The 144179-nt window shown below is 41.9% G+C and overlaps 3 long non-coding RNA genes across 6 annotated transcripts in view; 2 read left to right on the top strand and 1 right to left on the bottom strand.

Annotated features, from left to right (window-relative positions):
• The window catches only part of LOC129203382 (uncharacterized), a 19823-nt gene extending 13416 nt beyond the window's left edge, over nt 1-6407 (top strand). For 2 of the 4 annotated variants that reach the window (XR_008576006.1, XR_008576004.1), the window contains 2 exons: nt 4264-4381; nt 5861-6407. This is a non-coding gene — a long non-coding RNA (uncharacterized LOC129203382). Of the gene's footprint in view, nt 1-445; nt 654-4263; nt 4382-5860 lie in introns of all 4 variants that reach the window. The other 2 variants (XR_008576005.1, XR_008576007.1) reach the window with 2 other exon arrangements.
• A 41301-nt stretch (nt 6408-47708) lies between these two features.
• Nucleotides 47709-52777, bottom strand: LOC129203383 (uncharacterized). The gene is made up of 3 exons (XR_008576008.1): nt 52726-52777; nt 48001-48145; nt 47709-47902 (listed from the first exon to the last, which is right to left on the bottom strand). It is a non-coding gene; the product is annotated as an uncharacterized LOC129203383 (long non-coding RNA).
• Nucleotides 52778-74179: 21402 nt separating this feature from the next.
• LOC129203384 (uncharacterized) lies at nt 74180-120208 on the top strand. The gene is made up of 2 exons (XR_008576009.1): nt 74180-74393; nt 119370-120208. It is a non-coding gene; the product is annotated as an uncharacterized LOC129203384 (long non-coding RNA).
• Nucleotides 120209-144179: the final 23971 nt, after the last annotated feature.

The following is a 144179-nucleotide window of genomic DNA, read 5'->3' as shown; positions in this document are numbered from 1 at the left end:
TTAGGGATTTAGTGGAACCTGAATATGCTAGGTCTGTGTCTTTGGATCTTGTTACGTCCCCTCCTGATAAACTGCAACATCTGCTGTTAGGACAACAGCAACACAGGGCAAAATCTCAGCAACCAAAACCCTCCTAACTTGTCTGAAATGGAAACAATGATACTTACAGTTCTTAGCAGTGATTTGACTAAAAGGAGGTTTACTTACTTAAAAATAATATCTCTGGGAAAATCAGTGAAAATGGATTTTGTCCTAGTGCAAGCAAACTGTTCCTCTCTAAGCCTGGTATCTTCCAAACACACACTCAGAGAGCACATCAGTTGTCCTGAACTGCAAGAAGTGCCTAATACACAATGATTTGTGCAAAATACACTATGTGCCTAATACATAATGATCTGTAGCAAAAATCCCTTTTCCTTTTTTTTTTTTTTTTAAAAAAAAAAAGCGCACAAAACCCCAATTTGCTTTAGGTCCCCTGGCAAGCCTTGGTGTTGAAGCAAGCAAGCAAGCACAAGCAAGACCATTTTAATGTATGTCAGTTTGGGCACCACAAACCTTAGTCACCTGAGAAAATTTAAGCCAATTCTTGTCCAGCTCAGGAACTCAAAGCACTTTGAAAGCATGAAGGAATTAAACCACATGTCTTGTCTGAGGTAGGTGAAGTATTTTTATCCCCATTTTATGGCTGGGTAAACTCAGACAGTGAGAGGTTAAGTGACTTGTTCAGTGTCACAGTTGGTTGGGGAATGGAAGAGGTGAAGCAACAGGCAGAGGCTGACCTGGGGCACGTGTGTGTGTGTGTGAATGTGTTTTTATACACACTTGCTCAAGAATTTCTTTCCCTATAAAGCACATAACTCCATTTCACAGAGTGCAGGTTTAAAGTACTTGCCTTGTGCAGGAGGTGGGAACGGAGCCCATGGGTGAAAGAATCAAGATGAGGTCAAACAGGAACACAAGGACAAGTTGGCACAATAGTAGCTGGATAAAAGGATTAAGGAGTCGGCTGGGTTGTAGAAACAGGAAACACTGTCTCTGAAGAGATTGGAATTAGTTCAAAGTGCCCTGCATGGGATGTAAAAGCCTTGGGCTTTGAGGGGAGCAGGCAGGCCCAGCATACATGTTTAGATGTGACCCAGCAGAGCTAGAAGCAGGATAGATCAGCAGTTCGGGCCAAGACTCTAAAACTATGGAGCCAAAATTCAGACCTTGCTTCTTTTGATGCCTTCTTGGGTAACTTGAGCAAGTGACTGACAATGGGAATCATCCGCTTTCTGTTAGAAGTCTAAAATGGGCATGAATCAGCTGCCTACCCATGGCCAAAGACCTCTGGAGGTGCCAAAAAGCATGGGACTTTGATATAGGTCTGGCAGATATGACACAAGACTTACAAGGAACCCAGTCCTCCGGAGCAGTAGCTAGAGGTCATGTTGACACTCTATGGCTTACCAAACGATACTAGATGCCTATTTAGGCACCTGAATCTTCCCTTTTACTGTATGACGACCACACAGGTCAGTGTGTCCATGTGAACTGGAGCTGTCCATGTGTGTATGGCCAATCACGTTTGAGATGTCCTGGCTTCCAGCCGCTGATTCACTTGGTCCTGGGTCCTTTCTACCAGATCCATGTCAATGTGTTGACTGTTTTTTTTCCACACTAGGCACCTTTATTTAGACAATTGAATTAAACCTTTAATCAGTACAGTCGATGTATCCCAAATAATGGTTCAGGTCACCCTACAGGTCACCCTACACATGTACATTTGGTCTATATTGATGTTTGACTGACCTTTCAACAACTATATGGGAAACGTAGCAACACAGAGGGACCTACATCCAGTCTAAATTTGCAGGCTAAATGGCACATACAAAATTAGATGAGATGAATCCTACATTTACATGTTTGAGTGCTCTACTTGCATTTCCAAACTTGGAAAAGGGCTTGCTGTAAATACAGCAAAAAATAGAGGTGACTTGCGTTCTCCATTCAGCCTCTTCGTAGTTGCAGGTGCTCTAGCATTTGCTTCAGGAAGATGGATCATCTCAGACAACAGTTAAAACAAGTCAGTGGAGCAAGATCATCATCTGGTCTTGGGAAGGGATTAAAGAAGGGATGACCATTAGCCTGGACAGATAAGCCAGTACCTTAGGACAGGAGGACACGGAAATCTTACTCTGCCTGTAGTGATTTATTATTTAAATCTCATACCACTCTGAAATGTTGACCAAAATTAACTGTTGTCATTAAAATATGCTCAGTCAGTGGAACAAAAGCTAGTTAACTATCTCTTACACCAGAAGGGAAACTAAATTATTCAATGCTCTCAATCAGACAAAGCAAAGAGAATGAACACATAGTTTAGGAGCAGTGCTGAATAACCCCTTGTTAACGTCAGGATAAAACAACCCCTGGTGAGGGTGCAGATTTACAAGGGGGGCTGTAGGGAAAGGGGCCCACAGGTGATGTCAGCTCTCCTCCATTTCTTGTTTCTCCTGTTAACTTTTCTCCCTGTCAGCACCATGAGGCCAGAAATAGCACCAGCATCATGCAAAGAGAGTGCAAAATGGGGTATGCGAGGAGAGACTGAAACTCCTTTTTGTGGCTGCTGGGTCCAGGGTGTCTTTGGATACAAGTGAGATTTGTCCATCATTGGGTGGCTGGGATGTCCCTGATGTATCTGGAGCTATGGCAAGGTGTGTGCTCACCTGCTGTGGCTCCAGAGAGGAGCCACAGACCTCTCCTTACATGACTTAAAATACAGAAAGTATCTTCTGTATGTATGCTTACATGAATGAAAGAGAAAATCTGAAATAATTTTTGGAGTGTTTTAGATATCAAGCATTTAAATTTTTGTTTTAAGTAATACCTTGACAACTAATTATAAACAAAAACCCACCAGTTGGCTTAGGTATGGAATAAAATAACTTCATTTTCAGCTTAAGAATTATTTTTAGGGTAGTGCTTTTATTTCAGCAAGAAGAAAAACCCCTAACAGCTCATTTTAAAGTCAACTTTAAGTAGTTTCCCACTCTTTATTACATTTCCTTTGCCCCACACCCCCTCACTCCAGTTCTATAAGCTTTGTTTCCTACTTGGAAAAAAACCACACGCACCCTCTCCTGAATATAACAGAACATAAAGGAAAAAAAATAATTTTGCACAGATTTAGGTGAGAGTAAACCTTTCCTTTCTGGAGTAATCACAGAGTCAGTGCCAGGCTCCTTTCTCAGGAACAAATCTGAGCATACAGAAGGCAGAGAGTGCAGACCGCAGCATGGATGGAGCCAATCTCTAGCAATGGGTGGTTGATGTGGATGCTGGTACCTGGGGGATACGATCCAGTCTGTGTCTGTATGCCCATGTGCTGGGTGTCACTGCCTTGGGAAGATAAGCAAACCAGCACAGAGATAACCAGATGAATAAAAAAAATCAGTACTTAAGGAACAAAGATTAAACAGGGCGTTCATACCAGACTGAATCTCAGTTGCAACTCCAAGATCACTGGTGATATTTAAGCAAAATTGATTCTTGTGATTGCAGAACCTGGTATGGAGGCAAACAAATGCTTGGAAATACCTTCAACAACCAAAAATATAACCAAGGAACACTAGTTGAAAAGAAGGAACCACAATGATATGAATCACTGAAGGTTAACACTTTGCCTGGGCCATTGTGTTTTGGAGTTATGATCTTAACCAGATATTTAAGGGTAGAAGGAAAGATATGTTTAGGAAGATATTTTAGGAAGAAATTCTTTACTGTGAGGGTGGTGAGGCACTGGAAGAGGTTGCCCAGAGAGGTCATGGAGGCCCCATCCCTGGAAGTGTTGAAGGCCAGGCTGGATGGGGCTTTGGGCAGCCTGGGCTAGTGAAGGGTGTCCCTGCCCATGGTAGAGGGGGTGGAACTAGATGGGCTTTAAGGTCCCTTCCAACCCAAACCATTCTATGATTCTATGACTCTATATTATCCCACCAAGCTGAGTTTCTAAAGGCCGATACCCAACTCTTGCCTCTACTGTAAAGGCTGTGATGTGGTTCATCATCCTCTAAGGAAAAAGGATATGCTGATTTCAGTTCTCTTCCACACTTTTTTATATTACATACTCATCCTAGGCAGAAATTGTTTTTTACACAACATCCAAAATGTCTATTCAGTTGTGACTTTAATTTACATGATTTATGACTCATACTGCACATAGGTATCATTTGACTTATGATCTGTGGTTTCACTCCTCTCTTCTGTTTGAATGTTTTTTCAAAGCTACATGAGCCTACAAATCCCAAACATGAATTCAGCCATCACCCTCCAACAGTGATGTCAGCTTGCTGCTATGGAGACAGTGACTTCATGAGGATGTCCGGCAGATGAAAAATTTCAGGTGATGAAAAAGCAGTGGGGATCAAACACACTTCTCTGAAACACTGATCCTGTTTGATTTTCCGTGCTTGTTCTGAACTGAACAGAAATTGTGCATTGTAGAAGAAATATCCCATTTTGAATAGAGAGGGAATATCTGGGTTTGTGTGCTTGCTGCGTGTCTGCCAACTCAGCCATAAGGCAAGACAATTTTTCTTAAACCAACAGTTCAGGGAGAGCAAGAGACAACTTCAGCAGGTGATTGACTGAGTATGTGGAGAACAAAGCTCACTGGAAAAAACATCTCTCCTTGGCTATAGAAGAATCTTAGGAGCTTGTTTCAGCTGTCAGAGTACGGATAGCAGCATCCAGTTGGGTTCCTTCAGGTGTCTTTGACATGCTCAAATCGTTGACAGACCTGACACAGGGCCAATGGGAGACATTCAGGAGCTGGTGATCAGCCAGGCTATCTGAGGACATCTCAAATGGCCCTATGTGTTGATCAGACCCCTGATGACTTATCTAAGATCCCACAAAAGGACTGTGGCAGTAAGCCTGGTCTCCGCTCTGTTAGACATTAAACAACATCTCTGCTCATAGCTCTGTAATTCCTGCCAGCCGTGGAGGAGTACCTCTAAACCTTCCTCTTTGGCAGAGTCCTTATCCTCACCTGCAGGAAGATGGTTCAGAAAACTATCTGAAAGAGATCTCAAAGATCATAATCCATACCTCACCCAAGGGCAGCATCAAATACAGAAATTTTGCCCAGCAAATATTTACATATCTCATATTTAAATCCCTAATAACAAAGGCTCCATGCCTTCTCCAACGTGACATATCCTTCCACCATATTACTGATGTCTCTAGAAAGTTTTCCCAAAGACAAGATTCATGTCGCGTCTCTGTAAACTTTTGCTGTTTGCTACCTATGAACTTGTCCACCTTGGCTCCCTTTGCAGTCAATCGAGTAAGGGTCACTGGACCCATTTTAAATGTCTGCGTCAGGATAACATACCCTGCTTCTGTGACTATCTTCAGTAGCACAAAAAAATCCTGTCCCAGCTATTTTATTATTTCCCTGGAAGAAGTATTCTGCTTTTCCCACTCAGTGTACATGGCCTATCCACTTCCTCTTTGCAGAAACATGCTTAAGATAGTTCTTTGATTTTTTTTTTCCTCCAATTTTTTACTTCCAGAATGAAGAACTATTTCCTTCACTCTTTGTTCATGTCATTTTTTCTAAACCTCTGATCACTTTTGCCCCCTCCCCATTCCTAATTGATTCAAAACCATGTTAGAAACCAGCATCATGATAAAAATTATCCAAAAATGGTGGGTTAGAAAAGCAGAAAGACATATACTCTAATAACAAGGCCACATAATCATGAATTTTAGAGATTTGTCCTAAATGGTGCCTGTTGGCTCTTCCATATGGACTACCTTCAGATAAGAAAGATTTTGCTTTTCTCAAAATCACATTTAACCCTTGACTTTTCCACAGAGGCTGCCAAAGAGATGACTAGTAGCTCCAAAAGAGCAGTAGTGGTTTGGACAAGACAGGCATCCATCTAGAATGGACCACCAGCTTGTCTTTATGGAAGATATCAATCCCAGACACCTCTGGGAACTGACCTTCTGATGTTGTTGGCCTTTGCCACCTTGGAACCACTGACCCAGAAGAATGGATGAGACTTAAACCCCATTTGCTAAATATTGGGTTCGTATTGTTTTTGCCTGATCCTCCCCATTGGGATTCCTAATTGAATTACTTGCGCCGTGTGTAGCACCGAGGCAGTAATTACAGAAGATCTTGCGTTCGGCTGTGCTTCTGCTGAGGCTGAGCAAATAGGATTAGAATTCTTCTTCCCAAATCTGCAGTGCAAATTAAATGTTTATTCTTTCATGTAGGGAAAATGTCAGCTGTTTCAAATTACCTGTGAAAGATCTCAAATGATTGGGAATCATGAAAGATAAAAGTCCAAATTCTGATTGAAAATGTTCTGTAGGTTTGGGGGGGTTTTCCACCCTTTTTCTCTTTTTGGATTGAGACCAACCCATTAACTGAATAAATTTATGCTATTCCTTTATTTACTTCTTCTTCCTTTTTTTTTTTTTTTCATTTTTGTTAAAGTCAATAAGGTGCTCTAGTCAGAACTGATCATTTTACTTTTATAGCCTGTAAAATTCCAGGCTTAAAAGGATACTGTCAAGTCAAATTTGACTCCAAATTAAGTTTTGGGCTGGGAGTCAAGAGACATGAATTCTAATCCCAGTGACCTGCTGTGTGACCTGTTTCACCTCTTTGTACCTCGGCGTGCCTCTAGGTAAAACAGAGATACAATGCTCCTTTCTGCAATGACCTGCATCTCCCATGATGGTCTCACGCTTCCAGGCACCACAAGACAGCTGTGCCCCCTTAAAGAAGAATGGCATGGAAAGAAAGGTTATTCAGTAGTCAAAGAAACAGGCTGCGGAGCCACTTTTAGCATTACGGGGCCAAAGCTGTCCCTATTGCAACTTTGCTGACGCCAAATGGTGCTGAACATGGTCCAATGTGTACACTCCGCTTCCTGAGGGACGTCAGTGGTGAAACGCAGCCAGTTAGAAAATGCAACCCAAAGAAAATCAATCTCTGTGCTCCACCTGTGCAGACAAGTTTACTCACATCCTTATCAGTGCTAGTCCCAGCTCTGACCTCACACATTTTTGGAAATCACTGATGAGGCTGCGGGAAGGAAGCCAGTTCTGTGAATCCTGCAAAATTCAGCCTCTTTTTCTGTACCATCCTGCATTCTATCTTGCTCTTGAGGGTTATTCCAGAAGGAGGGCATGGAGAATATCTTATTGCATGATCGTGGCAAAGCAACAGGTATCTTCTAGAGCAACTCCTTTGTGTTCAGTGCTCTGCCAAAGCAAACACTTCTCCCCTTCTCCTCCCATAAATGCAGCCTTTCTCCTGCACTGTAAATCCCCCCACATGCAATAAGACCAATTGTCAAAAAAAAAAAGGAACATCTGTGAGTGGTGTGTGGAGCATGAAGCAGAAGAAAGGCCACAACCCTACCTGAGGTTGGTCTCCAGCTGCAGGGACTGTGGGAATAAATAGCACATCTGATCTAAGCTTGACCACTGCCAGGTTTGTCCACCTAGACTGACACGGCCATATATACGAATGAATTCCTGCTCACTCAAGCAATAGAAATACCCACCTTGTAGCTACTTGTAGATTGAGGAAATTTTGCACAAACTTGTTTACATGTGAATTTGGTTTTCCAAGAAACCCTTACCTGGCCAGGGATGGTGGATCCCTGATGGAGGGGTGCTATAAGAAACAAAGTCAGAAGGAGTTTCTCCCTCCCTCAAGTCAGGGCCACTTGGTGATGGACCTTGCAGGATGCCTGATATATGCATGCACCAGCCCCAGTGACAGATAGTGACTGACTTACTCTTCCAACTCAAACAGACCATTGCTTTGCCCACCTGCAGAGAGGGGAAGACTTCACATCCCACATTGCTGAAGCCATCACCTCTGCTCTGTTTCAGATGGAAGTAACAGGCTGTTTATTTTGGGGTAGAAGATATGAATGTGACTGTTGGGATTGGGGGAGGCAACCTTCCGACAGACAACATCTTTCAGTGCACTCCTTCATGCTCCTTTTCAATGCAGCCCACGATGGTGTTTAACCCTCTGCAATGTCCTATCCACCCAAAACAGCTGTGGGCTGCCTACCCAAGGGGGAAATCCACACAGGTTTTGCATCTAATCAGTGGTCCCGCTGAGCTGTGCTGCACCCCAATGCTCTGAAAACCCCTGACAGATATGGCTCGGGGCCAAGCGACGGCTTGAATGGCGGTGATTTTACAAGACCTTCCTTGTGTGGCTATTTTCATGCCCCCTTCCTCACTCTGGGAAACACTAGGGGACGGCCATAAATTTGTGATACATCATCGCTCGCACTCTCAGCTGAATGCAATATTCCCTCAGCGAGGCTTCATTAAGAGGAAATTCATGCCTTAAACACCTTGCAGCCTGCATTTTTGACAAGTCATCACATTTTTGTGTGCCCTGCTTTATTTTAAAGACCCTCTAGTAATGACATTCCTGAACAGGGGCTGCTTTGCAGCTTGCAAAGGGGGAGCCTTTGTCATCTGGGAGCAGAAGAGAAGGAAAAATGTGATGTAGAATATCTATTACAATGCAGGGGAACAACCTGTTGTGTAATTTTGTCGTCTTGAACACCCATACTGCTGTCCCTTTTCGGCAGACAGTTCAGGACAGAAAGAAACTTGATGTCTTAAATCAGTAAGGAAATTATCACACATGAGCAGGGCATGCTGAAACCTGTATAATAGCAGAGAGTATCGCTTTATCTATACAGGACCCTGTGGGGAAGATGTCTTCAAACTTCAGAGCCCACCCTGAATTGGCATCTTTTTCATTGCAATGTTTTCCCTGCCCAACCAACTTTGCTCATAGGTATCAGAGGTGAAACCCTCCAGTCTTGCACTCTTCAGGATCACCTGGGAGAGCTTTCTATGACTCCTGTGCTATTATTTTTTTGGTCTATTTGCAAGTATCTATCTCTCAGCCCTTGGTAAAATTGTGTCCATGGCAAAGTTGTGGCACAGAGTGATTAATAGCTTTAACCATGGACAGAAAACTGACTCCAGGGGTTCTCCCCAAAATTAAAACAACACAAATCAGGACAGAATGAGAGATCTTTTAAAAGAGTTACTTTTATTTGAGAAATTAAGTAGAGAGGGCAATGCTTTCCAGCTTGGATGACTAAGGAGAACTACCCAAATCCATGTGTAGACATCAGGACAGAATGATCTGTCTTTGTGGATGGAGATCCTGGAGATCTTCACTGACAGTTGGATTGATAAGTGACTGATAAGTGATTTTGATTTTAGTTTTACCTCTATTAAACTCTCACAGCAACAAAAATCAATCAAATATAAGGCCTCCTAAACCCCATCCTCTACCAATGCCTTTACCCAATACCTCAGCAAGACTCCAGGGAGAAGAGTCTACTTTAAAGACTTGAAGATCCTGCCATATCTCAAAGCAGAGAAATCTGTTGTGTCCTGAAAGTTTAGATGAGCTGTGCACCCAGTTGTAATGATTTAAGATGACCATTTCCATCCAATGCATTTAACAAATATATCTCTTACAGTGAGATAACCCTAATGGGTTATGTGAGCTTAAAGTCAAGCAGATTTGCTTAAACTAGTTTCATTAGTAATTTAAACTAATCCTATTGATGCTGGACAGAATAAAACCAAAATGTGCTGACAATCCCTGATGTAGCTGTGCTATGAGTTAGGAACCAAGAACTGGACAGCTGTGATGAACATCTGCAGACTGTCACCTCTTCAGTTGTAACTGCTAGCTTCAGAGATGATCTGCCTAACATCCTGCATGTCCTCCTCTTCCTGCTGAATTCCCTCTGTAAAATCATTTAATAACAGGACAATTGTACAGTACGTTCTGAAGTCTGCCATGTCAGTGCTTAGGTGAACCAAGCTTAGGTGAATCTTCACCTCCAGTCCATCCTCTGTCCAATCCGAGCAAAAGATGGCTATGAACCAGTGTAACCAGGGTGTACTTAGCACACAGAACACCACAAGTTGAAAAAAAAAAATAATGATATCATCATCATCAATTACCCCTAAGGAGCACACCATTACACAGAGCAGATTCACTGAGATCCGAGTTCACAGGCTCTGTGAGATTCACACTGTGTAAGAGGTTTCCTGACATTCCGGTTGAAGTCATCAAGTGATCTGATGGCCAGATAAGACTGATGTACAGCCTGAACCCAGCTTGGGCCTGGGGAAATGGCAGGGAGTGCACAGAAATTAAAAGAACTAAGGATGAAGCCCATGAGACTTAAATAGGACTATAAGTGGCCTCAGTAACCTGCTATCTACTCTCTATCTACTTTTTGGAAGCTGTCTGTTTTACAAACACTGCAGGTTCCAGGCACAAACCAAAAAATTACTTCTCTTGCAACCAGCGCCAAGGACAGACATTGCAGGAAAGGCTCAGGGGGTCACTTCGAACTCTTTGGTTTTGTACCACCAGTGATGATCCTGCAACTGGGACCTTTCTAATCATGTGCAGGAAGGAATTAATTGTGTTCCCATAGAATAGAAAAGGGTGAGACTAGTGTGCTGTCTGGGGTAATCATGTAATCACAGGCCTCACGGCTGGTATGTCAACCGAGCTGAGAAATGAGACTGAAACCCTTCAGATTTAGTGACTTCTTGTTGCCAAAAGTGGTTTCAATTCCCCACCTTCTCAGACCAGGATGACTGAGTGTAACCACACGTACCTACAGCAGTGAGTTTCACCATGAGGAGGTGGAACTCAAACACACAATCAAGATAATGTGGCTTAAAACTGTCATCTGTTACACGGTTGTGCGAGCATGCTCTTTGACCACCCCAACTGCAAGGTCAAAGCTCACCTCTTTCCCATTAAGAGTTAGCTAAGCCAGAGCACATCATACATCTGAAGACTATGCACACGGACAGGTACTGTAGCTCAGTCGTTAGCTGTGAACTCATTAGGCCACTAGACTTAATCACAGGTTCTCTCCCTGACCAAAGCTAATAAATATATTTCTATTCTTCATGACTTTATAACTGCCCATATATTATTACTGCTATTATTATTAACATCATTGCTATTATAAGCAACCTACTATCTAAATTGTAAATTCCACCTTTCCCTGGTGATTTATCATTCATTTGACTGTGAAAATTGGGCTGAAAATTTGCAGTTGTCCAAGGCAGATTTCACTCTGAAGACATCTTGCCACAGAAGTGACCCTTTCTTTTTCTTGTGTGAGATGCAAGAGGAGAATTCACCCTGATATTGCAGCTGGAGAAAGTTCAGCTAAAATTCAGCTAAATGCATTTTCCAAGAAGATTTTGCTTTGATATGTGATTGCTGAAATGAGAGAATCTGGAAGAAAGATTCAAAACGTAGGTAGTGCACTGCTGCTGCCTGTACAATCTCTGCAGTATCCTTTATTTCTGGACCTGAGCAAGGGCATAAGTCATGGAAAAAGTAAATACTCTAGGGTCGAAGGCCTTGGTTGCATGTGGTCTAAATGGGGAGGAAGGATCCATGGATCTAACCTCACATCCTCAGACTTGGAAACCCCCGCTGAGCTGTCAGGCCCAGACTCTAAGGAGTATTTGAACACCAAGGTCTCCTGGATGCCAGGGGGAGTCAGGAACTTGTTGCTCAAAGCACTTGGGCCTTGGTCTCGCTTCTGTCCTGTCACAATGCTTTACAAAGGCTAATGGTCTCAAGAAGACTGTTAGTTATGAATAAAAAGGATTGATGATGCTTAGAAACAAAATCATTTAAGTCAGCACCAAGAATATCTCTTTTTATTACAGTTTAAAAAAACACATATACTAAGAAAGGGGAAAGAAATCCACCTGAAAACACCAGCTTCAAACTAAATGGGATTACAGAAATCTTTCCCCAAGGGAGCGACTGCAATGGTCAGGTTCTCCACTGAAATACATGGAAGAGGTCTCTGCAAGGAGGCTGGACAGGAGCAGAAGGTGGCAGAGGCACAGGCTAGATTAGGTGACTTGTTTAAGGTCTGCAGGGAAGGACAGTAGACTCAAAGGCTGACTCCATACCTTCTGACTCCTCGAGCTGTGCCCAAGCTGATAACCTACTTCCTTTTCAATCTTGTTTCACTTTTCCCTGAAGACCTGTTTGGGGGTAAATATCTGAAGACTGCTTAAAATAACTTATCTTGCCTTTGAAGACATTTTCATGTTTGCTTTTCTTCCACTCCATGGATTTCTTCATTTTCTGTCCCTTTTCTTTGCCTTCAGTCAAGAGGATGGAATAAATTAGCAAGCAGCATGTGAACCTCTGCTCTTGTTAGTTACACCTAAATACTACTAAGCCTATTAAGTTTATTCCTGGAACTGTCCTGTGCTACCACCCCCAATAACTTTTCTGTTCAGTAGATTTCACTTCCTTTGTTCTTACTTAATTTACTTGCAGCCAGGGGCTCCAGCAACCGAACCATTAGCTTGCTGCTAATTAGCTGGCACTAACAGCCTCTCGTTATTCGGGAGGCTTGGAGAATGTTTGCTCGGAGTCACATGGTGGGACAGTCTTTTAATAACAGCCATCCTGTCTAGTTCTGCCTTACCCCTGGCTCCTCATATGGGTATCCAAGCTGAGTCCACCGGCACTGCCGGGGACTATTTTGATAACAGATGAAAAAAGGAGAGGAAGCTATTTTGTGACAGTCTTTTCTCTGGACATTGTTCCTCCTCCGGTGTGTCCATGAAGGATCAGGGACGATACGAGATGTGACTGTAGCACCTGTCCCTGCAGAAGGAAAGGAGAAGCAACTGCCTCCCTGCTGTAGCAGGAGGTCCGTGATGCCCCCCACGCTGAGCATAAAACTCATCCCGTTATCTGCCACCATATGCTCCTCACTGAGGTCCTCGATTTGGGTATTCACGTCATGGTGCTCCTCTCTTCTGCTCAGGGATATTAACCGTAATTGCCAGAGGGCTGGCAGACGGATGTCCCAGCGCTGGGGAGGATAACACATCTCTAGTTGGTGGGTTTCCCCATCACCTCCTCCCACCGCCGTATGGGGGGGTGCCACCCCACCCTGTGGTGTGACAGATGTTATCCTATCGCACAATCTGGAGCACGAACCTTGGATATCAGGCTTCCAGGAACTGCAGAGGTTAGGACACACACCAGCAGGTTGCAAAGAGCTGCAAACCCCCGAGCATCTGCCCCACTTGCTAGCAGATCAGGTGGTGTTTTTCCTGGCAAGTGGAAAGGTCTGGTGATCCAGGGAACCCAGTAACTCTCCCCCAAACCCCAAAGATGCAACTTTTGGCACTTGCCGGTCACCAGGTGCCTCTCTTCCCTCAGCAGCAAAACAGGAAATGAGTCAAAGAGGGAAACACACACTCACATGAGGAATTGCCCTCGTAAGGCTTGAGAAGAGACTGCCTCGGAGGTGTTTGTTATTCCTGGGCGAGGAGGATGCATCTGGACACCATTCCCTGTGATGACATGGCTGTGGGCTGTCAGCAAAGGGCGGGGACAGGTGGAAAAAGCTGATGTTTTCTGACACCTTGTTTACTCAAACCCTTCTGGCTCGTGATTATTCCTCCGAATCCATTTCTCAATCATCCGTAATGAACGTTCAGTGCCGGGGGTGCTCTGCGCTTCTCAGAGACCTGAAAGAGACTGCCAGAGCTGCAGCTTTTCAATGAAAGCACTGGCATCTTCTCTGTGAGGTGCCAGGTTCCTTCTGGGAGACACCAGTCTCTCTCCAAGGAGGAACACTACCACATTTTTTTAAGGTCAGCTCTTCAGAGCATCACATAGAGGGAGGCAACACCTCTGGGCTCTGGCTGGCACCACACCAGTGTGCCCCTTCCACCATGGCTCAGCTCTCCCGCACGTGTTTCATATCTCCCCCTCTGCTGCTAACCAGGCAATGCAAGCTGCGTGCAGAGGGAGGAATGGCATCTACTCCAACATCACCTTGGGCCTGCCATGAAACTCAGTTCACAATCAGTCAGCCTCATAAATCCTACACCCTTGGGCTGAGGGACTTCTACAGCCCCCAGAAGGGGAGAAACAGCACACGCATCGTGCCTGAGCAGGGCCCAGAGCTATGGGTGTTTAAGGGTTGCACCGGTGACCAGAGCAGAACACTGTGGTGGTGTGTATTTTCGAAAATGCCCTGTCTTTCCCACCTTCATGACCCTCTCCTCTCGGGGAAATTAAAGCATTTGCTGTGTTCCTGGCTCTGCCCCAGCCTCTCCGCAGAATCCAAGTCAAAGTGGGAGGCAGCTTGGTGTGACTATTTATCATTTCAATGACGGTCACACACCCTGGCTCCCAAGAAGGGAGGAAAAGGCAAAATGTGGCTGTGTTTCCTGCAATACAGCTATTATCATCTCCCCATGACCTTGATCAGGAAGGCAGAAAGGAGGGGGAGCAAGCTGCAGGAGAGCGAAATAAGCTTTGCTGCCTGACAGACCCCGTGCTGTTGTAGCCACTGCAGGAGTAGGTGAGGAGGTGCTGCTTAATGCGATGCAGAGGGGGCCAGTGTCCAAAAATCACCTTTACTGACTTGCACAGATGATGCATCTGAACATTGCTGGCACCCAGTGAGCATCGCAGGAGCAGAGCAGCCCAACAGGAGGGCACGGTGCCCAGCCAGCATTGCGTTAAAGCCCAGGAGGGGTCACTTTGGCGCTGTGTGCTCCTGTCCATCAGAGATACCTGCTATTCCGTGTCACGTAGGCAGGCTCTGTTCCAAATCCTCTTCCTCCCTCACTGTGACTTTACATCCATAAGTTTTGGTGGGTTTGGTTTATTTATTTTTTAACAGAATAGAGCTTTTTCTTTCTTTTTTTTTTTTTTTTTTCCTTTCCCTGTCTTGCAGGATAAAAAGTTTGTTTAGTCATAGCCAGACTGGAATATTGCTTCAAAGAATATTTGTGGCTGAGATTTAGCTATTAGAAAACACATAAGATTTAGTGTCAACATCTTTATGTGTACTTCTATGTGTGTATATACATATGTATGTATTTTATATATGTGTGTGTGGGTGTGTATATATACGTAAAGTGTTATATGTATGTGTACCTAGTTTCCACAGAATGTTTTATATTTGCACTTATATTTAATATACATGTAATTGTGTATGTATATGTATGCTTGCATGTGTGTGTGCATGTGTGTGTAAATAAATGAATATATGTGAGCAGAAAGAGGGGGGCATATATGATGTAATGGAATCACATAATATCCTTTTAAATAGTTCATGGTTTCCCTGTTTCCCTCATGCCCTCTGACTTCCTCTATATTAATAATATATGGCATAATTTTGGCCGGAGCCAGCTAACACTTCCCCATACAGGACTCAGTGCCAGAAAGGGACTCTCTGCTTTGGACACAACCGCCCTTTTGTGGGGTGAGAAGGAGAAGTCAGCTCTGCAGGTGTGAGAATTACCATGCCACTTGCCCTTGGGGTGATAGGATTGACCTTGAGCCTTTTCATTCTCTAGTAGAGACACCCTTAATGAATCACTGAAGTCCAGTTGATCCTTTGCTCCTGGGAGGGGATGACAGTCCTGGTTACTAGTCCCCTTCCTCAGATTTTGGGTTCACTGAGTGACCTGAGCACAGTAACTGTAAGTTGCAGTGTGCTCAAGCATTAATATGTGATGTGTCCTACATCCTATAACTTATATTCTTCTTCACTATAACACCTAGGATGCTCAGGAGAGGACTATGTATCTCTTCTTCAAGACATACCATAATATACTATCTAAACAACACAAGCTAGAATCGCTCATGAGGGTTATATTTCCACCCCAGCCTGAAAAGGACAGATAACCTTCTACAAGCAAAGATCTGCTTTAGGCTAGATTCCCAAGTTCATATTCAGAGAAAACAAGCAACTTGATTTCCATCTGAGCTGAAATCAACACAAGCTGCTAGGCTATTTCTGCACTGGTGCTAAACCTTGGTTGTTATTCCACTGCCTAAATGCGGACGCAGGACATCACACTTAAGAGGTATTTTTGTTTCGTAACTTTTTTAACAGATGGCAAGAAAGACTAAAATAGAAAAACAGAAAAGGGTTGTTTTAGCATTGGTGTCCCAAGTATTTAAGAGTGTGGTAGGGCTGGTAACATAATGGAAGATGACTGCGGTGTGTTGGGACATGAGAAAGGAGAGAGACCAAGAGTAAAGGCTGGGGAAGGTGCAAGGCAGCTGCAGTTGATATTTGCTCCGTGATGCCATGAACCCAGCTTGGATGACTGACAGGTCATAGCCATGCATGAGCATGGCCACCTGACTCTGGCTGTGGCACAAGGGGATGATCTCTGATAAATATGCTAAACTGGACCAGTATTCCAAGACCATTCGTGCAGCCCAGTCTTCGAGCACTAATCCGGGCTCAGAAAGCACTAGTGCTGATGGACCGCGCAGTCACCTGTTCCATGGCCCATTTTCCTTTCTAATGCAATGGAGTTAATGTTAATTCTTGCACACAATAAGCAAGAGGAAAGTGGAGACAACTTCTGTTAGATGGAGTCGACATGAGCGGGAAGCTTCGCCCTGAACTACGGGCAGGGCAGGGTTTCCAGCTTGTAACTGATAGACCGGAGTCCAAATGAGGATGTTTATCCAAGAATTAGCATGTGTAAATCTCCTCTACCCCTGTTTATCTGCCCTTTTTGCTTAAAGCCATGTGTTTCTTCCTGCTTGTCTAACAGTCCGATTGTTGAAGCTTGGAGGCTGCTGGGATCTGGCAGATGAGTCTCACGCAGACATCTATGGCAGGAGTGGAAAGACCACAAGTGCCAGCTGAATTTATACTGTGCAGGTACATATTTAGCCTGATCCCCTACTTTTGTCCAGTAGAGAAGGTCGAACAGTAGGTGTAGATTTGAAAGGGAAATATTTTATTTAGATGAACTCCAAAACTTAAATCAAACATGACTGCTCTCCTACAACACTCTGATTTGTGTTTTTTGGTTTATTTGTGGGGTCTTTTGTCAGAGCTATCTCAGTCATCATTGCCTGGAAACACCTGTGGTGGGATTTACTTGAATTTTAAACATCTTAACCTGAGCCAATAACCTTGGATTGCCTTCATGATTAAAGGATGGAAGAAGACATTTTAAGGAAAAATCTTCTCCTTTTCTTTAGGAGGAGATGAGGACAGCAGGTCCTAGACTCTGCAGTCTCTGTTGTCACTGAACAGTCAGGGTGACCATCTCAGACAGGGATGTCTGCAATGGAGATTGTTGTTGGAGGTTGTATCTGCTGGCATGAATACTATCCACATTGTTTCTGATTTTTCCTGTAATTAGGATTTCAAATCCTGCAAGCACTTTCGGAAGTATTCTAATAACTGCTCCAGGAAAGGTTCATCAAAATCCCTGAGGAATTAAAGTTATTGGTTAACTATCTGAATAGAGAGGAAGAACACCTACAGTTAAGTCCTACAGAGACCAGGGAATGTGTAATTAAGATGTGAACTCCTCACCATGGGATGTTTTTGGATATTCAAAGTTGACAGGGGCTCAGGGTGAGGTGGATGAATTCGTAGAGGTAGCATTTATGGAGAGTTATTAAACAGAAAGACAGCCCTTGTATTTCAGGAAGTACTTGAGCTGTAAATTCTTGGAGGTTGGGAGAATATTTGGAGAATTATCACTACGTGCTTTGTGTATCCTTACACTCTTTCCGAGGCATCTGCATTTAGAAATGGTACTGGCCATTTATGGAAACAAGATCCTGGGCCGGATGGCTCTGTGGTTTGAACCCGTACAGCCATTCTTATGTCCCTGGCTACTAGCAGCAGATGGGCTGATGGAAAGGAAGTACAGGCTGATGTTTTAATAAATAAGTCCATGACAGATAGAGTCCATAAAGGGAGTGAGTTTAACATTAAGTAAGTTCAAAAGAACTGAGGTGAGTACAAGGTGGAACTGTTAATCTGCGGGGTTTTTTGTTTGTTTGTTTTCTTTTTTCTCCAGTTATCAGCTTCACACATGAGTATTACTTCCAAATGCTGGATATTTCCCAAAGCAAGAGGATCGTATCTCTCCTTTGGGAGTGAGAATGGTGGGTGAGGAGGGTAAGAACATATATTGAATAATCCCATAATAATAGAAAGTGATGAAGGTAGGGATTGGGGTATTTTACGCCACTTAAGGAAAGGCTACAGAGTGAGCTCAGTGGTCATTAGCCATCAGAGAGCCCACACATCGGCTCCCTAAGGCTTCATCAGTTCCCTAATGCTTCATCAGTTCCTCTGCTGGAACTTTATCAGCCCTGCAAGTTCATCTGCTATGAGGTTTTTCCTGACAGACTGTACACTCATAAAAATGCTGTTTAGACTTCTCAGCTAAGCAAGTTGGATGCGTGTGTGTGTGTGTGTGTGTGTGTAAGATGGACCTCAAGGATTCCTGGATGTGTTTCTCCAAGGCAGATGGTTGCCAGTCAGCAAGTGGTTACAGGTGCATTGCAGTTATCCCCTTGGTGCATTGGCACTTTGAGTGAGAGACCAGGGAGCTCCTGCTTCTCCCTGCACACCAGAGGGTAAGGCAGAAAGAGTAGGTATTTAGTCACCCTACATATTCTTATTAATGACTTTACTGTTTGAGTATGAGAACATGCAGAGGTGGGATGGAGATATTATTTATACACGGTTCCTAAAACTCATCTGTCTTTTCACATTTATCCCCAAACGCTCTTCTTCCGTGTTTAAACCCAAACAAGGCAGATTTCACTTCAAAAGTTGGCTGTGGTTCAGCAGTCACTTCTGTTTAGCGTGAGTTGCTTTACATCCTGCAAACAGCTTGTGTTACACAGTCCATATGCCTCAAATTCTCAGTTCAGATACTCTATTTGACTTCCCCATCACTTGCTCTGCAAAGCAAGTAAATGTCTCAGAAGCAGCTCAGTTTGTTCAGTAATGCAGCCGTACAGCATTAACAAATTGGGGTTTGTAATTACAAACATTTATCTTACCAGGCAGAAAGAACTGAGCTGCTATTTCTAACTACAGCCATGATCAAAGTACAGCAAATGGTATTTATATTCAACATACAATGTAGACAGATTTGAAACAAACATTGTATTCAATAGAGAAATAATCAATAGGTAGAGAGTTTGAGGATCAATTTATTTTATACAAATAGAGTAAATCTGATACATTGTACCCTGCCTGTCTCTGTGGACTATGAAGGACACCAAAAGTGTCTAGCTCATTTGTAGTTGAACTTAGCCAGCTGAACTTAGACAGAACACATCCCAGCCCTGTACTCAGCTGTTACAGTCACTTCTCATTTCCATATCCTGGACAAGCTGACTTTCTACAATATAATCCAAGAAACTGAGAGAAAGATGTTAGTACTTCATATTCCTCTTCGAATCTTTCCATGATCTTCATGGGCATGGTGATCCAATGATTTAAGCTGTTAGCTACATATGTCAACTGATAAGCAAATGAAACTTCTACAGAATCTAATGGTCTTCCAAATGTAAACCATCACTTTCTGGGGAAAATTACAACTACAGAGAGAAGCAAAACTAGAAAGAGTCCCCACGCAAGACATTGGTAAAGAATAAGCCTGTTTGCATGCCTCAATTTTTATGATGTGTGCATTGTGTGTGCTTATGTCTTTGCCAACTCAAATGGACAGAGCTAGGCAGCATTTCAATGGTTTTTCAAAGCTGGATTTAAGTCATATTTTGTTAAAATCCTGTAACAAGTTTTGACCTTTCCAAGAATATCTTGGATGTCAGTCTATGGCTCATAATTTCAAGGTGGCAGCAGGAAAAGAACCCAGATCCTATTGTTTACAAATTGCTTCAACATAAGCTAGGAACGGTCTTCATTAGATGGTTCCAAGAAAGGTTCGTGACATATGTTCGGACCTTGTTTATCCAATATGCTAGAGGTTGAACTGACACAAAAACCTAATGGCCAATGAACTAAAATATCACTTTAGTGGAAGTTCATTCCAGATTCTGGTTATCTGATTAAAGGAAAGGTTCAATGGACTTCAATGGACTTATGTGCTTAACAAATCACAGAAGTACTCCCACTGAGTAGGTCATGTTTGACTATGCTGTGAGTTCAAATCTTTTTCCTCGGTCTACCAAAATGCTGCCTTCAGATGACCTGGATGTATCTGAAGACCCAGTTATTCAGGCAAGGGAACCAGCATTGTCTGACATGACTTGTAGCTGTAGGGGTCCTTGATTTATGGGTGGCTACAGATGCTGGAGTATTTTAGTGACAGCAGCTTCCTGCATCACCTACTTTTGGAAAGGACTTCAGACTTGGATTCTCATTGACTTAATAGGAAATTATTATTTGAGGAAAGACAGGAGGCAGGCTTGAGCTTTCTTTGCATGAGTACCATTTCGACACTGGTCCCAAAGTGTGAAAAAGTGCCAGAAGAAAAGCAGTCTCAGTGAATATGTGTAGGCCAGGGAAATTAATTTTATTAGGTAAGAAGATAGCCAGGCTCCCCAGGAACTCTCTCAAAGGCATTTCCTCCAATTGTTTAGTCCTTTTAGCATCACAGATTCTCCCTTACCCTCCTGCCGGAGTGTTTGCTGGGAACAGTCCAAAGGCTGGAGGCATTTGTCATGGAAGTGGCACGTAAAAGGCAGCATGTCACAGTATCCACTGCATGTCAACAGATCTCTCTTTCAGATATTGTGTAAACAGCTTGCCTTGGTGGCTTCTGGGTCAGTGAGGTGGTTTTTTTTGTTGTTTTTCCAAGTATTTAGTATCTAGTCCATTTCCTTTTCCATGTCTCATGATGTTTCATAGTACTTTGACATTTATTAGCCATGTGAAGCACATTTTGAAGGAATCTTTTAATCATTTCTGACCTGTTCTCCTTCCTCTGTGGGGGGACAACCTGCACATCTACCGGTCTTCGTTGCTCTCTGTAGTCGTGCTAGACTCCTGCCCAGATTTCCACTCGTTGCTCAGCTCTGCTTCTGATCAGAAGAGGATCACCTCCTTATTTTTAAAACAATCTCAGCTGAGAATCAGGGCACTATAGGACACATGGTGACAAAGAGTCTATGTGCTGAAAAACTCAGTTTTCAAACAGGCTAAGGATATGTTTTCACAGTTATTGAGTGAAGCTAAGATGCAAATTGCTAAATGGTGTGATCCTCCAGCTGAAAGACTGCCGCAATCATAGAAACAGACTTAATGTATGCTCTTAGCCTCTCTCTCTGGTGGTGACTTATGTTAAACACATCATGCTTGACAACACTATTGGACTGAAAATGCAGTACTGGGTTGTTACCGTGACTCAACTGATGAAAATGCACTTATTAAGTAGAATGCACTAGCTGATTTGGTCCTCTGGCCATTTTCAAAATGTGGGAAGTATTTCATCTACTTCCATCTGCCAAAAGTTACAGCTGCATCTGAATGGTCTGTTGAGGAAAAATAATCATATATGACAAAGCTCTATTTGTCTGAACCATTTTAGATGCCCATTTAAGAGCAAGTTTGTCTCTGTTGACTATCCAGAGCTCGAGATGACCATCATGGATGAAGACATCAGGGAGCAGCAAAGCAGGGCTTCTGCATTAGGCCAGAACAAACCAGGAGCTGAGGACAACCACAGCCCAGGCTGGGCTATGCTCTCACTCAAATTAAACAGAGCTCCTGGACCGGTGAGCAGAGGGTGGACATCCCAGGTGGGGCTGGCTGGTGCAATTCAGGCCTGTTAGTGTACTCAGGACCCCGGCAGAGGTAGACATTTTAGATATGCAAGATCCCCCACTCTATATTATTTGTCACGCTGGAAAATGCTAGTAAAAGTGAGACTAGAACCTAGATCTGTAGTTTATTGTGAAATCTCAGCTATCAGCTATCAAGCATGATATCTGCTGAATGACTACCACAAAGGTTCTTCAGTTTCCATTTTAATAAAAAAAATTTAGTGGTCACTATGTTTGTTATCTTTGAAAATGACACCACTCTAATGGATATCATTAAATAAAAAATAGTCTGGGAACAGAGTTTCCTTTTCACCCAGTTAAATCTATTTGGAGCTGCTATGCACGAAACCACCAGTGAAATCCTAGGAGAGATACAGTGCAATGTAATATTGCCTACTCAGGCTAAGTCACAATTATTACTGCATTTTTGCTTTCCAAGATACTGTCTATTTTAAAGAAAAATGTTGATAAACCAGAGATATTTTAGTGTAGAGCTTAGTACATTTAGTTTCTCAGGAGAAAATTGAGGAATAAAGTGGTTACAGTTTTTAAGTGCATGCAAATACCTGAAAATAAGTCAGTCAGACTAGACTCTTTGCATATTTAAGAGGTATAAGTCATCATGGTCAGTACTGTTGATGGAATAAGAGTGAAGTTCATCTCTTCCTAACAAATACCTAAATCAGATCAGATGAATCACTGTCTAAACCAGCCCCCTTTTTTTTCCCTTTGACTATAATAGGGGAAATTAAAGCCTGGACTGGAGTTGCTGAAGGTAGAAGGTTATTACCCTACGCCGATAATGATGCTTGGTTAAATAGTTGCTATTTTTGACAAATATACTTACCATTACCCTCAATTCAGATTATTACAAAAATGACACTGTTGGCGAAACAGAAATCAAGGAGCAAAGTCAGTGATCTCAGTTAATCAAAGGAAAGAAGCACTTATACAAGGCAAGACCTCGCTGGGAGTTTCCCATCCCTTTCAGAATTTCCACCTTCTTGGCCTGCAAAACAAGGTAAGTAACATGCTCAAGATGTCCTAAGAGTAAAATTCAACAAATCATATTCTTTTAATACCTAAACTACTGGATTTATGTATTCATTGACAGACATTAAAAGACATCTGTCTCACAAACCCTATTTTCAGTAGCTGAATACCAACTCATACATATTTACATCACTTCCACATTAATATCACCATTTAGGTCACTGTCACCTTAAAAAACATCAAAATTTTTCCTTTTCTAAACAGTCTTGAGTCAGAAATTACTTAGGAAGTTTTCCTCATCACACAGTGCCAGAACATCCTCAGTACCCCATCTCAACACATGCCAGACCAGCAAATTAGCACATCTGATAGCTTTCCTGCCTTGTTACCCAATTAACGAAAAACAGATGCTTTCTCCTGTGTCAAATGCAAATTGTTTCCCACATCCCATTATGCCAACAAGCATCATTTACAAGCCTCTAAGTTCCCAGGGGCCAAATTCCTTTTGTTTGTACTGACATAGTTGCCCAAAGTCTTAAAGGGGTTGAGCGGAGAAGTTAGTTACTTGGTAGTCTGGTCCTGAAGAAGATAGTGAGGTTGACCCTGACTGTCATGGTGAACAAAGCCATGATGCCATTGCCTTCCTTATCAAGCAGGGAGCTTTGCTGTATCTCAGTTTCAGGGCACAAGAATACAAGGCAAAACAAAATTAAAGGAAAACCCAGCCCCCTTGGCTATGCTTTAGCATCTGACTCATGAGTTGAGCTCTTCACTTAAAATCTGATTCCTATGAAGACTTTTTATCCAGTTTCTTTCAGAAGAAATCTTTAGGGTTTTTGTCCAGCTCCATTTGTTTGGTGGTTTTTTGTTTTGGTTTGGTTTGGTTTGGGTTTTTTTTGGGGGGTGTGTGTGTGGTTTTTCTTTTTTTTTTTTTTTCCTGTTTTGATAGAGAGCAGCAGAGCCTACTGTTTCTGTCCTAATTAGTATTTCTTGAAAGTTTTCTATGAGAATTGTTTTACATATAAATAATCATTTAAAAATAAAAAGATCCACTCTTTTAAACCACCATATGGAGTTTGCTCCTGAAGGTCTGCACCCCGTGAGAGGGACTCCATGCTGGAGCAGGGGAACGATGAGAGGAGTCCTCCCCCTGAGGATGAAGAAGCGGCAGAAACACCGTGAGATGAACTGACCGTAACCCCCACTCCCCGTCCCCCTTGTGCCGCTGAGGGGGGGGAAGGTTGAAGCCGGGAGTGAAGTTGAGCCCGGGAAGATGGGAGGGGTGGGGGGAAGTGTTTTAAGAGTTGATTTTATTTTCTCATTCCTCTACTCTGTTTTGCCTAGTAATAAATTAGATGAATTCCCTCTCTAAGTTCGGTCTGTTTTGCTCGTGACGATAATTAGTGAGTGATCTCTCCTTGTCCTTATCTCAACCTACAAGCATTTCGTTATGCCTTTTCTCCCCTGTTTAGTGAATGAGGGGAGTGAGAGAGCGGCTCTGGTGGGCACCTGGCCTCCAGGCAGGGTCAACCCACCACAGTCACCCAAGAGGAACAGGAACACAGAGTGATGTATATGACTTATTTTAGATTATTTTAGATGTCTGCTTCAGGGTGATACTAAATGCCTTCCAGATTTTCCTTCAGAAATCTTGAAGCCCACCTTATACATCTAAGAATTCATCATCTGATATTCTTTCCTTATGCCTTACATCTATTTTTTTGTTTAATTTAGTTTGTGGGCCACAATTGGTTGTTATTTTAGCAGAACATAGTCCTGATTTTGCTTGATACTGTGCCAAGAATGCTAATCAGTAGCAGATAAAATTTGTAGTTACAGATAGCATAATTAATTTTGGAGGTTGGATCTAATTATGGTTCCAGTGTCCACTGGAGAAGAACCCTTTGTTAGATAATGTTAACAACACTGCCACTGGTTTGAACTAATTTACATAGCACTGCAAACTGCAAGGTTAGGGCTCAAGCTGTGAGGCTTCTTCTCAGCTTGGATATGAGCCTTGGGTTTGGAGGTGGGTTATCCGTGCTTTATTACCAGAAAGACCATCTTTCCTGGGATAATATACAGAGATATCTTTCCTAACTTCAGGTATTTAACGCATTAAAACACCTAATTCAGTTCAAAGTTTGACTTCTATCATCCTTTCAGGTACTCTAGTGTATCCCACTTAGCTCCCACCTCCTGATCCAGAAGGGCACAGGCCTTGTGTAGATCCTGTGTCCCCTCTGCCAGCTCTGTCTGGGTGCCACAGATACTATAGGGTATCTCAATTTTCAGTAGACCTTACGTTTATAACTAAATTCCACCTAATATGTCTTAAAATGCAAGCTGAATTATGCCCTGTCAAAAATATCAGTGTCTATGTATAACCTAGGCTTCTAGCTCCCAACACATCTGATGGAGATCTAATCAGCTGGTGGAGTTTAGAGGGTGATTTATCTTACCCTACAGCAGACAGCCACTGGCTTAGCTGTATGTGTCTGTAGGCTCCATTACTGTACTGGCTGGATTCCCAAAAATCCATTCCCAAGGCACTGTCTTTATCTTACCCAATATTAAACATCTCCAGTATGGGTGACTACATATAAGTTACTCTGGAAGATCCCATGTCACCCCATGTTCCCTGTTGCTCGGTGTAGGCATTTGTAACCCATTACGCGAGTTGTCTTTGTGCAAAATATCCCCGTGGTGGAATAGCACTGCTCTCTAAGAAAGTCTTTGGCTGGTAATGTTGAAAGGTATTTTGGTTTTGCAATGGTGCTGAAAGGCTGCCAAAAAGATGATTCGAATGTGGAGAAATTTTTGTTTTTTGGTTCTTGTTTGCCTAAGGTGGTTGTTTTTGGAAATGTAGGCTTTGAGGAAAAACTGCCTGGAATTAAGTCGCAAACAGGAAAACCGGAGTGGGGAAAGTGAGAAGTTGTTCACATGGATGTTAGAAATTCTGCCATCAGAGACCATTCCTGGGGAATTAAAAATGACCACAAGACATGGGAGCCAGTTCAGCTTGGGAAGCTAACACTCCCTTCAGAGCCTTTCAGACATGAAAACAGAGCCTGAAACCCAAGAGGGCTCCCGAGTGTTGGTTGAAAACCTGTCTTGGAGGAGCGGTATGGCCATGGGATGGTGCAATGTGCCAGGACTCAGGAAACCAGGTCTGTATTCCCTGAGGTGTCACTAGCCAGCAGCAGCCCAGGAGCCATGAACAGATGTGTGTGCTCTATTTTCCCCTATGGAAGGCAAGGATAATATAATAATGTCCTATAAAAGACACAGAAATTGCAGCAAGCTCCTGCTATTAAACTCCATGGCTTTGAGTCCCTCAGCCCCATCCTGAGGACCTCTTGCAGGTTTGACTCACACTACAAGTCCCTGAAGGCAAAAATAGTTTTGTCACCAAACTGATGCTGCTCTTTGTGGTACTAACAACACAAAAGCTTCAAGATGGTCAAAGAGATATTTATATAACAGTTCTTATGCCAGAGGTGAAGGAGAAAGAGTTCTGCCACGGAGCATGCCTGGGGTGCACACAGGTCACACTATGCCCAACTGGGCTCTACCCCATATATCTGCAGGCCAGTTCCAAGACTTTTCTCCCAGATTTTAAGCTGCATATTGGGGATAGTTGGTTGGCATGGGAAAGGCCATCCAGCTACCTAAACGTAGGTCTCTGTGACAGAAGAAAGGACAGTGGATTACTCTGGCTGCTGGGAGCTCTCTAAGAGCTCTCCTACGAGGTTTGCTTTCCAGTTCAGCATCACCCACAGCACCTCTGTGCCACTGACATCTGTTTGGGGTTTTTTTGCTTTGTTTCATCAGTGCCACAGAGGAAGGGAGGCAGAAAGGGCTCATCTCAGTGTATAAGAGTACAGTGCTTTGCTCACTACAGGCACTAAGGTCTAGTCTTGACATGCTCCAGTGTAATAGAGATAAATTGGTAGGATTGCAGTTCTTTTTTAAGAAGCACACATGAAGTTTGCAAGTCTACCTCACCTCCTGCAGGCAATGAAGACAGCTAATAGGAAAGCTCAAGCTCCTGATCCTCTCTCCTCTGCTCTTTGAGCCCAGTGCAAGATGATGAGCGAAGCAGAAATGAAAATGATAAATGATCAGGCACTGGTGCATGGCAAGACCTGAACAGCAAAGGAAGACCACATCAGGCTCCCTCCACCCGGAAAGGCGTTTATCTTCTGCTTGCTCCTCCAACCTCCTTTCACAGCAGTTGAAAGCCAAAGATGATGAATATGCAGGAGGACAAACTGTCGTGCTAAACAGATTTCCACAGCGCGTGACAGGATTTTGCCTGTGAGGAGAATGGAGGGCAGAATCAGTGGCAAGAGATAAACTTGTCAACTTTGCTGCTGATATGCAAGAAGGTCACCTCACCCAAGGGAAGTTTAAATAAACAAGTGGTGTCCAGGGCTACGGCAAGATCAACAGTTACTCATAGACAGTACTTCCAAAAAGAACATCGTACAAGCAGGTTCAGCTAAGCCAGAGAGCAAAATCTAAGAGCTCCCTTCAGCTGTGTAAAGTCTCACAGGTTTCGTATGAGAGTCTCCATAACTGGCTTCTGCACCTCCTGCAATTAGCGGGCAGCCATCCTTCCAGTGAAAGTGTTGATGCACCAGGTCACCCCTAACCTTGACTTGCAGATGGACCTCATCCAGGACACCTAGTTGGGAAGCTGTGGAAGAATGAGACCACTATGCTGTAATAATAATAAGTGGGAAGAGCTCCTTGAGGTCCTCCTGCCCAGGAAAGCCCTGTGACCGGACACACTCTCCAGGCCCCTAAGTGTGTTGCTGCCCCATCAGATGAGCAGTGTGGGGCCTCCCCCATGACATTACCCAAAATGCAACTTGTCAGGTGTTTCTCTATACCCTGGGAAAAGATAGAGCTGTGCCTGGTGAGTCTCCTGCTGTCAGCCCAGCACAGAAGCACAGGGAGGCAGGTGGTCTGGAGCAGCGTCGCTGAGCAAAGAGCTGTAAGGAAAGCTAAGTCCTATCAAGTGAGGCTAGGACAGTTGACATTGATGATAAAGGGATATGAACTCATCCTAGAACTGGGAAAAAAAAACATTCTAACAAACTCATAGGTTAATGAGACTTTTTTTTTTCTCCCCCCCCCCCCCCCAAGCACTTGGGAATGGTGAATCTCAACACTGTGTATTTGAAAACTACATCTAAACACATTAACTCAGCCATGACTGAGAATGTACCTTGGTACAGAAACATCTCCTTGTCAGACTGTGGGGAGTTAGTGTGACTCAGGGACCATTTGCAGGAGGTAGTTGACATGTGGCTGTTTTGGGTGACAAGTTGTTCCACTCCAGGAGGTTTCTGGGCCACAAAATGGTCACACGTATTTGTCTGGATCTGTGGTAGAGGGAAGCTCTCAGAGCTCTTAGTTCAGTGTAAGTACAGCATAAGAAGCTTTAGGCGTGGCAGAGAAGCAGGAGATATTAGCTATAAGAAGGCTCCAGACACTTTCACATGTTGTACAGACAAGAAAGAAAAATAAGACCCAGATAAAACTAGGAAGAAGAACAGAGATAAAATCGTATTTGAAGGTAACTACTAAGGGTTTGCTGTCAAAATGGAAGGATACATCAAGCTGGGACATGTTGGCATCTGTGCTGGCTCTAGTGGTATTCTCACTTTCATTCAGGACAGGGATGGTGGAAGAGGGAAGTATCTTATTATATTTTCAGGTGACATGAAGCTGTTCTGGACTGCAAGTTATGTTCCAAAATAAGATTAAAATTCAAATGACCTTGGTACATTGGAGAATGGCCTGCTTAAAAAACAAACAAACAAACAAAAAAACCCCACAAACAACAACCAAAACCCAAACCAAACCTAAACAAAAAACCAAACAAAAAACCAACCACCACCACCACCCCAAAACCCCCAGTGGGCTGTAATTCAGGGGAACTTTTTTTTTTTTTCCTTTTCAATTCCATTTGAAGCAAAGGGAAACACTCACTTCATTCCAAAATGCAGAAATTTAAAGGCAGATGGCAAGTTCAAAACCAACAGAATAAGGTGGTTTCTTATAGCTGGGTATGAGTATGGGTTCACTATATGGTTAGTGAGAGTTTGCAACTCCCTGACACTGGGTGTTTTAAACACAGAAAGTTTTCATGAGTTCACGGGGAAACTAAACAAACCAGTGGAAGAGAAAACCCATTAAAAGGTACAAAATGCACAGAAATCATGTCCAGCTTAAGAAGTCCCAAAGGCAGAAATTGTTATAGACTGTGAGAGCATTTGATGGAAGCATTGCCATACGCTCCCTGCATTCTTGCACTCATTCAGTATTTGCAACTTTATGAAATAGGATATTGCGTTAGGTGGATGTTTGGTCTGACCCATTTGGCTGTTTTTATGTCCTAAAGCCCCAACAGGCTCTGGGTCTTGGAGCAAGATCTTCAGCCTGTCAGTTAATTTAGTCTAGCTCACCTGCAGCCCACAGCACACAGCAGGAGACAGGTTCATTTATAAGCTGACAAGTTTCAAACAGGAATTTTTTAGCAGCTGTTAACTCAGATGGTAGGAGAAGCTCGGGTAGATGATTTTAGCGATGAATGGACACAATTTTTGTGAAGAACTTGGAATTCATCTGCCGGTATCTGTTTCTCCCTCTTTTCCTCTGTCTCCAACCCAGGATATTTGACTGGTAGTTTGAGTGCAGCCATCACTCAGGTGTATTAGAGAATTGTATGTTCTTCCACATCCAGCTGTGGGGAAATAGCACATAAACCCCACACATGGATACTTGCCATCCTACACCTCAAGTTCTTTAGAAGAGAAGAACAATCAAATATTGAGGAAATGCAACACTGAGAGCAGTGACCTGAAAAATCCTGCTACCATTGTCCAGCAGATGTGTCTGGACTTATAGAGGGAGGACAATCTGCGTTGGTCATAGTCCCTTTTGCTAGTCTGAATTCTGGAAGCTAATGCACTAAACCAAGGACTGGACAACCATTTCTTTTTATCATCTCTGCTACAGGGATGGGAAAGACTGTGCAGACGTCATAAACTGGCACAGGAAGATTAATCAGATTAATACTGATTGTGCCCTCTTGGGATGGAAATCACATTCTTCTCTCCATGAGTACAGCGCCCAGTGATGAGCTCTCCTTCCAAAGACAAAGTAAAATGACCTGCCCAAAGTCACATGGTGGCAGTGCCAAGAGTGGCACCTGGCTGTCTTGGAGAGGTTGTACTGTGTGGCTACAGATCTGCCAGTAAAGATTTACCCTTGTCCCATTCGCTCCACTTTTTCCTCACTCTGTCCCTTCTGTCATTTCCTTCCCTCTTCCAAGAAGAGGACAGGCATCATCTCAAGAGGAAGTACTTTGGGAAGTCAAAATAAAAAGCAAGCGAGCCTGCTCACACACACTTGACCAGAAAGCAGAGGCTTTTTTCAGCAAGCCTTCCACTGGCTTCACTTTCAGGATTAGCTTTGGCAGCTGCAATACTTTTGTTCTTCATAAATCAGGCAGAGAGCTATAGTAGACCTAGTCTGGCCATGTGTCCCCAGCGATCAGCTGAATGCAGCAAGCACCATGGGAACACAGCTCCTGACCTTCAGATGCCATTGATAGCTATTCAGGGAGAAAAAAAAGCAAGAAGAGAAATGTATCAGGAGAAAACTCATTTTTCTTATTGCTCCTTCTGGGCTGTGTAACACTGGAGCTGACATCAATAGCTCACCACCAGTTCATGTCGGATGGGGATCTGACCGTATCTCACACATCTTGCCTGAGGCTCAGATGCAGACCTTGCAGTTGCTGCAGGAGAGTGGGAAAGAAGCTTTGTACCCTCCTGCCCTCAAAGGCAGGCTGAGCTTTTCGGTGGTGTTAATCTCAGCTGGCAATGAATCTGTCAGTAGCACATAACTTACCGGCAGCGTAAAACAGCGACAGTGTGAGCCAGGAGGGCTGAGAGGAGCTGGGCGTCAGCCCCTCTGGGTTTGGTTTTCTTTCTCTCCTTGCCTTTTAGGCAGTTGGTTCTGCAGATGATGTGCTCATGTATCAGCACACTAGGACATCTTTGTAATAAGGGCTATAATAAATAATAATGCCAGTGCAAGTCTGAGCATGCAAAGTCTTTAATAAAGGGATTCCACTAAGGCCTCTGGAATGATTCAGAGATGCACTGAGCTTTCAGCACCTAAAAGAAGAGCTTCATCATGATGTCCTGCATCTCCTACCTCTTTTTGTCAGGTACAGCTGTTAAACAGCTGCCCTATTGCTCCCTGGACTTGGCCATATATTTGAAGTGGTTGAAGGGAATATTCTCATTTTCTTCTAAATATTCTGGGGATGAAAAATTATAACTAAATGCCATAATTATAAGTAAAAAAAAATTAATTGCAGTATAGCTGTGATATTATGATTATTTTTATATGGGAGAAGGAGGAGAACCCCAAAACCTAGACTTTCTGTCTGATAGTTTGTGAGAAACTGGAAAGCACAATCTCAGATTTCAGACCTGGAGGCCAGGACCCAGGCATGAAGCTGTGCGCCCAGCAAAAGGAGCTCTAGACCACCAGAAGGGCATCTGCTGCTCCAGCAGCACCGAATGAGCTACTCCACCAGAGGCTGGCATTTCAGCTTTCTGCTCCCTGCCCAGAGCAGGAGCAGCTTTCAGACCTACTGAGTTGCTGATATCAAAGAGGGTGTGTGTACTTGTGGGAAACATAGGTCACTTCCTCATGTTCTCAGGTCATGATATCCTGTCAGATGTGGATGGAAAGAGAAAAAGTTACCTATAAATAAAAGAGCAAAGGTGGACTGAGACCAGCATCTTCTAAGGATGTGAAATGGGCTGCATCCCTAGTGAATGTCCCACATGGAGCTCTGGGGTTCATAGCATAGAGTGCATAGGGTAGCATGTCCAATTCTTGATGGCTGTTACACCAGATCCAGAAGAATGTCTTGCACATTTTCACAAATACTAAATGCAAGGAGTGCTGACAACATCCAGGGCCTGCAGGAGCTAAAATCCAGTGTGATGTGACCAGAGAAGAGAGCAGAAGAGACTGGAAGCCTTGTCTATGTCTAAGCATCCTGCTGTAAGCAGCAGTTTGTTAGCTAGAAGGTCCAAGATAAACTCAAGAGATTCCTACCAGGGCGAATCACTGCTAAGGGTGACCGAGGTCCTGCAAAGGTCAGGGGGAAGTTGATGTAAAATAGGAGATGCTCCACGGTTTCTTCAAGTGTGAGAAAAATTACATGAGAGAAACCATGAGAAAAAGCACAGGTTCTGAATTTCCACCTGTAATCAACTCTGTGCAAAAATCCCGTTCCCTTTGCAGCGAATTTTACATGCTCAGGTGCTATGTAGCATATTTGTTATTTCACAGTCACTATGCAGTTCACCTAGACTGAAAGAAGAACAGGCTTATTGTTTTCTGTTAACTAGAATGATTTAAGCAATCATATTTGCTGCTGGAGACTATTGGATGGCTTACGAATGCATAATGGGCTTTAGACTCCTTTCTCTCTTTTTAAACTCTCTCTTTTTTAAACAGCTTAAAGAGGAAGAATTATCTGAGAGGATAAAAAAAATGGCCGTTTTTCTCTCTCTTGCAAATTAAATGAAATCTTGGAAATATGTGTCACATTTATTTAATTGGAAAAATTGTTATTCCAATTCTCAGTTAAACATTAGGACATATTATTAGAATGAAATCCTGGTATTTTTGTAAAAATAATAATGGCATTGTAGCAAAATTCACAAAATATGAAAAAAACTAGAATACGGCTGATCATGAAAAATTAAGAATTTTGAGCTTTCATTTTTCAGTTCCCTCTTGAAGTAGTATTTCTGGTGTGTGACCAGCTGTAGTTATTTCTATTCATACAGACATAGAGCTTCTGAGCATCCTGCCAGTCTAGAGCCCTATTGCTTTAGATGCTCTATTAACATCCTTTAAAATCATGATTTTTTCCCCTAAATACCATTTGGTCTGTGCAAAATGACGTAGACTTTCTTTGTATGGTTTCGTGCATGCAGGCTGTATACAGGGGAGGGCTCTGTTTCTCTAAAATGATAAGAGAAATGGAGAGATTAAAATAATAAAATCACTAAAAATAATAGTGTTCCCCATCTCCCTAGTTCTCTATAGGCATGAATTTCCTACTCTGCGTCCTACCACACAGTAGAGAGCCACTTGCATAAAGGGAGCAAAAGAGCCAGAATTTATTCTTGCTGGGATCCTATTCTAGCATCCTTTAAACAAATATTTTGACTTGGGGTAGGGGTGGGTTGCAAATCTGCCTTTACAAGGGCTCAGTTGCTTGGGCTTTGGTTTTATGATGCTGAAGTAGAAGCTGAAGGTGTACCATGGCCAAAACATGTTCCTCTAGATTGGTCATTACAATGCTGTAAGAATTAAAATCCCCCAAGGAGCACATACTTCATCTGTGATGTATGCCAGAGAGAAATTTCAGGAGTCCTCTGTGACTTGAACTTGAGTAAATTAAATTCATTGGGTACCTTTGCCCCTAGGAGACAGCAAGTTGCTTTTTTTAAGCTTAATGTGGTAGTAAAGGCAGGGGATCACTTCATCTCTCCCTGAAAAGTGGCCATTTCTGCAGTGGAAGTTATCATACCTGCTAGCAGTGTTATAAAATTCTTACCTATGAATGAAAGATATGATCATGTCTGGTGGCTGGACGTGCATTTGAAAAGTTTGTGTACTCTGACTTTGCCAAAATCTGATGGGAAAACTAGTGAAATTAGAAAAACTGGAGCAAATGGTTTGATGAAATTCTGCCCAAAGAAGGTCATGCCCACCCTTCAGTCCCCAAAGGAGCTAAACCCAACCCAATGGGTAGGCCATACTAAAAGTCCCCAATCCCAACCATTAATTTAGAAAACTCCAAAAGGGGACAGTAAACAAACTGTAATAATTAGTAAACTTCTCAGCTGTTCTAGAAGATTTTGGATTTTAACTTTGCAGTACCTACTATTCTCATTTTGGAAACTGTGAAGCTGAATAATGTTGCCTTAAACACAGTTCTGGACCTCAGCCGTGGACTTTGAGCCTTTTTTGGACGGTGCTGGTTTCTTGTTTTGTCTGTACGGCACCCTTGAGCAGTTCATGACTGGGGCTCTGAAGAAAGAATAAAACATATATATATTTTTCTTTTTACTGTTATGTGCGTTATTGGCATTATTATTAGTCTGAACTCATTCTTGTTTGAAGAAGCCTTTGAAAACCTCCGGCAAAAGGTCCCACCGGGACCTGCTGACATTCGAGTGTTTTGCGTCAAATTCCAAAATGGCAAAGAGTCGTTATGAGCTGAAAGGAAGAGAAGGAATCTCCAAAGGACACTGCAGACCCTGCTGACCCTCTGAATCTACGTAAGTCAGGGAATTGAGTGATAAAACAAACATCCCAGGTTATGGGGGTGTGCTTAATGGAACAGACACAGTAGCACCCCCGGGCGAGGGGGGAACGCCTGCGAGTTGCTTTCCAAGCAGGGAAATACTCAGGAGGTATGGGAGCTGGCAGGCAACTGGCTGATATATGTGGGCTGCCCTCTGATTTCCCTTTCTTCTGGGCCAACTCTTTCCTGGCTGACTGCGGGATGTCTCGCCTCAATCCCTTTTTTTTGTCTGGCCTAAGCTAAGCAAGGCCAATCTGAACAAGGAGCTTCACTGGAGACCTCCGAGGAACACCTATCTGCCGGAGAAAATCTGGTGATGCAAGAAATGGCAAATTTCCCTCTGAGTCAGAGCTGGATTGGTCCAGCTGGACAGGAGGAGGGAGGTTGGAGCTATGGAGCAGATAGCAACAGAGACACTAGGGCATTTCCTATCCAACCAGGTTTCAGATTCAAGAAGGGGTGCCAATACCTTGTCCAACCCGCATCCCAAAACGTACATCTGATTTCAGTGTAACCCGACTACCGCCATGCAAGTCTCCTGCTGTGTCATCTCAGCAGGGTGGTATATATAAAACCCTGAGTAATTTCACCCCGAGCAACTGGTAGGACAGAATATTTAAGGTCAGATTCTTCTCACCTGACTTCAGACCCTTAATTAAGGCAGTTAATTGCTCTCTCCCTAGAAACAGGAAAAAGAGGGAGAAAAAGAATTCCAGATTGCAATGCCAGTCTGAGATCTCCATTGACTATAGGAGCCTGTATAGTGTTGTTCAATAACCTCATTTTCTCTATTCCAAGTGTAAGGTTAGGAGACATGAATTAAGACACTTAAGTCCATATATAATTTCAGTTTTGGATTGATTGACCCTATTGATTCAGAGAAAGCTCTCGTGTTTAACTTAAGTTGTATTATCCTCTTTGCTATTTTCTGGGAAAACACAGTTTGATTCTATGTCTTTTGACCCAAGCCATCTGTTTTTGGGAGAGTGCAAGAAACTGTAGTGTTTGGGGCTGTCAACACTGCATAATCTGTATACCCTGGGTGAAACTGTGCCATTGTCATGTGTGATTGCAGGGGACCAGAGCAGAAAACCCACTGGAGTCACAAATAGGGTACAAAAGCCTCCCAGATATCATTCTCATGGAAGAAAATGTTTAACTGTTTTGCAGAATCATGGCCTCAGAGTGCTGTACTTTATCACTCAAAAGGGATACATTTCTGTAGCAGATAAAATTAACCTGACCTGGTTCATCCTTCTTGACTTGCCTGGATGCCGCACCAGCAGGAACATTCACTAATGCCAGCCAGCAATGTACTTCAGGGTTTGGAGCAGCATCTCCCTAGCTTCTTCACAGAGCATTAACTGATTTACCAAGTACTGTGGATTTTACTAAGATGCCTGGGGGTGTAGGTGGACAGGTATGTGGTGGAAAGGCAAAGTTAGGATGACTTTCACTGGTCTAGACTAAGAATCACTGGTTGGACTGCAATGAGATTTACACTGAAGGTTTAATTCAGTTTACCAGGCTTAGCAGACTCAAGCTGAAGGATGCACCACTGAAACAAATAAGAAGCAACATCATCACAAGTACAACCAAGAGACCTTCAGAGCTATTCATGAAGCTACACACATCTGTCCAGCTGAAGAGTAGCTCCACAGGACTAAAAACCTGAGACACCACTCATTTCCAGTATCTGTCCTCACAGGTGGTGCACAGCACGAATACCACTAAACATTGTATATAGGAACTTAAAATAGGGCATATTTGAGGCTGTTCTCTTGAGCAGAAGTCTAACCTGTGAATCCAGAAGCAAGCTCCAGCTCAGTGGCAGTCTCCTGCGTGTCCCAGGCACAACTCTTCCACTTTTGCTGACAGTTTCTGTTTCCAGATTGCGTGAAGAAGGCTGGGTTAAAAGAACCAGGTTCTTCCGCTGATGTAACATAGGTACAACCACCATGATGGGTTCCCACAGTTGGAGTTTTTTTGGAATTACCCAACAAGGTTCTTACATCAGCAGGTCTCTCTGTCTTATAACCTATTCTACACAACACATGTCACAAGGATGTAGCTGGGGGAAAAAATATAAAGAAAAAAAAATTTAAAAAGAAGAAAAAAGAGAAAAAGAAAAAAAAGAACAAAAAGGGAAAAAAAAGGGCTAATTTAAATATAATGTCCAGAATATAAAACATAGAATGTATTTTCCTTTCTGTTTTTTTCTTTCTGCTTTATGATGAAAGTTTATTGTTAAATGGATTAATATAATAATTGCTTGTATAATAATGTAGAAAACGCAGTGCCAGCCATACAGTCTCTTCTTTCAGTTTCCTATGGACTTTGAGAAAATAGTTCACTTCACATGTTTATAAAATTTAATGTTCGTGGAATATTTCTCAGCTAGGGGGAGCAGTTGTTTTTTCATAATATGTTGAGAAAAATTTTCTAAGTTGGGAGTGGTGGAGCTCCAAACCAAGACCTGACAGACAGAGCAGAGTGGTGGGAGTTCTCTCAATAAACATGTGGATGCAGAGGGATTTTCAGAGCTCACTGACTCTGGAAGAAGTGGAGGGAAACCTGACCTTCAGCCCTTGGAGTGAGTTGACCTGGTAGACCTGATAGGGAAACGTTTGTGCCTGAAAAAAGATGAAGGAGGCTTATAAAGACTTATTATACTGGAGCCTAGAAGTAGAAATGGTATCTAGCCCAAGCTAAAGGATATTTCAGCTTCTTTGTCAGTTCTACCAGGGATCCTAAAGCTGGAAGGGAGGAGGAAGACAGGGAGGAATCAACACACATAATCCATGGGAAATTCCCAACCCACTACAAAGATCATACGATTTCCTCCATGTGAGGAACAATACCCACTCATTTTTCCCACATATATCCTTACTCTTCTGTATGTCCTGAGCCTTCACAACCTTAACCTGTTCTTATTCCAGCAGCAAGCCAAATACCTTTTTGCATCAGAAGAACAGCAAGAAGGTTCCCCAGATGATGTTGGGAAACTAACATTTCTCAGGCAAGCTCAGGGGCACAGTAGTGTCCTTCTCCAACCCAAATGGGGAGTGGGCACCTGGCTCCCATGAAAGTGTGCTAGATGGTTCTGGGGAGCAATGGTCAATGTCGCCTGAGGACACCACATTAATCAGGAGTCTCGTCTTCACTGTTTGGCTTCAATGTCTGACAGAGAAAACAAAAGCTTATGTTGACAATAGCACATAGTTTTCTCAGTATTGTGCCCCAAAGGATAGCAAGTCTGGGGGATCATTCCTTTAGACACAATGGTCCATCACTTGGTCTCCAAAGCTCTCCTAGTCCAAGACTTTCCAAGCTATAGTCAGGATGGGTTCCCAGAAGGCAGGATCAGTAAAATCTCTTCTCTACAGCTGCAGTTCGCAAGTTTTCCTGTGCATAATAGGTACCCTACAGGCTCAAAGTCTCCAGGGGATGTGAGTTCAAAATCTGAAACCTACCCAGAAGACCGGTACACAGTATGACTAAGTCCATCTCCCATTCCCATTGCTTTTCTTGAGCCCTGTTATTGCATCCCAGAGTGAGGTGTGTGCATGTGTGTGGGGCAAACATTGCGAAAGGACGACTCAATTGGGCATCCGTTCCCTTGGAGAGCTCTTATTGAGTCAAGTAAGGGGGTGAATAACTGCTTTAAAACACAAGGGATGCTCAGCTTGGAGAAAGGGGAAGAAAAACATCAGAAAATGGGCAGATTATTTCAAACAAAACATTCCCAAGACAATCCCCAATTTGCTTTAAATTCCAATTAAAATTGGAGAGGGGGAGAGGGAAGGGAAGAAAGGTAAAAAAAAAAAAGAGGAATGTTGCTGACGTCTGTTTTCCAGTTTGGTATTGACTGGGGGTGGGGGGAATAAAAAAAGCCACCACCCAGACACTTTTTCTGATTAATAAAAATGTGATGGAAATTTCATATGTTGTCTCGGCTCCTAAACACTTCTTAGCCACATCTGGCACTGCAAGCCCCTTCCAGCCTGTTTGTGTTCACAATGAGAACATTTTTTCCAGCTCTGTCAACAATTATTGTTTCCCCCATGGGGAGGTCAGAGGTTGTCCCTCACTTTGGTCATTAAAAAAGCCTTGGCTTTGAAGTGCCTCCCTGGTCATCGTTTGTTGGTGCATATCTCAGCTGCAGAACAGAATGAGGACAAACACGGAGGTGACTTGGACCTTGACTGCTTCTCTTTCAGCAGCAGATGAGAAGAGGAGCTGTATGGAAAAAGATTGCTGCTGTGATGATGTCGAGCCAAGGGTTCCCCAAGGGCGAGTGGGAGGGTGGGTGCACATCTCACCCTGGGGGGCCACGGTGGCTTGTGGCCCTCCTGGCAATGCAGAGGGTGCAGCAGAAATGAGTCAGTGCCTTTGATTCTGATATTTTGGCTCCCCTTCACACCTCCCTTTGATGTCACGGTTTGTTTGTGGAGAGGAGGCGTTTTTATGGGCTCTCTTCGAACTTGTATGACTTCCCATTGGAGGCCAGGGGATGGGGCAGCGAGGGGGAGAACAAAACCCAACCAAGCCCCCGAGGCCCAAACCACAGGAGCCACAGGTGAGCCAGATAGCATGTTCTCAGAAACTGCAGGGAAATCAGCCACATTCTTTCTTTAGGCAATAAAAGGCAGCTTCAGCGGCACAGCCAGCCCCTGTCCAAGCTCCCTCCAACTGGCAGCCCCAGCAACCGGTTGTTCCGCTGATTTGACACACCGTTGCTGGTGAGGTCCCTGCAGCCCTGTGCGAGATGGGGTTTTGGGTACCTGAGCAATGCATTTTGGTTCAGTATCTGTCCCCCCATCACAAAGTGAGTCTTGAGCTCTCACCCTGGACTGGTAAGGGCAATTGGTCCTAAGCCAGTCCTTACCGCAGTTTTAGAGAGTAATGTAGCAAGGCACAGTGACACGTTCAAGGCCACAGTGAAGATCAGTGTCAAGCCAACAATCAGCGCCAAACTCATCTGATTCCCCACCTGCTGCATTAGCTCAGCAGTTGTCTTCTCTCTATGTATCCCCCCACCACCTTCCAAACCTTTGTCATTTCTGTCTCCTCTTTTTCCCCTTCTCTACATGCTTGGCCAAGGCATGTCTCTGCTGGCTTGCTTCCCCTACTGCTACCCTTCCCCTCCTGCTGAAATGCCTAGGATTTCTGAGTTAGCTCCCTCTGTTCCTAACCCATTCACAGCACAGTTGGTCCTAAGGACAAGAAATGCCCTTTTTCAGGACCAGGTATCTTCAGCTCTACCCAGCTTATTCCTCATTTTTATGCCTTATCCAGGGACATTTGGTGGGGAGGTGGATCAGGGAAGATTGGCAAAAGGGAGCTCTGCCGCTGACCCCGTAGGAGAACTTGAGCACATCTGCAGCACAGTGCCTCAGTTTCCTTCCCATGTGAGAATGGACATAACCACCCTGTATCACAGGGCTGTCGAATAACTGGAAGCACAATCATGAGGGAGGTCAGCAGGTGATTCTTGTAGCAAGGGGATTGTCCTGAGCTCACACACCACCAAGACTTTGAGGCTGGGGTGGACTTCTGGAGATTGTTTAGTCCAATCCCTTGCTCAGAGTGAGCTGGAGCAGGTTGCTCAAGGTCTTGTCCAGTCAACTTTTGAATTTCTCCAAGGATAGGGACTCCATAACCTCTCTGTCTGATCCAGTGTTTGATCACACTGACAGTAAAAAAGCTTTTACTAATGCTTAAATGGAATTTCCTGTTTCAGTTTGTGCCCATTGCCTCTTACACTAAACCAAATCAAAGTTTAAGAAAACTCTATGTTCATGTCAAAAATAAGTGAATTCTTCCTCAGAATTATTTTTAAGATCTATGATATGTCCAGTCTCCTCTGATCCTTATGAAGTACATTCGTTTCTTGTTGGGGAGGTGAAATTTAAATTTTTTACAACCAAAATTCAGATTAAAAAATATTCATTTTCTCCAATCAATCTGACGCATTATAAAATCCACTAAAGTACCCCTTTTGTGTACCTTAGTCTTAAGTATCTACTCTGTGAAACATAAGGGATTTTTAACTTATTTAGAATTGGTCTTCAAAAACTGAAAACCCACCCTCTTCCTTCCTAAGCTTTCTGCCTTCAGGAATGCTACACAGCGCTTACACCCAGCAGTAGGTTCACTCTCCATGTTTTGTGTGCTTGCAGAGTCAAAAAAAAAATCTTTGTCATTCCTGTGGCCATTAACACTCCATTTGGAATTTTTCTTTCCTAAGAATTGTTCCATAAAGGGATGCCAAACAGCTCCAAAAAGAAACTGATGTCACTATTTCAGTGATTAAAAAAAAAATAAATATTTATAATGATTTTGATTTTTGCACATGGTACATCAGAGCAATGCAATGTAGCTGTTTGGTATTAGTGAATCTATTTTGCCCATTTCCACCGGACTTGACATTCATAGCTGTTCCCAAAAACACAGGACAAGTAAAGAAGGGGAGATCCTAAGAGAGTTAGGATGGGAACTCCTGCTTAAGAGTAAGTCTGAGGAAGCAGTGAGGCTCTGCTTCTCATTTATGACTTCATTCTTTCATTCCTACCAGCCAGCCATGCACCTATCCAAGGAGGAAAACCTTCTTGTGTGAAAATTTCAGACAAATGGGGACTGCCACAAGGAGAGAGCTCTGCCAGAACCCTTCCTGAAGACTGCCACGTGACAGAAAAAAAAATACTATACTTACTATTTCTAACCCTTCAATCCATGCTAACTAAAACCACTGCACCCCAACCCCTCTCCTTTTAGAATTTGTGCCGTGCATTCATTTCTCCTGCTTGTCCAGCTCTCATTTAATGCTCAGCGTCTTGGACAAAGCTGTTGTTATATAGGTTGTTTTCTCACAGCCACTACAAGCAACATTTTGTCGGATTGCAAGCAGTCGTCTTAAACCTTTGCTCAGTGGAAGGAGCACAGGGACGAGCTATTCTGTGCTCAGCAGTTCCTTACGTCCTTCCAGCCCTGAGCACTGATGGAGGTGAAGCACTCGCCTCCCTTGCTCTGATCTTGTGCATTCCTGAAGTTCACCCAAATGCTATGCTACACCCAGATCGTGTCAGTCCATCAGTCATGCAGTCAATAGGGAAGGCCAGGTGTGTTTCCACAGGGCTGCTGGGACTTGTGCTGAAGATGTTGCGTGCACAGACAGAAGTTAGTGATGGAGTGAGGGTGGAATTTATCTGACTTAATGCATATATCCGGAGTGGCGCAGCCTCCACTGGAGTTAGTCACCCCAGCTGCCCTTGCCAGTGCATGGGGATGTAGTGAATGCAGTCTAGGGCAGGTTCGTTGCCCTCTGGGCAGGTGCTTAAACAAGGTTGAAGACATGTGCCTTGGAAGTGCCTGTTTCTCTCCACTGACTATAAAGGGGAGTCTGGGGTGACTGTCTCAGATGGAGTCTTCTATGGTGTACACTGGGGATTAAATGAAATTCCAGAATGAAAAGGGATCCTGAACTTAAAATGCACCTCAGTCTTGCAGTTTTTAACTTATCTTTTCAATGACCAGCTAAAAACACATCACCATTTACTGTTGGAAGATCCATGCCCTCATATCCTGATTGGTAACGAAAGATATCCTTCTGCTGACTCTCTTCCAGCTCCAGGTTCAGCCTCTTCAATGGTCAGAAAATATCACGGTAAAGATGTAAGCAACCATAGACAGTTATACCCACACAGTCTGCCAACCTTATCCAGATGGAGATGTTCTGATTCCTAGAAGGGAGCTGGAAGGCCCTTATCAGAGTTGTACCTGGTTGCACAAAGAGAAGAGTGCGTGAGAGTGAATTCCATTGGTCAGAAAGGAAAAGGGCTCAAGTTCCCTGACAGTGCCCAGGAGATGAGTGGGGAGAGGAAGCCAAAGCTAACTTGACCTTCGAGTGTGAAAAGGCATGAAAATGAATGCAAATTTGGCACTAGGCAAAATTGCTCAGTCATCATTCTTGGAGGGCATGGCATTAGCAGTTAACAGCAAGGGAAGCTTTTGTCTAGAGGTCAATGCTTTGTCTGTTCTCTTCTTATCTTTGGTAGCAGCTCAAAGCAAGCCCTATTTGCTGCAATTCTCTCCTTCCTTCCTTCTCTCCAAGCTGTCTGTACACACGGCAGTTATTCCTCAGTAACAAACGTAGAATCAATTGCAGGTTTTTCCAATTTATAAATTAGCATGAAGGCCAGCCCAGGCTATTGCAAAGATTGTGGTAACTGTTTATTCAGGTGAGGTATCTTGCTTTTCATTGTTCAGACTTCTACTAGACTAAATGATCTGTTTGTTTTTAGGGCTTTGCAGAGGTTCTCACTGCAACGCCTATCCTTAAATCCCTGAGTGGGAAGAGATTGTGATTTTTTTTTTTTTTTTTTTTTTTTCTCAGAAGGAAAGGAATCTGTGGACCAGCAGGATGTTAATGATGAGTTTATATTTTATACAGAACTGCCAGGGAATGAGAAGTTAATTAGTACTATCTCCATCCTGTTCCCGCCTCCAAGTAGCCAAGCAACCCTGGCATTTCTTTACCTTCCTATATTTAGAGTAGGTAGGAGCACGGATGTTATCAGTCTGAGAAATGATACTCTGATGATAATACTCTTTGTTTACTTACCTGTCTGTTGGTCTACCTACCCACCTACTCTTCCACCCCCTGAATGTCTCACAATGATTAATGATTTTCCATGGCTCCATTTTTAACTCTGACATTGGCAGTGTCTATTCTGCTAATTAAATAGGAGCAGGGAGCAAAGTTTGCCCATGAGGCCATGAGGCACAGACTGGCCACATCTACATTACATAGCACTTGGTTATGAGTCTTCTTTGGTTCATGTTTTGCTTGTCAATTTAAGTCTTTCTTGTTCTGCAAGCGTGGTGGGTTTGTTTTTTTTTTTTTTTGTTCAAAGTGTCTGATACAGCATGAAGACTTTGCTAAGTCTGACAGTAGAATCAGGGAAAAAAAAATGAACAAACAAGTTTCCCTTCCTGTGGGGTGTGACAAGAGAGCAAAGGAGGGTGTCTGAGGATGCAAAGCACTGGAGGACTGTAGGTTGTAGCATTGCTCATTTTGCTTATGGTCCTCGGGGCTTGATGTCCTGAGCTGAGCTGTCTGGACCTTGTCAAGGAGAGGGTTATGAACCAAAACAGCAGCAGGTGGGTGTTTGAGCTTGTTTTCTAACTTTTATTAGCATAGACATGGTCATTAGGACCCTAATTTTTTAGAAGATGGGCATGCAGGATTGCATTAAAACCTGATCACATAGGAAACCTCTTTTAGGCTCCAAATAGAGGAGGCTGCTTATCCCTAGGCCCCTGGTCAGACCTGTCATTAACCATAAGTGTTAGGCAGAAACAAAACTCCCTCGAGCAAACTTTTCTTTTTGCAACACAAAATCCTTCTTACTCATCAGTGACAGGCAAATAAAACATATTCATTTACTTAGCGTTGAAGATGTTGAGCCTTGACAGTTCTTGAAGTGTTTAAAGTGTCTCCAAGCACTCCTCTGCTCTCTGCGCTCCTCTGATCTCTCCCAACGCTCTGGGAGCAAACGGTCTCAAGCAAATGCTTGAATCCTTGCAGCCTGCTTTGCTCCCAGCTTGAGCAGCAGCCAGGACAGCTGGCTCCTAACCTTTACCCTTCAAGCAGGTGTTTACTTCTGCACAGTTACAGCTGATTCACAGCTAGCAGGGGAAAGAGGAGTTTGTTTATCACCTTCAGCCACAATATAAACCAATCCCTTTCCCCTGGGACTGAACATGGTCCTATTTCATCCTTGGTGTTTGTGTGAGAAGTGCTTGAACAGGTCACTGTTTAACCACAGATGGACTTGGCTCTCGCAACACGGGATACGGGGAAGTGAATATATTTGCCTGTCTAGATTGCACGTCATGGTTTTTTTTAGCTCACTGGAGGAGGAAGAGTAGCAAATGGCTTGCTGATGTCATCCCTGCACTGTACCTCATGGTTTACACCACCTGCCTTACTCTACCCTAAAGCCATCTTCATTTCAGCACAGAGCAAAAATTTCTTAGAAAATCCTGTTTTTTCAGTGTAGGTTGCCAGGAGGTGAAATCAAGGAGGCAATGTCATCCTTCAGAAGCTGAGCATCTGGAAGAGTTCCAAGCCCCTTCTATCCCACATAGAGATACAGGGGAATGAAGCAAAAAAGGTCCTTGCAGAAGAGGATGGATTCCTTTAATATGCTAGTTTTGCCCTCAACCATCTAATTCACTGAAAATCCTTGACAGCAGACAAGTGGGAAATCAGGAGACAGGGGAGAAATTAATGGAATTTGCCTTCATCGGATTCCACATAATATGCTATTCTAATTAGCAGAGATAGGAATTAAAGTCATCGTTTGATAAGATCATGTCATTGGGCTTTGGTGGAATTTTCTGCCTTATCTGGCATGTAATCTTATCCAATTTGATTTTAGCAAGAGATCAGGAATTAGGAAACTTAATGAGATTGTATAGTCTAGACTAAACAAGCCAGAGACCATGGGCAGATGTAAGGGAGGTGAGGAGGGATTGGGGCAAGGAGTGTTCAATATGTACTGCACCTCAGCTTGCAGGATCTGCGAACAGCAAGGTTCTTATAACCCAGTACACACGCTTCAGTCCAAGTCCTGGAGCTACAGACTTTATCCCTCTCAGCTACAGAACTGGGCTAAGTTCAGTTTCCGCTCTGCCATTATCCAAAGTCAATGCTAAGATTTGGGGCTTTGGTTCAAACTATCCCCTGGGACAATTGAGAGACTGAACACTTTGTAGTTTGAATCCATTGAGGGAGAGGTGGTTCTCATTTAATGCCTTACTCTCTGCCAGGGTTTTGATTTTCAAGGGGCTTGACTCACCATTTTGGCATTCCTGTGTGTCCTCTGGCACCAGAATGAGCTAACCCAGGGTATAATTGTATGACCCTGTTTCTCTCTCTACCTCGCCCGTATACCATACCCTACAGTGTGGAGTAATACTTCTGTTAGTGTAATGCCAGTGATGTCAAACTATTGGGTAGTTAAACACCCAATGAGCCTTGCCCATGGATTATATGAGAGAAGCTGAGGGTCTGAAGGTAACTCACTGACCACCAAGCTCCCCCCAAGATGCCCTCCACAAATGATTCCACTTACAAACTTAGAATGCTCCATTGTCCAGTTACCTAAGCGCTTGGATCTTCTGTTCTGTTACTCTTATCAAGGGCCTCTTTCTCCTTTCCAACTCCTTTTTTTCCATGTCAGAAATATTGTATTACTTTGGTAATTCATCTAGTTCCTTGAAGTTCAGCCACATTTCTCCTTGCTGCTTTTACTTTGCTAGGCTGAATAAGCCAAAGCCCCATAACTTTTCTTTAGTAAGAGAAGATCTCTAATCCCTCGATTACAACAGGAACTCTTCTCTCCAGCCATTCCTGCCATAACTCAGCTTTACTGAATATGAGCTGGTCCATTCTGTAAATCTTCTGCAGTCCCAATGTGATTCAAGAGCTACTGCAGTTTCAAAATCAGGATTAGCCATTGTTCTTGACAGGGAACAGCCACAGGGACCCTGAAGACTAATTCTTCTTCCTGGGATGAGACGTTTGGGAAAGGACTCATTTTTAGTTAATTATGCCAGCGTAACAAGATTAGATGAGTTGGCCAAGGTCATACTATGAATCATTGGCAAGGTCAGTAATGGAACATGAGTCCCAATTTGTTGGTTTTTTTGTTTGGTTTTTTCTTTTTTTTTTGGGGGGGGGGTGTTGGGGGTTTTGGTTTGGTTTGGTTTGGTTTTTTTTTCCCTTCAATGTTTTACATACTTTTATGGCTCATCAACACTGTGCTTGGAGCCATCCAGAATCCCCAAGGGGATGCCTGTCCAGTCAAAACATGTAATTCCTCTGCCCATGTTCTAAACCAGTTGGCCATGAACTCAGGTCTATCCACAGGATCTGTGCTGAAAAGCCAAAGGATACTTAATAAAACCTTCAGCACCGTTGAAGTGTCTACATAGTCTGTCTACACAGGATCTGGAGGTGGGACGGAGCTTGCTCACACCTGTTTTCAAAACACCATGCCAACATAACCTACATTTGCAACCAAACCAGAAGTGAATCCCCAATACTTGCAACTGGTCTCCTGTCGGCTGTTAGAAATTAGATGGGACCTGTTCCTATGTAAGCCTTTCATATCTCTCTGCCTTTTTCTTTCTTTTTCTTCTTTTTCTTTTTCTCTTTTTCTCTCTTTTTCTCTTTTTTCTTTTTCTTTTTCTTTTTCTTTTTTCTTCTTCTTTTTCTTCTTCTTCTTCTTTTTCTTCTTCTTCTTCTTTTTCTTCTTCTTCTTCTTTTTCTTTTTTCTTTTTCTTTTTCTTTTTCTTTTTCTTTTTCTTTTTCTTTTTCTTTTTCTTTTTCTTTTTCTTTTTCTTTTTCTTTTTCTTTTTCTTTTTCTTTTTCTTTTTCTTTTTCTTTTTCTTCTTCTTTTTCTTTTTTCTTTTTCTTTTTCTTTTTCTTTTTCTTTTTCTTTTTCTTCTTCTTTTTCTTTTTCTTTTTCTTTTTCTTTTTCTTTTTCTTTTTCTTTTTCTTCTTCTTCTTCTTTTTCTTTTTCTTTTTTTCTTTTTCTTTTTCTTTTTCTTTTCTTTTTCTTTTTCTTTTTCTTTTTCTTTTTCTTTTTCTTTTTTCTTTTTCTTTTTCTTTTTTTTCTTTTTCTTTCTTTTTCTTTTTCTTTTTCTTTTTCTTTTTCTTTTTCTTTTTCTTTTTCTTTTTCTTTTTCTTTTTCTTTTTCTTTTTCTTTTTCTTTTTCTTTTTCTTCTTCTTTTTCTTCTTTTTCTTTTTCTTCTTCTTTTTCTTCTTCTTTTTCTTTTTTCTTTTTCTTTTTCTTTTTCTTTTTCTTTTTCTTTTTCTTTTTCTTTTTCTTTTTCTTTTCTTTTTCTTTTTCTTTTTCTTTTTCTTTTTCTTTTTCTTTTTCTTTTTCTTTTTCTTTTTCTTTTTCTTTTTCTTTTTCTTTTTCTTTTTTTTCTTTTTCTTTTTCTTTTTTTCCCCTAATGCTTAATGAATAATTTTTACCCTGCTTAGTACATGTTGAAATTAGTGTGTTATAGGAAACCAGATTGTTTTCTGTTCTCAGTTGCAAATAGACATCTAAAGAGTTTCTGAAGTTCACAGACTGTTTTATATGAGAAATACTGAGGGGTTTTTTCCTTCCTCACTTCTTTTTTTTTCCCCCCTCTCTGCTCATCTTGGCAAAACCTGTGAAATCTGGGGAAGATAAGAGGGTCCATCAGGAGGAAGTACCCCTGCCAGCAGCTGGCCTTATTTCAAGGAGAGCTTGCATGCAGGAGGAATTAAGGAGGGATCAAAACATCTGGTGATGGATTTATGGCATCAGCATCTCCCCAACCCAGAGAGACAAGTAGCTGCAGCTCGTCTACCCAAGTGAGGTGATCCCAAGGACATCTCTGTGGGTGCTTATTGGGAGACACTGTGAAGAGTATTTTTCCTGGCTTGTTTGAAATCATCGTCTGGACAAAAATCTTTCCCCTTCTCTCAAGAAGGAAAGATTTGTATCTCTTATGATTTCTAGTGCTCATGCCTTTTTCTGGCACTCATCAAGGTCCAGGTTTTTCACAATGACATCTGAGAACTACTGCATAGAAGTGAATAGCCTGAAACTTTGGGACTAATTTGTTGTGGTTTTTTTAATGTGAGAACGTATGTAACTGTATATATATATATATACATGTTTAGTGTGAGGTCCATCTGCAAGGCTACCTTCTGGCACTGCTCCAGATAACTCTGCAATTGCTTCTCTTCTGCCCAAGAAAGGCAGCTAGGAATGAGAAGAAATAAGAACATGAGGGGCAGGAAGAGATTTTAGGTGGTTGTTCAGAATAGACACCAGAGTTACCAGGTAGGACACCCACATACCTTTGCTCTTTTCCTGACCACTTGGCGGAAATAGAAAGACCAAAGAGGTGACCTGTTCTGCAAACAGTTGGCAGCGCAGGAGCAAAGCTCATGTGTCCAGATTCCCACATCACCATTTAGCTCACAGCAGTTCATTAGCTCTATGCTATGAAGGAGAAAGAAAAAAGGACTTTTTTTTACTTGATGGTGAAGATTGCTTTCCTTTGGGTAATACCTTCAGTTCACATATAAACACAAGAAGAAAGGAAGGATAAGACATCAGTCCAAGCTTTGATCTAGACCTCCCAAGGGCCTTGAATGAAGGATAAGACATCAGTTCAATCTTTGATCTGGACCTCCCAAAGGCCTTGGCCATACATTTTCTATCTGACCTTAAACAAGTCATTTAATCTCCACATACTAATTTCTCACAGTAGAATATTGTTCTCCACTCCTCCATTGATTTTTCCACTCCTCCTCTTCCTTGTTGTGTCTAATTTAGCTGGGGTGGGTGAAAAATATTCATCCTGGGGAAGCCAAAATATTTCACTAATTCCAGCTCCATTGCCAAATTATCATTTGCTCAAGAAGCTCTGAACCAACAGTTTGGAGGTTTGGAAGAATATTTTCAGCACACATCTGTTATGGTTGATCTAATTTCAGTAGATGTCCTCTCTATTAGAAGGACTTGCTGCCATCTCCTCACAACACTTCTAACCCTCTCCAAATGAAATGGATATTGTTGGAACTGGTTGAAAATTTTCCATGACATGACATATGGTGAAAGTTTCCATTATTTCAAAGATAATTTTGACTTTTTTTCCTCTATTTTATTGTACAAATCATCATACAGATAAAAGCATGAATTCAAAGAAAGAAAAATAAGAATAAAAAAAGCTTCTGGGGTTTAATCTGGGTTTTGTTGTTTTAACTTTTTATCTTGCTGGAATCAATTGTATTTGTACGCATCAAAATCTTTTCCTCTGCAGTTTCATGAAATTCTTAACAAAGTAAAAGACTTGTCACTTGTCACCTGCCTCTGCTAAAGGCAATCCAGTTGTATATACAGTGCAATGTAAAGAAAGTCTGGATCCAGCAGCTGGTTGGTAATATCTGGTGCATACAGCCTTTCTGATGAGTGGGTATGGACACCATTTCAACTGTTTCTTTTTGCCGGGAGTACTGTAGGATTTGGGAAGGACACATCTGAAATATTTTAGATGACAAACTGTTGCTCTTCTAATTAGAAAAAAACCCAGTTTTCCTCAAACCCTTTTATTTTCATGTATAAGAAAACCCAGCATTTATTTTCTTTGATAGATACTTAATGATGTAAATTACTATCCTAAAAACATCTTCTATCAATCACCAGTACATAAGTTTTACTAGGTTCTGCTAATTTCAAATATTTATTCTAGCTTTAAATCAAGTTTTTATTTCATTCAAAGCAAGGAGAAATATTTCTTTTTTAGGCTGTTTTGCTTTAAAATAATATAAAAAAACCCAGGAGTTTTTATTAAGCTATTAGTACTAATCTTCTTGCTGCTGCTATTAGCTTATTATTTATTCATTTATTTTCCATACAGATCACCTCTGAAATAAGGACTTAAGTTTTGTTTTTAACAGCGTGACAAAATAAGAACAGCATCTTATGGAAAATATCTTAACAACTCAACCAAAACTCATATGTCAGAATTTTAAAAGCGCAGAGCTGCCCCAAATTGTATGTAATAATATTTGTACTTCTTGTCCAGGCAGGTGGTAAGCAATATATCTTTTGGGATATGCCTGCCTTCAGCTATCATCACACAGTGCATTAGTTGCCTTAAATCATGTATAATTTGGCAGAAGCTATTGATATGTGTCGGCAAGCTATTCATTCTGCTTCAGTGTTGCCTGATTAGGAAAGATGCTTTCCTCGAGCTAAAAAACTCTGCTTTTTGAGGGGTGGAGGTTACCATCCCCTCCGACCTGAGAGTAACATGTCTGGAAAATTTAGTAGACAAACTGTTATTCCTAATTGCTTCTTTTAAGAGCATTTTCCTTGCACAGGAGAGTGTCCAGGCCAGTTGAAATTTCGCTTAATTCCAAATTTAATCCAGTTTGAAATGGCAAGCATGAAGGGGATTTTACAGTAATCAGTGCAGACTGTGAACCCATTGACAAGGAGAGGCTGTCACTGAAATATGTGATCTTGTCAGGCCTAGCCACAAAAAAAAAAAAACAACCAAAAAACTTATGTGAAATATCACTGGAATGCCCTGTAACCCAACTCTAAAGGCACAGGAATACTTCAAGGTTGCCATTGCTGGTGTGCAGAGGGTATGACACAAGGAACAGCAGCTGCAGAAATGATGGTGTTAACCCAACTAATTAATGCAACATGGGAAATAAGCATGAACTCATCACGTATTTTATATGATCAGTCTCATACTAAAAACCTTATTGCTTGTAAATTGCATAGAGTTCAATTTATTTTATATGGGAACATGAAGAGCTACATAGATCTCAGGAGAGACGTGCTTGTGAATCTACGGATGCTTCAGAAACCTTCGTAACAAGGTGACCCCATGAACTGAATGCTGAACTAGTGAAAATTCAGGCTTATCCTATTATTATAATTTCCTTTACTGTATTCATCACAGCCTGAAGGTCCTGGCTGTGATAAAGATGTCAATGTGCTGAGGGCAGGCAAGAGCCCATTTGTACTGTTAGGCATTAGCAGTCTGAAGGTCCAGAGGAGAAGGTAGGAGAAAAGGAATCAATAACCATCTGCTTCAGAGAAAAGAATGTTTTAAAAAATCCTCTTGGGGTTAAGGACAGAGCGGAGAGCAAACAATTCACTGATCTTTACTGAAAGTTGACTTTCATTTCTTTTTCACCACTCCTTAATGTTGACATGAAAGGTGTTATTTTTTGAGACCTTTTTTTCCCATTTCTGTTATTTCCCCTGTGAAAAGTCATCTCTCGGTGTGCTAGCAAGTCAAGGCAGGAAAGAAAAGGAGAACCCAGTAGGCAAAGTGGGCAACTGCTTGAGTGCCTGATGATTACCACCTCTTCGGACTATCAGTTAATAATGCTTGTCCTTCATCTCAAGTGCTGGCAGCCTGTATTTCAGCTGCTGACATTCCTTCCACCACTTCTTGGCCACTTGCAGACACTGGTGGAGATGCTCTTTGTACTACAAGAAGGCAAATCAGATTAAGCCAGCTTGGGATATTCTGCCTAAGAGATGAAGTTTCACAGGTGAGAGGGAGTACTCAGAGCCTTAGTTGCTCTCCATTAAGGCTCTCTGCAAACTCTGGCAGTCAACTGATTTGCCTTTCAAGCCATTCACTGAAGTTGTATAGGCAAGAAGGATTTTTTTCCCCCCCTTTCTCTTAAACAGCAGCTGAGATTCAAGCCTGCCCTCTGTCTCTGAGAGCAAGGACTCCAAGCACAGGTTCAGGTTACCTTAATGTGACCCTTTAATATGGAGAAAATTCTCCTCTTCTAGCTGAGCACAAGTTCCCAGTTGAACAGACCTCTCCCGCCTGTACATCTGTACGGAGGGAAATGACAAAATGTTCCAATTTTTCTAAAATGTCAACTTAAAAAAACACATGCGTGCAAGCCCAAATAGAAAACAGATGCACTGTATCAGCGTGGGAGATATAAATTTAGGGCTTGGAGCTGTCTTCACATCCCTCACTACCACTTTTATGGTCCTGCTTTCACTGGAGCACACCTGAGGCCCGTTGGCAAGACACTTCTTTTGAGTGTGGGTGACTCCCCAGTTGAAAATCAGCCATGAAAAAGCCTACTATGTCTGAGGGAAATAAAAAAAAAAAAAAAAAAGGTAAACACAAAAAGAGACACTCCCTGGCGTTGAATCAGATCCTGCCAACTTTATTCCACTTTGGTTCATGTTCACTCATGGGAGGTTTGACCTGTTATCTTTAGAAGCAGCACTATGTAGAAAACATATCTCTTGTAGTTTCTGGTTACACTGCTGTTCAATCTTCCTACTTCATAACAGGAAGAACAGATTAGGCATGGACAACTCCAAGTGTCCTACTAACAGAGACTCACCCATTATCCTTGCTGTTGTTTATTAAAGTCTGTTCTTATCCGTCCTCACTTTATTTCTTTCCATTTCTTTCCCTTCCCATTACACATTTCCTCACGGATCAAAGGCAAAACTCACTGGTGGAAAGGAACTTGAGTTCAGGTCAACATAGCTGGGGCATTCATTCATAAGAATTGACCACTTAGTAACATTTTTCAATAATTATTGCCTTGAATCAAAACTGAAGACTCTCATATAAGACTTGGCCTGTACTCATAATTTCTTGAGTCATGGAATCATTTTGTTGCAATTCTAGTGATGGATTTAAAAAAAAGTAAGCAGCAACATTAAAAAACTAACATCAAGACAAAGGAAGATGGGGAAAGAAATACAACATCAATAGGATTTGAGATACCTAAACGGTGCTCGAATACTCCCTGGAGACAGATCCCATGTGCCCAGAAGCCCTACATGTCCTAGCACCCATGTCTCTTAAGTCTCCAGCCTTCCTGAACACACATCACACATTAAGCCAGCAAAGCTCCAAGACTTGGTCACCAGTAATCCTCTCAGTAATCCCACCAAGAGCCAGAAAGCCTGTAAGTGATAACGCTAGAGCCTCTGGCAGGCTGCTCTAAAGTTTTTGAATCTGAGTGTGGTCTCTACCAAAAGCAATATGAGCATAAGCCTTTACTCACCTTCCACCACTGCCTTCGGAAACTCATCGTCAAAGAGGAACATCGAGATGAGGAGCCTATCAGGACTCAGAAAGGGACTGGAAAGTTTGTCTTGGCAGTAAAGTTATCCTGAGCTCTGATAAACAGGGCTCATAAATACTACAAGAATTTCAAAAATAAATCAGTACAAACTATAAATACATTGTATCAGTCAGTCTTTCCATGCACTCCATTTGTGATGCATGAAGGAAAAGGGCAGGTTAAAATACTGCTTTTTCTCTCCTTTCAGCTCCAAGTTTCCTAATATATCCTTTACCATAATGCCTTGGATATTAAGTGCAAACTGAAGGATGATGAATTTTTATTACTTCAGTCCTCCTTCCCTTTATATTTTTCTTTCTTTCCCTATTACTCTTTCTATCTACAGATTTCTCTCTCCCAATCCCATCCTGACTCCCCTTTCACCAGCCTCTCATTTCTCTGATAAAACACTTATTGGGATTTCTAGGGATATTTTTCACTGCCTTCTAGTAACTGAAACTCTCATTAAATGTTCAGGGCCATTCTCCTCTCAGGTGCATGGCACGTTGCCACGCATTTCGGGAAACCAGCTACCGAGCTCACATGTGCTTCGTGATAACACGCTGGAAAGGCCAGAGCAGTGAAAGCTAGAGATCTGTACAGCTTGTGCTACGTGTCAGCTTCCCAGATAGCACAGGAAAAACAAATTGCGAGTCACCAACAGGGCTCTGGCTCCATCCGAACTGTGAGTAATGATGCCTCAGAATTAAGACTCTCTTAATTCAAATATATAATTATTCATAATACACGGATAGTGCTTTCCTCCAATATTTTTCTTTATCTGACTTTTCCGATCCACTTAGGTTTCCCAACAGCTGCTGGAGCAGTAAAGCCAAGACACTGCTGTCTCACGTTGTACCTCTCCATTCCTCATCATCTCCATCCCATCTCATGCACGAGTCTATGAAAACTATGTGTTCCTTGTTCAGAGTCTGCAGTAACAGAAGATAACAAATTTCCAAAATAAATAGTTCTTCAGCATCGTCCTTTAAATAAAGCAGCTAAAACTATCCCATGGGAGGCATCAGTATTTACCAAAAATGCACTAAATCTGAAACAACTGAATAGAGGAGGCAAATCCAGATTTTTGCTCTGAAATGTCAGCTAATTTCAGTTTGTTTGATTATAGCAAGTAATGAAGAGAAAAACACTATCCTTAAAATGGAATATTCATAACGAAAGGAATAATTTGTGGATAAAAGATCGGAATCGCTAGCAAAGTGCAAAAAAGACCAAATTTGTAACAGGTACTATTCAGCATATTACTAAATACTCTGGACAAGGAGGTAAGAAATAAGGCAGTGGACTTTTACAGTGATAGAAGAAACTCTTGAAAATAGGAAACACTAAAAGTGATTGCAAAGAAGAATAATAATTAAAAAAAACCCCAAACAAACAAACAAAAACCCCAAAGAAACAAAAGCCTAAACCATCTATTTTAAATACCCATACAGGCTGATGGACTCTAGTAGCTGTTATGATTCAGCAACAAATTCCCAGAAGCTCCATCTGCACTCAAGTCTGCATCCATGTGTGTAAGGAAGGAGTGTCCTGGAGGAAGTTATCATTCCACGTGTGTCTTGTTCTTTATACTCTTTCCTAAACAATTTGCTGCATGTCACTGGTGGTATCAGGACGACAGACTATGAGAGTTGGGTCAGATTCAGAATAGCCACTTTTATTTTTCATGATATAAGATTTCTTTTTCTGGATTTTTAGCAAGTACTTTATTTTAATTTTAGCTTTCTATCTTGATTTATCATGACTATTCATGGTCAATAGCTTATGTTTTTCCATGACAGAGGTAAATAAGCTTCCTAGCCATGCACACTTACATAAAAGTAACAGAAGCGTGACAGGAACCATCATGATGATCTTTCACCTGGCCTTTATACCTGCAGAAGACCCAGTGACCTGCAACCAAGTTCCTCTCTCCATTGTTATTCTGGGCAGTGTGACCTAATCAGGACCAACTGGACACTATTCATCTAAAGTTTCCGCTAGACACAATGCCTGGATATCTCCCACAACATATATCACAACTCTCACATTCAGCAACCTTCTGCCTGTCACAGCAGGACATTATCTCAGGTTCTGATTGGGACCCATTTGAGCATCCATGGGATAAACCAGCACTTTTTTATAAAGAGAAAGAAACCCCATATTCCTCGTGTCTCTTGATACATCTCAAGCTATTTATGCATTATTTGGCTTCAGTGTGGAAAAATAAAGATTGATTTTATAGAGGGCTTTTGTGGCCTTATAAAATGAAATAAGAATGTTACAGAATTCCTTGCATCTGGACTGCTGGATATATTATGGTTGCCATCTGTTCCTTTAACACTGTTGATTATTTTTGTGGGCCTGGCAGATTTCTATACAAAAGAAACTGGAGAGTTTAATGTTCTTATTACTATCTTAGTTAAAAAATAGATAAATTAAACACATTTTTGATTGCTTCATCTCTGATGACCATCATACTCCCAGGCTTCTACTGAAGTGTTGCAGCTCAGGTTGGTGAGAGGAAAAAGCAGATAAAAAGAACAAAAGAATGGATGGTCTGCAATGTCTGGATTGTCTTTCAGGATGAACGTTGTGTTCTACCTGTCTCTATTAATTGTGTAGCACGCACTTTAGGTATTTTTATTAACAGACATTTCTGTCAATGAACAGGGAGGACTTTACTAGGACTGAAAGAAGAAAAATGCCATAAGACAGGAGAGTTTCTAAGAGGTAGAGTATCCCTCCATTCTTCTTGGAAATAGTACCAAACTGCTCGTCACCCAAGCTCTAAGAACAACTTAAAGAGAACAATGAAACATAATGTTGAAGGTGGAGCTCCTCAGAGCGGGTGGTGGAGTATAGTCTTGGAGGGCACATCTATTCCTGCTATCTTCCTGACTCCCTCTTCCCTCAAACTAGAGCTCTTTAAAAAAAAAAACAAAACCAAAAACCCCCCCAAAAACCCAAAATCAATAAAACCCCAAACAACAAAACAAAACTATCTGACTGAAAAGCTTCCCTTCCTGCTCTGAGTAGATATTTTTGCTTGTCGGTTGTCTCTCTCGACTCATGGATAATCATTCCCATCTCATGCTTTCCTTCCTGCCCCAGCCTGCTTCCTTAGACAATTCTTCTTAGTTTCTGTGTCTGTCTTAGTTTCTGCGTCTGCCTTGGCCATTGCCCTCTAACTTCTTGGAAGATGATTTCCTTTTTGTCTCCTTCAGCGTACAGTCTCTTCTTCTACAGCTCATCCAAAGCAGAAGCAGAGGAAAGGGAATGGCAGCAGGTGAAAGCTGCATATGTTCACTATTTCCTTACAGAAAAAAGAGTTTCATCCTCAATTCTTCTGCAACAGGATGCTTCTGTATACTCAGCATAAAGCCTCTGGTATTATTACAGCCACAGCTCAGCTAAGCAGAGCTAGGACTGACCTATGGATGTCTGGTGCTAAAAGCTTCATCTAAGGGGTTTTAATAAGGTCTGGAAAACAAAAAACCTAGGAATACTCCCAGAATCAGCATATGGACCACTTGAGACTCCCCTAATCCAGATGCAAATTCTTCTTGGGAGCATCAGTGGAGTACAATGAAACGAACTTTTCTTCGCTCCTAACCACCTAGGCAGAAGTTTTTGTCCTGAAGGATGAAAAGACCAGACTTTTTATACTGCTACATCTTAGGTTTTTTCCTGGGCCATTGATGGAAATCACTTATCTTCCAAACATTGCACAGGGGAGAATTTTGGCTCTATTGTTGCAGTTGTCTTGGGATCCCTGTTTATGTCCTGCCTGTTTATCTCACCCATGATTAATTTCCTTATCTGTCTGGACTATTTCTTCTCCAGTACTTGAACTGATTGTCTCCTATATGTTCTTGCCTTTTTTTGTTTTCTTCTTCCGGTCAGCTCTCTGTTCTATTGATCATGCAGTGGAGAGCCCTTTATGTCAACAAAGCACTATATTCCTGCCTATAGTTCTTGTATTTTACAAGAGTTATGAAGAAAGAAGTGAGGACTGTAGAAAATAATTTATTTGCTTAAAGCCTAATCTACTCAGTCTGTGAAAAGAGATTGACAGCTGATTTGATTATAATGCCAATGCACCTTTACAGGCACGCAGTATTGGCTAACAATGTGTTCTACAGTCTAGGTGAAAAAAAAGACAAAATGAAAACCGTTTGTAAAAGCTGAAGCCAGACAAGTTCAAATGGGAAACAAACTGCACACTTTTAAGGGAAGCTTGCCAACAGAGAAAACCCCTGAAAGAGCAGGTAAATTTTCCATCATTTGCCATGTGATTCAAATCGCAGATTAAGGCACATCGAGATGTCTGTCTGTATGTGAGCTGGATCTATATGTGGGTCTAAATCCCCACTATTGTGAATGCAGATTTTTGGCAAGATTCAGTTGCTTATACATAGGTATCTAATGTCATTTTAGGGGAGGTATTCTACCTGCTGTCCAGATGCCTGCCTGAGAAAGGCATTTATATCCTGAACCTCCTGTGTCAGAGCTGCCAGCTCTTGTGGGTGTCTGTGTTCTCACATGGCATTACACCATTAAATAGTAATTGGAGCCAAAAGGTCATTGTTCTGGACAAATCATTCACCTTTAGGAGAGAAGAGATGCTTTCTAAACTCCACTGATTATATTGATTATGGACTTGACGCAGTGGCACCTTGTCCCATCCGAGATGTTGTTCTAAGATAACCCTCCTGGCTACCAGCTGCATCTTCATTATGGCGTGGATCTCCTGTGAATCACGCATTAGAGACAGGTCTGTGCAAATGTGTTGGCTATGCTAGGTTACCTCGAATGGGATAAAGCATCTGTGTTTAGGCAATAAATTACATTTGTAGCCAATGCAGGCAATTGAGCCTGGAGAGCTATTCACCTAACCCACACGTGACCCACTCCTTTCTGGAGCAGCATCTGGAAACCAGGCAAGATACCCATGGTGACTGAACTAAAACTAGACACCTCTATTTATTTTTCTACAGTTACAGGAAGTGTTTTTTAACTAAGGGAACTCTGAAAAACCTCACCTGGTTGAAATACCTGCAGACTTGTTATTAAGGTTCTGTAGGAAATGCCCCAAGAAAACAATTATTTGGGTATCAAAAAATTCTGAGTAACAGAATAAATTCCTGGCATGTGAGGAAGCAGCAACAGTTTACACCTGTAGGTGGTCTTAATTTCAAGTCCCAAAGGTGATATTAGATCACTCTGTCTCACTCAGGTCATCAGGTTTCACCTGGTCACCCTATAACAAGCACAAAGAATTTTGTTGGACTAAAGGATTTTAGTCCTCAGCAAAACCCCCCACATTTCAAGGCAGGGACAGGAAAGTTCAGACTGCTACTGGGAACTGGTAGGTGAGTTATGCATAGTTATGCCAGCAGGTAAAATATGGCTCATACACCAAAGAAAGCTGAAATCACTGTGACAAAGAGGAACATAATTTCCAGACCAAGGTAAATATTGCAGTTGTGAGCACCAGTGTGTACAACACCAAAGGTATATCTGCTGCTAGCCTTTGTGAAGTATGATGTTTCATTGAAAGGAAGAAAAGGAAACCCAAACACCTTCACAACGCTTGTCCACCCTTGGTTTCAGAAGGCTATGACATGTTATAACCACACATTACTGAACATTTTCTCTCGTTTCTAGAGAAAAAAAAAAAAGGCATTACCAACTAATAAATAAACAAGTTCAAAATCTAACTTCATGCTGATGAGATTTGCCAGCGACTACCTATCAAAATGGCATGAATTATGTGAGTGAGTTTGATCCATTACTGCTCTCGATCCAGCATTCAAGTCTTGTGTTTCCAGTTGCTCAGCAAGAAAACCAACCAAAACCAATCACAATGATGTGAAAAAATAAATCATGAGCTTTGAAATCTGACCTTATCCATTTTCTTTTGCTATCTACTATATCTTTTCCTTCTTTGCTAATAATGAGAAACTATAGAAGTTAATTTTAATCTAGTGAAAATAATGTTACTGTGGACTTTTTGAAGTTAACAGCAAGACAAATTGTTTTAGAGGACAATTCACATAAAGATCTGCACTAATACTTAGTGCATTAGCCTCACTAAGCCACCGTCAGGAGGAGCAAATACCTCTGACTGCGGAAGGAGCCTACAGGTAGTTGTGCCAAACGATAGTGGAGCATTGCTGTCCATATCTTTTGTCAGCAGATGGGAGAAACCTGCGTTCTGATCTGAAAGCAATGTTGCTGAGGTTTCCACGATGCTGTGCTTAAGTTAATAACCCCTGGTGAGAAGGACTTGGCTTTATGTCAATCCTGTGCTACTTATTTGAGAGCTGGCCTCTTTTCCAGTGCCAACTTCAGGTAGAAAAAGCACGTGACTTCCCACAAAAAACTATGGCATAATGCCCAAAACTCATGTCCTCCCCAAAGGCTGAGGAGAAAAGAGGTGGCCTTCATCTCACCTAACTTTAACCATCTCAGAGTTAGGCATCTACTCTGAGCAAATCATCAAGTCTCCTTCCACAATCAGTGGACGGTGAGGGATACTTCCAGGTTATGAGTCATCCTGTCCTGGCAGAGGTGTCCAAAAGAGCTGGAATGAGATGCCTCTCTCTCACTTCATTGACTATTAAGGAAACCTAGATGACTGCTTTGGACCACAGGCATACATTACTGGTGGTTAAAGTTACACAGGATAAATCCAGCTCTTACTTCAAAGCTTTCAATAAATTTGTCCTCCTTTTCATCACATTAGAGAACCAGTTAGGAACTTCGCCACAAAATTTGGCTTAGAAAATATATAACTGTCATTTAAGTACATATCCTGACAAGAAACAAACAACCAAGAAATGAAATAGAGAATTCCTGTAGCTCTGAAGATGTTTGAGCAGGAGTAAGTTACAAAGTTGTTTGTTTTGTTTTGCTTTGTTTTGTTTTTCTTAAGAATTGTATTACATAATGATGTTATATATTTTGTTAAATCACAGTTTGGTGTTTTGGATTAGCTACTATATTGCAGAGATACTGTACTGCAAACATATGCTCATGTAGAAAAGCTGTTTCCATTTTGTATGTCAAATGTTTTGATTATTGAGTTCTTACCACCCTTCTCCACCTGGAACTGAAAGAATCAAATGTCTAGATGATGGCAGCAAAAATCCTCTTTGAAAGGCTTTGTTCTTTTAAGAGAAAAAAACCCCACAACTCTTTTCAAAAAAGAAAAGTGCATGAGATCTTCATGATTTCTGAGAATACCGCATCTATTCTGTGTTCTTTACTTTGGCATAGGACATTTCTTCCCAAATAATGGAATATTTGAATCTGTCTCTTGTGTCCTGCACCCCCCACACACTATGACAGGAGCAAGTGCCTTCTTTTATTTTGCTTCAAGGATTCTTCATATTCATTGCCTCCCAGTTCCTACAGATGTTGCCATGACAAAATCATTGCTGGTGAGAGACAGGCCAAGACTCTATTCCATATTACTGAGCTGTAACCTGAGATAGAAATTAACTTGCAGTTTAAAATAACTGTTTGGCTTGTAGGGAGAAGATTCACTTGTCTAAATGTAGGGTTTTAGTGGCAGTTGACACATGTTCCATTTGATGCTCCTGAATGTTCAAAGTGTCTTGTAGGTCCTGTGTCTAATCTGTAAGCCTCATATGGACTGCTTAGAAACCCATGTGTCTCAAATGTTGTAAGACATGCGTGGTTAGGTAACTAAATTGCATCACAGCAGCTCATGTGAGCAAGGAGTCTCATCATATTCACTGCAGATCTAGTCAGTAGGATCGATTGAGTTGAGAGATCATTTGAGCTCATGAACTGTAGGTGTTTAAGTTTTTGTGAACTGAATCATTCTAAGTAACTGTCTGAGGTTTATGCTCATTCTCGTTCTTGTTTGGGGAGGTAAGTACCTGTACTTTAAGTTTTACACCCTGGAGTCGCATGCCGAAATTCTATGGTTTGAACATCACCTTTGTATTATCTGGGTACACAGAACAGGACAATCCAGGTCCTCCTTCTGACTTACTCTCTGACTTATTCAGCTGCACTGCTTTCATATTCATCAGTCTTCATACCCTTCCTCCAAAGTCTGAGCAGGTCTTGCATTTTTCTAGAGATAACTGTTTCCTCCTGTGTCATGTGGGCCACGGTCCCTTTCCCAGGATCCTCTAGGAATGCTACTTAAGATATTCTTTTAAGTCGTGAGATACTCTTGATTCTCATTGTTCACGTCATCTCCCTCCATAAGAGAGACTCACTTTGAGTTTGGAATGTTCACTACAGGACATTATAGGGTGAGGTGGCCGGTTATCAGTGAGTAGCATGAAGTGGGTGCCTTGTTGACCACTGAGGACTATTCTTGAAGATGCAGATAATTCCTTCTAGTGCCATTTTCCGATCTATTTAAAACTATTCAGTGTCACAGGGAAGTCTAATAGGAAAAGCAAGAGCAAAAGAGAGTCCGTATCTCATTCTTGTGCTGCCAGTGTCCAAATATTGTAGCACACTGCCCTTCCAGTAAGGTCATAGACCTGCATAAGAACTATTCATCATGGAAAGCAGTCCTCTTGCTCGTATGTGTGCTTAGTCATGTAATCTGTTATATGGCCCTCTGTGACACAATGTTAGACAATTAAGTAAATCAACCCTTCTTTCTTGTTTGGATTTCTTCCAAGAGCGCTAGTGTGGTGAATCAAAAGTGGCTCAGACATGAGGCTGTAGCTTAAGGGCTAAATAAAAACATTGCACTATATTTAATGAATACATTGTGAAGAACCTAGACCAGACATAAAAACATATAGCTTAAAGAAGGAAAAAAGGTCTATATATTACCCACAACTCACTGCAAAATATATTTGCATGTTTCTCCTATATGCAATTTCTACTTCCACCCACTAGATGGAAGCAAACATTAATTTATGTGATCGTGCCAGCTGTGCACAAGATATTTAATGTCTGAATGCCAATGTGTGTGGTCTTGTGGGTTTGACTTACCTTTTTAGTACTGTTTAATAAGGGAAATGCATAACTTTGAGCAAATCAATTCTCGGACATCATAAAAGGCGCAGATTGGCTAAGGACCAAGGGATCACTTCAGTACAAAAAGGGAGGGAATGGAAACCTGCAGTATATTTTCCTAAAGACTAAATCAAATGTACATGTTTGTTCATGGGGTGTTTTATTTTTAAGCCTTGACTAAGCATCTAATGTTTTTTGAATCTGCAGTGAAAATATTCGGAATTTGAATCTCTAGATGTTTACTCACTAATACCTTGCCTTCGCTTTCTGACCAGTAGGCCAAGAATAAAATCATGTCGCATGGAAGGCTGCACCATCAAAGAGAAACAATTTCTAGAGTTTTATTGAGTTTACACGTGTCAGCTTTCCAAGAACTGTCCATTAACTGAAATACATCTTCTGTTGCAGCAGAGAGAAATATGGATCTTGCTAGCCACTGTTTACTGGAAATGGTCAATAAATGAAAGTGTCAACATAGTGGCTCCTGAGTCACTATCACTTGCAAGAAATTCAAGCAGAGCTCCCTTGTGGGACATGTATCATGTGGTAGATAATGAGGTGATGCTTGCATAAGGTCTTCTTCTTAATCCAAATGCCCAATGTGGGGAGGGAGTTGATGGGCAGAGGCAGCTGAAACCCAAACTGAGATGTTTTCCTGGAATCCAGCTTCTCAGCCAACCCAGTCTCATCCTTTAGTGGAGGAAAACCCTAGTGAACCTTTAGTGTTTGTCACTGTAATCAGCTTTTTTTAGGTCTCTCTCCATCAGCTTTTAGGAGTACATAACATCTTATGACTCTCCTGGCCTCAGACTTTCTGGGTGCCTTGGAGAGTACTGGTAAATCCCTGTGGAAGGTGTATATTTCTCCCCCTGGTTGTAAGGTAGCCTAGGATGACTAAGTTTAGACGTAGGCATTTAAGTATGTAAAGTTAGGGGATATATGTGCCACAGCTGTTCACTGCCTGATCACCAATGTGTAGGAAGCAAATTAAATTTTGCTATTTCACTTTGCTTTTAATATTTCAGTAATAATATAGGAGCTTTGCAGGTACCATCCATTTCAGTGAGGTTCTAATGACTCATCAGCACCAGATTAAATATTTTAACCTACATACAGAGAAGTGGAAATAAGAGACCCTATTTACTCCTATTTTACATTTGCTCTTTGGGCTTGTTGTACTTCCTGATTAGTTTGACAGAGGTGCAATTCCATTGCCCTAAATTAATAAATTAGTGATTTCAGAATCAAAGTCCCGTGCTGTAATGACAAAAAGAACATGGATGACAAAGACTCAAAAGTAGAAAAGGAAGGAAGGACAGAAGGAAGGAAGGATGGAAGGACAGAAGGAAAGATTATCTGACAGTATTTTCCATCTCACGGTACTGGAGATATGAAAGAGCTTCATGGAGGCAATCATCATTTCATGATCCTGATTTTACAGGTGGGGAAACGGAAGCACAGTTGATGTGCCTGCTCAGAGGGCACGTAGCAGGCTGGAAGTAGAGCAGGGAATAAAACTTAAGGCTATTTGAGCCCCTTTCAAGTACTTTATAAACTAAAAAACATAGCCTTGGTGGGTTGATTACAGGCTGCTTTTCACTCTTTGAGCAGAAGGAATAAACTCATGGTTTGTCCCTGCTCATGCTATGTTTCACTGAAAAAGAATATGACTAAGCTACAGGGTTTTTTTGGAAATAATTCCTCACCAATGCAAAATTTTGGGAGAAGAAGAAGAAAGCTGCATTCACCAGCACAAAAAAGAAAATGTCTACCAGAAAACTTAAAAATCCAGGGTCTCGGCACAGTATCAGGGAGATAAAATCAGTCCCATGCCCTAACATTTAACTGCTGAAGTGAACTCACCAGCCTTCTAATAATGAAACTTTGCCAGCCAGATAGGTTTCATTAGCTAGAAAGGGAAACTACCTACCTGAACTCACAAAACAAAAAAAGGCATATAACAATGCATTATTGAAAATACATGACACATGGAGTAAAAGGAGAACTTGACAAGAGTAATCATCCATCCAAGACTGCTCTGGGACTAAAAACACTGTTGCAAAGGATAAAACTGTTTGTGGTGCAGCAAAGCAGGTCTGTTTGTTCCAGGATTGTTTTATGACTAGACAGAGCAATGTTCTGGACTTTATGATGGTAATTGCATGGTAATTTGGTGAGTTTAGACTCTGTTCTGCTTAACTTCCTCCTCTTCCTCCTCACTGCTTTGCAGTTCCTAAGAACTATTGCTTTTCTGTCTATTAGAAGGGTGATTATCACAATTTATTGCTGTATGGGACTCCTGAATATTACATGACTTCCCCCTCCCTGCCTTCCTCTCCCTGCAGAGGCATGGACTGATGTATTGGACTGAATGACCTCAGGCTCTTACTGGGCGAAGTTGGAAGTAGCCCAGACAACTGGAGATGCGACCTCCCAGGCAATGATGAAGGAGCCAATGATATGAAAGAGAACTGAATGATTCGTATTTGACAATGATAGACAGGTCAGATGTCTCAGATTGTTCTTCAGTGTTCAGGTGCTGAAGAGAATTTTCATTTCAAATGAAACACTAAATGCCAATCTAGCATATTTTTAATGAAGGTTAAGAGCTGTAGGCTGAGACAGGATGATGTTTTGTTTCAGCTTTGGAAATGTCTGTTGGGTTGGTAGGGGTTTTTTTCAGATTTCATTTTGCTGGGGGTTCCTTCTGGAGTGGGGAAAAAACATAAATCACAGAACTACAAGCTAGTCTACAGAAGGGCATAAATTGACTGCTCAGCAGAGCTAGCAAAGCTGATGAGACAGGTATTAGTTGTGAAGTCTTGTTTCAGGGCTTAGCTTTGTTGCAATGTCTCTAGAGTGGAACATAAGCCAGGGATGATCTCAGGTACTTGAAATCCTCTAACAGTTCTAGGAGATTGCCTTGGTGCTCTGCAGCCAACTGTTCTATATGGTCTACAGTTACACTGGACTCTGTAGGTGCATCTTTGTGTGTGTTTCTAACTTTTATGATTTAATTGCAATTTTTCATGGGTTCAGCAAGTGTTCAGTTCTTGAATTCATATGTCAGTGGGAAATTAATTTTTGTTTTCTTAAAAAAGAAAGCTCTTAGACCTCATGTGCTAGAGTAAAGACTGCTGAGTTGATTTCAGTGCAAGGAGCAGATCTAACAGGGAAATGAGAAAAAAGCTCCTAGTGGATGGTAACCACTCAACATTCACAGCATCCAACATGTCACATCAAATACCGATCAGGTGACATGAGAGCAGCTCTCCAGCACCAGAGTTCTCCCCTCTCATTCAGATGTCATCCCCAAACATGTCCTAAAACCACGGGGAGTTGAAAAGTATATTATTATCACTTTTACTTTACAGTTTCCTGGTATTTAAAACCTCAACATTGTTAAAGTCCTCTTGTCAGTGACACTGACTTCCAGCCATATCATCATAAAAACCAAACAAACAAAAAAAAAGAACCCCACATTTCTTCAGTGCAGGCACCCCTTACTTTAATGAGAAAAGCAATGCAAAGGGCACCTAACATAAACCAAAGTAACAAGACCACTTCTTTTTAATTAAAAATGCACAAACCCGAGAGCAGCTTTGCCCAGGGCATATAAGTGACAGCAGAGAGTGGTCATTAGTCCTAACGAAAAAGCTTCCAGGAAGCGCACAGAGCCCTAAGTGAGAGAGCTTTAGCTTGTCATGGTGAAAGCACATTTATTACAGCTAACGAATCTTGGCCAGGGTCTATAAAACAGTAGTATCTGAGTGAAGAAGCCCCGACCGCCTTCTCCAGCAATAACCTTGTCATGTGCATTGACAGAGGCCAGAGCAGTTCTGCGGGACTCTCAGGAGGTTACGGGGTCTCTGGGCTGCTCCTTTAATTAGCCCTCAGATAGCTCAGGAGAATTTCCTGCTTCAGTTCACGGTGGGACAGGGCAAAGGCCTCTGAAACAGCCCTGCGAAGAGGAGGCAATGTTTATGCAAAGAGCTGACCCCCATAATCGCTGTGTTGACTTCAGTACACGGGCTGGGAGTCCTAAAGGAGCACAGCCGTGCCCGTGGCTGTTTATAAGTGAGAGCAGGGGTTGGGAAATGGGACGGAAGGGGATGGGGAAAGCAATGCCATGAGTGTGGAAACAGAGTGCATGCTGTGATGTGCATGGTGGAGATTTTTTTTTTTCTTGGTGCTGGCTTCAAAATGCACAGGAATGGCTGAACGTGCCTTGCACAGGGTGATGCAGGACCCCTGTTTGTCGCATCATCCTCTTCCAGCCTGAACCCTGCTCAGCTGCACCGCAGACTATCTGCACATCCCTCAGTGCTGTTGCCCTCTTACTATTCCTGCCAAAGTCATATAACCGCTCGGTGGGTTTAGCATCCAACCATCGCACTTCAGAAGAGCCCTGCAGCACCTTTGATTGATGTTGGATGCTGCAGAAACTCGAGAAAGATCCAAGAAGAGAAAATTTAAGGTGAAAGGCTTTAATTTGTTTCTTTCTCCACTGAAGCCACGCTTGCCCCTATGTAGGCTCAGAGGAGGCAAGAGTGGGCTTTTCACTGGGTTATCAGTGCTAAGGTCTTGTGGTGCTCAGTGCTGCACAAAGAAATGACATGGCACCTGCTTTACTGGATTCAGAGTGGAAGCAGACCGGACAGACTCAGTAATCATGTGTAGACCCTTTTTGCAGATATTAATGCGAGAGGCAGAGGAGATGAACAGATCTATCAAAATTGTGCCCAGAGTCTATCACAGATTGGTGAACATATTTGCTAGTAACTTGACAAAGTAGAGTATTCGTTGGACAATCATAAACTTTATTAGCTCTGTGGATCATCTTAAGTGCTCTCCTGCCAAGGCAACAGGATTTAAAATCTAAAGAGGAGAGCTGATATTTGCTTTACATACACATTTTCCAATGAGAAAGCCTTTACAGCTGTTAGATAAACAATATGCACATTCCAAATGACTAAGAAAACTGATAAAGTTGTCTCTTGTGCAGAAAGATAAACAAAATAAGTAAGATGCTACTTGTACCCTGCTCTGAGAAGTTGCGTAGGGCAGCACCAGATGATTGATAAATTTGACCAGTTTGAGGGTCGGATGGGGTGGGTTTTGTTCTTTCTGAAGCTGAAAGTGTTTCTTGTCCTCTGGGAAGTGATAGCTACCTAGAAAGAGGATTTACATTAATTTATTTTACGTTGCATCGGCACTGTTCTGGGAATATATCCCTTGTGGCAGCCCCTCAAAGTTCCTAGAGTCTTCTAACTTAATCATTTGCAATGGACTAACCACAGCCTTCATGTGTGCTGGTCTCCATCTCCACTGACCTACTGAGATTACGTGTTCTCTTTCCCCAGAAGTTGAGAAAAGAGAAAAAGATCATTGCCCCCTTGATAGATAGGATGCTGGGCTAGACTGACCTTTCCTCTGACCCAGGACAGCTCTTCCTGCATTCATTAGCAGAACTAAGACTTTTTAACAGCTGTTGTAGCAGCTAGTGGTTTTAGCTCTGGACATCTCCAGTGTGATTTCTGCAGTTTGGGATGACAAGGTAGTTATCATCACAGCCTGTCTTAGGATACATTTAAGCCCAAGAGCACCCTTCAGACAGCATGTTAAAAGATAAATCAAGGACTTTGAAGGAATTCTTGCCTCCCTAAAAATTTAATTGGGTAGTTCAGGGTTTGATGAAGACACTTGTGTGTAAATGGTGAACTGGAACTGAGGTTATTTTTGGCAGATTTTTAAAAAATACACACCAAGTCTTGGGGTAATGAGATTACATCTTATAATCTGTGGGGGAAAATGCATTTTAAAAGTTGATATTAATAGTATTTTATAATGTTTCATTCTTGGAAGAGAAGGATGAGAAAATAAAATATAGTATTTTCTGCAGTTCTCATTTAGTTGCCATTGCAGTGTGATGCCTCAGGCTTGCTCCAGTGACTTCACCTGTAGCCAGAGGACCTTGAAGAAGAAATTTCACAATGACAACAATGAGCTCTCATTTCATGATGAGAATAATCAGCCATTGGAAAAATCTCCCTGGGGAAGTGGTGGATTTCCCAACACTGGACACTTTTAAGATTCAACTTAAAACAGGTGCTGGGCCATCTTGTCTAGATGGTGCTTTTGTCTAGACGGAGCTTTTGCCAAGAAAAGTTGAACCATGTGATTCTTGAGGTCCCTTCCAACCTATGATTCTCTGATTCTATGATTTACAGACTCAGTGTGGAGATCCATTAAGGATTGTTGATGGTTTCCAGTGGGCTATGGTCTCCCCTCCCTCTTCTGTTCTGGTGTCTACTCTCAGTGGAGCGAATTCTGCAGCCACCATAAGGCCATTACGCATATCACATTTACCCATTCATTGCCAGCATGCAGCCAGTGGTATTTATCATGAATAACAGCATAGTACAATAAGCAAGGCACATCTTGGGGTTTCAGAAGAATTTTAGCCTTTTTCCATCTCTGTCTCAAACCTTTTGGATAATCTTAGCTACCTTTCTCCACATCCATCTACCACCTCTAAAATAGGAAAAGTGATAAGTAACCTCCTTTGGAACACAGTTTATGGATTAATGTTCCTAAATACTATCAGTACTAGAGTAACTGTGCTTATTTCATGGAAATGTAATCTTTTTACTTAGGTTATACATTACACCCTGAAGCTTAAATGCTGAGAAGGATGATCTCTTGGTCCTACCATTTACTGCCTAATTCTGCCTACAATACCCATTAAGAGTAGTCCTGAGCAACTTCAAAATTTATCTTCCTTCCATAAAGAAGGCCTAAGCATGTCTGGACTGTGCTGTCAATATTACCTGGTGTAGTAGGGGAGCGAGCTATTCCTAGATAAGCTGTGAAGGGTTTACAGAAGTGTAAACATGGCCCCTTTTTGCCAGCAAACAGAATATCTCAACATCCTGTGTGGCTGGACTGGTAGGTGTTGGGCAGGAAGGGGGAAGGAAATGGAGGTAGGTGATGAGCCAAGAAAATCTGGGTTCTGCTGAAACTGAAGCAAATCCACAACTATGATCTTCGATGAAAGACTCTTATGATGTTTTTCATATGGTCTGAACACTGGTGTTGCCATTGAGGGAGAGCTGAATAGGTGCGGTGGACTTTCAGAAACTACTTTTTTACTTTCAGAAATAATTTTTTTACAGTAAGAATAATAATTCACTAGAACAACCTGCCAGGGGATGGTATAAAGTCCCCAGCACTGGAGGATTTCAAAATGTGATTGGACAAGTTGCTAGATAGTCCCATCTAGGCTCCCTTTCCCAGGAAAGGTTGGACCAGGTGACCTCTTGGTGTCCCTTCTAACCTGGGCTGTTATATGAATCTATACTTCACTGACATATTGAAAGAGCATTTAAGAATCAATGTTAGGCAATGAAGATGGGCAAGGTTTATATATTTCTCTCCCCATCTCAGTGAATGCTGAGTCCTCTCCACATTCCCCTTGCTTTTACACAATTGTAGGCTCATTGTGGCAGGGGTTACATTTTGACGATGTGCAAAATGTTGCAAGTTAAAACCATAATTTTCTTGGTGATGCGTGCAGGCAGTGATGAAAATATTTAAGCCTCAGTAGGTAAACCAATAGCTCCACTATACTGGAGAAACCTGTCCACTGTGAGAGTGTACAGCTGTGTGCATGGGGTGTGTGTGTGTGCGTGTGTGTATGTGTAGATGTGCAATGTGGGTGTCTGCATGTGCATGTGTCCCTTCTTGGTTTGTGTGTGCCTGGCCTAGCTCCATTGACTTCATGCACATAGCAAAGTCTGCAAATCCGGTCCCTGACGTGTTATTCCCAGCTTTCATGAGCAAGTGCGATCTGTGTGGTCTAACTATAGCATAAAACAATACCTTGAGGGAACAGTAAGAATGCTGCTGATGTCAGAACGCCGAATTGTTCTGCACAGGGATTTCTCAGGCCACATCCCTGTGATCCAAAGGTGAAAAATCAGGGTTAATGCTTTGAAAGGACCACTGTGTTTTTGGTAAAGCAAAACGTGGGCTCTGACACATAAAACCACCACTTCATTAGTTCTTTCATTTTAAAAGCTCAGATCCCATTTTCATGTCTTCGGGTTTATATCGACATACTATTGAATTTGGAATTCCCTAGACCCATTTTAAAGGCTTGCTTTGCCTCTATAAACCCACATCTGTTTTGGCTGGAAGTTCTCTGGTCTTGGCATGGGCTTCAATTACCAACTTGCCACCTATATAGTCTGAACACATAAAGCTTTGAGGTTGCTGCTGCTGGGGGGAGGATATTTTTTCTGTTTGTTTTCATGGGGTATCCCAGCATTCTCTTAACTCTTTCTTTTTTCCTTCTTTACCGTCTCTCAAAAAAACATAGCCTTCCCCAATGATTTGACATGCTTCTAATCCCTTTTTGGATTGGGTCTTCTGCTGTTGCTGTGTTAACAAAACCAGAATTTCCTCTCTCAGACCTTCCAGTTTACATCAGCAGTGTTGTGGTTTAACCCATCGGGCAGTTAAAACAACCATACAGCCATTTGCTCACTCCAGTGGGATGGGGGAGAGAATCAAAGAGGAAAAAAAAAAAAGGTAAAACTCATGTGTTGAGATAAAGACAATTTAATAGGACAGAAAAAGAAAATAATAACAACAACAGCAACAACAACAACAAAACAAGTTTGCACAGCACAACTGCTCACCACCTGAAGCTGATGCTCAGCTAGCTCCTGAGGCATGCCATCTCCCAGCCAACCCCCCATTATATATGGAGCATGACGTCATATGGTATGGAATATCCCTTTGGCCAGCTTGGATCAGCTGTCCTGGCTGTGTCGCCCTCACCTTCTCATTGGCAGGGCAGTATGAGAAGCTGAAAAGTCCTTGACTGCTTGACAACAGCTAAAAACATCAGTGTGTTATCAACATTATTATCACCCTAAATCCAAACCACAGCACTATAGAGCTGCTAGAAAGAAAATGAACTCTGTCCCTGTCGAAACCAGGACACAGCAGCTATCATAATTTCCAACAGATTGCAAGCTCCATTTGACAGCCAAGCGCTGGTTTATGTTGCCAGTAATGCATGTCAGTCATGAGTAAGCAAATTAATTTGCTTGTGCAGAGATCCTCAGATGAATACGAGACTAACCCTTCAATATTTAATATGGATTAACAACTTCCAGTTGTTTTGTTTTCTCTTGTAACAATTACAGTGGGTGCTTCTATGAGAAAGAGTGAAGTTCTCCAAATTGTTTTGGTGTGTTAGAACAATGAGCCAAGAGCAACAGGATTCACTGAAACCCAACAACGACTCGGAGGGAGGAAGGGGGGAAATGTGATAAATCTGATTTAGTACACATGTTTGTATGAGTGGGGTGATCTTCATAACATCCAATAAATAACTCCATACTTCAAATGGTCAAGAAGCAGCATGGTGAATGTGTACACATTTGTATTCTGGATTCTTCCTGCTCTCACTCCAGGAACAAAATGCCTGCTGCCAGTGCACAAGATCATCACTTTTAGCAATGTACAACCCTGATCTTTCAAACATTTAAGTACATGGATAGTTTTATAAACATGATATAGTATCTTAATTTTTGTGGAACTGTTTGTTCTTCACATGCTTAAGTATTTCCTGCTTCGTAGGCTAAGGGGTGGTTCTTTGGTGGAATACGTCAGTGATGAGTTAGGAAATCTGCCATCATTTTTTAGTTCTGATACTTATTTCCTGAATAATTTCCCTGGTTCACCTACATCCTGATTGTAAAGTATATAGGCAGCTAGTTGACTGGGAAATAATTGATGACCATGTGTCTATAAACTTCTGACAAACCAGAGCCTTGTTTGCCTGTCCAAACAACTCAATAGTGTTTGATGAAACATGGGCTTGAGCATTGCGCTCATCCTCCACCAGCAGTTCATCTACACAGCTGGCATTAGGATGCCTGGTGGTCAAACACTCTTCTAAAGGCAAATTGAAATAAAATATATTGCCTATAGCTTTGACTTATTTGCTGGTTTTGCAGCATATTCTAGGAAGGACTTGAATCCAGTTTAGGTGTCTGCTGTCAGTGCTACAATATTGCTGATGGTGTGATGTTGGTAGCAGGTGGCATCAGCCTCCTTCAGTGAGTCCTAGAGCTTACTGAAGGTCTGTGATGGGCTTCAGTCTGGACATCTGGAGGATATGGGTATGAATGTGGCACAGTGCCTCCCCTCCAAAGGCAATCTGACATTTCTTCCATGCCTCAGATCCTTTTCCCCACACACTACAGGGCATGAACAGCCTTTTCCTGTCTGCATATACATGAACCATAGTGTGCAGAGTCCTAACCTCACATGAGGCCCCTAGACACTACTACAATGCCGCTCGGTAAAAAGGAAAGTTTTCTTCCATCCATGAATCAGTGGTTTGGAGGTTTGTTGGTTTTTTTTAACTGATGTAAAATTTTGTCAGCCACAATATCCCATCCGAGGGAGTTCGATGGCTTAACCGCATGCTGTGTGGAGCACTGTTTCCATCTGTTTGTTTTGAAACACCCATTGATATTATTACATTATATTTCTACTATTGGAAGAAAATATCATTATTTGCTCATTTTCTCCTTTTAACTCTTACTATTTTTATATCCTTTGATCATATCCATAGTCAAGCCTTTATCTTCCCTGCTGATTTCTTAGTGTATTCTTCATTCTTTTTAAAAACTATTCCGTACATTTAATCATCGTATGACACTTAGTATGTTTTCTCTTACTACCAGAACCAGTGCAGGAAGGGGAACCAGAATAGAAGTATAACCCAGGAATTCTCTGGTAAGACCATGTTCTCTCTTCTCCCCTGAGGAACCCAAAAACTCCTCTTCTAGTTTTGTTCTTTTATCCCCATAACTCACCTTAAGTGTCTTTATTAGGCAATATGATCTTCTTACAATCTGTGCTGTGACACAGTCTTCTTAATGAAGCAACAAGAAGTTCAGAGGTGGCCAGTGTCTTCAAGCCAGATTCTTAAGTTCATTTACTCCAGAATCAGTTCAAAGTCACACCCCTGCTGCCAGTGGTGATCTGCATGGGCCCTGATCGACATAAATCAGTTCAGGACTTGGACCCTTTCACAACAACTGCTGCTGCTAAGTCACATAGTAATATTTCAGTTTTTCATCTGCCAAGTGGATGAATTCCAAGCTAGACTTAGTTTAATAGCTGTTTTCTGTCCTTTTCAGGTATTCCAAGGCATAAAACAAATGGTGTTTGTTTGTTGTTTTTATTTTATTTTATTTTGGTTTTGCCCTCATCTACACCAAATGTAGCTGGTTGAAACTGAGTGGGTGTCAGTGTTTTCCATCAAATCCTTCACGTGCTGATACACCGAAGCAAATTCCTTCTGCCAAATAACGTCATGCCCATCAGAGTGTCCTCAGGCTCCCATGTGCCAATTGAATGGAATATACCAGAGTGCACTAATTTACATGAATTTCTCTTACAATGCTTCTTATTTCATCCCTTCGCTGTGGGCTGGGGACTGGGACCATACAGACATGTATGTACAGGCAGGAGAGGAGTCCTACAGTACCAGCTGTGTGGATTTCTAACAGTTCAAGCATGGAGAATGGTAGATGGAGTTAGGGCCCTGGTTTGGACCATGCATCTAGAAAAAATTCAAGGAGGGGAAGAGAGCTCTGGTTAGAGAGGGATTTATGGTAGACGGGTGGAGAAGATAGGGATTATAGCAAGTCCTGCTTTGGGTGGGTGTAGTAAGCATCATGGGATAAGGACCCTACTCCAGAAGGTGGACTGGGAGGTAGAAGGGGAGAGGAGGTGAGATGCACGGGTCTGGCCAGACAGGCAGTGAGACCACCAAGAGTTAACTACCCAGCCAGTCCCTGGTACAGCATTTGGTGCCTCGCTGCCCCTCCTCTTAGCTCGCTGCCTTCCACACTCTACAAACTCCAGTCTGCATCTTCATTATCAGCCTCTGGTGATGACAGTTTGCACAGCAATGTTTTCCACTGCAGGGCTGTGTGGTTTGGGGTATATCAGTGGTGCTGATTCCCTTCACAAGGGCTCCTATCGTCCTGCCTTTTCTCAGAAGCTCTCCATTAGGGCAAGGGCAAGACCCAGGCAACAAGGCTTTCAGCTTGATTTGGAAAACAAAACACACATGCACACAACATGAAAAACAGACCCACCCATTTTTACAAGCCTGTTGTTTTGCAGGTATTGCCAGGAAAAAAAAAAAAAAACAAAAACAAACCAAGAAAGATTTGTATGCTGTAATTAGAAATGTAATCATCATGAGATAGAATGTGTATACGTGTGTATATTTATATATAAAGTAATCCAAAACGTAGCCAGAGATAAATGGGACATTATTACATTTGCTTTGCTTTAAAGAAAACTATGCTAACAGGAAAAAGTGTCCGTGATATTGCTATTTCTCCCTGGAACTGGAGTGCTCAGAGAGATCCACTGGCTGGACACTGATGGCTGCAGCTCAGACCCACCTTACTCCACCTGCCAAGAGCTGACTTCAGGCTTCTCTGCTTCCCTCGCCGTAGCCGCTGATGACCTCGCTGATACCTACAGTGAGTAAATACCCCTCCCTGCTCTGCGTGAGGTGTGAGTGATGCCATGGGGCTGCAGGGGAACGCACAACACCACTGTGAGCTTAAGCCTTAGCAACTGGAGTATCGTTCCTAACAGAATACAAAAGCAAAATCAAAGGAAAAAACAAACAAACCCACATTTGCACCTTTCTGCTCTTTACAGTCCTAGGATTTTGAAGCATGAAGGCAGGATTGATGTATGGATTCCTGAAAAAGAGAGTATGGTTTCCCACAGTTTTTACCATCAAGAAACAGATGCATATTGGAGACACTGTCAGGGAGAAAAAAAACCCCTACGACCTATTTCAGAGGTGCTTACTGGCCTCCAGAAAAAAGGGCTAGGGAGCTAACATGGTGTCTTATTTGCAGTTAGGGAACAGCGCTACATATCAAAGCCCACGTCTTCCAAGATCTTTAGACATCTACCTCCTGTTATCACATTAAATGTTCACAAGGTTGTGGGCTTTATGTAATTTAAAGACATAAAATGTGTATGCGACAGAGATAAGCTTTTTAGACTCCTGAGAGGGGAAAAGCAGCCATTGTTGTCCTTGGTGTAGTTGTGGGCCTCCTAGACTGCTGATCATGGGTGTTCCTAGTAAGAAACATCCCAAATATGCTGCTGTCTTGCCCCTGCTTTGGGCTGAGGTCTTCCTGGTAGGGGATACAGTGGCTGTTTTCTGCTGCTGAGGCCTCTTCTAACTCGGATGGACTGACTGCTGTGTCATATCCCCTTCCATGGAAGATGAAATTGAATGTCTCAAAGGGCAGAAGTATCCATACCCTGAGAAAGGATGGGCAGGACCCCCAGCAAGTGTAAATCAAGATAGGTGAACTGAAAGAGTCAGAGTCATCTTCTGTTGTGTATGTTAGTGTGGGCAGAGCAAACAGCTTCTCATCGGGCATAAATCTTTACAACTCTGTTACAATAAAAAGGGTAGATTATCATCTGAGGAAATATGTATAGCTTTGTTAGAGAGAATAGGGCAGTTTTTCTGGCAACGTAACTCAGCTGCAGCAAGGGTCAGCTGTCCAGGTTCCCAGTTGTGGTAAATTAACACTGCTCAGCTGACGCTTGGATCTGCCTAGTCACCCTAGATGTTGATTTGACTCTGTATCATGGCTATTTTTGCACTCTTATTAACTGGAGAAAATAACAGTTTGCTATTTAGATCCCCGTCATCACAAGACCCCAAACTGATAAACCACAAGCTCTTCCCCATCTGGCTCTAACACCATCCTTCCTTCGTGGTCGTGAGGCCATTGCCGCCTCGCTGATCTCCCACAGCTGTTTCTCCTGTGCCCTTGACCACTGACGCTGGCTGCTGTAGTGCATGCCCAGACATTTATTTACTCTTTACTTCCTCCTGTGATCGCATCTGAGGCCCCTGTTCCCCTGCTCACTCCTACCACCACCTCCTGTGAAGCCCAACCATCTGCTGTGTGTGTTGACAGACCTGCCTTCATGCATGGCATCAGTTCTTCAGGTTGATTAGCTTTCAGCTGGAAAAACTGGTATCTCAATGAACCGATGCTATTCCTTGGCATCTTCCCTCTGTGTGATACAAAGAAAACCTGTAGCATTAAACAAATACATTAAACACTCTCGTTTTCATAGCCCATTCTCTTTCCATCCCCGTGGCTGACCATTGCTTCAGACAGATACTTGGTGCTGTAAGCCCTTAGGCAAAAGTGTTGAATGCTTTCAGGGTTCACTATTACAAATACTCGGAGCTCCAGAGAGCCAAGGTCTGCTGGCTAGATTTATGAGGTAAAGACAAGAAAATGTTTCAGCAAAAATGGCAGATTGACTATGTCTTCACTCCTAGCTGAAATGTAAGCGTCTGAGTGGCTTTAAGCATACCAAGTCTCTTGACCTGTGTGCTGGCTGTCAGCCCAGATATATCTTGGGCTCAGAGGCAGCATCTACAATATATAGGACTGCCTGTACAGCACTCCCAAGGGCCTTCTTAAGGTCACATTACTTGATCCACCACACAGACTAGTCCCTGCATGGCCCTCCAAGAAGTCTGAAGATCACCCATGCTGCTGTGCTGGACTGTTTAAATACATCTACAGGAAACAGACCTCAGGAATGCCATCATATGTAATCACAGAATCATAGAATAATAGGGGTTGGAAGGGGACTCTGGAGATCATCTAGTCCAACCCCACTGCTAAAGCAGGATCACCTAGAGCAGGTTGCACAGGATCTCTTGACACGCACCCTTTAGATATTTATAAGCATTGATAAGATCCCCTCTCAGTCTTCTCTTCTCCAGATTAAACAGACCCAGCTCTCTCAGCCTTTCCTCATATGAGAGAGATGTTCAAGTCCCCTCATCATCTCTGTAGCCCTTCGCTGGACTCTCTCCAGTAGTTCCCTGTCTGTCTTGAACTGGGGAGCCCAAAATGGACACAATATTCCAGATGTGGCCTCACCAGGGCACCAGGGTAGAAGGGGAGGATAATTTCCCTGGATCTGCTAGCCACACTCTTCTCAATGCACCCCAGGACACCATTGGCCTTCTTGGCCACGAGGGCACACTGCTGGCTCATGCTCAACTTGCTGTCCATCAGAACTCCCAGGCCCTTCTCTGCAGTGCTACTTCCTAATAGGTCAACCTCAACCTGTACTGGTGCCTGGGGTTATTCCTCCCTAGGTGCAGGACCCTACACTTGCCCTTGTTGAATTTCATTTGGTTCCTCACTGCCCAGTTGTCTAGCCTGTCCAGATCTTGCTGAATGGCAGTGCAGCCTTATGATGTGTTGGCCGCTAATCTGGAGGATAGTCAACCCAGTCAGCATCCAGCCAGTGTCCTGAATCTACCAACACAAATGTCCTCCTAAACCCTCCCTGAGGTGTCCATCAGACCATGGGCTGACCCTGAATCTTTCCACACATGTCTTTGTGTGGACCAGTGCGTGAAAGGGACTTATCATCCATGGAGATGAAGATGGGAAGATGATATCTTTGGATGAAGAAAATGCTCAGCACATTCACACAGTTACAAGTCTTCTTGCATTTCTATTCCTAAGAGGAGGTTGCTGAGAAGATGACAGCAGGCTCCTTACTGAGGCACACAGCAGAATTGGAGACAATGGTTACAAATGGAAACAATGAAGGTATAAGGGGGAAAAAAAGCCCCAAAATAATTACGCACTGAAATAAGTTCCCTGTAGGGTTGTTGAAATCTCCATCCTTAGAGGTTCTGAAGACTTGACTGGACAAAGCCCTGAATATCTAGCTTTGAGTTTGGTGTTGACCTTGCTCTGAGCAGGAGTTTGGACTAGACACTCCCCAAGGTGGTCTCAAACACAGATGAGTCTACAATCTGAGATACTTCACTAGCCAAGATGTACCCAACTATGCCTAACACGGCAGCTGCATCCTAGCCTAATCCCTGCAGACTAAAGCGGGAACTCAGACATCAAGTTCTTGCAGGTACTCCTCTGTTAGAAGCTTGTATTTAGGTCTGTGACTTTGAGGCTAAATCTCTCCCTTTGCTTCTAACTCTCCTGCTTTGTGAGATTCTCTAGAGGCTGTAGTCCAGCCCCGGTATACTGAACTTGACAAGCAGTTTTACCTGCAATGCTGCGTATCCTTAGTCTCAAGGCCCCTGATTTCAGTACCAGGAGAAGCATCTTTCCTAGTATCACACTGAACTGACCGAACTTTTTTAAACTCTCCAACCCAAATTAAAATAAATGGAGAAAATCATGGGTGGAATTGAGACTAAGGAGAATGGAGGTTTAATGCTTATTATTATTCTATAGTATATATAATTGCAAAAATATGCTTATTTATATGCTAATTTGTATGTGGAAATTTTAATGAACTGCAAGTGAAGTAAGGAGATATATAATGAATGGCTGTTAGCTAGTTGGATTAAGTACAGAATTTTAGAACTGTAGCTTGTGATATTTTTTTGATATTTTTATTAGCTGTATGAAACTTTCAGTGAATGGTCGATACTAAACAAAAATTAAACACAATTTTCAATTGGTCAAGACTGGCCACAGCTGGGAAACCCCTTCCTAACTGCATTTAGGTAACTTGTCACTTTGGGCGCATTATTATCTCTGGAGTAAGACTTTGGCGCGCTGAAGTCTCACAAGAAAGTGTAAGCAAGAAAATGGAGTAGTCATCCTTGATTCCAGACAGCTGATGTGGGAAATGCCATTACTTGGTACGGTCAAGGTAACTTCACATAAGCAAGTTAGGGCAGTTCAAGCATGTCCAACTAGTCCCTGCTCTGCGGATATTTCTAGGACAATGTCAGTTGTACGTAGTCTGTCAGTCTCAGCTCTTGTGCTGTAAATAGAGGGCTTAGGTGAGGACTTGAGTGATTTTGGGAACTTGCAGATAGAACTCAATCTTGAGCAGAAAGCACTGCAAAACTTGCAAACCAGTTTGTTTGCAAATGTATTCCCAGTGATACTCAGTGACAGCACAACTGAGGCCAGCAGATGTAATAAGCTAAGCTTTTCAGGAGGATCAAAAGAGTCAGAAACTATAAAAGATTTGTTTTAGTCTGGATTGCAGGCGTTTGAGCAGGATCCAGTAGTCGCAGGAGGGGATTCTCTGGTCTAAGGTATGCCAGCAGTCGGATGTGTGACCACAATTGCCCCTTCCAATCCTAGTAAAATAAACAACAGCTAATGATAATATTTAAGGAAGTCTTAACAAAAAGAAATTGAATCACGGGATTTTTTTTTCTCTTGCTTTTGCCTTTTTTTTTTTTTTTTTCCCCTTAACCCCAAATTGGTAATGAGAGAGCAGCAGCCGAGGAACGCGCATTATGTTCATTGCAAACAGAAGTTAGAAAAGGCAATAATCAACTCTGGAGAGGAAGCCAACCACTTCAGAGGACTTCTTCAGACAGCCACCTTCTGCAAATGAGGGGGGCTGCTCTGTTTCTCATTCAGTGAATTGCAGCTTTGACACTTCAATGGATTTATGCTTGAGGTCCTTTCAAAAGCCTTTATAGCCTCTTTAGTCTGCTACTATAACTTTCTTGAAGAGGTGAACGCAGGGAGATTAATAGATTTAGTCTTCAGTGCCCCAGTTTTGCCCTCATTGAAATCAGTAACACAAGTCCCGAGTAATTTAAAGAAACCATGGACAGAACTCGAGCCTTTCTAAAGAATCAAGGCTCAATACTTTTCAGCAAGTGATCTAAAATGACAAGATGCTAACGCAAAGCAACTATTTTGACAGACCGAGTCATTTCCAAGGCTAAAAGCAAACACTACTGCAGCTTGAGCTTATGCTTTTAAATCAGAATATATAACTCAGCTGCTTGAAACATCAGCCCATAGACCTGTAATGCACTCACAGTAGGTATGGAGAGAGTTCATTGATCATAGCACCAAAGGCTGACTCCCATTTTCCTAAACTGGGTGCAAGGTTCAACAGAAATGGAACAATTTTTCTTGATAGTTTAAGTGTCATTAACCCGGTTATTATTAACATAAAAATCCAGTGGTCCAAGTCAGGGTCATTAGTACTGGAAATGAAAGCGTGAAATTCAGAGGTCACAAACCTCACCAGACAGAACATTGACAGCAAAACTATGCAGAATGGTTTGATATGACCAGATACTAGTGAAGTTTTTCTGAGAAATGGGACCTGATCCAAAAACATTTGCTCAGCTGAACTGAAGAAGATCATGTGGTTGGTGCAGGGTCTGGGGACTCTTCCCTCTGCCCCTGTATCCCTGTGTCACCTGGACAGGATACTTCATTGTTTCCTGCCCTTGAAGGTCTAGTTTTAATTAAAAAGTCATTAGAAGAGGCATGGTCTTTATTCAGGTTTACACAGAGCCCTTTACCATGGACTCGGTGTCTGTTACAAAGCTCTTCCTGCTAAGAAAAGTACAGAACTACGCTATGAATGCCTCTTCCGGAGTGTATATTAGCTAATTTGATCAAAGTCATATAGAGGACAGTATCAAAAAAGGTCATATAGTCCTGAACTTCTTGGTACTGATACTACTCGTTTCACCACCACATCATTCATGAAAGCTTAGCTGCTTTATAGAAAACAGGATATTTTACTACAAAAAAGTGACTTAATTGACATTTATGGTAAGATTCATATTTTCTGGATTGGGATTTAAGCAAAATATAAGTTCTGTGTCCAAAGAAAAACCCCACATCCAGCACTGCTCTAGCATGGAGTTCTTATCAGCTGTCCCCTGGCTCATTTTTGAGGTCCCTAGGTGTGAGACCATAAGCATTCAGCACTCTGAGAAGCCTCCTGATCTGGGGACCTAAGTATAAACACAACCTGTCACCTAAGCATCCATCAGAACCCTGGAAACGTAGAGTATTTCCATCTGTAGTCACAGGCTGAGGACTTTGCTTTGCTCTGGTACCAGCTTCTCAAAGAGGGAATCGCCTTCTGCCATCATACGGGAGCTGCGCCACCTGCCTCTGGCCCTGTGGAAGACCATCTACACAGATCTTTGTGGATCTGGATTTCAGTATTTAGTTAACATTGAGCTTGTTTTGCAGCCCCCTGCTTTCAAAATGAGTCAGATGCCCCAAAATCTAAAGATCAGTAGAAAAATCACAAAATCACTAGTAACAATAGCATCCCTTTCATTTAACTTTTGATTCTAGAGCCTTTAGGAGATCTCATTTTCAAATGTTTCTTTACAAGAAACAAGGAAGAAATACAATCTTTGAAAAAAATAACAGTCTGAGAGTCTCACACAATCACATGACTCCTGTAGCTGGGAGTTCAGGAAATAAAACGCTAAATATGGGAGCCTGTACCAAAAAACCTGCAAGAGTCACCACAACCACTGGACTCACACTGGCATATATGTTGTGATAGCAGAATACTTTACAACTCTTAACCAGAGGGAAAAAAAAAAAAAAAAACCAGCAAAAAAACCCCAAAATAATCACAAAAGCTTTGTTCTTCTGGGCAGTTCTGGTTCACCAAAAGGTAGCACTTTAGTTAACCTCTTTTATTTAAAAAGCACAGTTATTTCCCTTGTATGCCTATGAAAACTCCTTTTACTTGTAACCCAAGGAGCAAGATATCATTTGCACATAACCTTCGCATTGTAATTTACAGCAAAGACCTTGGTTGGCTGCCAGTCTAATAATCTCAAACCCTGCAGAATGAAATGAAGACATTAATATTATTTTTATTAAGCTGGTAATAAGGCAGAATGAAGCAGAGTTTAAAGCAAATGCAGGTGGAGGAGATTTTATGCCAAAGCATTAAGCACATTTCTTGAGCACGGCCAATCCCAGCTCCAGGCAAGACACTTGGGAGGTGCAAGAAAAATTCCTTCCTTTTAGGTGTTAGTCTTGAGATATACACAGCCCTTCCTTTTTCACTGCAGCCAATGGGAGTTAGGTCCAGCTGCACCTTGAAAAGATTAGTTTTCACGAATCTTTGTACCTATAAGCTCCCTCCATGCTCGATGTTGTTTCTGAGGAAACTCCCTGAATTTTAATGCCTTTGACTTCATGATGCTCATCAGAAAAAGGCCAGCATAGACAGAAATACCAGATCTAACAAATTTGAACATCCCTGTGAGGTGACTCTGGTGGTTAGCTATCAGCTTTTGAGACAGTCTAGGTATCTCACCTATGTTTCACCTCGCCTTCCAGAGCTGCACTGCTTGCTTGGTCTTGCTATACCTGTCATTTCTTTGCAGATGTCCAATACACAGGGGCAACTCAGAAGTGACCAGATTATTGCTCTGGGCACCTGAATCCCACCTTTTTTTTTTTTTTTTTTTTTTTTTTTTTTGTGTCTGGGCATAAATTGGTAGGGAACTCCTCTTGCCTAATGCTATGTGTTTAGATTCACACTACAGATTAAGACAGCTTAATATAGATGTGCAGGTGTAGGAGGTTTTAGACTCAGAGCTTGTAGGTAATGGAGCACACTCCGGCACATGAACACAGCTAGTGTCATTTGAGATGACGAAGTACAGGTCTCTCCCAGATCCCACATCAAGTGTGGATGTCTGGGATATCCCTACAGTAACTCCAATGGCACCTGGTACCTGTTTGTGTGCAAATGAGTCCTGGCACTGCTCTGTATGATCAGAGGATCCATCTCACACTTGGATGATTGGCTTCTCTTGTGATTTCTGAGACATTTATACAGTTACACATCAAGATGTGACATGGGAGCTGTAGGACATGCATGCCTCTTCTGAAACAGCAGCTGGAGACTGGGTGGGATGCCCTACTCTGCCTGAAAGGGAACCCATTGATTATAACATGAACTCAGACACCCAGAGAAGAGAGACAGACACATACATGTGCCTGAATAGGGTTCTGAGACCCATTTCTAAAATTACTGGTGAAGAATATCTCACACCATGTGTCCAAATCCTGTATGTATCAAGACAAAGAGTAGGATTCATTGCAGATGTCTCCACCTGGACCAGTCAACCATATTCCTTCCTGTAGTGAGTGGAGATATACCTGCTATAGTCAACTCGGTCTACAGCATGATTCATTTCATCCTAGAATAAACTACAACTGGTCTGATGAAACCAGTTCCTCAAAAGTGACCCCATTTCTTCTAATTCAACATAAAGGGAACCCAGGCTGTCCAGTTCAGCTGAGGAGGTCTTCATTATGTAAAGCTATTGAGGGAATTTGATCTAGAGATAACAAAGTCTAGATTTCTATGGGAAAATTAGGAAATCAGGTTCTGATTTATTTTTAGGCTGCAGGTTCCATTTATAAAATGGAAACCACATCCCCAGTAGAAACATAAAATTTCACAAATGGCATAAACAACAGACCCACTTTTCACATCTGTAGCTCTGTCACCATCCCCACTCAGCAGAAAAAGGTTGGAACACACAAGCTTTGACCCTCTTTTTGACTTTAAATCAAAGGTCTAATCTGAAATGAAGTGCCTCCTGAGGTTAGCAGTGGCACAGCATTTCGATTGCTGTGGACTGTGGTCCAGAAAAGAGTGAAATATCAGCAGCACGTGCAGACCCTTGAATCCTGAAGGACCATCAGCTTCTCAACATGTGGGTAAAACAGAAGCAGTTTTCCTCCTGTCTGCAGAGCAAGTCAGCTCACAACTCTCAAGCAGTAGCAGCAATGTTTAAACTGCTCATTTGGGACAGTTTAAGGGCTTTCTGATCTGTTATGTGGCAAGTGAAACCATAAGCAGTATGCACCTCTCTTCAGTCATGGGTAATTAATATATTTTTCATGGTATTGATATAACCCCTCTCTGTCTCCAAGAGGAATCCATAAGCCTTGATTCACTTTTCAGTGCCCTCCCTCTGTTTTAGGGAGCACAAGGAGTCAGGATGGCAGAGCAGTTCCCTGAGCTGCCCCACAGACCTCTTTGGTGTACTTGCTTAGAAAATCAAATGCTCCCCTATCTGTGCATGCCCTGACATGCTGACGCCTCCTTTTGGGTTATCTGCAGGTCATGGGAACCATAACGTATATTTAAAACCCAGCAGGTCTGCTGAAAAGCTCAGAGTAAGGAGTTAGCCAAGGGAAATTGTCACAGTCCCCTAATCTCCACTTACAATGTTGATTTGAGCTACTATTTCCACTGCTCCAGAAGTGCAATTGTCAGTGTGGTACCAGGTCATGGTATTTATATCACATGCCACATACTTCATGTGTCATGGAAACAGGCTACAACATCTACTCACCAGCCCTCCTTCCCTCCTTCCTTTTTTTTTTTTTTTTTCCCTTTCTCTTCCCCCTTGCCCCCCTTCTCCTTCTGGTTTCCCTTGACTCCTTTTAGCTCAGAACGTTTTTAAATAGAAACACCCTCAGCACAGCACATTGCCTTGCCATGATAAACTGTTTTAAAGGTTGGACAAGGAGCTTGCCAAATCAATGGCCATTTTTTTTTCAGAGAATGCTTCAGGCCAAAGCAGGACGCCTATGTCTGTGAGCAGACTGACCATACTTAATTTGGAAAATTCATTCTAGGAAGCATATGAGACAGCATCATTGCGCGGGCACTGGTTGCAAGCCATGAGAGAAGGCTGGAGACTCTCGGTTTAAGGGATTACGTACCCATGGCTACTTCTATTAGTTCAATACAACCAAAGGTCCACTGTGCTGGATGGACAAGGGAAGATATGCCCTGAGCTATAAAGCAAGAAATGAAGAACCAGGAGATTCACCCAGACAGGCAATGAGATTTCCTTAAAACCTAACTTTATTACACAAAAAATAACTTTGCAACCATTTTAGCACACACTTTGGTCAATTAGTATTGAATGCAAGAGAAATAACAGAGGGGATAGAAAGATGATTGCAAAGTCAGCATCTCCAAGATAGCTTAGAATAAAGCACAGGGGGGTTCTCTTTATAGTCCCCCATCCCATTTACAGTGAACTTATTTGAATCAAAATAAATTTTAAAAACATAGTAATAATGCTAATAAAAAAACCCAAAGTTTCAAAAATTTTAAAAAATCATGGCTGAAAATTTTGAAACCTAGGTGCATAAGCAGTGGTGGAATAAATAATAGTACTATGCTGCAAGCATTTAATGAAGCAATAATTCTCCCTGGTTTCTTGCTGTAAAGAAAGGGTCAGGTTCCTCCAGATGGTGTAGCAGAAAATGATGACAAATTAGATGAGTGTCTGAATCCTCCTCAGGAGTTTATAACTCATCATTGACTAGAAAATGAGATTAGGAGCTTAATTTTATGGACATTCATCTTAGAGGGGTGCATAGAGTGAACAAGACACTCATACGAATGTTCACAATGACCGTACCTGCCGAGTGATGTTTTCTTATTTTGCAACATTTTTTATTCAATTTTCCTGACTGGAAGAGAAAGAAGAGTAGAAATAACTCTTCCTTTCAGATCATGCTGATTCAAATGATCTACATTTTTGAGTATTTTCAATTACCAGCAGCTTCCATGGAGTTCTCTTTGAGTGCATTACTGCATGAGTATATATATAAATGTATATATTTTCCCGACTTGATTAAAGCCAGGAAAAAAAATGCTTGGGGAAAAAAAATCACTGATCATGAGCAAACTTATTGATCAAGGAAAAAAAAAAGTTTTAATTAATTTTGTTAAATTTGGTGAGGATATTTGATTTCAGTGAAATGTTCTAACTACTTCTTGCTTGGAGTGGGACTAAATACAGAAATAAATGCTGACATTGATGCAGAGTAGTCCTGTGAGTATCCCTCTCTTAATGGAGAAGAGATACTACTCAAAATTCAAAGAGATTTTGTTCCCATGAAATTTCCAGCTTGGTTTTCCAGGCTCCCACAAATCCAGGTTGGCTCAGTCAGGTGTCCCAGCTATGGGATGCTTGTTTTAGGCAAATCCAGGAGGTTCTGTTTGTGGATGCTGTTGTATTTCACCAGGAAGTATACAAGATGATGATAAATGCATTCATGTTTTCTAATACTCATGATGAATCTGCTTGCTGTTTGCGGAAACCATGGAGGACAAAGGGCCAAAATCACAGGTTCCTCTTTTCCATTCCCAACTGTGTGGACAGCAAGTGAAGACTGAAAGAATGGAGGATATTTCCCAGAGATTCAAGATTGCTAATGGCCTTCTGAGACCTAAAATGGTCCCTGAGGCACAGAATGGATCCTTAACAGGGATATAAAAGGTGACATGGTGTCCCCACCACTGCTCGCACCATGGCTACCCCAATCCAACAAGTGCTTCAAATTTGCTCATTCTCGCAATGATTGTGCAAAAAATCAGCTGTTAGCTGCGATTTTCTAATGCATTGTCTGCTAGCTAGGAAATGAAGCAACCAAGCTTCTAGTCTTGGTTCTGCCAGTGAACTTTCCTGAGAGCTGGAGAAGTTGTATCAGTGCCATCTTCTTATTTCTTGCACTTACACACACATGCATGCTTGTAGATGTATGTATGAATTTTTTTCACCATTTTTTATGTCTCTCTTAGCTAAAACTTTTCATACCCCTGCTGGATGTTTTACTTATTTTTAAAACTATTCACTCTTTCTGGTGCCCAGCATGTTTTGTTAACCTCTCTCTAAGGATACTTCTTAGAAAGAATCATTATTTGTCCTGTGGTTGTATCCTGGCTTGGGACCTACCTCCTTCAAGGAGGTTAAAAATGCTAGGACCTTTTGCCAGACAGAAAATACATGAAAGGGACAGATAAAATTTTATGTAGCAAAACATAAATAAACTTTCTCCTTTCTGTCTGAACAAGAGCTACAACACATGGACTCATGTTCTCGCTGAGTTTTTGCTAGAGAAGGCAGTGAGAATGCGTGCATGTGTTTCTGTATGTTCCAGGAAAGTTTGGTTATGGATGATCTACTATGAATATTTATATGTTTATTGTGACTGTCTTTTCATTAGGTTTCTTCCTCTCTTCTCCACTCAATTCTCCTTTCCAACAGAAGAAAAAAAAAAAAATGGAAATACATAAGAAGTAAAACTCCTCTTGTCTCCTGGTTTCATTCCCTTTTCTTGTTGTTCCTTTCATTTTGGAAACATCACAGTCATGGCTGGGAAAGAATCAAAGCACTCTGGTTTTGTTGATTTTCATACAACGATGCAAAGGAGACCGCAATGGTCTAAAGTGGAGGGAGGAGTAGGGGGATGGTAGGGGAAGGGATGGTGTTGTATAACTCTGCCCTGAGCTGTGAGGTAGCATGGAAGGTATCAAAATGACCTGCAAGGTGTTAAAAAACAGGGAAAGAGAAAGGTAGGAAGGATTCAGAACAGGCAAGAACAGGAGTTTTCAGCTGGAAAAACCACTGATCTGATTCTGTGGACTCAAGGTCTAGCTGGAGGCATCGTATCCGAGTGTCCTTGTTTTTTTCTTTCCTGTGTAGTGCTCTATGTGCTTTGAAGTGAATCCTAAAGAACACTTGCTCAGTAGGCTGTAGACCGTTTGAAATACTCAATGAGGTAACAAACAGATCTGCAAAGAGAGGGGAAAAAAAAACCAAACCAAAATACAAAGAGAAAATGTCTGAGTTTTGTTTGGATTCACTTGGTTTATCTTCTTTCTCTTTCTGCTTCTGTTTTCCTCCTTTATGCCTATTAACTGTGGTCTGTTCATATTCCAGACTTTGCATGATGTTACCATGCTTCGTAAGCTTTCTGTATTGTATTTTCTGAAGCAACTGAGTTCAAAGTGAAATAATTACATTCCTTATGGGCTTGACTGGGCTAGATTTCATATACCATGATACAGAAAACATTCCCTCCCGTTCCCACTTGATAGCAAGGAGATTGTAGGCTTCTACTGGTGCATTTTAAACCAGTTTCTGTGTTATCCCAGTAAGAATAAATACCCTTTGCTAGCCTTGAGCACAAATGAATTGAAATGAAATACCCCAGAGCTTGAATTGATGCTGCATGTTATGAACTGATCAGTTTGCCTCCAGTATTGTCATTATGGTCCTCCTTCTCTCTAGATAATACCTGCTGCTTGAAAATCCTAAGATCGAGCTATGCAGTTTGGTGCTGTGGATCTTGATGGCTAAGAGAGAGAAAATTAAACAGAGGAAGACATGCAGGTATAAACAGACCATGGTCCCTAGCAGAATACCAGAAGCAGTTCTGGATTTACCCTGAGCAGCTTGCAGTCATATATTTAATGATAGTCAAAGAGTAAGGAAAAGTGAGAGATGGTCTGTGCAATGGTTTCACTCTCCTGAATTTGAAAAAAAAATAAGAAAACAAGGAGAACATAAATAAAAATGCTTCCTTTTGAGAGTGGTTTTCTTTGACCCTAAGTGGGGTCAATGCTCGGGGTGCAGGTTTTGTACTAAAGCTGGCACAAAGCTGTAGCCAGCTCTGCAGCATCAGAGGCAATGTTGGGTTTGGGTGTCGTGGATAACATCCAAGCAATCTGGACAGAATTGCAGTGGTCCAGAGTCAGATAGGGTGTCCTGGCACTGATGTCCTTACGATCCTGGGCGGGTCTGTCCCTTCAGGAGAAGTATCATGGAAGGCAGTGTGTGCCCAGAGCAGTCTTGTCTATAGTTTCCTGCATCTTTGAATTTTGTGAGGTAAATCCAGTGCAAATTCTTGTGCAGCCGTACCCTGGGCCAGATCGGGGGGCCAATCTGGGTCAACGCTATTTTTTTTTTTCAGGGTTAGTTTCAGCGTCTTCTCTCATTCCACCTCACAGATACATAAATGTTTGGGCTGGCAGAAGGGAGCGGGAGCAGCCGTTGGTGGGGGGAGACAGAATCTCTTCTTTCTGCAGTAAAATGCCAACTTGCAGTGGGTTATAGAGCGGGTAAAGCTATATTCTGCATTAAAAGGCCTTGCCAAAGCTGAGCTGGCCTGCTTAGGGCCAGTCAGGTGTCTCTGTAGCCAGGGTATGGTTTATTCACAAAAAATGTGGAGGCTTGAGTGTATACTTAAAACCTTTCTCCAAACATCCGGCATTAGAAAAGTATGTATGAGTCCTGCCCACAGCGATTCAGCAAACCATATTTTCCACGAATGCATTTGATCGCAAATATGAGAAACGTATGGGGATCTGATGCTTCTATTTTCCTGGTAGGGGGGAAAAAAGCACAGAACACATATATCAAATAATCAGAATAATTACAAAATAAATACAAAACAGCCAGTTGGCAAGCACAGTCATTCAAGAGATATTTCTGACTAATACCGTCCAGGACCACTGGCTTAATGTTGTGTATTAAAAAGAAACAACCAAAAAAAAAAAAAGCACAAGCACTTGTGTGACCTGCTGTGGTTGTCTTGCTGAAGAGAATGGCTTCACATTTGCTTTGAATTATTCTGTGCAAGGTCTGAAATGTCATTTCTTTTTTTTTTTTTTTCTCTTTTTTTTGCGTTGCTATTCTATGTGTTTCATATTGTTTTATGTTTCTCTCTCAGAATGCTTAATCCTTCTCTGCATCCTCCAGTCCTATTACGGCATTACAGTAATGGGCTGATGAATGTACCTCTTTTTGTTCAATTTATAGCTAGTCAACAAATCTTTCTCTCCCCACCACTTACGATAAAGCAGCATGTTCTGTACCAGGGAAAAATGGATGAAATCCAGTGTTATGTGCCTCACAGCTGAAGGGGGCACACCCTGTCTGCAGAGACTTTTACTCCTCAACAGCTCTCACATCTTCTCATTTAAATTTCATCTAAGAAGCAGTTAATAAAATGCAGTAACTTTTGTTATATGCTTTTTATACGTTAATAAAATTCCAGTATTATACAGCCTGAACAGCTGCTTGCAGACTTTCACATAAAGATGCCATTAGCTACAGTGTGCTCAGTTTCAGACCCGCATCTCTTCACATACTTGATTCCCTTACCTAGGGGAATGCTTATACTACTTGCTAGATGTTAAGAACAATGAGATTTGGGTACTTCATGAAACTGACTTAGTTTGTACCACTCAGGGCAGATTGGGGCATAAATCCCCGTTCTCGAGATTTCCAGTCCCTTCATTCACTGGACCATGTGGCTTCCTTCCTAATTCCTTCCCCATTAGTCAAAGTGCTTAAGAACATAAGGATGGGAATAATTATCCTTTGTAGTCCACTGTCCTTCTTCCAACAGTGGACTGCAATAAACTATTTCAGGGAAAGTCTGTAAAAATTAAGGAAAGCAGAGAGCTCACTTCTTTCAGATACCCACTCAGGTACCATGATACCACATGATACATTTCTATACTCAATAGCAGTATTTCCTTTTCTAGTGGATATCTTTCCTAAAACTAAGCAATACCTTAACCCCAAGACAAGGACTTCATGCAAAAAATTTTGGGTAAAAATTCAGCGTTACCTCTGACAGTTTGCTGTGGTTTTATACTTCATGACTACCAAGGTAGGTCATTGTTTCTAACTGTAATAGTCCCCTACTATGACTTCTCTCAGAAGACATTTTCCAACCAGGGATAATAATCTGGACTAAAAATAACAAATGCATTTATTCATGAATTATGTTGATTTTTGAACTCTTGGTCCCATCTCAGAAAGCTGTATTACGTTTGCTTCGGCTCCAGATGCAGAAGTCTACATGTGGGTGTCCACCTATGTACTAGAAGCTCAGTTCAGCTGCTCAAAGTATCTAGTGCATTTTGGATGCCAGCTCCAGGAAGGCACAGGACCTTGTGTCTTATCTGCCAACCCCAGTCAGAGATGCTATAAAGTATTCAAATGGCACTAAGCACCTAAGTTTAAGAATGAAATCCTGACTTTAGCAATATCAGCAAACTTGGGGATCATAGGATCCAGATAATTTATTTTGGTTAAGCACCTTGTTGAATCAAGATGTTCTTTCACCATGAAGAGCTCAGTTTAGGAGTAACTTCTCAGCTGTCAAAGCTAGTTTTAAGGAACTGGTATCTGAAGATAAAATATTCAACTGTTTTCAGGGTATTCTGTGTGTTTGTTTGGGTTTTTTTTTTATATTTGAATAAAGGAAATACTGCTGCTCAGAACTTCTGATCTCCATTCTTCTTCAAAGGCATAATAGTATGTACTTGCACACAGAGGTTTGCCTGGCACAGCAATTAAAACATTTTGTTATGGATCCAGGGGTGCATGCTCTAGCCTTGCACAGGACTTGTTCCAAAGATTTCCCCAGCTAACTCATCTATAAATGAGTGGATGACGCTTTGGATTGGGTAGTCAACGGTGGCCAGAAACTCCCAGAGACATTGACTGGCATTGAAATCACTTCATATGCATTCTCCCTGCTAACACATCCTGGTAACCAGACATGGGTGGTGGGATTTTGTCTACCTGCACATGATGAAAGCTGTATCTCCAGTTACACAGTGAAAACTAAACCATGGTACCATGGTAGGCCATGGTATAAGTTAAGAGAAAGAAACAAGCCATCCTGTTTCTTCTACCACATTCAAGATTTCAGTAGTACCTTAGGGAGGTTAAAAGTGGGCTTCTGGGGAGGGCAATTTCTGAGAAATCTGAATCGAAGAATCATGGAAAGCTGTTTGGAAGAGACAACCAGGCACCTCCTAGTCCAAACTTCCAGCTGGGGCAGGACTACTGTCAAATGTAGATCAGGTTAGCCATGGCTTTGCCTAGCCATGGCTTGCAAACCTCCAAGGACGTGTATGCCAGATCTCTAGATCACCTGCTCCAGTGCTACACTACAGTGAAATGATTTTTTTCTTAATATCCAGACTAAACCCCACAAACCAAAACTATTTCCCCCCCCTATCATATAGCATGATTAAGAAGAGTTTTGATTTGCCTTTGCTTTTCTAGCTGCCACTGAAATAGCTAGTAGTCCCCACCCAACATGCAAGCCTAGCTCCACTGAGGTCTCTTCACAGGACATGTGCATACTGAGAATCCTGTAAGGCACCCCTCCAAATCCATCCTGAACTCTGTACACAAAACTGAGTGCAGTCCTACAGATGCAGCCTTGACAGCACTAAATACAAAATAATTGCTTCTTTTCGTACACTGGACATGCACTTTCTAATATGCTACATTATTATGTGGTTTGCCTTATTTACAGCGAGTGAACTGGTGGCACTCAGATTTATTACTACTTTGTGGTCAACTTGGCACTCACCATTACCCCCAGGTCCTTCTTCTCCAGGTTAATATTCAGCCTGTCACTTTCCAGCCTATAACTACACGTGGCAGTATTTCAGTTTGACATTTCCAAAATCAGAAATGTGTATAATTGAATATGAAGCTAGACTCTGAGATTAGTTTTATTCCTATCTCTTTCTTACAACACCAGGGAGCTCAGCCCTTTTTGGCCCTCCTGGCCCCCACGGATTTCACTGTGGAAAGTCAATACTCACAAGGAATATTTGCTGCATAAAAACGCAAATTAGGCCAGTATGTCTAACTCCTGCTGAGAATCCCTCTGCATCTTTTTTGTCTTGCAACAGCATTTAAAAAAAAAAAAAGAAAAAAAAAGAAAAAATAAAAAATTAATCTTCTTCCTTCCCAAATGCCTCAGTCTTTTATGACAGAAGTCTTGCTTAAGTGTTTTTGAAAATTTGATCCCAGATTCGTATAAACCTGAGATCAGCCCTGAAGTAATTCCAAGGCAGAGGGAAGGAAGAAATAATAGGACTTTGCTGTTCAGAAGGATGAGGGTGGGAGAAGAGGACAATTAAATGGGAATTATTTTGTTCTGTGGTTAGTCACAGGGGACTGATCTGATTACGTAACCTAACTTAAATGTTGACCTTTATGTTGTCAGTGTAAAAAACAAACATATTAAACATGGCCTTGGGTTCCTGTACAAGATACAACAAATTGAGGAAGAGAGGGAGAGAGATTGAGTATTATGGGGCCAAAGGAAAGGCCTGATTGATAGATGAGGCTCTGGGGAGGGCAGTGTTAAGATTTCCTGTCTTTTCTGAAGACCTCAGTGTTTCTACCTGGAAAAAAAGAAAAAAAAAAAGAAAAAAAAAGAAAAAAAAAGAAAAAAAAGAAAAAAAAAGATATTTCTCATATATGTGTGGTTGATGCATACAGGTTTCTCTTTTCCCCATTTTTTGTTTTGAAAGAGGGGAAAAAATATCCCCTTCAGATTTTTATCAGGCATATTGCCAGACTTCTGTCATCACCAGGAAAATGGTTTCTTCAGCAGACACATCTGGGCAACTTCACGCCCATTCCTGATGTAAGCTGTCAAATCCTGCCCCAGATAGCAACGAGAATGGTTCACCATTCCTAGAGGAAAAAGAGTAAGACTTACTATTATTTAATTGGAAAATGGGTGTATTAGGAGGACAACAGATAATATCTTAGAGAAAACATCTTCAATGGCCCATCTATTTGTAAGCACTGCTCTCTCCTTCTTATTGTCCCACCTCCTATCACAACTCCCTTTTCCTGTTTTGTTCATTATGTGCCTGGAATCACGTAAATATGTATAAAAATATTTATAATATACAATATTTTTATATTTTTATATATAAACTTTACAGATTTCTTGAACTCTCTAAATAATTAAATTTTCTGTGTCTAGTTTGAGAAGCAAGGGCACACACACATGTATAAGTATACACTATATAATGTGTGTACAGGTATACAAACGTATGTGTGTTGTATATATACATATTTACTGTGGTGTATAGCTTAATAATACATGTGCAGTGTGTGTAAACTGTATTTGTGTAGCTATAAGAGATGAGATACAATGGCTATGAGTGTTGGGGTGGTTTTGGCAGGGGTAGAGTTAATTTTCTTCATAGTAGCTGGTATGGGGCTGTGTTTTGGATTTGTGCTGAAAACAGTGTTGATAATATAGAGATGTTTTTGTTATATAGAGATGGTTTTGTTATTGCTGAGCAGTGCTTACACAGAGCCAAGGCCTTTTCTGCTCCTCACCCCACCCCACCAGCGAGCAGCTGGGGCTGCACAAGGAGTTGGGAGGGGACACAGCCAGGACAGCTGACCCCAGTGACCCAAGGGATATTCCATGCCATATGACGTCATGCACAGCATATAAAGCTGGGGAAAGAAGCAGGAAGGGGGGGACATTCAGAGTGATGGTGTTTGTCTTCCCAAGTCACCGTTACGTATGACGGAGCCCTGCTGTCCTGGGGATGGCTGAACACCTGCCTGCCATGGGAAGTGGGGAATGAATTCCTGGTTTTGCTTTGCTTTTGCTTTACCTGTTAAACTGTCTTTATCTCAACCCATGAGTTTTCTCACTTTTACTCTTCCGATTCTCTCCCCCATCCTGCTGGGGGGCTGTGAGCGAGCGGCGGTGCGGGGCTAAGTTGCCAGCCAGGGTTATAGTGTGAACATGCATGCGTTGGTTTATTTACAGATAGCTCCAGCCTGCTCGAAGAAGGGTTGTGTCCTAATTGCATGACCTCCGGCCAGTGCCAGCAGATTTAATGCGACACAGATGGCCACTGTCTGCCTATTCGCTCTGCGGGAAGTGATCCATCTCAGCCCACCAGCCCTCCCTCCCCCGACCATGAGATACAGGACTCATGACCCCTCTTGGTCCTTGCTCTGCCCTCCTGGTTGCTATCTCCCTGCCTGGAGGGTGAGGAGGAGCTCTCACCACGTGCTTGGCCAGGCACGCTGCAAGGCAGCAGAGGGGTGCCTTCATCTCTCCCCTCCTGCTCAGCGTGCGTCCAGAACTTGCTGTGAGCCATGTCCCATCAGCTCGATGTTTGGCAAGGCTTGCTTTGAGCAGCTCTGCAGGCCCTAATTGAAAATGCATGTTGCTTTATAATCCCTTTTATTGGCATTTACTTTCCCCGTGGAATAGCAGGATAGTAATAATATACAGTGTATTACTATTACACGGCAAAATGGATTTCCACTTACCATTAATTTTTTCTGTCTTGTTTTTAAAGAAAAGCAAAGAAATGAACAGCATGTTTGAAATGTATATTAAAACAATGTATTTCATCTTTGTAACCAACTTACCCAAAGTGCACACACTCTGCTTTTAATGGCTAGCATTAAGCACCAAATCTCTGTGAAAAATCCTGTTGAAAGGGGCCATATCTCCAGCTGCCGCAAACTAGCAAAGCTCTGTTGAAGTCAGTAAAGCCATAGAAGCTTATGCCAGTTAAAAATTTGTCCTTTGGAGTTCCCTTTGCTTGTTTCAGAGTGATTAACAGGAAAAGAAGGGAGATCCCCAGAAGGCTGAAATGTCCTCCGTATGTATAAGCGCTGCACCTGTGATCCTCCCCATCGCAACATCAGGCAAAGCCTCACAAACACACAAGAGACGTCTGGCTATCACAGATCCATAAAAAGCCTCTTGACCAAATCAGAGAGCAGAACCATAAGATAGTTTTTTGGAAGGACCTATGGAGATCATCTAGTCTGGTCTCTGACTCAAAACCAGGCCAACTAAGATCAGGGTGCTCAGGACTGTGTTCAGTTAGGTTTTGAATGAGATTAGATCTCTCCTCTGTGTAATCTGTTCCTTACGCGGTTAAAACTGAATTGGCTTCATTGCCTCAATCTGCATCCGTTGAGCAACAAATCCTCCTGGATCCTGCAGCTTCCTTTGCAGTTACAAGCAAGAGACAATCACACCGGGTTTTGTGATTGGGGTGGCCATAAGTTAAGTAATGGAGATACAACACAGGGCTGTGTCTGAGGAAGGCAGCTTCCAGGAGAGCTCTGCCAAGCAGCATCCACACAGTGGTGTGGAGTTACAGCCTTCTGCAAAACTGCTACAGGCAGGCTAAGTTGAGGGAGATGCACGAAGCAAGATTGACTATTGCCCTGTGCGTTCCGAATGAGACCCAACAGGCATGACTGTGATGATTTTCAGCTGCTGAAGATCCTATCCTAGTTAATTTACTAGAAAGATGGTAATCATTGTTTTCAGATTTCACCTTGCTGATTGCAGTTTTGTTGTGCTGACACCAAACAGAAGCTGACCTATTACCTTCAGTCAGGATGCATCAATCTACATCAGGTGACAAACTCACCCATTTCGTCATCTTTGGGCTAAAAAGAAAAATCAGCACTGGCTTCTCTGACGCTAGTATCTCTTCCAGGTGCTATCAAAGACACTGAAGTTTATAATATATTCTTTTTTTTTTTTTCTAATTGGAAGATGTTAAATAATCCAGATAACAACAATTATGTAACATCTCCAGGCTCTTCCCTTGAAAGTGCTCATCATCTGTATCACAGCTCTGTCTCACAGCATCCTTCTGAGTGGGGAATATTGTAGTTTGGCTTGCTACATACATTTTTATGAAGACCATCCAGCCTTTCCCATGTTATAAACCATACCCAGTTGCAGATATCTTCCTCAGACCTTTCTCCTGAGGAAGAAAGAAAGAGAGCTGGAGGAGATGTTTCAGACAAAATGGTGCAATTCTCTTGGAAGAGGTTAGCAAAATGGATTGTTTACACAAATAATGTGGACATTATATATCCGTTCTCGTAGCATACAGTATCCTAAATCATATGTAGGTATGGCATAAATACTGTGTAGAAATATATGTGTGTGTTGTACATGGAAAGCACAGAACATCTAAAGAAGTTTTGGAAGTGTTTTGTTGAGAAGATCTAGCAATCATTCCTTGGAGAGGCACTTCAAATTCAGTATGAATGACTTTTTGCTGGGGCTTTGGAGGTATACACGTGCTGAAATCCACAATCAGCTGAAGGCAGTGTACATGAAGTCGTACACCCTGTCTCTTCTCTTGAGTTAGCGTGTTCTGTCCCCCTTTTTCCATCCCTGTCTCCTGGACACAGTCAGTTGTACCAGAAAAAGCACAGTTTTTAACCACAGGTAGCTTTTCTATATCACACAGCTGTGAAACACTCCTCCTGTGTAGGAAATGTGTGCTCTGAATCTGAATAGTCCGAAACAGCATTTTTTTTCATGGCATGAATCTTCAATTTCTCTTAGACCTTTGCAACGAGAGTACATCTCCCTGGGTTATGTGTAACCTGGCCCACAGGAACCTGGATGATGGGTCTGGCCGTGGTGTGTGACCTGGGGTAGGTCTCTGTCCCTGCCACTCCATTTATCTCTCTTATCTACTTAAATTATAAGCAATTTAGTAAAAGAAGTGGTTGATTTGTGACAGTGACCGGGGCTGTAAGTGCTTTCGTGCTGTTCTTGGAGAAAATGAGGATTCCCCTGCTGAGGGAATGAGGTTGCTTCAGACAGGAATGGGAAAAGGGTTCCAGAATCCTTCTGAAGCAGACAGAAAAGGCTACAAATCCTTCCCATGGGCAGCCTGTGCCTTCTCTTTATTGAAACATATCTGGAAGCAAAGATGAACCAAATGTACCCAAAACTTCATCAGGTTTGGAGCAATAACTGTATGTTTCTCAAATGCAAGCAAGGGACAAACAAGCGTGGTGGATGCTTGTTCTCTCCCCTTCACTCACCTGAAAATCTCTCTTGATGAAGCCTAAGTGAGGAAATGAGCCACTGACTGTCATGAGTTGCAGGTTTTTACTGTTCCCTCAAACACAGAGCAAGAAAAGAAACCTTAGGAGGACCACATCCGTGTACCATGATTTTCCAGTGTGCCTTAACTCAGGCTGAACCTGAAGGATTGAAGAAGCTACCTGATAAAATCCACACTGAGACTGCCTCCTCACAACATTTTAAGAACTGCTGCCTCCTTATACATTAAATTGAGTCAAGTCATTGGGGACAGTTTGAAAGCCCACTGAAGCCTGTGGGAGTCTTTGCATGGGTCTTTGGATTGGACCATAATCCTTTCCTGGACAGAGCTTTGTCATGAAGCACTAGACTGGGAATTAACATGCATTTTTGAAGCGTTCCAGAATATCACCAATAAAAAAGACATATCACAGCAGCCTTTCAGATAAGCTATACCACTGTGTCCCAAGCTGATGAAGCTCCTAAAAGCCCTTCTTGAATATTTCTTAGCAGTCATAACTGGGACTATTGCCCTTGTAAGTTATTTTCCCCATCATTATTACAGTGCACTTGAGGTTCATAAAGCCATATTGCAATAAATAATGTATGTAGTACTATGGAAAAATAAAATAACAAAAATAGTCCCAAAAACCCTAGGACATAAAAAGTACAGGAGGAAGAAAAGAATTCTACAACTGAAAAAGAAAATGACTTTGAAATGAGAGGCAAGTGAGTTTAAAAAACCATTACACAAAGAGTTCCTTAAACTTGAATATTCGGTATGTCTGTAATATGAGTGGACAAATAGCTGGATAGATGAACAGGTCATCTTCTAGTGCTTAGGAATATAAACTTCCAAATCAGACAGCTTTGTAAATGTTCCATCATGCAATTTGCTGTCAGTGTGCAGATCTCAATAAGCAGTTCCTAGCAACGGAAAACACAATTCAACAGAGAATAATTCTACATGCAGAAGTCTGAGGACAAAGGACATAAATCACTGCTGGGAGGCAGTAAAAACTGAAAATGGTATCAAAACCCATCAAAATGGTATATAAAAATAATAATATTCTGATTCCTTCTTCTAATGTACAAGAGGAGTATGAGAAGTTTAATTCTTCCTCTCTCAGACTCAAAGATTTCACAGAAGCAAAATCATTTTGTGCCATTAATAATGTTGTCCAGTAGTTTCCAGCTATTGAAGGAGTCTCTTAGGAAGTAAAACTTCACCATCCCATCACTAAATTTCTGTAAACTACATGTTTTTCGCAAATATATACTTTCTTTGAGTATCACTTGACATTGGAACCAGATGAAAAAACTTCCAAAGAAAGTAATGGAGATTTTTCTATGTTTGGGAGGGTTTATATAAATGGCTTTTTAAGTTAAAAGAAGTAACAAAGACAGCATATGATGTAAGGGACAAATAATTTCTGAAGCTAGCGGAGCAAATATAAAGTAGGACAATTTTAACTTTAGCTGACAAGTATCTGAGGCTAGAGCTGAGATCTTTTGTACAAGCTCAGGTCTTCTGAAGTCTCTTGAATGAGTGTGGAGGATGCTCTTGCATGCACTAATCAAGATTTAGTGCCTATATACTGTGTTCCCAAAATTTGCAAATAGGAAAGTCTGACAGTTAATCAGAGGCCAAAGTCAGTAGGAAACAGTTCATGGAAGATTTATTATTGCTTTTTCATACAGACCTTTAAGGGTAGAATTATTTCATACTTTTATGAAGCTCTGCTCTTCCTTGCTAAATAAGGTTCATTTCAGGAAGAAAAGTTGTGATCTATGCATACGTGTCACCCCAAAGGATTTCACTACACCCTTAAGGACATTATTAGAAAGTTTAAGTGGTATTCAAGGCCTTGGGTGGGAAGGTCTCAATTTAGATATTTCCAAGTTTGATGTCTAGTCTAAGCCAATGATTTATTTACATTACTTCATGTTAAATGGAAAAGATAAACACTTGAAAGCATGGGTTTCATCTCCTCCTTCGTAATACCTAGCTCAGGGTAGGATGATATCTTCTCTAAAGGTCTCGATCCTTTTCAGTGACTCTAGTCTATACAAGCACTGAAGTCTACCTTTAGACAATAAGAGATGGATTCCTCTGTTCAGTTTGTCTTTGGTGCGTTTCGCCTGTGGATAACCTCTCATTGATCCTGATCTAGCCGCATTAGTGAACACTTAAATTCACTTTCAGTATCTGAAAAATTGAGGTTTTGGCTCAATTAATGCTGAAAACCTCTGAGGTGGTAGATACCAGCATGAGAAGGAGCTTTCATTTAAAAAAAAAATAATTAAAGATTGATTGCCATCTCTTCATTTACAGGTCAAAGCAAACCCAATGTTCCTTCAGTGTCCAAAAATCACAGACATTTCAATTTCAGCACGAGGGAGACGTTACCAGACGCTATAAATCAAGGACCTGGGCTGCAGGGTAACGTCACGCGTCCAACCGTGCAGTATGTACGTCAGTGCGGCGGGTAACGGAGCGAGGCAGCCCAACCGACGGAGACCATGTGCCTTGTAAATATTATTACTACATCGCATGGAGCCTCAGCAGGCGTAAAGCTTTAAGTCAGACTTGCAGTTTGTTTTCATAATTTGCAAGCCCATTGCCTTTACGTAGGAATGTGTTTTTCTGCATGTGTGTGTGTGGTGGTGGACACCCCAGATGACTGGCAGGCATGGCACCAAGAAATACTTTGGAGGCCAGGTCATGGGATTGAGTAGGTTAATGAAGCTGTTGTGCAAAGTCAGGGATCTGAGTAATTCTAAAGATGAACCATAGCACAGGCACTCTGGCCTTTTCCCAAAATGGTTTACGAACACCTTGTGTCTGTGTATAAATCTGATGGTGGTGTGTCTGGTAACTGACAGAGAGAAGATACTTGATATTGATTCTACTGCCCTTGTTGGTATCCAGTCACATCTAGAAATGGATGTGAGGGCTTCTCCCCTCCTCCATTTAAATGGTAATTTTCTGGAAAATAATGCATTACCCAGAGAGTAGAGAAAAAAACAACCAACCAACCAACCAAAAAACCCCCAAAAACTCTTCATGGTATTCTACCTATTTTTAGATGCAATTTTTCAGCAGACGTAACAGTTTCATCAAAAGGAGAAGACCCTGGAATAAGTGACAACCTTGGAGAACTCAGTGGTGGCCAAAGAACATTTTAAAGCTGAATCTCTCTCATAGTTTGGGAGAATAGCCAATCATTTTGGTCACTCCCTCTCAAGTTTTCTGAGAAGAAAACAAAAAACTTCCAACAGACATCAAGTGTTGTCTCCTGATTAAAAAACCAATATAATTTTTTGTATTCTCAGAAGTTTCTCTGGGAATGGGAAAAATGTTTCTAACCTGAGAATGTAGGAATTGGACTTAAGAGTTAGTCTGCACTGTAGAAAAATGAATAATTGCCAATGGCGACTAAATTGGAAGAACAGTGATTATAAGTCTTACATGAAAGGTTTTGATTGCTCAGGGCAGCAACGGACAGATGTCTATTTCTAATCAACACAGATATGGATTCTGCTTCAGTTTGTACCAAGTTAGGAGATTATTTAATTTCTATTACAATGAGTTCCTCTAGATACATATTATCCTTAGGGAAGGATCCATGTATGTCTAGATGTAGACTCATTATCCTACCCCTCATAAAGCATGATCCAGCCTAATTTATGGTGAAGATAACTGTAAATTTGATCCAGCAGAGTATGCAGAATGTGAGCCAAGGCTGGTAGGAAAACCTGTCTTCTCTTTATATAGCCCATGTCATAAACATTTGTGAATACAGACTCTCAAGTCAAATTTTATGTTTTTTTTCAAAGGATATTTTTGGACCAGAAGACTTTTAGGAGGGATATATTTCATGCTAACAGGTCTTTTATGAGCTCTGACCCAGATCATCTAAGATTTTTGAAATTTCTCAGGCAGTTTCATCCTGAACTAGTGAACAGCTAATCACATGGTAGTTTTTACTGTTAGGACCCAAATGGTAAGAACTATTGAGAAAGATTTCACTCTTGTTGAATCTGAACTCAGATTTTATCCTCGTTTTAGCCTCCAATGGCAAAACCAAATTCTTTGATCATAATTCACATAAAAATGGATCCAAATGTATTTGAATCAACTTCTGTTTCATCCAGTTATGAGCATATAGCCTGGTTCTGATTTACACTAAGACACCTTTCTGCAAAGAAAGGGAGGGTATGAGCAGCAGAGTTATCACCTTCAGATTAGGATTAAGTCTGAAAATGTCTAAATTGAAAAGCTGAAAGGTGATGGATGTCTTGAGCTGTCATTTGGTCTCATCAATGTCACTGTGACATGGGTAGTTTCATGTGATTTTTTTCTCCCCAAGAGGCTGAGTTTGGAGAATATACACATGTACTAGACACTTGCCTGTCTTACTGTTGACATTCATTTATGTTACAAGGCACAAAGCTGTCTGAACTGAGATTTGAAGCCACTATGCAAACCAGAAACACACAGCTAATCTCAGTGCTTGCAGGTTACAAAAATAGGGCAAACCACAGGTGAGAACTGCTAATTTTTTTCATCATTTCAAAACTTTAGCACCAAGGGACTAATTCAAAGCCTGCCAAATGGAAAGCAATGGAAAGTTTTGTATTGAGGTCAGTGGGTTTTAGATCAAGCCTCAGAAGCAGCTGACAGCTGCAATGACCCCCAGGTGAACTTCATGGTCTGTTGAAACATCCACACTTGCCATGACTGCCTGCCCATTGCATCGTGTCTTTCCTCAGCCTTGGTTCTCCTACACTGAATTCCTGCTGCCAGCAGGCCAGGCAGAGAAGTGTGTGGTTTTCCAATTGCTATAGGCTGCTGCCCAGTCATGGGTTTAACCTTTTGAGAGCCCTGCCCTGCACTGCAAAATTCATAGCCGCTGAATCACACCCATGACCTCAGCTCCTGCACCAAAGACATAATGACTGTGGAATTCCTCTGTCTAGGGAAGGAAATACTGGAGTCTCCATAGTTTTTGTACCTTGTAACTGGGGAGCGCTAGGTCTGTCATTCCTCCTCATGGTCAGTTCCAGCCAAGGAAACAGTGAGGTGTCTGCTATTCTCACAAATACCATTTACACTATTCTGCATGTAGAGGGAACTTTCTACTTTCTGATCTCAAAGAGCTATGAAAATATTAATTAATTAAGCAAATAAAAACTCTATACTTTTACATATACTCATACTTTTTTCCATATATGATAATAATAACTGTTGCTAAACAGTAACTGTTTAGCAATCCGACTACTCAGTCAAAAATAAAACCAACAACTGTTAGGAAGCAAGAGTTATCTGCCCAATGGACAGTGAGTGTCTAAGGGAGACATGGATACTAAATCTTGCAAGTTGTTTAGCTCTTTTACTTCCCTTTTTCTTCTAATATTAGCTATTTCTCATGACAATCTGCATTCCTCATAGACTAGTGACAATATGTATTCACTTATGCTCCTGATCGTTTGGAAGAAACTACTTGCAAACCTTGTAGCATTTATTCTAAGTATGCAAGCACTAAGGTGGACCCTGAATACAGCAAGAATGATTACACTATGAGGACCTGGCCAAAACCTGTTGCAGTGAAAGGAAGCAAGCACATTGTCTTCAGATATCTGGAGAAGCCATCAAAGCTTCAACGTATTCTTCTGAGGTTGCCCGAAATTTCCTCAACTCATGATTATGTTGTCTGAAGTGGTCCAAAACTATTCACACTGTCTTATTATTGCAAAGAAGGGACCTTCTAGGAAAGTATCTGCAGATGGTTTGTTTTCCTTTCTCTATGTTCTTAACTTATAATCACCGTAAAGAAGAAGAGGGACTTCATAAGTCAAGGAACAAACTTCATTGGAATTAATGCTGTAGGACTTTTAACTCTAAAACCTTGAGTGCAACTTTAAAACTCAGCTTGACTACCATTGTCATTCAACCCTTAAAGACAGAGAAGAACTTCAGAAATAGATGTAAGATGCCTTCTTTAATAGACTGGGCATTTACATCATTGACCCAGGAGTCATGATAAAAACTGGAAAAAAAAGAAAAAAATCCCAGGAGGATCTGGAATTATTTGTGGGACAGTTATGATTGATAACTAAAAACTAACCTTAAATGCAGAAGGAGCGTGCTTTTTATGAACAGCACTCTAAACCCATAGTCAGAGATATGGGCTTGTTGGTCCTGCTTTGACTGGAAGGTGGACCAGGTACCATTTGGAGATCTCTTCCAACCTGGATCATGCTATGAATAACAACAAGCTTTCTGTTCTGTGTGTTTGCAACTCATTCATTCAGCCATCCATACTCAATTTCCCTGCCGGTAAAGTGTAAGAGATGCTTATTTCCTTACTGAAGGACAAGCCTCCAACAGTTCTCAGGAGATAATTTTAAGAAAGGGAATGATCATTGAACTGTTCTGGTGAATCTTCCTTTTGGTTTGTTCTTGGCATCATCTACCTAGATGGAAGAACATTGTAAAATTAGATTCATTTTAAGCTCTAAGGATTATTGATGTGAATAATTTCAGCATAAAGGTTGTCATGCTCAGACATGTCCTGTCTGCGGATATTGTGCTTTGGTGTCACAAAAAAAAAAATTTTGAGCTGCCTCTAAAATACCTGTAGTATCTACATGGAGTATTTAGATCTGACACAAAGCCTGCAGTAGATCTGTGCTTTACCAGAGAGGTAGCTAGAAGTGAGGTGGTGTCCCAGTGGGACCTCATGTGGAATGAGACTTAGTGATCCATGCTGAGCCCCACATCTCTGTATGACCTATTTATCTAACTATCTCCTTAAGTCACAGCCCTTGAAGATCTGAAGCTCTTTTAGTACTAGGCATTTAATGATTAAATATTTTGGTGTACCCCAGAGGTCCTGCATGTCCACTTCAGAAAGATGCAGGTCTCCCAGAGGTCCCATGTCATGTTTGTGAGCCCTGTGCAGATGTCTTGGATACCCCATAGTGTCCACTCTATATGTGTTTTGGAGAATGACATCTTGCCTGTAGTCAGTTTAGTTGCTGCAGCCTGAGGACAAAAATCAGGTCATAAGCTGGTAGATGTCTATTTTAGGGTCATCTGCATTGCTCTTCATGATCCACCTGGCTGCACTGAAGAGGTCTCCAATGACTATAATGGGAACTTGCATGCCCAGCTCACATGAACATACCGGCACTGAAAAACAGCTGGTGTTAGAGCTCTGAACCAGTGTTTAAATTCCACTGCAGCCATTCCCAATTCATTTCACTCCCCCTCTAACTGCCCCACTTCACGCTTGACATCTATATGTAGCCAATAAATACTTAAACAGATCAGCTAAACTGCCCTCTGGATGTGCCTGTCTCTTTTTATTGACTATAAAGAAGCCCAGAAAACTAGGCTAGGCTTAAAATTTTACTTTTAGGGGGCTAACATTAGCTGAAATGAAATCCCACCTTAAATATACAGGGATGTTATGAGCATTAGTTCATATTTTATCATTAATAATCTGTAGCTTAACTCTAGGGAAAATTTAAACAGAAGAGGCTAGAGATTTATAGATATCTAGGTGAAGGGTTATAAAATGCATATGTGTGTGTACAGGCTGTGGGTGTGCATACTTTCATATATATGTATGTGCACATATTTATCTATACCTGTACATCTATATAGGCAAAGAAGAATGAATACTTTCCATATAGTGCATTCAATGAAATGAGCAGATTTCAGAGCCAGAGGGATTTGTTATGACCATCTAGTCTGGTGTTAAATACAAGATCAGATGTGGATACACGGAAACATAAGCAAAAATATTGTCCGTCTCACCATTTCTGTCTTCTGTGGAGCAATGCTTGCTCCCCAGCTTCATTTGTAGTGATGATGCCTGTGCAGTTGCAGACAGCAAGGAAGGGAGGGATGTGATAAATGAGGAATTGAGAGGTGGGGAGCTTTGGCTCCTCACACTTCAAGTGAGTCACCCGGCATGGAAGAGCCATCACACTCCCAGCGTGGAGGCAGGAAGCCTTCCATAAAAACACGATCAGCAGTAGAGCCTGGTTGGGATTAGCCCAGGACTTTAGACTGCTCCTGTTTTCTTTGGTGCTTCTCATATGTATGCATGCTCCGTCATTGCTGAATGGTTGCAAATATGTGCCAGATGTGTTGCACGTGCTCCTGCAACAAACAACCTTTTGCAGCTTCACGCTTCTCATTATTCAAACATTTTTTCTCTGTCCTACCTGTAAATAGTCACAAAACTAAAGTTTGTTGAAGGTCAGTCTAATGGAGAAAGCATCTCTGAATGGAGACAACCAGTGTCTACCACAGGGACCTTGAGTGAGTCAGGCTGCTTTAGGAATCCAGCAGTTCAACAAGATGCTGGGAAGGATTATCAAAAGCAGGTACTTTGGCTTCATTCACTCATGGCTGCTGAGACACTTTTTCAAACCTGACCCTTAATCTCTCTGATCTTCAGTTCATCTCATCTGTAAAACAGGATAAAGTAATGCTGCCTTTCCCTATTTAAAATATAAGGTGATCAAAGCAGTGGCTGTCTCTTAAATGTCTGTGTGAATTTGTCTGCATGGAGTCATGTGTGTGCATGTCTGAGTGTTTGTGACATGGTCTACGTATATATTTTCATAAGTCAGTATGTGTGGGGGCCTCTTAGGGAGCAACACCTATTACAAACAAGCATGGTTTAGCTGACTTTTTAAACCCTTCTGTCTTATGCATGAAGCACCGGGACATCTGCTCAGCCTTCCAACAGATCTGGGAAGATCAATATATGTATTCTAGATGTTTTTCTATATGGGAAAAGAGATGTATTGAACACATATATTCATAACCACCTAGAGGCAAGCAGGGAAGGTAATTTGGGGAGCTGTGATTCCTGTGGCAGAGACAGCTGCTTCTCCTCAGGACTGTCGGGATGGAGAGTGACAAGCTGAGGACACATCGGGTCACTGCTATCTCCCCCGGTGAAGCCAGCATGGCTCCTCGCTGAGTCCATGGGGACCAATATCAGAGCCCATGGCGGAATCGGATGGGGAGCTTGATCCTCGTGTCAAGAGAGGGGGGCGAAAACACGCCGTTCACCACCTGCCTGGGATGCACGGGGCCAGGCACGGAGTCAACTGTCGCTGCACATCCCTCCACGCTGACAGCATCCTCAAGACTTGGCTTTCACCCTCCTGCCTGTAAGGTTTGGCGTTATGTATCACCTGCCAAAACACGGAGTGGAAGGCCTTGCCGCCTCTGGAAAAACACTCAGCGAGTGAAGGTGCTTGGGACAGGGTGTTCCTGCCATCAGTAACTCCTGGGCAGATTGTGAATCCTCCCCGGATGCGGTGTAGGTGTTGCCTTGCTGAGGGAAGAGTAGAAATATTAGGCAATTTTAACCTAAAATCTCAAAGCTTCACCCACCTTCAAAACTGCAGATTACAACTACGTAGGTAGAGAATTTGCTGATTGTCTGCCTTTTTTTTTCTTTCTTTTTAATGTAAAATAATGCTAGAGTTTCTTTTTTTTTAAAAAAAAAGGAAAAGGAGAAAAAAGCTTTGAAAACTTTAAAAATGGAAAACTGTACATGCAAAGAAGAACCATAGATTGAGGAGAGAGAGAAGGAAGGGTGCCAGCAAGAAAGCTGTGACAATTGGAGAAGTGATCGCACAGTGAAGAAGAAGTTGTTTCAGCGCTTCGTGGAACTGCAGGTCAGAGGTGGTGGTTCGATGCTCAAGTGCCTCTCTTTGGATAAGATCGGCTGTCACATTTCATCAAATACCCTGTACTAAATCCAAAGCATTTCAGCTATCAGGGCTGAGATTCATCTGCCTTAATTGTCCACACAGAAGCAATCTTGCATCAGCAGAATCAGCCCCTGGAGGTGTCTGCTTTCCCCTCTTGACTTCTGGGAGAGCTGCAAGTGACCATAATCCTCATTAAAACACTTCAGCTGTTGCCCAAGTTAGATGAGATGAATTTGGGCTCAAAAACTTACTGACAAACACAGCCAAGGAATGGGAAACCAAGAAAAGTGAGGTAGGAATAACACCTGTTTGTAAGAGGGATTTGGCTAAGCAAGAAATGTCCAGGAGTCCTTTGCAAGGGCACTACCATCCAGATGTCAAAGCAAAGAAATACCCTTTACCCACTCTTGCTTCTCTCCTTCCCATGTACCAATGTAACCTGTGGAAAAGTTATCCTAGTCCCAAATTAGGCTATAAATGAGCAAGGAATCCAAAGCTGGTGATATGCCTACAGGGTACACAGTTGAAAGTTAATTTGACATAGTGAACTCCATAGTACTCCTTTTTCTCCTGGGAAAAAAAAGAAAACAGGAATAAGAAAAAGACAGTATTTACACTTCTGGTTTATTCTAGTCCAGAATACATATCCTCTCCTCTTTTCATATAAGTCAATATTTCAGCAACTGTTTTATTCGGTGGATGAGGAATTGGTTGGATGGTCGCATCTGTAGAGTAGTAGTCAATGGCTCAATGTTCAAATGGAGATCGGTGACAAGCAGTGTCCCTCAGGGGTCTGTACTGGGACCTGTACTTTTTAATATCTTAACCAATGACATAGACAGTGAGATCAAGTGTACCCTCAGCAAGTTTGCAGATGACACCAAGCTGAGTGATGCAGTTCATACGCCTGAGGGACAGGATGCCATCCAGAGGGACCTGGACAAGCTTGAGAAGTGGATGCATGTGAACCTCATGAGGTTCAACAAGGCCAAGTGCAAGGTCCTGCCCCCCTTCCCTCCCCCCATACTGATACAGGCTGGGGGACAAAGGGATTGAGAGCAGCCCTGAGGAGAAGGACTTGGGGGTGTTGGTGGATGAAAAGCTGGACATGAGCCAACAATGTGTGCTCACATCCCAGAAAGCCTGGGCTGCATCAAAAGAAGTGTGGTCAGCAGATTGAGGGAGGGGATTCTCCCCCCTCTACTCTGCTCTCATGAGAATCTCTCAGAGTACTGTGTCCAGCTCTGGGGTCCCCAGGACAAAAAGGACATGGAGCTCTTGGGGCGAGTCCAGAGAAGGCCACGAGTATGATCCAAGGGCTGGAGCGCCTCTGCTATGGAGACCTCAGGCTGAGAGAGTTGGGGTGGTTCAGCCTGGAGAAGAGAAGGCGCCGGGGAGACCTTAGAGCCCCTTCCAGTCCCTGCAGGGGGTTTATAAGAAAGATGGGGACAGACTTTTTAGTAGGGCCTGTAGCAATAAGGCAAGGGGTAATGGTTTTACACTAAAAGAGGGTAGATTCAGACTAGATATAAGGAGGGAATGTTTTATGCTAAGGGTGGTGAAACACTGCCACAGGTTGCCCAGAGAGGTGGTAGATGCCCCATCCTTGGAAACATTCAAGGTCAGGTTGGACGGGGCTCTCAGCAATGTGATTTAGTTGAAGATGTCCCTGCTTATTGCAGGGGGGTGTGGACTAGATGACCTTTAAAGGTCCCTTCCAACCCAAACTGTTCTATGATTCTATGATTCTATGATTCTATGCATACTGGTTAGCAGGTGGGTGCATGATTATCCTGGTAATTTAGCCTAATCCAGAAGAAAAGTGTTTGAGACTGAATGAAGCAGAAAATAAAAATGTCGACCAGGAAACAAAGAGCAAGTGTGAGTGGAAAGGCGTCTTAGTGGGAAATAGAGGAAAGTGTGGTTAAACATAATGCAATACCCTGTCGAACCATGGTCTGTCAGACTCTGAGAACTTCAAGTACTGGGATGTTAGTGAACCCTGTGCCTTGTTGGGTTCTAGGGCACACACTCTTATCCATTAGCATTCAAAATAAAGTCATAATTTTTGGCTCATTTGCATGGAAAAAAACTTTCATGATCCTACAGCTGTTCTCACCCCAGTATTTGTAATTTTATTACTCAAATATCAACTTTTGTTCGGTGTCCAAGTGCAATGAAAACATAATATTTAAATATAAGCCCCATTTACCTTTCAAGTATTTTTCCTGTCCAAAAAATTCCTAGTAATTTGTGTCTAATTCAGGCCCTGAACTCATTATTCATCTCTTCTGTGTGCCTATTCATATTAATAGGTGCTAATTCTACCCTTGTGACATCATCACTGTTCCTAAGGTAACGGACTGTGATGTCAGAAACACAAGACAATAGCCTCTGGTTATGAATAAGCAAGTGGGGAAAATGAGTAATGAATTAATTGAAAGGCTTGTAGACTGTAGCAAAATATCTCAGGATCCAAACTTCCCACAAATGTTTTAACATACATTACCAGCTTAATTTTCAACAGATTAGGTATTGGCTGGGTGCACTGGGTGTGGGCCATTTGTGCGTGTGTGTGTTGGATTCTTGATGGATAATGTTATGTTAGGTGAATAGTATTTAGTCATGCTGTGCTCTAATGGCTGTCATCTCTTGAGCTTTAGAGTATTTAGTTTCATAACCGAATAAAACATTCTCTTATCCAAGTCTGGGGTAAGGATATCAGTGTAGCCTTGTTAAAAAAAGGAAAAAAGAGAAGAGGAAAAAAGGCAGAAAGATCTACTTGGTTGTCTAGTCCAATGTCCTTGGTAATGTAAATAGTGTGTTGTACTGTATATAAGTTGAATATAAGTTGCTTTCCTCAAGAGAAAATTTTAGCATGGGCCAGCTAGCAGGGAATGGGTTTTCTTCTCCCTGCCCTCCACGTAGATTACTAGCTGAATTTTCCTTCTTTTTCCTTTCTTTTGCTTAATTGTAATTATTCCTGTGCATTGATTTCAGCACTTAGCACTTCACTAGGTAATTCTCTGTGCAATCTTTGCTTCTTTTTCACTACACACAACAGACTAGATCCATAAAATTATTCAGGAGTTTAACTGAAATTTTAAGATTGTATGTTTAAAATCTAGGTTCCTGATACACAACCTTTCCTCCCTATTTTTATTCCCTGACTCCCACCATCTCCACTGCATCTCCTTCTGGGTCCTTACCTGTAGAGCCTAGCTTGAAGGGCTCTCAGTCACTATTTTCACGTGCAGAGGTCTGTGACGTCTCTCCCAAAAGAAACAAAGTACTGTAAAGGAAGGATAGCCCCATCTGTAGGGCCAGATTGCTGTGCATGCTTTGAAAAATTGGTTGCAAAATGAAACCCTCAATTTTCCCTCCCAGACTTTGTTTTCCACAGGAGAATCAGCTTCACAGCATTGTCTACTTTGCAAGGTCTTGAAATAGATGCAAAGAAACACCAGGCAGCAAATGAAACATCAGCTCATGGTTCCTTGGGACATCTGTTTAAAGAAAACCCCAGAAACTCCCATGACTGCCAACGAGCTGAGTTTTACAATACTTATACATGCCAGAAAAAGGGTTGAAGGTCTGTCTGAATCCAGATGGCCTACTGGGCTAGTACGGTTAAAGCATGCCAGTTTCTGTAGCCAACAGCACAGAAGGGAGTGATTTGGCTAGCATTATGGCCATCTGCCTCTAACTCCTCAGCCCAAATGACCGGATACCCACTGCAGCTGAATCAACAGTGCAAGTGCACAGCAAAGCTCAAATTTACAATGCTGGATCTGTATCAAGATGCTTCAAAATGGTGATCTGGGCTAGGAAGTCAAAGATAGATGAGCCAGATGCTGGTGAGATCCCTGAAGTGCTCTACAGATAGTCGCCTTCCTGTGTGTATCTCTATCCACCTACTGGGAATATTTTTCAGTATTAAAGTAATTCTCTTTTGATATGTGCATTCGCACTCAAAACAAATAGATAAAAAAAAATTAAAAAAGAAACAAACACCAAACCCCAAAGCAAAATTCAGTGTAAAGTGGAAATGTAGTCCAAGCTCGAAAAGCAATGTTAGGATGTTATAGTGATTCAAGATGTTATTCTTGGGTATGTTTCTTGGTTTGCTTTGGTTTGATATGCTTTTATTTGGTTATTCTGGAAGATCTATATATCTCATTCATCCCAGCTTAGAGTAAGCTATCAGATACAGTTAGGTTAGAACACACGTGTATGCAGATGAGATACAAGGTGGAGTTTTGTCCATCCATCTCAAATAACCACTCAACCTCTGTAGTCCCTTGAGCCCTGGGGATCAGTTAGTGAAGCCCAGAGCTCATTAACTGTTCTGTAAAGCAAATTCTTCTGCTTTTATGATGGAACAGTATGGAATGGCTAGTTTCTCTGGGGACATTTACACTCCTGAAGTTTCAACTTAGGGAAAAAACCCCAAAAACCTTCATCTAAAAAACCTTATCACCCTTTTGAAAAGTAATTACTAGAGAGGTGAGACAGATTGTGCAGCTATCCTGTGGTTATTTCTGAGATTTTTTTAAATGTCCCCAAATCTGTCCAAAATAATCTTGAAGCAACTTATTTCAAGAAGAATGTATGTGTAGACATACCAGTTCAGACTAAAAAGCTCTTTAGGAAGAGACCCATAGGAGATGCCTAAAAATAAATATAAGGAAAGGGCAATTTCCCCCACATACTCTCTTTGATCTTCTGTGGGAATGGCTAAGGGAATTTCATGAGAACCAGGGCTGCTGACTTTGGACATCTTTAATTTCAAATGTCAAAATATTTGTCCAGAAATTTTTTTAATGTTTTAAGAACTCACTTTCCACTCTCAAAATCTGTCAAAAGTAACAGTGGAGAGTTACTTTTTAGGGATTTTTGCCTTTTAGGAGAAAAATTATTTGGATGCAATTTCCCAGTCAGCTCTAAGAATTACTAGGGGAAAAATCTATTTAAATACACAGCATAACTTTTCAAGTTTCTGAATTGATCAGAGTATGGTTTCAACAGATTTAAAACACTGAAGTAACAACATGGAGTGGCTACGCATACAGCCCATGTATTAATCCAGTTTGCCATATTCTTTGCCAGTATTGATCACCTTCAATTTTGGTGTTATTTTTAATCAAAATGTAGATAATACCAGGAACAATTCAGAAATTTATGGGGTGCATGTAATATGGCTGCAAAACTTTAGAGAAATAAAATTTTGAGATGATTCCTGTATAAATAACTCTCAGCTAAAAGTTTCATTATCTGCATGGAAATTAAGATCAGAATTTGCGTTGACTTCTTGTCTGATGGACGACCCAGCAATAAGCATGGTAGAGATCAGGCTTCTTTATGGCATTTCTTCTACTGGGATATTCTGTGAGTGTTGCAGTAAAGCTAGCAGCCATGGCAATGCAACTGCTGATTAATTTAGGTGAAGCAATTTCTCCTTCTATATTTCAAAAAAAGCGTACTCCAAAGAAATGAGAGGGGATGGAGTTCATGGCAAAGATTATAAAATGAAGGAAGCAGAGCTGGTGCACAGCTATTCCAGTCTCTGTCTTGCATTTGTTCCTCAGAGCAAAAATGAAGAGTAAAGGGAATTTTATATATTTAATTATTTGATGCAAGGGCATATCTCCGTGGTAGCTGGAGTCACTTAGATTTCTTGTCATGATTCCAGTGGACATCAAATGACGCTCTGCTTGAGTTCCAGGACGTTTGTGTGCAGCCAGGATGTGCTGGTGGGACAGGCGCTTTGTAGGTAGGATGTGACGTACACCCCCGTACAATAATTTCTGCCGGCACTGTGTTGGATCCAAAGGACAAAGGGAGTTGCAGTACTTTATCAATTTTCTCATTTGAAGTCTACTTAGAAAAGAGATTAGGAACCCCTGTTCTGGGGAGAAATTGGTCTTTGACTGTCTTTGTTTTTTGTGGTTTTCACTCAGGCTTTTAAGCCCTAGGGAGCGATGCATAGTTCTATTTAAATAATCCACTTGTATATTTTTTTCCGTGAATGCTGATTTTATTTTTCAGAATTACGCGCTTACATTGCTATGTTTCGGGTGCCACAAAATACCATTAAAATGGAGGGTTTTGCTGATTTTTTTTTTTTTTTAAATGTAAGACTGTGGTGGGTCTCTGAGGTTCATATTTGGCTTTAAGAGATCAATCCCAGTCAGCTCTGATGGATCCAGCTATTTTGGCCAATGGTTATCCTTCTGCTAATTCACTTGTGGGGAAAAAAAAAAAAAAAAAAAGAAGAAATAAAAACATCGTATGGTGGTTCTAAAGTCCTCCCATCCATTGAATTCATCACACACATACACACTGAGAATGGAATCCATCCATCCTTCAGTATCATGAGTTTGGTTTAAAGAGCTGCATGGATGGGAAAGTTTTATAATCACATTCCCTGGACTGAAGTTATGTGGTAAAGATCAGGTTAACCTGGGTATAACTGGCTGCCAGAAAACACAGAAAATACCTTAGGAAGCCAGCCTTTCTGCTCTGCCTGAGCTTTAAAACACAGTATATGTGTGCATGTGTCTATTTATGCAACGAGAGAGAGACACACGCACATACACACATATATACGCCTCATTTAAATGGAGACATACATGCAAACACACTTACACCAAAATTCATCCCCAGTGACAGTTTCATTGGCGTCAAGGCACTGATATATGGGACAAATTCAAACATTTATCTTAATGAATAGATGAAATCTGTCGCTTAATGTTTGCAGTAAAAGAAGACTCATTTTTTTTTTTTACATGAGTATTTCACATTAGACAAAATGGGGACCAAAATTTGAAAGAAGTGGATACTCACACCAGAAAAAACTTTGGTTCCTGTCTTAGCTGACTCAGCCACCGAGATTTCCTGTTGTCAACAAATGTGTTCAACTTATATTGGGATGATTCAGAGCAGGAGCCTGGCTAGGTGCTTTAAATTGTCTCTTCTCTTGCGTGCTCTCTTTCTCTCCCCATGCATTAATCGCAGAAGAAAACTAGTCAGTGAAAATCTGCTTGCTGAGTATCCATAGTGTGGAAGACGTCTCATCATATCAAATGGGCAGCCAGATCTAGTAAAAAGTAGCAAAGTTGATGTGGTGAACAATTTCAATATTGTCAACTTATTACCACCTTAGAGTGTTGAAAGCCAATTCCCTTTTTCTAATGAACTCTTCCCTAATATCTTTTCTACTAAAATTCTTATGTCCGTTTTTAATTTTTTTCTTAAAACTGATATAAATTTAATTTTTTTATTCACTAATGAAAACAATTTTTTTTAGTACTTAAAAGGTAGATTTTAAGTAAACCAAAAAATCTGACAGCCTCCAAAATGATTTTGAACACAAAGTATTTTTTTTTCTAAAAACTGTAATATTTTTATGTTAGTATAAGAAAAGAAAGCTTCATAGTGATTACGTGCTTTCACTGAATGTGGCAATTTTTGAGTTAATATTATTTTTGGTAAAAAAGGAAAATATTAAATTAAAATAATAGAAAAATCGTTACTAGTTACTATAGTTACTATAAAGCAGTAACTCCCCACATTAAAGAGCACAGACCACCAGTAATTCATACAGACCATTGTGGTGGTCCACAAAACAAACATTTTGGAAGCAAAGCAGTAGGGGATCCTAATAGTTGCATGAAAAATGGTCCAACAGAAGTTTTCTCTGCTGTTCAAGCCTTCATCAAATGGAAAAATTAAATGAACTACTGCCTTGTGGCATGGCTGTATGTGGTATTGAGAAATCTGTACTTGCTAGAAGAATACTAATATCTGTGCAGCTGCCTTAGAGCAAACTTCTTCATGGGAACCCTGGGAACTTTCTGAGACTACCATAGGGGTTTTCCAGCCTATTCTGAGCTCCAAATTTCCACAGTTAATGCAGAATTAGCTAGTTTCTAATCAGATCATGTAGTGATCAAGAACTTGCGATGGACTTGGATTTTGGCCTTAAAGTCTTTGAATCACCTGTGTTCACCAGACATACCTAGTTCAGTTCTGTGCTCTACATGAAGACTGTATGGGGTTTATAGACTAATCCGTGCGCTCAGCAGAAGGAATTCTAAGATGAACAGTGTCGGATTATGCAGAAACACTGAAAAACCTAAAAATGTAACACAGAGAGACAGCAAGAAATTGAGACAAATAATAGCCTGAAAAATCAGGAGGAGTGTGGAACATGAAAGAGGGTGAGCAGTTATTTATTCGTAGGCGGGTGATTTAAATTAAAGGGATGAGAAATGTAAAACGCAGATGGAAGATCGTAAGACCTCTAAACACATGAGAGCCTTAAGAGAAGTATTTAGAAAGGGTAGAGTAACATCTGGGATCCTGAAAGCTGGACTGGATGCTAAAGCTGCATGCTTACTGGTGAACAGAACAAGGTCAGAGGGCCCTAAGAGCAAGTGTCATGGCAGAGTTCACATTCATACGGTGGGATTCCCTTTCTCCCAAGATCAGGTTGACATAATCCATCCTGATGACTGAGAAACTAAAGGCCTGGTGGCCTAAACTGATTTCTGTATCCCACATTAGGTGATGCAAAAGTGAGGGCTTAAGTCTTGCCAGTGGACAAAAGTGGATTAACCCTTTTGGTTTTGGAGCTATTTCAGATGTGCTCAAAAATAACTGCTGTAGTCCACTACAGTCACTCTCCTGGATTGCGAAACTGTATTTAAACTCATGGATCAGGGTGCTCCCTTGGAGACAAGGCGGGGTGTTATCAGCAAGTCAATGCAGGGACGTTTATCTCTGCACTGTCACTCACTGCAGAGCTAGTTATCTCTCAAAGGGCTGATACCGCCTCTTCTCACCCAGAGAGAGAGGTGATAGTGGTGCTATCTCGGAGGCTTTACACCCAGCTCTGGCCTCAGTTAACATCCTCTCTTTGATAGGAGAGGAGGAGGAAGGGCCATGGTGGAGCACAGGCTGTGGTGCCAGATATAGTCAGTGAGGGAGGTCGGGATGAAGGGGAAGCTGTAAGGCAAGATCATCTGGGTGGTTCTTATGGGAAGGGTTTGTAGTTATATCTACGATGTATTTCACTCTCACATGAAGATATCGATAGCCAGCATTCTGTTTGTTCCCCTGGCATGATGGAGGGTTGGTGGAGAATCTCAAAGTGAGGTGCCACAGCTGTGGGCAGAGCAGCTGATCTTGCTGGCGCTGCTTAGCAGATGGCTGCGCTAACTGTTAAATGCGTTTAGATAGAGCAACACAGGTGGGGAGTAGTCAGGGCAAAGACAGGTCTCCCTGTGAGGTGCCTGAAAAACTCAAGTCACTAACACGACTGATCAGGAGCAGAGAGAGAGATGGTAAAATAGAATGAGTCAGGAATACACAAGTATTTAGCAGCTTTCTTGGATAGAGATGCCATGCCAAGTCCTTTAACTGCTATCACACATTTGTCCTCAGAAATGAAGAAAAAGGAAGTATCTCCTAAAATGACTATTAAAATCTTTGCCTGGTGGGTAGATACATGCACCTGGGGCTCTGAATACGCTCTCCAGTATTTCATTCTCCATCCAGGGTGGTGAACTGAGCAAACTGCTTGCAAAAACTGTATTCACACTTCTTCAGTATATAGACAACACCGACTGTTTCTGCTGGGACCATAAAATACATGGTCCTTGGGCTGCAGGTAGGCTTCGGAGGCTTCATTTCTCCTTCTGAGCAACGAGTCAGCACACCTTTCATTCTCACTTGCCCAGTCAATGTCTATAGGTCTCACATGAGTAATGAATGCACATATGCCTCTTGGTAATTTAGGTGGCAAGGCAGACTGTGAATCTTCTCCTGGAAAGAGGCAAGAGAGCAGGACAGAAAATCAGGCAAAGGATATCGTCAAGGAAGCGCTAAAGCACAGACTACCTGATTTTGATAAAGCTGACAACTTTTATGGCCCATGTGCGTTGTTCACCTCTGGTTTGCACCTGCAACACCAAGAATAGGCTGTTGGTCAGTCTGTGTGGCTTATTTAACTTACCCTTGTGCCAGGATCCCCAGGAGGAGTCTGGAGAGCACTATCTCCTTTAGCTTGGTCAAATAACATCACATCTCCTCAGTTCTCCCAGTCCAAATGTGAGAACCCTGATAATTCTTACTGGCTGGGTCACAAATGTTTAATATGCAGACAGAAGCATAATCCACCGGCTCCATATCTACCTCCCTCCACCTTGCCTTGTTTCCTGTATTAAATCCACAGGAGCTGTGAACCTACAACAGAGGTAGGAATATTTCTTGCTACCTATCACAACTTGTAGGAAGCTCATAGTACCCAATGGAAACCATGATTCTGGCCAAAACAACATCCATCAAATAAGTAAGAGTTAGAAAATGCATAACAGATTTATATTTATTATTCTAGTAAATCTCCCTCCTCTTCTCAATGTCTTCTGGTGTGCAGTAACATACAATGCACCACCACGCACATGATATACTTAGTAAGATCTTTATTTCTCCATCTTTCAGTTCTTTTATTTATCGCCATGACCCAGACAAGGTGGTATCTGAGAAAAGCTGACACAGGCACTTACGTGGCCAAGGGCCAAATCCAGAACTGGTGCAAACCTGTTTGATTCCACTGTAGTCAACAGAGCTATGTCAATATTCATTGCTTGTAATCCAGCCCCTCAAGTCAAAGCTGTAGAGCTGGTTTGTTTCTTTAATATGTAGCATAGACAGTTAGCAACTACTAAAATACTAACTCCTATTTTTCTGATTCAAATTGCTGTATTAAATTGTCTAACATGAGACAATAGGTGTAGCTAATGACTTGAAGAACCTCTATATTTTTTGTTTTCCCGAGACCCAGCTTTGGAGATTAAAAGAACAATAATTTTCCTGATCTTCTGAAAATTCAACAGCCTTAAAAAGTCTGAAGATGGGTGGCTGGAATCACTATTTTTGAATTTTTAAGTCATTGTATGTTTCTGTTGTCCAAGGAAATCTCCAAAATTCATAGGAGTAAGCAAGATAAGAGACACAGTGAAGAGAGCTTAAAAAAGCAAACCCACTATATTGTTCTTAGCTGAAAATAGATTTGGAAATTAAATACAAAATAACCTAATGTGATTTTCTTTCAGCTGGGTAGAGGTTCTGAAGAAAAAAATGTGAAGTGAAAATAGAATAAAGAGAGAAAGAATCAGAGAGAGACCAAACTAGGAAAAGAAGAGGAGATTTTGTGTGTGTATGTGTGTGTGCGTGCAAAAGTTTTCCACTAGAGGAGAGCTGTGTTGGTCTGGAATTCAAGTCCAAAGGAACGCTCCCATAAATTAACTCATTTTTGTTTTTTCAAACATCAGTTAGCCTCACCACAAGGTCTCGGTGCTGTGCCATTTCCAAACCACTTTGGGACTGTCAAACATAAATCATGGGGTGTGGAAGCAGTGGAGGCAGAGAGTTATGATCTGGGCACAAGGTGCAAATTGCTTAGAGTTAGCGCCAGATTTCTTTTTTTTTTTTTTTTTTCCTTTTCACCACAAGGATTTTTTTTATTATTCCTTCTCTTGTTCTTTTCATGCCTTTCTTTCTTCCACTCTCTTCCCCACTGCTTTTTTTGTTTGTTTGTTTTGGTTTTAATTATTATGGTAAGCAAGGAGAATTAACAAGAAGCAATTAAGGTAACATTTACTGTAAAAAAGGTCTCTATTGGAGTGCTGCTCCCAGGATGACATCCCTAGTAAACTCCTACCCAGCTGAGGGAGTATTTTCCTCTCTTTTCTTTCTCACTTCCCTCCCCTTCCCTGTTTTATGATCTCTAGCAGTGATGGTGGTCTCAGTCTCACAAAGAGATCCAGCCATTGTTTTGTCGATAGCAGTTTTTTAATAGCAGTTATTGCTTCCTTGAATACATAACTACAGTAATCTACGACACATTGGCTCTGATGCTCACAGATGACTACAGGTGATTTTTTTTGCTGAGGGCAAAGAGAGATCTAGAACTTGACTATCAGAACAGTGCTCTGCATAATCAGAAATTTAGGCTTCATCTACTTGCCTATCATTGTACAGCTCAAACCAAAACATGTAAAAAAAGAAAAGTAATGGTCAAAAATACATGACTGAGTTTGTGCCCTTTTTCTCTCTCCAGTGATGATGCTGGATAGCTATGGGGAGAAGTAAACAGACCTCTTTGGACATTAAAGATATATTGTCTAAACTGGAGTTCAGTAAAGCTTGCTTGGATCACCCATTCCTGTAAAATTCTTCTTCAAAATAGCCTCAGGAGATGACAGCATTTGCATGTTAGGAAGTTCCTACAACTGCATTATTCTCTCCTGCTACTCCATGATCTGATTTCAGTCACTCTGCTACTTGCCTTGGAGTAAAGAAAAAAATTATTCTGCTTCTGTGTCATTTCAGGACTTTGACATCAGTAAGCCTGGAAACCAAAGCATGGAGATTCATCTTTCAGTGACTGAAGCTTAGACTCCAGTTTTGCCAACTTCCTCACCAAAACAAGCTTCTTAGTTGCTGATGGATCTTCTGTCTTGTTTCAAACAGATCCATAGAAGAGACGATGCTCAAGGAGATATGTCTAAGGTCCTCAGACAATGTGCTATAACTCTTTGTAGTTGCCTTCCTTCATAAACCCACTTAGAGTTTTATTTCCACCTTTTGTGTTTATTTTAAAACCACATCATCTAGTACTCCTAAGTCCATGGAGTGGGAATTTCCTTTCTTACCTCCTTTGAGTGTAAGGACCTTGACTTTATTTAGAACAGGTGTATCTGCATGACCAAAACCTGAAGTGGTTCCTTGTTTGGCTCCAGAACTACCCTATAGTTAATGGCACAGATTTGTTCTTATGCTGAGTCCAGAGGAGCCCAAGTGCTGGAGTGCAGAGATGAACAAAGGCATGGACAAAGTGGACATCAGTTTGGCATGGGTTTTCATTTCAGGCTTCTCAGTAACACCCTGTGTAAAGTTTTCCAAGGAGTCCATTTGTAAATCTGTAAGTTGTACTCAACAGCTGCCTCGTTTGTGTTCCCCAGGAAGTTTTTACACAGCTTGTACTATCCAGGCCATGTAAAACATAGTCATTCCTAAAAATAGTTGACCCCTTTTTGCAAAATCATGATTAGGTCAGTCACATTTTCTTTTCAGCTAAGTACTGTGAAACCACTGTTCCCTTCCAAAACTTCTGCCCTAGACCTTCTAGTGCTTTTATTTTGAGGGATCTGAGGCAACTCTAATTAAACCTTTCTACATGAGATTTTTTTATTATTATTATTTTTCCCTATCGCATTTCTGTCAGAGTTGAATATTGCATCCAAACTGAAATAAAATATATCCTGCATTTAGATGTGTTTGAATTAAGCATCGCCTGGCACACGTTTTACGCTTGCATCATACACACTGCTGCACTGCAGCCTTGCCCTCAGCTGGTCTTCAGTTAGGAGTGACTGACTTGATTTCTGCCTAGACCTCTCTTGTCCTGGAGAAAAGGAGAGAATGTGCTGGAGGAGACATGAAGAGCCGGTTATCCTCTCTGCAAACATTTCCCCTTCTTTCCTTTGCAACGTCCACTGTCATAATCCAGAGAGAGATTCTGGACACTTGAGAAACCAGCCAATGAGATTTTTATGTGCAAAGGAGTTGCAGTTCTCATGTTGTTGTATTGTGTGATAATGACTTATGATATCATCGACGGTCATGAGTCTGAGCTGGTACTTGTATGTAGTATTTCTGTCAGGCCCGTACCTTGGTCAGTATCTTTCAGAATTGATTAATAATTGCACCCAATCTATGGGGAAGACGGGGGGAATACCTTCTCCCACGCTGGAGCAGTCTGCTCCTGAAGGTCTGCACCCCGTGAGAGGGACTCCATGCTGGAGCAGGGGAACAATGAGAGGAGTCCTCCCCCTGAGGATGAAGAAGCAGCAGAAACACCGTGAGATGAACTGACCGTCCCCCTGTGCCACTGAGGGGGGGGAAGGTTGAAGCCGGGAGTGAAGTTGAGCCCGGGAAGATGGGAGGGGTGGGGGGGAGGTGTTTTAAGAGTTGATTTTATTTTCTCATTCCTCTACTCTGTTTTGCCTAGTAATAAATTAGATGAATTCCCTCTCTCAGTTCGGTCTGTTTTGCTCGTGACAACAATTAGTGAGTGATCTCTCCCTGTCCTTATCTCGACCCACAAGCATTTCGTTATACTTTTTCTCCCCTGTTTAGTAAATGAGGGGAGTGATAGAACGGCTCTGGTGGGCACCTGGCCTCCAGCCAGGGTCAACCCACCACAACAATGCTGTAGGCAGTCAACACGTTGTGTGATAACCTTCAGGTGGCAGCATGAATTACAATGGCTAAACTTCAGCAGGTCAATTGATCGCACATTGGGAAGCTGAGTGACAGAGAGAAAAATATATAAGCAGAAGCAGCTTTGGCTGTCAAGGAAGCACAGTCTGTTTGAACGGTGCTGTTGTAAAAAGAATCATTGTTGTTGGTGTGTGGCAGTTTCTTCTCCTAATAAAAAGTAATCTAATAAAACCTGCCAGCTTGTTTGCTTTCACACTTGAGTGTCCCATGTTGAGAACCGTATCAGGTTGAAATTGTATTGAGCAAAGCGTAAACAGCATTCTTCAGGAAGAAGTTCAGCTGGTTTAAGAGCACTTGGAGGTCTCAAAAGGAAAATATAAAGGAGGGATTTGCATATAGCAGATGGAATGTTGAATTTTTCATAACAACATTAAAAGTCTCAGTTAGAGAGGGTCTGAGCCATGAAATCCAGATCCAGACTATCCATATCTACAAATTCATATGAGCTTTGAGCTATGTGTTTTACTTGGTCCCTTACAGAGACATAGGATCCCACATAAAAATAAAGCAAAACGTTTTACTTTGAATCTCCTATCCCCCTGGGGAAAGCACTGGTGTTCGGCATTAGAAGTGCATGAGCTGGGGTCATGAAAATTCATCCTTTGTGTCCTGTGTCAATATGATGAGGATATCTTTGCAACTGCTATCACAGAAGACTGATGAAAAAGGGAAAATGGGACAGGATCTACTCTTCCTAGGTCATTCCTAATAGGTACTTGTCTGACTCCCTGTCAGGCATCACCCATGATGGAAGCTCCTCAGCTGCCTGAACACTTCTCAAGCAACCTAGTGCAGTGCTTCCCCATGTTTACCAGCCTGTACATTCTCAGATGGTCTTTGTCATTTTTACCACAGGCAAACAAATTTGGTTCTCACTTAATTAGGAAACACCTTAGCACCCAGAAACTACTCTGCAGAAATGCCATGTAAGCACTTTCTGAGCCTCTCGTGCTTTGTACAGATGCCTACCCCCGCCTATTCACACTACCTTGTATTGGTCCTTCCTGAATGAGATCCTACTTATTTCTGAATAAATTACCAGATTATGACAATTTTATTTTGGTCTGTCCTTACTTAGTATTATGTAAAATCTTAACCAATGTACATTCTCTTCAACTCTGAATAATTAACGATGATGATTCATCACCGCTCATTATTCATTGTCAGAATTTTCCCTTGCAGAACCCACTTAATATATATTTCCATTTGTACCTATTTTGTCAGTAGGTTTTCCAGCAATTTTTGCCTCTAACCCATGGTAGTTTAATCTATACTATGTTTGCCTAGCTTATTTCTGAGAATGTCATATGAGACAGTGTTAAAAGCTCTAATAAAATCGATGTATGTATTGGCAGCTATTGCTCCTCCTGTAGCTACAAACTCGTTACTGTCTCTAGTAAGACATTAGGTTGGTTTGACATGTCAGCTTTTACTTCTTTTTGTCTTCTTTTTTTTTTTTCTTGGTCTTTCTGACTTCGTCTTGCTGGACATCTGGGCTCTTTTTGCACATCCACAGAAATTTGGCCTCAGTTCCCCTTGCTGGGCAATGTTTGTGTTTGAGGCAAATAAAGATCCTGTGATTTAGCCAGCTTTCTCCCTCTTTACACATCTTAACTTTCTTCTTTCGTAGTATAATTTGCTGTACAGTCTTGTCTGTTTATGTATGGAATGGTAAGCTTTGTTTTACTCTTTTTTTTTCTGTAGACCACCTCCAAGAAGATTTTATCAGCAAATTTTCTGAGTGTCTTCACATGTACTTTTATAAAAATCACCGTTCAAATTACATTACTCAAACAAATTTGAGATAAGAACTGAAATAATGGAGAGGAAACTTCAGATCCAGGAATGCTATTGTCATCTGATCCTTTGAATTAATAATCTGTTGTACTAGGTAGTAGGAAAAGGCATTGCCAAGCTGAGAACACATTTTCGTGCCAACTTGGAAGAAAACCGAACTATTTCAAGAAAAGAAAATGTAACAAAAAATGATGAACAGAGAACGGGAGACAGAGAAAAGAGAAAATAAGGAACCCTAGAATAAGACACTCCCAAGAATGGGAGCTAAGGTTCCAATCCTTCATCTACCTGAATGAACCTGGAGAAGATTCTCCAGTCTTCCAGGTTATTTCTCCATTTTGGTGGTCAGTACATTGTCTCGTGACTGGAGTGAGGGCATGACCTGAATCTAGGTCTTTGCTCTCCATGATGCAGTGGAAAAAGAATTTGAGCAGGTATCTCCCATGGGCAACTGTGTTTTCAGTTACTAAATACTTCAAAAAGAACACTTTTCTGTTCTACATGGGCTTTTCAAAAAAGAAAAGGTTCCCTCTCAAGAAACATCCCAGTGAAATTTTAATTATTGCTCATCTGTTGTTTTTAGAAAAAAAAAAAAAATCAAGGAATTAACAAAAAAAGATGTGAGAATACCTTTAATCCCTCTGGTGTTAATTCTGGATCTGTTTAAGGGTGATAGAAGTTTGTTTTTTCTTTCACCATTCTTCTATCTTGTCTACCGGCATAGAAAACTCTTCTGGGCAAGGAAAATGTCTTTCCTATGCCTTGCTGAATTCTCCGCCGCTATGTTCGATCTTAAGGGTTATTTTTTTTCATGTAGAAAAGCTTATAATGAAAGCATGGAGGGTATTACCAAGTCACAGATTTTGTTTATCCATTTAATTTTTTTTTTTTTTGTTGACTCTGACAAGTCTCTTCCTGACAAGCAGTCTTAATGTCAAATCAATTGAATCTTTCGGTTTCCTTCTTCTTTTTTTTTTTTTTTTTTTTTTCCTTAAATGTTGCAAGCCCATCATACAGATTTTAACAACTGAATTTTCAAGTCCTGGAAACAGTAAGTGCTTATTATGGGAAGGCTGACCCTATGCTCAGCCCTGCAGGGAAAATGGCTGTTCTGTAATAAACAAATTCATCGCAGGGGCTCATGTCTCAGTGTGATATTTACTCCTTTGCTACTTTTACATGTTTTTGTAGAAATGTCAAACAGGTTTTGGTATTTACTTTCTAAACAGCTGGCATGCTGTCTTCTTCAGGATCCAACCCAGTATCACAAATTTCCACGTGCAATAATGATGAGCTGGGAGGGCATTAATTGCCTTCAATTTCACCTTCCAATGATTAATTACTGATGTGGTCAGACCAGGTGTCAGAGCTGAAGGGACACCTGCCCTCTCTCTGCAGTTAGCTATTTCAAATATTGGACTCCTCATCTCGTGAATAGCATCTTGTGTGCTCTTCTTGCTTCTTGCATGGCTGATGGTCATGTAAATAACAGTGGTCCTGAAACAGATCTTGTTGTTGACTCTTGGGAGAAACAGCTGCAGGCAGGTGATCAGACTTTGTGATGTAAGACCTGTGAAAGAGAGCATGAGAGAAAGAGAGAAAGCAAGGAAACAAGAGAAAGACAGAGAGGAAAAGAGAAAAAGAAGACCTTTTTTTTAAAGAGAGAGAGAGAGAGAGAAAGAAACATTTAATAGTTCCTGAAGAACCAACTTTACTTTCTCGTGACAGGTATAATGTCAAGCAAGGCAAAGACTGCTGAGTTACAGCTTGGTGATATTTTTTTTCTTCTCTTCTTCTCCAGAGACTGTAGATATAGTTTTCCTATGGAGTCCGTTCTCCCTGATTTATTCTCAAACACTGGTTCTCCAAGAAGTCTCCGTTCTGGATCTTTTTTGAACTAAAGAAACCACATGTCATCCTGCAAAGCTTGCTTTTTATTTTCATGCTAATATTTTATAAGCGGTTGATTGACAGTAGACTATATATATGTAGCCATGGATGTCAGCTGGGATTTTCAAAGGAAATAGATGTTGGATATAGGTGGGGTTTAGGCACATAGTCTACTAAGATTAGTTGGAAAATCTCACTATAATTCTGCAGGCTCAGTGGATGGGATTTTCAAGAACCTATGGAAATTAGATAACCAAAGAGAAGAGTGAGAACCCAGGTCTCTCACCTTTTCCAAAACTCCCAGAACCATTTCTTCATGACTCTGCAAATTGAATGGACTTGCCCTGTGTCTCCTGAATTACGGAATTGTAGAAATGTTGGTTGGAAGGTACAACTGGAGGTCTCTAGGCCAAACTTCTTCAACTCCTTGGAGCAATCAAGTGATAACCAGTGCTAGATCAGGTCAGGCTTTAATTTTGTCTGTCCAAGTCTGGAAAATCTCTGAGAATGGAGATTCCACAAATTCTCCAAGTCACCTTTTCCAGTGCTGAACTACTCTCCTAAAGAAAAAGTTTCCCCTTATGTCCAAACTGAATGGCTCAGGTTACTCTTTGTAGTGCCTGTCCCTTGTTTTTCCATCTAAACCCAACAAGAAATGTTTTGATCTGTTTTCTTTGTAATGAAACTCTTAGTCTCACCAGCACCAAATAAAGAGATAACTTCCCTCAGTTTGCTGATCAGACTCCTAATCTGGCTCAATATGCAGTTTGTCTTATTCACAATGAAATGGGTTCATTCTCAGCTTTGCATTCACTGGGACCTCTAGGTCCTGTTCAGCAGGACCTCTACTTGGTCAGTCAGTTCCCAGCTTTTGTTGATGCATGGGGTTATTCTGCCTCGGTCCAATACTTTGCTTTGATCCTTTATTAAGCTTCATGAGGTTTCTGCAGGTATAGTCCTCACATTTCTCAAGGTCTGCATGGACTGGACCTCAACCATTCAGTGTATCAACCACTCATCCTGACTTAGTGTCATGTGCATATTTGCTGAAGGTATATGCTGTGTCCTCCTCTAAGTTGAGGGTTTTGTTGTTGCTGTTCAGCCAGTTCTAGAAATTTTAAAAAGTTTGTTCATGACAGACCATACAGTTTAATTATGATTAACTTTTTCTCTTCCTATTAAATAACATAGTAGGAGTGAAGAGCATTTTATGTGCTTGAGGCATTCAGACTGTTACTCAAGGACGTTGTTATCTCACAGCTGCTATGCTAAGGAGTGAAAGTGAACACCATCTACTGACCCATGGTTATACATAAACATAGTAGGTGGGGTTCATCTCATCAAATGTAAATATTAGTATCTGACCTACCTGGGGCCATGGCAATAAATAAGCACTTTGAGAGTACATATCTACAATATCTACGAAATACACCAGGTGTCCCAGGTGCTGGCTATGTTAATTAAGACTTGAGCTAGTCATGGGAAAACAGTTAGAAGTCATACTATTAAGTTCATCTTGGGTGTGGCTGAGCAAATCCTTCTTTACAGGGACATGTGGAGGTAACTGCATCGATGATGCTAAGATGAATTTCTTCTTTTTATCAAGGAAAAAGAAGAAAGACAGTGGCAGTTTAGCCTAAGCAACCAGACCTAGGAAACTATGAATATCTTGTCACATCTTCTGGCCAGTCTAGGATCGTGCTTCTTTTATACTAACAAGGAAGGCTAAATAATTAACTAATGGGTGATAATGGCTAGGTGTAAACTGATGGATCTGGGAACATCTCTATGCTCTTGAGTCTGGATGTTAGGCCTGACAATGCCCTAAAATTATTGCAAGCAAAGATCTATTGCTAGCCGGTCTAGGGAAGTGATTGTCCCACTCTGCACGGCGCTGGTGTGGCCTTACCTCGAGTACTGCGTGCAGTTTTGGGCGCCACAGTACAAAAAGGACATAAAACTATTGGAGAGTGTCCAAAGGAGGGCAACAAAGATGGTGAAGGGTCTAGAGGGGAAGACATATGAGGAGAGGCTGAAGTCCCTTGGTTTGTTCAGCCTAGAGAAGAGGAGACTGAGGGGAGACCTCATCGCGGCCTACAGCTTCCTCACGAGGGGGAGCGAGGGGGCAGGCACTGATCTCCTCCCTCTGGTGACCAGTGATAGAACCTGAGGGAATGGCATGAAGCTGCGACAGGGGAGGTTTAGGTTGGATATCAGGAACAGGTTCTTCACTGAGAGGGTGGCTGGGCACTGGAACAGGCTCCCCAGGGAAGTGATCACGGCACCGAGCTTGACTGAGTTCAAGAAGCGTCTGGACAACGCTCTCAGTCATGTGCTCTGATTCGGCTGGTCCTGTGTGGAGCCAGGAGTTGGACTCGATGATCCTTATGGGTCCCTTCCAACTCAGGATATTCTATGATTCTATGATTCTATCTGGGCATGCACCATGATCATCTTCTACACCATGGCTTCTACCACAAGGGTCTATGGGACCATATGGGATTCGCCCATGAGTGCTAAAGAAGCTGGCTGGTTTCATTGCAAGGCAGCTCTTAATTATCTTTGAAAGTTTCTGGCAACCAGGAGAGGTTCTTGAAGATGGGAAGAAAGCAAGTGTCACTTCTGTCTTGAAGAAGTTGTCTCTTGTTTTTCCACCAAGAAAAGTTTAGGAAAATGTCTTTCTCCATTCCCAATGACTACAGATTGCAGTTTATAGCCATTTATCCTGTATGAAATTAAGATATAGAATCTGAGACCCAAACTTTATGCCAAAGTAAATAATGAAGATCTTTTTCTTTAGCCTGAGACAAAGGACTTGTTTCTCTCAGTTTTGAAAGACGAGGATGAAATTCAACTTAAAGGAAACAGCAATATTTGGGCAGCAAAGCTGTTCTTTAGTCTCTTGTGGTGGGTTGACCCTGGCTGAAGGCCAGGTGCCCACCAGAGCCACTCTCTCACTCCCCTCATTCACTAAACAGGGGAGAAAAGGCATAACGAAATGCTTGCAGGTCGAGATAAGGACAGGGAGAGATCACTCACTAATTGTTGTCATGAGCAAAACAGACCGAACTGAGAGAGGGAATTCATCTAATTTATTACTAGGCAAAACAGAGTAGAGGAATGAGAAAATAAAATCAACTCTTAAAACACTTCCCCCCACCCCTGCCATCTTCCCGGGCTCAACTTCACTCCCGGCTTCAACCTTCCCCCCACCTCAGCGGCACAGGGGGACGGGGAATGGGGGTTACGGTCAGTTCATCTCACGGTGTTTCTGCCGCTTCTTCATCCTCAGGGGGAGGACTCCTCTCATCGTTCCCCTGCTCCAGCATGGAGTCCCTCTCACGGGGTGCAGACCTTCAGGAGCAAACTGCTCCAGCGTGGGATCCCCCACAGGGTCACAAGTCCTGCCAGCAAACCTGCCCTGGCGTGGGCTCCCCTCTCCACGGGTCCACAGGTCCGGCCTGGAACTTGCTCCAGCATGGGCTTCCCACGGGCCACAGCCTCCTTCAGGTGCCTCCACCTGCTCCGGCGTGGGGTCCTCCATGGGCTGCAGGTGGAATCTCTACACCCCCTCATCCTTCCTCCATGGGCTGCAGGGGGACAGCCTGCTTCACCATGGCCTTCACCACGGGTTGCAGGGGGATCTCTGCTCCGGTGCCTGGAGCTCCTCCTCCCCCTCCATCTGCACTGACCTTGGAGTCTGCAGAGTTTCTTACATCTTCTCACTCCTCTCTCTGGCTGCAAAAGCTCGCTCTCTAAGTGTTTTTCTTCTTCTTAAATATGTTATCACAGAGGCGCTGATTGGCTTGGCCTTGGCCAGCGGCGGGCCCGTCTTAGAGCCGGCTGGCATTGGCTCTGTCAGACACAGGGGGAGCTTCTAGCAGCTTCTCACAGAAGCCACCCCTGTAGCCTCCCCGCTACCAAAACCTTGCCACGCAAACCCAACACTTCTCTCTCTGTTGGTGGGAAGGAGAAAGGGAGAAAGGAAGAAAACAGAGGATTAACTTTCCTAAACTCTGCCTTTTTAGGCACTTCAGGGTACATTATTTGGCCTTTACTTGCCTCTTTATAGGACTGGGTCTTTCCTATGTCCCATGTCATACCTGTCTGCTCAGAGGAAATGTGATGGACCGAGTTACCTTGAATCTCTACAAGACATCAGATAAGGCTACCCATATTTAGGTAACTGACTCCTACTCTTTATCTCCACTAGTTATAAAGAAAAATCTGGACATGCAGTATGCATTGACTCCTACTTGCTAATACCTAAATGTATGCAACTTAAATAATGCACTACTTGACCTAAACTCTAGGAACAGCATTAAAAGATCTATGAAATCATGCAGTAAGAGACCTAAAGTCAGCTGATTAAGCAATATTTAGTTGAAAAAGCATGGAAGACCTGAATTCAAAGATAACTATTTTTCATGTAAAATAGTAGCTGAATAGTTCTTTGATGAAAAATTACTTTTCAATCTAGAAGGAAAAAAAAATAATGAAAAATAGATGTTTCTCTATTTTAAATAAAAATAAAATACTTCAGTTCTGTCAGAAAAGCTAGAGTTTTGACTAGATGCCTTTCTGATCTCTTCTAATCTGAATTATTCTATGATCTTAAGATTTTGGTAAAAATAAAAAAAAAAACCCACAAAAAACAAACAACCAAAAAACCCCCAAAACCAAAACCCAAGCAAAAAAACCAACCACAAAAACCCCACACATACACACACAAACACCCAGTATTTTTCACTGAAACAGGATGATGTTAACTGACTGAACTAAGAAGACAGAAAAGTAAATATAGGCTGGAGCTTCAATTTTTCAGCAGAAAATGTTTTCAGAAAGGTACATTTAAGGAAAAGAAACACTGATGGGTTCTTTATTTTTATGTTTTTCCCTGAGAAAGCTGTTTTCCTTTTTCCAGCAGCTCTTCTCAGAATACTCCGTGCTGTCTTAACGACAACTAATGTCAAGGGTTTCCAGTTAGATCACTGCACCGTAGACCAACGGTTTATCCACTAAACAAAGATATAAAGGGAGAAGTACTGAATAAATCCCAGGAGGTGTGACAGTATCAGCTAAACGGCTTTAAATAGCCTTTCACTGTGCTTCTGCCTGCCCCAGAGAGATGCCATTTTGAGGCCAGATGGGAACATTCTGATAATTTAGTCTTGTCTCTTTCAGAAACTCCTTCCTTTCTGCTCTTCTTTTCTCGGCTCCCGTCCCCCTCTCCCTGCTCGTCTCTCCTTTGAACAGTCATTCCCTTTGAAGACACACCCAAGATTAGTTAATCGCCACCTCACTCCACCAACACTCCATTATTCAAGCAAACCACACACCCCCCAGTGTCAGACTCAGTGGAAAGTCTTACCAAGGTGGCCATGGCCACACACAAGCCTTGAGCACTCATACAATAACACCTCCGTGCTTATTTTGTTATCATGAGGCCACTTTGGCTGGGGAAACCAACCACCACCTTGCTTTATGGGACACAGTTTGCTGTCATTTCTCACTCAGAAGAGCCTAGGATTGACACTGCAAAGGGATTTATCACAGGTAGCTATTCCTCGTGGAAAAAGCCAAACGGCATTGTTCAAACAACTCATTATTTGTACTGCAATTGGACCTAAAGGCCTTAAGCAGGAGTAGGGTCTCCTTCAGATAGGTGTTGTAAAAACATCATGAAAGAAAGAGTCCTACAGTGAATAACTTACAATTTAATAATAAATGCTGATAATGGATATTTAAAATTACAAAACCGTTTAAACTTTTATAATCACAACTACTTTAAAACTGCAAAACTAACTAAAGTTTAGAACTGCTTCCCTCATTTCTTAGCTGCTAGCTCCAAACCAGTGGTTCATGGTTGTCTTCCCAGCATGTTGTCTTCCTTATCTTCCCCTTTCATAGGAATGACTGTGTGTGCATGTTCATGTGTGTGAGCTGTGAAGAAATAAAATACACAATGGCTGTTGCACGTAGATATGTGCTTTGTGTTTTGTTTTATTGCATAGAACTGGCATGACAAATCTGGACATAATTCTGGGAGAAATACTGCAGGTGATGTTTTAAATTACTCCCAGAAATATGTTTTTTAATCTGGAAAGAAATTATTTTAATAATAGATAAGTCCCCAGACAGATTAGGTTAGGCTTGAGTGCCTGGTCCAGGCTCACAGTACCTGTGACAATGGACAAGATGCTAATTTTCCTAAAATGAAGTTATTAAATGGGGATAATTGTACTTCTTTCATCTGTCTTGCCTATTTACAGTGATAGCTTCTGTGCTTCTGTGACAGCAAATATGTCAGCGAACAAGTTTAATCACTGGGTCTTATTTTCATTAGGGCAAGAAAACAACTTTGAAAATATTCAGAGCTGGTCTCTCTTTAAAAAAAAAATAATAAATATTGTTTCTTTGCAAGTCCAAGAGTATTTAAATAAAAATATTTAGAGGAATATCTTGATGAGCTCCATGAACATTTTGTCTTTTTTTTTCTTTCCCCTTCCCTCACCATTTATGACTGTGATCTGTGCCCAGAGATAAAACCACAAATTCTGGACTCAAGCCTTACTTGCTTTTAGCATAATGTTTCCACCTAGTTTAAAGTCATGATAAGCTTATGTGACTGGAATGTATTAATAATCTAGTAATCTACTAATTTTCCAGGATTGGAAGATTGGAATTGTTGTCCAGAGAAGTTGTGGATGCCCCATCATTGAAAGTGTTCAAGGTCAGGTTGGATGGGGCTTTGAGCAACTCGATCAAGTGAAAGATGGTCCCTGCTCATTGCAGGGGGTTGGACTAGATGATCTTGAAGTGTCCCTTCCAACCCAAACCATTCTATGATTCTTATTAGAGTCAAAAGGCATTTAAATAAAAGGAGAAAAAGTGGGGTAAAGACAGGGAAAAAATAATTAAAACTTGATTGCTCTCCTTTAAAGAAAGGGAAAATTAACCCCACAGTCTAGATCTTGAAGAAGGTTCTGTTGCATCCCAACAAAGACGAAGTCAAGCAAAAACACCAAGAGGCCCCTGTGGATGAACAAGGAGGTCCTGGGCAAACTCAAACAAAAAAAGGAAGCCTACAGAGGGTGGAAGCAAGGGCAGGTAGCCTGGGAAGAATACAGAGAAACTGTCTGAGCAGCCAGGGAGCAGGTTAGGAAAGCCAAAGCCCTGATAGAAATTAGTCTGGCCAGGGATGTCAAGGACAACAAGAAAAGCTTCTATATGTATGCCAGTGATAAAAGGAGGACGAGGGAAAATGTGGGTCCCCTCTGGAATGAAATGGGTGACCTGGTTATCCATGATATGGAGAAGGCTGAGGTACTCAATGACTTCTTTGCCTCAGTCTTCACTGGCAAATGCTTGAGCCACACTGCCCAGGTCACAGAAGGCAGGGACTGGGAGAATGCAGAACCGCCCACTGTAGGAGAAGATCAGGTTCAAGAATAGCTAAGGAACCTGAAGGTGCACAAGTCCATGGGACCTGATGAGTTGCATCTGCGGGTCTTGAGGGAACTGGCGGATGAAGTGGCCAGGCCACTTACCATCATATTTGAGAAGTCCTGGCAGTCCGACGAAGTTCCCGCCGACTGCAAGAGGGGGAACATAACCCCCATTTTTAAGAAGGGTAACAAGGAAGACCCAGGGAACTACAGGCCGGTCAGTCACCTCTGTGCCTGGCAAGATTATGAAGCAGACCCTCCTGGAGACTATGCTCAGGCACATGGAAAATAAGGAGGTGATTGGTGACAGCCAACATGGCTTCACTAAGGTGGCCTTCTATGATGGGGTGACAGCATTGGTGGATAAGGGAAGGGCAGCTGACGTCATCTACCTGGATTTGTGCAAGGCATTTGACACCGTTCCGCACAACATCCTTGTCTCTAAATTGGAGAGACATGGATTCGATGGATGGACCACTCGGTGGATAAGGAATTGGCTGGATGGTCACACTCAAAGAGTTGTGGTCAACGGTTCAATGTCCAAGTGGAGAATGGTGACGAGTGGCGTTCCTCAGGGGTCGGTACTGGGACCGGCACTGTTCAACATCTTTGTCAGCGACATGGACAGTGGGATCGAGTGCACCCTCAGCAAGTTTGCCGATGACACCAAGCTGTGTGGTGTGGTCGACACGCTGGAAGGAAGGGATGCCATCCAGAAGGACCTTGACAGGCTGGAGAGGTGGACCTGTGCGAACCACATGGAGTTCAACAAGGCCAAGTGCAAGGCCCTTCATGTGGGTCGGCGCAATCCCAAGCACGATTATAGGCTGGGCGAGGAATGGATTGAAAGCAGCCCCAAGGAGAAGGACTTGGGGGTATTGATTGATGAGAAGCTCAACATGAGCTGGCAGCGTGTGCATGCAGCCCAGAAAGCCACCCGTGTCCTGGGCTGCATCAAAAAAGGTGTGACCAGCAGGTCGACGGAGGTGATCCTGCCCCTCTACTCCACTCTGGTGAGACCCCACCTGGAGTACTGCATCCAGCTCTGGGGGCCCCAGTACAGGAGAGACATGGAGCTGTTGGAGCGAGTCCAGAGGAGGCCATGAAGCTGATCAGAGGGCTGGAGCACCTCTCCTATGAGGACAGGCTGAGAGAGTTGGGGTTGTTCAGCCAGGAGAAAAGGCGGCTCAGGGGAGATCTAATTGCAGCTTACCAGTACCTGAAGGGGCCTACAGGAAAGCTGGTGAGGGACTGTTTGTCAGGGAGTGTAGTGACAGGACAAGGGGTAATGGGTTTAAGCTGAAGGAGGGTCGATTTAGATTAGATGCTAGAAAGAAATTCTTTACTGTTAGAGTGGTGAGGCACTGGAACAGGTTGCCCAGAGAGGCTGTGGAGACCCCATCCCTGGAAGTGTTCAAGGCCAGGTTGGATGGGGCTTTGGGCAGCCTGGGCTAGTGGAGGGTGTCCCTGCCCATGGTAGAGGGGGTGGAACTAGATGATCTTTAAGGTGCCTTCCAACCCAAACCATTCTATGATTCCATGATTCTGTGATTCATTTTGGGGCTTGACAGCTTTGTAGCTCTTAAGAAAAGTTTGTATTACAACGTGAACAGGTTTTGCCCATCTGACTTCTAGTACCCAGCCCATGCCAACTGGCATGGACTGGAAAGAAAGAGAAATCTGAGTCAGAGAAACACTTTATTTAACACACTACATTAAACGTGGTTTCCCTTGGACTGGGAAACTACACCATGAAATGTGCCATTCGATGAATCTTCTGCAATGAAAAACACATGTAAGACAGTAAAATGAACTGGGCTTTATTTATGATGGGTTATAAATTCTGCTGGTTTCTACCCTTCAGGCAGGGGCAGTTTTCATCACTCTGCTGCTCCTGTGGATGAAGTGGCTCTGACGGGAAGGAAGGCTTCACGGAAGTGTTGCTGCTTGGGCCAGAGGAACTTCTTAGTTTCTAATGCACAATCCACTGTGTTGAAAGAGAAAGAAAAAGAAATCAGTGTTATCCTGCTGCTATCTGTTTCACCACAGTTTTAGTTGAAGGACTTCTCAAAACATCAATTCAGAGGTGACATATTTGGGTGGTGTATTCAAAAATATCAAATGCCAGACAATTACATAAATCCCATCCCCAGAAATTCCGAATCTTTCACCATTATGCCTATGCTTGCTCTGCTCTTCAAGGCACAGAATACTACGCTGAGCTCTGCCTTACAAAGATATCATGAGCTATCCACATGTTCAAGTAAGATATCAGCTGAGACATCAGTTTCCTTAAACAGGTAGAGACATACGGAAGCAGCTAAGAGGACTGTAGTTATCTATTTCCATATAGACCACTGGTTTGTAGCATGTGGTCCAGGTCAAATAAGAGTACTGGAGTACTGAAGCTGCATGGTTCTGTCCACTTGCTAATTCACATGATTGCTGGATCCTGGCAGTGCGGTGACTTAGTATAATATCATCCCACTGAAAATGAAATAGCTTCGTTAGAATAAGGGTGCAGTCTTTGACTTCTCAGCTGGAAAAGCAATGGCTTCTCACCAAATATTTATGGTGGGAAATCTGAAAATTTGCCTTTCTAGTCAACATGCTGAAATGAGACAGAAGTTTTTAGTTTAATTACAAACATTTGCTTCTTATAAAGGTTCCTTATTAAAAACAAAACAAACAAACAAAAAAACAACAGAAAACCCAAACCAAACACTTAAAAATAAAGAAGTTTCTTCAAACAGAAATTTTACTATGAAGTATTATTTCCCCCAAAACCTTTTTATGTCAGTGTGAAAGAAAGTCCATTCTTGAGCTTTGAAAGCTAGTTTTTGTATGGATAATTATACCTTAGATTAAAGAAAACTAACTTGCCATCTATAAACCACCAACAGTCTTCCAGGCCATGGTGAGTGGTTAGCAGCTTGTCACTCATTTTTACTACCTCACTAGTATTTTTCTCAACTAAATGTAGGTAATAAGGATGCCAGTTAGTCAAATCGAAATTCTGAACACTGACAGCAGTATGAAAAGATTCATTGGGTGGAGGATGGCATACAGATAGACTCATACATATGGACAAGCACACATAGGTAAACACATGACTTCCATTAAACAATTCTGCCAATGAGTGTTATTTAAACAAAATCCAGTTTTACCTTTGAAAAAAATTACTGCCTTGCCTTATTCCCATAGTTCCTAACTCTTCAAAATTTTCAATGAGGCTTATATGCACAGCCTTTGGTATAGCCATCCCAAGTTCCCATCTTTAGGCTCACAAACACTTTAAAAATGTTCCTTTTGTCCAAAAACAATGCTGTCAGCCTACCTTGTTTCAGTGGTCACTAATGAACATGAAATGCTTTAGAAAAAGGGGAAGTCATGGGATGGCAAGCATCTAATACTGACAGCTTTGCGTTTCTAAAATTCTGAGCATCCAGTTCAAAATTCTTAACCTCATTTCTATTGGATTGCTGTAAGCTGCCAGTCTGTTCTTTGAAATCGGCAGAGTTGATGCAATAAGCCTTTGCAAATGACAGAAAAATCTAGGTGAGCACGTCCTAAGCAGTTGCTTGTTATCCATGCCTCTAATTTCATCCACATGAAATACACTGCCTGCCTGAAGCTCTAGCCAGACAAATACAGATATGATTTCAGGTCTTCACCGTCTGGGTATGAGGCTGAGCTACAGACAGCAATGTGACATGCTTTTACCAAGGCTGGTGCCAAAACTGCCTTTCCACTTCCTGATGTGCCAAGGTTCCTTTGTATTGTATGTCAGAGCAATATAGAGCTTTCCCTTCATAACATTATTAATACACCCGCGTGGGGGATCCAACCTCTTGCAATCCGATGGGGGGTATGCTGAGCCTGGCTGGAGACATGCAAAAGAGGCTTCCTGTTCTGGTCTGGGCTGCATCCATTACACACAATATGTCAGGAAAAGAGGAGAGTGTGTAAAAAAATAATGGAAGAATGAGAGAGGATTTTTCAGGCAACAGAGAACTCATACAAAATAATTATAGATGATGTTTAAAGAAAGCCTGGCTTCATGTACAGCTCTTTAACTGCCATGGGAAGAATATGCCAACATGGGTGGGATACTGTAAAACCCTGTCTACACTTAGATGCTTTAAACCAGAGTGAATTAAACAAGTCATTAACCGGAGAGAGGCTTTAAATGTTCTACTGTGACTCTGACCATCTTGATTGCTGCATCAAGGATCAAACTGGAGAAGCTGCAAACTAAAAACACATAGAACAACATCTGGATTTAATGCTAAGACTACCCTCATCTCCTAACCTTTACAAAACACAGGGGAGCATACAATATATTCACTCTCTGGTTGAGGTAGTGAGAAATGCCATGTAAATCACAGCTACGTGAAAAGAAATGAAGCAAAACAAGGTGGTCACGGAAATTTATGTCTGGGAATCTGCTGATCCTCTTTGTGTGTGATCAGCTCCAAGGCTTTAGTCGTTAGGACTGATTAATTTAAAATCTGATCTTAGTTTGAAATGTTCCAAAGGAACTGAAGACAAGATTTCATTGCTGCTAACTTCAAGTGCTTCAAATGCAGACCTCTAAGTCTAACTTGGGCACAGATTGTCTTTATTGTCTTTAGAGAGAGTAAGCACCTCAGCTTAGTTAGTTTAAAAAAGTCTGGTTTAGGATGAGAAGTATCCCACTTTAAGAGGTATGGGCAAAAGAGTCCTAAATTTGGAATTTTAGTACAGGTCTAAATCTTATTCTTTGGATAATCCACCTTTAAAGCTTTTGTCTCCTTGGGGCTCATTGCAGAGAAATGTAATCAGCTGTTTACACTTATTGTCCACATTGTGTTGTGGTTGAGAATTTCTCATCAGAGACTTGTTGGGGTGCTGTAAAAATAAATGACAGGAGGGTAATCTCTACCCTATAGAAATCTCATCCCCAGAACAGTGTTTAAATCCCTGGCTGAATTGAAAGAGTTGAGAAGTCAAAAAAATTCCCATTGGAAAATTGAAACGTTTCATCATTAATGATATTTTCTATGGAAAGGCTGTCAGTTTAGATAAAACCCACACTTCCTGTCAGGAAAATGTTTCAGCAGGAAGAGTTTTTGACCAGCCCTATGAGAGGGAGTCCTCAAAAGGAGGAGAAACACAACAGACAAAACCACAATTATTGCAACCTGGGCTGCTATTTAGCTGTTTTTCAATGAAATCTGCAAAGCCCCTTCTCACTAAGTCAGAAGTGAGTTTAGCTAATCTGGAGCCTTATAACAGCAAAACACGAGGGGGTTTTGTCTTGGTGTGGTGGGTTGACCCTGGCTGGAGGCCAGGTGCCCACCAGAGCCGTTCTATCACTCCCCTCATTTACTAAACAGGGGAGAAAAAGTATAACGAAATGCTTGCAGGTCGAGATAAGGACAGGGAGAGATCACTCACTAATTGTTGTCATGAGCAAAACAGACCGAACTGAGAGAGGGAATTCATCTAATTTATTACTAGGCAAAACAGAGTAGAGGAATGAGAAAATAAAATCAACTCTTAAAACACCTCCCCCCCACCCCTCCCATCTTCCCGGGCTCAACTTCACTCCCGGCTTCAACCTTCCCCCCTGTCAGCGGCACAGGGGGATGGGGAGTGGGGGTTACGGTCAGTTCATCTCACGGTGTTTCTGCCGCTTCTTCATCCTCAGGGGGAGGACTCCTCTCATCATTCCCCTGCTCCAGCATGGAGTCCCTCTCACGGGGTGCAGACCTTCAGGAGCAAACTGCTCCAGCGTGGGATCCCCCACAGGGTCACAAGTCCTGCCAGCAAACCTGCCCTGGCGTGGGCTCCTCTCTCCACGGGTCCACCGGTCCGGCCTGGAACTTGCTCCAACGTGGGCTTCCCACGGGCCACAGCCTCCTTCAGGTGCCTCCACCTGCTCCGGCGTGGGGTCCTCCACGGGCTGCAGGTGGAATCTCTACACCCCCTCATCCTTCCTCCATGGGCTGCAGGGGGACAGCCTGCTTCACCATGGCCTTCACCACGGGCTGCAGGGGGATCTCTGCTCCGGCGCCTGGAGCTCCTCCTCCCCCTCCATCTGCACTGACCTTGGAGTCTGCAGAGTTTCTTACATCTTCTCACTCCTCTCTCCGGCTGCAAAAGCTCTCGCTCTCTAAGTGTTTTTCTTCTTCTTAAATATGTTATCACAGAGGCGCTGATTGGCTTGGCCTTGGCCAGCGGCGGGCCCATCTTAGAGTGGGCTGGCATTGGCTCTATCAGACACAGGGGAAGCTTCTAGCTGCTTCTCACAGAAGCCACCCCTGTAGCCCCCCCCGCTACCAAAACCTTGCCATGCAAACCCAACACACTTGGTTTTGGTTTTGCTTTTTATTTCTTTTTCTTTTTTTTGCCCCCCGAATACCTACATTAGTGTAATTACCAGTGTAAACCATGACATGACCATGACGACACGGCAGTGTCTTCAGTTCTAAAGCCTTGCAGCTGCATACAAACTGCTGACTGGAAACTGTCCCTGGCTCTTCACACCTTCTGAACCGTGGCCAGGGATTGTTTTGGAGAGTGGTAGCCAAAATCACACCAGGGTCTTTTCTAGGAGTACAGACAATTGGGTTTCAGCACACAGAAGCAGTTCCTTACCACTGTTTTATTAACTCTCATACTCACAACCAGTATGACTTCATCAGGCTTTGAATAAGGCCTTGATTACCTGCACTAACCATGATTGCCAGTCTGAGATAATTAAATGAGGGAAAACAACTTTTCATCAGCACAGACGTGGCGAAGCAGGACCATGTAAGCAGGCACGGTCATCTTTCCTGGAGTGCTGGCTGTGTTGAGAAAGGGACTGAGTCTTACGAGGATGATAGCGATGAGTTTCCAAGTTCTCAAAAAGTGCTTGAGAAATGCAATTATTCTGCCTGGCAGGCAGGGTCACCCCAAGCCTGTTGACATGGAAATCAGAGCACTTCAACGACTTCTTTCCAGTCTGGGCAAAACTGGCCAAATCATCCCAGAAGAAAGGAAGACAAGCAAGTGTTATTACCACGGGCGGGGGGGAGGCACTGAGGAGTTGAAATGACTTGACCAAGATTGTCCAGCTAATATGTTGACTCCCTGATACTAAAATTTAGGATCTTACTTCTCTCAAACAGCTATATATTCTGCATATACCACCAGATGCAAGTAGGATGATGTGACAAAAATGGTGGATCTAATTATTCCTGAAACTGTGCTAGCACATCCATGAATCCCAGACGTGCTGTAACATTTCTCATTTGCTGTAGAATGATAGAGGTTCACTGAGACACAGCCACGAGCAAGTCTCTGGTGCTTAGCATTTCTGCTGACATGTCCCTTGCTAACACAGCAATAGAGGATGACTGGCATAAAAGGCATTTTTGCCAGCTTTACACTCCTCCCATCCTCTGCAAGCTATTCTTGGATGTATTAGTACAGCCAAGACTCAGCTCTTCTGTACCAGCTAACTAATGTGAAAAGGCTTGATTGTATCAGGGACTATGGCTTCAGGAACTTTATCTCCCAAAGCAGTGTCTGAACCCCTGCATGAGGCAGTCCCCAGGAATTCTGGTGTGTGCAGTGAGAGTTTGGTTTAGCATAAACTTACAAGGAAGAGGCAGCAGCTGAATTTATTGGAGCTTTCTGTCTTATGAAAAGGATTCTGTTTAAAATGCTGAGTAATCCATTACACAGCAAGCTCCTGAAAGCTCTTTTAAGAATATAATCATTTGCTTAGTGGGACTTTTTCCAGGGTGAGAACCATCACCCTCTTTCAGCTCTACAGAAACAATGTCCCTTTAACAGAGACCCATTGACAACAGTCAAGAGATAATGCCATCATCAAGAACAAAATAAACCTTCCTTCAGAGATATTATACAAACAGAAGTAGACAGCCAAACACTCTCCCAGGGAAAGGGATGCATATGCTGATCAATGGGAGAAAACACTTTAGGAAAGTGTGATTATTGGTACTAATTTTGAAGGTCTGTTGAGTCTTTCTGGCTCAGCTAGAATGGAAATATATGGATCACTGAGTGAGGAATTCCTCGTGGCTTGTCATTAGGGAGCTGTGACGCAGCTGTCAGCTGCAATTTAGAGTCAAAGGGAATGGGACACAGATATGTTCCTAAATAATAGAAATGGGAGAACTTAGACATTAGATGGTAATCTATCAGTTCTCTCTGTACCGATGTGGTGGGGTATGTATGAGATGTGCATGCACGTGAGCTACTTTAAAAGAGGATATTTATTCAGGATAAAGATCAACCTCATAAACATGAGACTGGCAAGAATTAAGTAACCGGCTATCCATTATTTTCTTCATGCACAACATGTTTTTCCACGCTTCTTTCGCAGTGCACCACTCAAAATCTGCTCTGAAGCAGCGAGTGTTCACTTAACATATGCAGTATCACAACAGTTTAAACAGCCTTAAAGATAATATCTTTATAGTTTCTGTGACAAATGAGGATACAGCCTTACATAGTGGGGAATCAAGGCAAAAGGAAACAGGAGACTCAAGTTTCCATGGAGTATAGAGGCTGGATTGAGGCACCGTGACCTGAATTAACCCACCCTGAACTGATTTACCTAAATTAGGAATCTGGTAGGCTTTCCAAAAGGGAGTTGAGGGATACATGACTCTCTACAGCCTGAGCTAGATTGATTTGGAGGTCTGTGTCTCTCTCCTTTGACTGAAGAGAGATTCTGACACCACTAGATTCTCTAGTTGAGGTATTTGTATTTAGGTGAGACTGGTCTGATTCTTGCAGCTTGATTTTTCAGAAGCTTTGTCATTGCTCGGCACTGTTTCAAGAACATCTCTCCCCAACTTCAACAACTGCTAGGAGCTCTCATTGCTTCTGCAAAGTAAATCCTAGGGTTTTAGCAAGAATCCAGACTTGGAAAAAAAAAAAAAAAAAAGGTTTAAAGTCACTTACACTTCAACATATCAGAATTCTGGACATAGACGTGGGCAAAACCTAGCTTCTCCGTAGCTGCAACATTAAATTATTTTCTCTTTTCTTTCCATGTTTCAAATTCTGTACACTTTTTAGTTTCTGCAAAAAAGACCCCAAAATGTTAGTTTTACTAACAGTAATCTTCACTAAGCAACTCTATATCTAAATCAATCCAGCTGCCTGAAGGAGTCAGAAATCCTGTGAGCAAGGAGGGAAAGTCTGTGATCATATAATAAAAGACTTAATTATAATGTGTAAACATAAACCCAAAAGCAACCCCAATAAAGACATTCATTAACCTTTGAAAGTTAAATAACAAGTCTTTCTCCTGGAATTTACCAAGCTGATCATCCAGATCATTCCAAAAATTGGGATTAGCACACTCCAAGGTGCCAAAGTCCTGGTCCACCCATCACGCTTTATGATCTGTGTGTGCTTATTTCCCTTTCATAGAAATGAGGGAAGGTAGAATAGCGCACAGCTACATTTCATCCCAGCAGGGAGTAGGGTCACAGTACAGAGACAGATGCAGGGACAGAAACCAGATGCTGAAGGCGAGGTCAAGTACAGCAGATCACTACAGATACCTCTGTTCAGGCAACTGAACCAAGGTCTTCACCTTTTCAGGCACTGACTGCTTCATTTCACCTGGAAAACACATTCCTTTTTCTTGCTTCTGTAGTTGGTAGCCATGTCCATAGCCTTCATTTTAGAGCTACAGCCTCAGTTCTGTCTTTGCTTTTTGATAATCCTATCCCACCAAATTAAGTTGTAATTCATTTTGGTGGACTGGTTTTCACTGCACCTCAAACCAGCAGGAGATAAATATCAGTCCTCACTTTTTGGGTGGGCTTAGGCTTACTCATTTTGGGGTTTTCTTGCATAACTTTCTGGCACCAAGAGATTCAGGCACGCCAGTCTATGTCTGATGAGTGTCACTGGAGAAAAGGAAAAATGGAAACACATTCTATATATCTTAAAAAATGTTAATTTAAAAAGCAATATTGGCCTATACAGGGAGTGTAATGCAAGAGGTGGGTGTAACATGTAGGGAGAGATGAATAAAAACTAAGTCAAGTCAGATGGGTGTGTTAGTCCCAAACCTTAAACAAACACGAGAGGCTGTTGGAATCCAGTCACCTTTCATGTTGCTACAGCACAGGATCTTTGGGATACTGAAGCCAAGCAGACACACAACAAGGTTTGCTCTACATTAAGAAAATCTAGGGAAACTTTCCAGAAATTTGCTTCATGTCTCTCAACAGGTTTGGAAGGAATATCCAGGAATAACAAGCCCTACAAATACGAAGCACTTAAAACTTTAATGCTTACATAAAACACTCTGAGCCGATTAATTACTTGTTCTTTTATGACACTAGACCTGTTCTTCATCTCCTCTACATAGAGAAAGCACTTGTGCACCTCCAACACAGCACTAGTTTAGTCCCCTAAATATGGCAAGGTAAAAGAAAATGTTGTTAGTCACCATTCCCTTTCACCATTTTTCCTTCTGGTATCTTGTTGGTAAGTGTGTCATATACCTCTTTATTGAGGTCTGATGCTCAGAGAATGTGCATTCATTAGAATTCTACCTGGGGAGCATGAGCTCATCTTGTAGCAATTTCTGCGTTTAGTTCTAGAGGCCACTTGTTCAGTTCCCAGAGTGTCAGCAGAAATGGTGGCTGTCAAGCTGTTTACACTATCCCAAGCTGGAAAAGCTCTAGCATTTCACCAAGGCAGCAAAGAAGCAGGTCTTTCATTTACCAGATCTCCACAGCTCAGCAAATGAACTTCCTGTCGTGATGTACAAACTAGCAAATGAATAAAACTGTAGAAGCCAATTAATTTTTGCCTTGTGCCTGGTGAAGTTGCTAAGTAAAATGCAAAATGGTCTCACAAAGATTTGGGTTAGCAGGTTGTACAGAGTATGGGGATTCATAAGCATATCAAGAATTTTTTTTGGTAAACTGGGAACTTCACAGAGGTTATAAATCTCTTGCCGCTTTAGCTGTGTTTTTCTTCATATTGCACTCACACTTACATTAGGTAACACAGAGGGGGGAAAAAGCATACACAGGACTTAGAGAAGGGGATCATCAAGTCGTAGTGAGCATTAGCTTTTGTGAAACATCCTTGCACAAGCAGGCTTTGCAACACTGAATTCTTGGGGATGCCAGAAGAAAAATAAGCAAGGGGTGCTTCGCCTGGTTATGGTCACTTGAAGAACTTGACTTTGCGATAGTTTAAGAAGAAATAAATTAACAGAGAGAGAAAGCAGAAGATTAAATAACCTGAACTTCTTAAGAGAGTGTCTCTTAAAAGAGATTTAAAGATGGGTTATAACATGAGGAGGGGAAGAGCTGTGGTTCATTTATCCATGTGTTTGCTTGTCAGTGGTCCTAATTAAAATGAAGTGTCTTTTAGTTAGAACCTTCTGCAAAACCTGCATGCTTCAACAGTCCTGCATCTTAATGGAGGTAACTCATCAACTGGACTACCCCAAAGGCTGGAGCAAAGAAAAAGTGAATACTTAAGTTACTGATAGATCTTTACAGACCCAAGGCAATTAGCAGTCAGACTGCTAGGTCCCACTTCAGTACCTGCACTAGGTAGCAGAGCCAGAGAATCATGATGTACAGAAAGAGGCTGTAAAAGATGCTGGAATCAGAGACATCTAATACTGCATGGTTTTTAAACTACTCTTCTGCTGGGAGACTGAAGAACAGAGTTTGGCTTG

Source organism: Grus americana, chromosome 2 (genome assembly GCF_028858705.1).
Source record: "Grus americana isolate bGruAme1 chromosome 2, bGruAme1.mat, whole genome shotgun sequence".
NCBI lineage: Eukaryota > Metazoa > Chordata > Aves > Gruiformes > Gruidae > Grus > Grus americana.
Note: the sequence above shows the minus strand (reverse complement) of the source record. Positions and strands in the feature narration are given on the sequence as shown.